We start from the raw sequence: 132376 nt of genomic DNA, 5'->3' as shown, positions 1-132376 counted from the left end.
CAGATCTTTAACTGTCTTAAGATAGACACTATACCTGTTTCGTTCTCACGAGTGTGAAGACAAAATCAGTACAAACCATATATACAAATATATGTGTAGTTTATATATTACAACCATAATTTTTTCTAAAAAAATCCAAAACAAAATGCATTAAAATTTAAAAAATTAAACAAATTACGCTGCATTTTTATATAAAAAAAAGATCCTAGGGTGCAAGTTATAATGTGGGATTATAAAATATATCCTAGGCTTTGGAGGCGACGAAGGAAGTAGGACCCACATTGCGGTGGGGATACACCGTCTATCAGTCTTAATCTCCAATTCTTTAGTCTCACATAAGAAATAGACACGATAACACTAGAAATTAGGAAAACAAGATGTGGGTGCTCAAGTCCACAACGTTCCACATCTAAATCACCTTTCACTTCCTGCAGACAGTTGTGGGAAGTTGCCTGCTCTCCCAAGTTAAAAGAAGAATAAGAAAAATCTAAAGGTAAAAAGATAAAAATAAAAAATAAGGAAATAAGATGCTACCATTTGTGGATAAGTAATACGAAACTTACCTCTTGATATTAGTATTCCCACCCTCAGTGTGGTAGGGACACTAATTAACTGGATATTGAACTACTTCAGTATACTAAGTTTACTGTGACTGTCGTGCTTTATATGTGGCAAAGGTGTACATCCGCATAAAATAGTGCCAAGTTTTTGAATGATCTTATTTTTAACGAAAAATAATTATTAGTAATTTTTTTCTGATTTTTATTTCTTTGTACTTATTTAGTACAATTTTGTATTTATTACGGAATAACTTAATAATTTTAGCTAGAATTTCTTTATTAAATCCATTAATTATTAATTTTTGTATGAATATTTCAATATGTTTGTTTTTAGAATTTCGCGCATAGCTACTCGAGGGCTATCTGCGCTAGCCATCACAAATTTATCAGCGTAAGATTAGAGGGAAGGCAGCTAGTCATCACCACCCACCGCCAACTCTTGAGCTACTCCTTTTCCAACGAACAGTGGGATTGACGTCACATTATAACGCCCCCACGCCTGAAAGGACATGTATGTTTGGGGTAACGAGGATTCGAACCCGTGACTCTCATATTACGAGTCGAGTGTTTTAACCGCCGGGCCTTAAAAGTATTTGTTGACATTTGTTTACTTTACTGAAAAAACAATGTGTTTCCCTGTGAGGGCAATCATAGATTTACTTACAGTTATATAATTAGAAATATAACTTAACTTTCTTCACCGCTCTGTCAACAATATAGGGTAAGAAACCTTCTTATTTGATTGATTAAATAATGATACATAGTTATTAAATAACAATTCATTTATTTAGATCCGCTGAATTAGAACATTGTTTTAAAAACCTGTAAACATAAGAGTCAAAACTTGTTCTTGTTTCTTAACTAATACGTTTAACAACGGTTGTTTCCTCGCACCTATATGCTCTACAACATTTGTTTTTCGCACACCTCAGGATGACCTAAATGATTTGGAAACGTGTAGTGTCTTATAAAACACTGATCGGTTTTTAAATTAAATATTAATTGTATATTATCTAACGCCGATCTGGAGTTTTCTTGAACTTTATCTTTCGTACTGTTCATATCATTAAGTTGGAGAAACAGTATCATGCTGTTCAACCGAATGATATGATGTTTAGAAATATCAGAGAACCTATGCAAATACCAGAAATACATAAAGAATAATTATAGTTATTATACCTTAAAGAAGAATGAAAACTTTGAAGTTCAACACGTATGGCGTGATACACTTTAAGTTTAGTAAGTCGACTAAGTAGTCACATGACCAATGACTTTTGTGTGTGTGTATATATATATATATATACTGCATTGATTTTGACCTTACAGTTCAGAAGATAACGTGAATGAGCGTCGAAAGATGTAGGGTATTTCAACTGTTTTAACAATAAGGCTTTTAAGTTGTATACTAAAAAAATTAATTGTTTTGTTCTTTTGCGATACGTGTTTTTGTTCTCTTTGTTTGTTCATATTTATGCAAATGTTGCAAGCTCCCGACATAATTTTACTATTTTTTTTTTATTTTTTTTTACTAGCAGCAGTAAGATGGTCCAGTTTTATAAGGCGGGTGATTTTCACTACACCTATTCAGCCCCTCCTTGTAAAAGCAAGAGAAGTGTTATTCCTTAAAATGGCAGCTCAGTCGTCTGCTAGCTGAAGTCTATTATCAAATCCAATATTCCACGCGATTTACGTGCAGGTCTGACGCTGTGAGCTTCAGTGGTCATCTTCATCTGTGGAGCACTCTCACAACTTATCACTTTTACATGACGTCTTCTGTGCTTTGTACACTCCACATTGCAGTATTGTGGCTTTTCAAGGCATTAAATGCGAATAACATTCGCATTACCAGAATAGAAGTTACATCCTAAGGTGGGCATTCATTGATTCTTCGCTGGTTTCAAACTTCACATCTTAAGGTAAGCATTCATTGATTCTTCGCTGGTTTCAAACTTCACATCTTAAGGTAAGCATTCATTGATTCTTCGCTGGTTTCAGACTTCACATCTTAAGGTAAGCATTCATTGATTCTTCGCTGGTTTCAAACTTCACATCTTAAGGTAAGCATTCATTGATTCTTCGCTGGTTTCAAACTTCACATCTTAAGGTAAGCATTCATTGATTCTTCGCTGGTTTCAGACTTCACATCTTAAGGTAAGCATTCATTGATTCTTCATTGGTTTCAGGCCAGTGGTTAGCTTTACTTGATTTGGCTTGCTAACTGATACAATTTAATAGGGTGTAGTCACACAGCTACTTTGAGTCATAATAGTATTAATAAGATGAGCCACTACTAAGTGACACATGTTCATCCTGCCATCCCGAGCACGCCCTAATTTTTGAATTGTGTGATGTATACAGAGTCAACGGCCACAGGAAATTCGAAACGGTGTACTCTCCTTATCAATAAAAGTGTCAATACCCATACCAGCCGTTCTCAGATATATTGTTCTTTTAAATGAGTTCTTTTATGTACTTCAGGTCTTTATTCCTTAAAATTACGTTTCATGCTGCAGCTTTGAATTTGTTTTTAGGGAGACTCGTTGAATTGATGAATCCATAATAACTTGAATTACATTATTGTTTACATCTGTAACAACTGCAAATATGTTATTTTAACACAATTTTTATTACTTTGTCTGATAATGTATAGTTTTCAAGAGAGTTATTTGAAGTTAGCAACGTTTGAAGACTGTAACAAAGCGTATTAATATAGTTCTATATGTTTGTTCTTGTAAATGAAAACAAAATCATTCGCTATCTTATCTGTTGATGTTGTGAGATGTTTCATGTAAATAATCTAAGATTTCGGTGGATTTTTTTTCTTTTTTCGCATATTAATGTCTTTAATACCCGGTTTTTACCCTGACAGCAGGAAATACGTTTAATGGGTTAAAAAAAATTAGAGTAAAATTTGCAATTTGAAGGAAGAAACGTCACACTTCCTTTCATTTATATCCTTTAATATACAATATACCAGAAGATTTATCTTATTTGTAATTCAGGTGTTTTAACATATTTTATTAGTTAACCAGAAAGGAGACTTAAATTACTGCGTCCCTTAATCTTCCCAGATGAATACTGAATAATTTCCCTACAAACTGTACCTTCAACGGTTTAGTGTTGGGACATTTTAAGTAGAAACCCGAAAAGGTTCAAGTACTACAGAAAACTAAATACATTTTTTTATTGGAACATTAATAATATATTTTATAACTAATCTACCTTTGGAGATTCTAAGTTGGGTGCGGAGCCAACATTGAAACTACCAACCAATACAGGCCTGAATGAATGTTTCCAAGTTCCCTACAGAGCATTCATATTACACAGAGCCGATCGTAATGAGAGTTAAGGGCTACAGACCTGTACATTCACAGTACGCAGGTAGCACAGAAGACCTTAATTCACTATCCTACAAGTTAAACAGTTATTCGTAAAAATCTTTTAGTGAATTAGTATGTGATAAGAAGAATGTAAACTGTTTTAATGTCTTGCAACATCTCCACAATTCTTTAACGTGACTTATTCTTCCACGACGTTATTCAAAATTCTATTAAGAAGAAATACGTTTTATAGGTGGCTTTGCGATAAAGTACTTAACGCGTTGTTTGTAAGTTAGGTTTTTCAGTACAAAACTACACTATAAATTGTCTTCTCCTCATTCACCAAGGGGAATCAAACCCCGTATTCTGGCGTTGTAAGTCCGTAAACTTAAATACTGCTGACTCATAGGAGAACGTTTCCCATTAAGACATTTTGGTATACGTCTGGAATACACCAATTTAGATCTTAAAGTTTGTTTTCGAAATAAACTTCGCCCGGTAAATACCAATTTAATACATAAGTATTATTTTATTAGTAAACGTAACGAATAAGCAAAGCTTAATCGCTTATAATATACTGCTATAAGTATTTTCTTTCAAAAACAAATTATATTTTCGGTAGGTGGTTTGGACAGCTTATTCAGTAAGACTTGTCTTATATATCTAGTTTACTGATAACAGATAACGCTAATTTTGTTGCTATTGTTGACCTTTCATTCCGGAACGTTAGTTTCTAGTTTGCTTTGTATTTTTTTAAGAAATAATGAACAAAATCCATTTTAAGTGACGTAATGTTTGTTCATCAAATAGCAGCCAGAATAAAAAGGTATAACGATTTTCTGAACCTGACTAAGCGAAACCACTTGTATTCAGGTATTTTGGAATACATACGGTCAAACATAAACTGAACATGGCAGAATTAATTAGCTTTTAATTTTACAGATACCTTCTGTATTTGAAACATTTATAACCGGAGCGACTAAGATTATAAACTACACTTTTTTTTTATTTTTAAGATTTAAATAAGCATATTGTTTATCTTGTAACTTAGTTTCAAGCAGAAAATATATACACCTGTATATATATTCTTAATAGTAAAACAGTACACGCTTTCTTTCATCTATATCCTTTAATATACAGTAGATTTATCTTATTTGTAATTCAGGTCTTGTAACATATTTTATTAGTTGACTGATGGCTAGTGGCATTTCAAGCACAAAATATATACAATAAAAGTAAAAAATATATTTTGTTGAACGACTTCTCTAATCAATGTTCCATGACGCAGGAAGGTTTGATTATCTCTTTCATTCGCCTTTTTATCTCGGAAGGAATAACTTTGTTTGAGAGCTCATTAAAAGCGTTTTTTACGTCTGATTTTTTTAATTCAATGGGTGATTAAAGAGTGAAAGAGAGAACGTTATTAAGTTGGTAAGCTAAGAATATTATGCAATGTGTGAAAATGTTAGGGATAAATTTATAAAAAAAAAAAGTTACCTATCGTCTCAGGTTCTAAAAACATATTTATATATCTTGTCGTGAATAACTCCTTATTCGTAAGTATTTCTGCATGTAATATGTTACTCTATTCTAAGGAACATAGCTCTTTATTTACAAATGTAATGGACTGTTCTGCTACCCTGCTGTTGTAGTGAAAATAACTTGTAATGTATGTGTGTAATGAGATATTTTGTTACATAGCTTAATTGGCCGAAGCTTCAAGAGAGTTTCACCATTGTTTATACTTAACACTGATGTATACGCAACGTAAAGTTACCGTTGATAAGCTGACGAAACTAAATGTATAGTTACCGTTGATATCTTGACGAAACAAAATGTATAGTTACTTTTGATATCCTGACGAAACAAAATGTATAGTTACCGTTGATATCTTGACGAAACAAAATGTATAGTTACTGTTGATATCCTGACGAAACAAAATGTATAGTTACCGTTGATATCTTGACGAAACAAAATGTATAGTTACCGTTGATATCTTGACGAAACAAAATGTATAGTTACTTTTGATATCCTGACGAAACAAAATGTATAGTTACTGTTGATATCCTGACGAAACAAAATGTATAGTTACCGTTGATATCTTGACGAAACAAAATGTATACTTACTGTTGCTATCCTGACGAAACAAAATGTATAGTTACCGTTGATATCCTGACGAAACAAAATGTATAGTTACTGTTGATATCTTGACGAAACAAAATGTATAGTTACTGTTGATATCCTGACGAAACAAAATGTATAGTTACCGTTGATATCTTGACGAAACAAAATGTATAGTTACCGTTGATATCTTGACGAAACAAAATGTATAGTTACTGTTGATATCCTGACGAAACAAAATGTATAGTTACCGTTGATATCCTGACGAAACAAAATGTATAGTTACTGTTGATATCCTGACGAAACAAAATGTATAGTTACCGTTGATAGCGTGACGAAACAAAATGTATAGTTACCGTTAATATCCTGACGAAACTAAGTCTATTGTTACCGTTGATAACCTGAATAAAGTAAATATACCCTTACGGAAAGTAATTTTAAGTTCATGATTAAAACAACACCCTAGAACCTTCTTCAACCAAAACTTGATAGAAAATAGCAACTGTTACTATTTTTAGCTTCGTAGCTGTATTTTATTAAACCAAAAATTTCATAAGAACTTGTTATTTAAAGTCCATCCGCCATATCTTAACTTGGTATCATTCGATGTACATGATATTATAATTCAACTCAACCACTATTGTTTCCCTCCATCAAAACATGACATGAATTAATATGCTAGTTAGTTTAAGTTCAGCCATCTTACATTTTTATACAAAAAAACACCTATTGTGCATGTCAAAACGTTTTTTGTCGACTTATTAATTTTATGGGTTAAAAATGTACCTTATTATATACATTAATATTTAAGAAAGTTCTTATCATAAAGTCACCATTATTTAAACGCCTAGTGTTTGTAACCTTTCGTTCAATTTCATATGCAATCTTAACTTTCTTGTCAGAACGAATAGTGGGATTTGTCTGTCACGCTTATAACGCACTCATGGCTTTTAATTGCGGAGATAATTTTTTTTTGTTAACTGAAAGTGAGCTACATAATCTCTGATCCTGACTCCTACACAGTTCCCAGCTTCTGATTACATGTTTCCCATTGAGTTGCACCCCTCGGTAGTACAGCAGCATGTCTACAGAGTTACAACGCTAAAATCAGGGGTTCGATTTCCCTCGGTGAGCTCAGCATATAGCCCAATGTGGCTTTGCTATAAGAAAACACATACACACGCACCCATTGAGTTGCGCTCGAACCGTGAAAATTACCAAGAAAAGCATAATTTAACACTTTTGAAGGTATTTCTTTATAAAGCTGTGTTGGAAACTAATACCTTTCCTCTAATAAACTATGAAACTTGGAATCAAAACGTTTTCTTTAACAAAATTTATAATTCTAAAAAGGACCTTTGAATATAACCGAATATTAACACAAAACCTACTAATTTCATCTCACCCCTCTTTGGAAAATAAACTCATCTGAAAAATACTATTTTGTTTCTATTGCTGAGTGCAATAATTTTTGCGGCATTCCAAGTCTTCAATGATGTAATTGCACAAAACAAATGGTACACTTCTCAAAGTGGTTGATTTTAAGATTCCAACTATTCTTCGTTTTGCGAAACTGAATAACACGTGACATACTTGAACACAATGATTTCTAAGAGCTGAAATTCTAACGTATACAGACATTAAACATAATGTTTAGGATAAAGGAAATCTCACCCATTTATCGTAATTGGTCAGACGAAGAAAGTGCACGTGATCTTCTTGGTCTGTTTATTCATTGGGTAAAAAGTAACGCGTAGTCATGGTATCACTAAACAATCACGTGTCCTGCTTATCAAGTTAGCTTGTGATAGTTAAAGATAAAACTTAGATTAACATAAACCAAACACTTCTCATTTTATGTAAAAGAGATACATGTTTTCATCTACTCCCTTAAGCATGCGCACAAAATTATAATGGTCTTAACCTGTAGACCACTTTGAGTTCTACAGATATATTCTGGTAATAACTTAGTATTATAAATCGCAAATGGAATTGTTTCTGTTATTACATTTAGGATGGAAAAATTCATTATTTTAAAATTTATCACAGGAACAAATCATTGTTACCGGATTAGTACAGGAACAAATCATTGATACCGGATTAGTACAGGAACAAATCATTGTTACCGGATTAGTACAGGAACAAATCATTGTTACCGGATTAGTACAGGAACATATCATTGTTACTGGATTAGTACAGGAACAAAGCATTTTACCGGATTAGTACAGGAACAAATCATTGCTACCGGATTAGTATAGGAACAAATCATTGTTACCGGATTAGTACAGTAACAAATCATTGTTACCGAATTAGTACAGGAAGAAATCATTGTTACCGGATTAGTACAGTAACAAATTATTGTTACCGGATTAGTATAGGAAGAAATCATTGTTACCGGATTAGCACAGTAACAAATCATTGTTACCGAATTAGTACAGGAAGAAATCATTGTTACCGGATTAGTACAGGAACAAATCATTGTTATCGGATTAGTACAGGAACAAATCATTGTTACCGGATTAGTACAGTAACAAATGATTGTTACGGGATTAGTACAGGAACAAATCATTGTTAAAATTAAATGTAGTTAATTCTTGATTAATGTGGATGTTTTTTGTTGTTCTTATTTTTCAAGTTAGCTATAACTGTAACTATAACTACAACTATCAACTATAACTGTGAAAATAGTGATCTAAAAATATTCCATCTTGTAAAAACTAGAATTTAGAAAAGAGTTGATATAGATGATGAAGTGGTATACATGCGGGATGATGACCTCACGAGATCTGTTTCAGTGGAAGTACGTGAGGTTAACATTGACGTATAAAGTCTTAACACATTAACACATTTAAGGACATTAAATGTCTTTGCTGGAAGAAGTCGTATTTTAGCCGGTGTGAGGCCAGTCAAGAAACGACAGCTAGCTAGCTTAAGCGTGGTGTGACATTATCAACACAGAATTAATTTGTTCGGCTTGGACCTGGATCGTCGATAAACTATTCAGTTCTATACCGGATATATGACTCTGTTGTCTGTAAGTTTGAAGAACTCTTGTATATAACTCATCACTTGTAACAACTATTAGTAATAACCGTTGTTACAAATTTTTTTTTGTTTATATATATATGTAAAAACGGCTCGTTTGGGTTGAGAAAATATTTTACGATGAGGAACGAACAACGTTTCGACCTTCTTCGGTGATCGTCCTATATTAAAAATAATAAAATATGTAATATAAAATTATATATTCAAACATCTAACACCGCCCTCTACATTCCGACACTCAGTTACACAACCCCTTTCAAACATGTGGTCAGTTTCCGGTCAGTTACCTCTTTCTTTGTGAACCTGACGATGACCGAACAAGGTCGAAACGTTGTTCGCTCTTCTATGTAAAATATTTTCTCAACCCAAACAAACCGTTTTTATATATATATTTCTCTACAAGTGGGTTTTCTCGACATTACTGATTGTATTGTTTTAATGTTTGTATATTAGAAAACGAAAGTTGTTTTCTTACTTTTCGTTGGCAAATAACATAAATTTAATACATGTTAACATTTAATTAAGTTCTAAGCTCAAATTCAAATTTCCTGTTATTTGAGATAGTAATACGTAACATACATGACGTCATAAACCAGAGACTCGTCCGAAATAAATAATAATACGTGACATAATAAGTTGAAGAATGAAGCTGCTACATTTGTGAAACAGTTGGGTTTCTTTTTTATGCGAAGCATCTGTCCAGTCTTTTGTAACTTTGTTTATTTATAAAATATGAGCAGAGGTGTTTACGACGTCTACAGCTATTTAAGATACTTAAGCTAATCTAAAACTGTAATCGATAGTGGAAACCACATATCGTACTTTCAGAATATATTAATATAAATAAATAGGTATACACACTAAATGTCTCGACAATTTGAAGTAATTTGTCTACAATCTTTATTCTACAATCCTTGCAATATTTATCGAATACATTATGAACTTTGAACCATGACTCATGCCACAAGACCGCGGGACAGATCGATATTTTAATATTAGTGCACGGAATGAAGTGAATGAGTCGAACCTCTGTTTGTAGGCGTGTTTTTAATAGAGTTAATTACTTTACATCAGAAGTGTTGTACTTGTAAATCACAAACGTTTGTAAATTTTAAATGTGTCATTCGACACTTTTGGGTATTGACACAAACTACAGGGAGTTCGGAAAGTCACTGTGCAGTTTTGTAATCACATTTTATTCAGTATATTTCAAGCCAGCAACTGACAGCGGTGTTTAGAAACAAAATAAGAAGGATCCAAGCCTGTATTGATGCCAACGGGGGTCACTTTCAACATTGTTTATAATTGTCATTCATATTTACTTCCTGTATTCTATATTGAATCACGTCTGTTAATTAACATATAAGTGCAAAGTGACTTTCCGAACACCCTGTATTTGTACATAATATTTTCCAGATGTAGATGACATGACATTCGAACATATGCTAGCTCTCCATAAAACATGAAGTGTTATGTTTCATACTTTATCTATTTTATGTAGTAGAAAATAAAACATTTTGAAAACATTAATTTTTATTTGCCTTACGATAAAACTAGTAATATTTATGCATTTATAATACACGTTATCAGATCACATAGTGTCATTTGATAAAACTAGTAATATTTATGCATTTATAATACACGTTATCAGATCACATAGTGTTATTTGATAAAACTAGTAATACTTATACATTTATAATACACGTTATCAGATCACATAGTGTCATTTGATAAAACTAGTAATATTTATACATTTATAATACACGTTATCAGATCACATAGTGTCATTTGATAAAACTAGTAATACTTATACATTTATAATACACGTTATCAGATCACATAGTGTCATTTGATAAAACTAGTAATACTTATACATTTATAATACACGTTATCAGATCACATAGTGTCATTTGATAAAACTAGTAATATTTATACATTTATAATACACGTTATCAGATCACATAGTGTCATTTAATGAAACGTAATATGGTAGGTATTACTCCTTATTTCATTTAGTTTATTTGATTTATATAATAAGAAAACCTGTTTCGAAAAATTTCTTATTACTGACTGAATTAGTTCTGTACAATCGTAACAACATTTTATGTATATAGTGCACAGATTTTCGTGTCTATTTTCGTCAGTTCGTGTGGTTTATTTCTTAAAAATTCTTTCTTAAAAAGGTTTAATTTTAAATTTACATTTAATTCATTTTCATGTTATATACATTAGTGTCCATAGCACTTTTCTTGTAGGATATAAAGTGTTTATTACCTTATCGGTTTAACGGGAATTAACTTCTTAAATAGTCATTTACGTAACGTGAAGCGTATAATACGTATCTTAAGTCTGAATTATTTTAAGCGTCAATCGGTTCTTTGTACATTAATCTATAAAATAAACTGATACAGGAATAATCACTAGTAATATATCTATGAAACATAAAATATTCTTATTTTTACGAGTTTGTTTTGTTTATTTTTATTTCGCGCAAAGTTACACGAGAGCTTTCAGCGATAGCTCTCTCTAATTTTGCAGTGTAAGATTAGAAGGAAGGTAGCTAGTCATCACCACCCACCGCCTTGGGCTACTCGTTTACCAACGAATAGTGGGATTGACCGTCACTTTATGACGCCCCCACGGCTGAAAGGGCAAGTATGTTTGGTGTGACGGGGGTTCGAATCCGCGACCCTCAGATTAAGAGTTGAGTGTCTTAACCACCTGGCCATGCTGGACCAATTTTTACAATTTTATTACAGTCGGCCTCATATCTTGTAAATTCATTTCCGTATCTATGTTCTCGTAAAAAAATTGTAAAAATACTAAGGATAGTGTTCGACATTCTACAACAGGGGTTCCCAACCTTTTGGCACTCGCGACCCCTTACCTAAAAGTTTGAAACCCATGTGACCCCCTACTTAGGGCTTGTTATCAGCAGCTTAATTTTTTATTTTATTTTCTGTGAAGGAGAGGGAAAGAAACATCTAAAAATATTTAAAAATTTTGTAATTATTTATTAGCAAACTAAATCACATTGGTCCAACCTGAATTCACAAAAAGAACATATATTTCTTAAAATAATATTAACAGTTTGAACAGCTATCCAACCCAGCTAGTGAGATGCCTGATGTTGCATTTCAGCAGCAAGCTTTGAAATTCGTGGCCGAGCGTTTGTTAGAGCCAGTCTCATGTCATCTCCAACATCCAATCTGTTCCTATTCTTTGTTTTTATATTGACAAGAGTGAAAAATCCTGCCTCACACAAGTAGGTAGAAGCAAATGGAACAAGGACACGTAAAGCTATCATGCTGACTTTGGAGTATGACTGATACATAGCGCACCAGAACTGAGTCACGGGTTTCACCTTGAAGAGATTATGAGCTGAAGAGTCGTTCCTTAGATCCAGAAATTCATCTTGGATATCATCTGGGATGCTGGATACATTAAGTTCAGTACAAAATGGGCTCCTTACCAGGGCCTCCTGTTCCTGTGATAGCTCAGGGAAGTAACGCTCGACTTCCTTTTCTAGAGACTGAAGATGTTCGGTAATCTCATCCTTGAGGAACTGATCCAGTTGGATCTGAGACTCATCCGTCACTCCACAAAGTTTTTCAAGCATAGCGATGTTTCCAAGATTGGTTTTCCGACGCCAGTTCTGCAGTTTGGAAACAAAGGCCCGAAGACTATCTTGAAAAAGGAGAACATGTGTTTCCCTTCCTTGAAGCTTCAAATTGAGCTTGTTCAGCTGGTCAAAAATGTCGGCTAGGTACGTAACCCTTTTATTCCATGCTTCATCTTCGAAGTAAGCTACAAGATCTTTCCTTTCTTGAGTCTCCAGGAATAGCTTTATTTCATCTTTCATTTCAAACACATGATTAATAACGTTTCCTTTCGACAACCAACGTACTGCTGTGTAGAAGAGAAGGACTTCGTGGTCAGCATTCATGTCTTTGCATAGTTCTTTGAATAGGTGAGTGTTGAGTGCTTGAGTCTTCACATAATTTACAATTTTGATTACAGATTCAAGCACTTCCTGCAGAGAGGCAGGGAGAGTCTTACTGGCGAGAGCATATCGGTGAATCATGCAGTGGAAGCCCTTTGCTTGAGGTGCTAGCTTCTTCACTCTCGACTGGAATCCTGATTTCGATTCCAGCATAGCCGGTGCCCCATCCGTACAAACCCCACACACGTTTTCCCATTGAAGATCTTCGTCTTGAAAAAAAGTTGAAACTTTTTTCTATGACATCATCAGCTTTTGTTGTGGTTTCAAGTGCACTGCAGAATAAGAATTCGTCTTTGATGTCACCTGAATTAATGTATCTCACGAAGACAAGCAACTGAGAACATGAGCTTACATCTGTTGGCTCGTCGAGCTGAAAGGAGAACAAAGGGGAACCCTTGATGTCAGTCAAAACCTGTTCCTTCACATTCATAGACATTTTAGAAATGTGTCTCTGTATAGTATTATTTGACAGTGATACTTGCTGCATTTTCTTTGCACTGGCTTCTCCAAGAATAAGATTTACTGCTTTCATCATGCAGGGTTTAAGAAGTGTTTCTCCAATCGTGTGAGGCTTTTTTTGTTTAGCAATTTCGAATGCAATCTCATATGAACCTTCCACTACGGCTGCACTCTGCTGCTCAAACGACCCACTTCTATCGATATTTTGGCTTTTAAGACACCGTTCATGCCGTTTGAAGAAATCCAAACCCTTCTTTGCGTGTTCTGGATGTTTCGTCTCGAGATGACGCTTGAGTTTTGATGGTTTCATTGACTCTGCACTCAGGACAGCATGGCACAAAACACACTGTGGTTTTTCGATGTCGTCGTTGGCGAGCACAGTGGTGAAGCCAATGTTGAGGTAGCATTCTGAGTATCTGCGCCGTTTAGCCATGGACACAACTCACCTCTACTGCTTACTTATCTCCTTGTTAAAATAAAATAAAAATGTTGAATAATGAACGCTTTGGCAACTGTAGATCTTACACTGACTACTTGTGGGGGGTGCAGGTAGAGTAATGATGGGGTTAGTATTGAGAGGGAAGGGAGCGTGGCCAGTCGCGCGATTCGTCATTCACCAATCAGCAACGGACATGTGACTCACGTGTCGACAGCGAGCACACACACACGTAACCACAGCTAAACAGACACACAAGCATACGTACATGCGCGTGCACTCACATACTCGCTACTCACTAGTACACACATACGTACAGTTGCAGACACATACACATTCACACAGGCACATTCACTCACAGGCACGCATACATACACCCATGATATCACCTAATGACATTGAACTAACGTAGCACACGTTTTGCTTTGCACCGAAAAAATGTAAGAGCATGAAAATGTAATTGATGAAATAAAATTAATGTTATCCCAAGCTACTTTTAACAAGGCTACGCGACTCCCCTGCCAAGGCTTCGCGACCCTCGGCGGGTCGCGACCCACCGGTTGGGAACCCCTGTTCTACAATACAGGGTCAAAACGAAGTTCATTGTGACGTCAGTTTTTGTTATTACACGCTGGAGACACATACACATTGTTAACACAACAGGGTGGGGACACAAATACGTTGTTACCACAGGCTGGGGTCACACACATATTGTTCGAATATTGAGTCATAATTCAGAACTATTGCTGGTGTGAATATGCTTTATAATTACTATGATAAAACTATACACTAGGTAGGTGAACTGAAAAAAAAGTGTCATTGGCTGATATGTTGTTCTTCACATTCTTGATGGCAAGAAACCCACTTGAAATAAAAATGTATCTCAGAACGGCTGGTATGGGTATTAACACTTTTATTGATAAGCAGAGAGCCTGATGACCAAGGAAGGCTTAAACGTTGTTCTATGCTTATCAATACAAGTGTTAATACCCATACCAGCAGTTCTGAAATACAGTTCTTCACATTTATATAGCCGCATAAAAGCGGGTATACCTGTCATTATGATATAGGTCTAACTTATCTCTCTGAGGAGTGGAATTATCCGAAAATCTCTCTCTAATAGCATGATGGAGATTATTTTATTCCATTTACCACTACTGATGAGTAATAAAGTAATTAATTAATTATAATAAGACTTCTTGTTTCACAGTATGATTGCATTGATACTACAGTTAAGTTATTTGTTCACAACCAAGTAATAAATTAATTTTTCATTTCAATTCTGAAGTAAAAATTAAAAGAACTTTTATGTTTATTCATCCAAACTGTGAAGATATTGTAGTCACGTATCTATTATAAATGTTGCTCATGAAATCCTTATTTATAACACAGGGGAACACTTTTTCAGTAACTTTGAGTTGCATTGAATATTTTAACTGATTCTGAAGGAGTTTTAGGCGCTGATTTCAAATCTGAAATTAGTTTTTCTCTACAAGCTCTAGTTTGTATGCAATTTGAGGTTAGTGAAATTGTACAAATGTGAACTTGCGTAAACCATGTATAAGCATTTTCACGTCCATATATATAGATAGCTCTAATATTTTGATCATTCTTCTTTTGTTTCAAACATGGCTTCCAAAAATAGATATCACTGCAGAAACAAGCCTGATGCCTTCTGCTACATATGTGGATGCTACACACTCAATCGTCAGAGACGTAACATATCCTCGTTCGTCAAGCGTGCCTACAAGGCATATTTTGAAGTTCAAATTGCATAAAATCTGTAGCTTGCAGACAAAAACCGACTTCAGATTTGAAATCAACACACTCAAATTGACTATAGAAAGGTCTTTTTTTAAATGCAACAAAATGAGTGTTCCCAGTGTAATGTGTTCTATATAATATAGTGTAGAGTTTCTTTAAATCTTACTGTAAGAGAGCTGAATCTAGGAAGGAAAATAAACAATAACAATATGTTTCAAGAATCCAACTTACATTTCATATGATATTTTTGAAACGGAAAATTTAAAACAAATGACAAAATTCTGATCTCGATACTTATAGTATCACTGAATTAACTGATAGCAGCGCTTACAAAAAACAAGTTTGGTATTAATTCTACAAAAATAATTTCTACACAATATACAGGTGCGCCACGTTTGGTAACATCTCGTAGTATTGAAAACAACAGAAATTGTTTTTAAGTGTTGATGAAAAGTGTTTTACTGAAAGTCCGTTTAACATGTTAAACTGTTGAGGAGTGTACCTCTTATCATTATTACAACGTGTTACTAAAATCGGTTTTATAATTACGAAGAGCATCACAAACTTATTGTTACTGATTGATTTATTTGTGCATCTCTAGTAAGGATATAATAACACATGGAAAGTGGGCATAAATATAACACAAATACATTTGTAATCTTTCCAGAGAAACTTCACTGTATATATATATATATGAACCAGTAAGTGTTGACAGTTTTATTCAGGAAACTTGGTTCTCATTTAGAATATTTCATTATCTGTGTATATATAAATATAAAGAGATACTTACCCCTTGAACGATCAACCGAATATTAACAACAAAAGAAAGGACTGTGTTAAAAACAACAAATCTAAACCTGTAATGAAAGACATTTTAATTAAAAAACAGGCGAAAACAACATAAATACTACATTAGAGACGCTGCATAAATTACAGATATCACCAGGATACAGATTGTAATGTGTAATACAAGTTATATCCTGGGTTGTATAGGTGGTGATTGAAGTTGTACTCACATTGCGGTGGAGATACACTGTCCATCATCCTTAACTTCCGTTCGCCAGTATTGTAAACTAACTTCAGACATGTTGTGAGATAGCAGTTTCTACTTTTATTTTGCTATAGTTTTGTTTCACATTCATTTGTTATTCCTTCTATCGTTTAGTTTAACTATGAATTTTTAGTTACATTAAAACGCTAACTCACGTTATTTTAAGAACAGGTTAATTCTTAGTATGATGTATTATGAAACTCACACACGTTCCCTCTAGTGGTGACGAGCAGATTTACAAAAATAGTTAATAAGATGAGACGTAACCTCGTGGTCTAATAATTAAATAAAAAGAAACAACGAATTAGTCACGAGACTGTTGACTCTTGATCTATATTATTCCTGATATTAATAAACGGTTTAACTCCTTAAACCCAGAATTGTTTGCACGTCCTGCAGGGAGTTATTTTCATGATGTCCTAGTAATTATCTCATTTATTTATGAAAGGTGGATAATATCACGGTTTGAATTAGTTTTCAGCCAATAAGACACAAATGTCATTGTACGATGGGTAAATTTTGATCTTCGTCTGTTCGAGTTTAATAAGTCAATTTTGAAACATTGTTATTTTCTGGCGAATTGGATTTTTTAGAATTCTGGTTCTCTTTCCTAATTCTTTCAGTATTTATTGGAATTAATTACATTGATATTATTTATGTTGTAATTTTTATTAAAGTTTGTACCTATTATAAAACTTACACCTAACTGTAGCCACACACGGGACTACTAGTTTTTCTCCTAGTTCTTTGAATGTTTTTTGTTTATATTTCTAGTATTATATTTACTAAATTGTTTTTGTTTGACACTGGTTGTAACGACATCAATATTCTGTTTAAGCCGTTGCAATGTAGTTCATTCAGTGAAATAAGTGTTTTTATTTAAGCCTACATTTTGGATATCAAAATACATTGAACTTCCAATAAGCGATGTTAAACTCTAATTAGCGGTCTTACGAAAGGGTGTTGACAGAGTAAATCAACATTTACTCACAAAATTCAGCGTTAAGTTCGAAAGTTAAACTTACGTATGACAAGAAATACAGACATATCCAGTTATAAACACTTAAGACTCAATATTTTCTTGCCACTTACAATTTTACAAAGGTAAAATCATTCTTGTTTTGGAATTGTTTGTTTGTTTGTTTTGGAATTTCGCACAAAGCTACTCGAGGGCTATCTGTGCTAGCCGTCCCTAATTTAGCAGTGTAAGACTAGAGGGAAGGCAGCTAGTCATCACCACCCACCGCTAACTCTTGGCCTACTATTTTACCAACGAATAGTGGGATTGACCGTCACATTATAACGCCCCACGCCTGGAAGTTCTGGAATTAAAGAGAGTGTTCTACGTCACCACGAAGCATCAGTTACGTAAAAAACAACACGAACTTTGATTGTTACAAAACTCTGGCTTCTAGTTCTTGATGAAAGTATTGACGATTGGTCCAAAGTATTTTTTAATCGGTATTACTGGCTTTAAACTTCATACACGACCCCTTATAAGCGTACAACACCGTTTCATCATTCACTTATTACCGGAACATCTAGAGAAACGAATATTAACTAGAACTTAAATGATCTTTAGAAACGCAGAAAACTAATTCGATAACAAATAAGGGTAATTAATGTGACATGTACGTCTTTAGATCACGATTTATATTTTATACTTTACACAGTTGCAATATTTAATAAATATTTTATGATAAATTTGAAAAGTACAATACTGTAATTATAATAATAAAATATTTTTAACCTAGAAGTCAACATTTGCTGGAAGTAATAGTAATAGTTTTATAGCTATGTTGCTAAAAATGTTGCAGCGTACGAAACAAAACATAACTCCAGAAAATAAATATGTGTGAAGTCTATAGTGTTGAGCACGACACATACACAACATGGCCAGAAGTATGTGGACACCCGACCATCACATTCATATGCGCTTGTTGAGCTTTTCATTCCAAAACCATTTGCTTTAATATGGAGATGGTCCCCCTTTATTGCTATAACAGACTCCACTCTTCTGGGAAGGCTTTTCACTAGATTTTGGAACATGGTTGCGGGGATTCGCTCCTATTAAGCCACAAAAGTATGAGTGAGGTGAAACACTGATGTCGCGCGAGAAGATCTGGCTCACAATCGGCATACCAATTCATCCCAAAGGTATTCGATGGGGTTGAGGTCAGGGCTCCGTGCAGTACCAGTCAAGTTCTTGCACACCAACCTTGGCAAACCATGTCTTTATGGACCTCGCTTTATGCACGAAGACATTATCATACTGAAACAAAAAAGAGCTTTCTCCAAACTGTTGCCACAAAGTTGGAAGCACACAATTCTCTGTAGCATTAAGAGTTCCCTTCACTGAAACTAAAGAGCCCAAACCATGAAAATCAGCCCCAGACCATTATCCCTTCTCCACAAAACTTTACAGTTGGCACTATGCATTCAGGCAGGTAGCATTCTCCTGGTATCCGCCAAACCCAGATTCGTCTGTCAGACTGCCAGATACTGAAGCGTGATTCATCACTCTAGAGAACGCGTTTCCACCGTTCCAGAGTCCAATTTCGGTGTGCTTTACATCACTCCACCGACTCCTGGCATTGTGCATGGTGATCTTAGGATTGTGTGCGGCTGCTAGGCTATGAAAACCCTCTTCATGAAGCTCCCGACGAACAGTTCTTATGCTGACGTTGTTTCCAGAAGCAGTTCGAAACTCGGTAATGAGTGTTGCAAGTATTGACAGACGATGCTTACGCACTAAGAGTTTCAGCACTTGGTGGTCCCATTCTGTGCGTTTGTATGGCCTACCGCTTCGTAGCTGAGCTGTTGTTGCTCCTAGACGTTCCCACTTCACAATAACATCACTTACAGTTGACAAGGGCAGCTCTAGCAGGGTAGAAATTTGACGAACTGACTTGTTGGAAAGGTGGCATCCTATAACAGTACCACGTTGAAAGTAACTGAGCTCTTCAGAACGACCCATTCTACTGCCAGTGTTTGTCTATGGAGATTTTATGTCTGTATGCGTGATTTTATACACGTGTTACTAATGAGTGTGGCTGAAATAGCTGAATCCACTAATAAGAATGGGTGTCCACATACTTTTGGCCATGTTGTGTATCTTGAACTGAGAAAAGGTATTTGTTCACTTACTATCACAAAGAGTTCTTTTACAAAGACATCCCGATTGGATATAGAAGTAAAACAAAAGTCACGTATATTAATTATCTTATTATATTACTCTTGTTTGTTTGTTTTTGGATTTCGCGCAAAGCAACACGAGGGTTATCTGAGCTAGCCTTCCCTTAATTTTGCAGTAAAATCATTCTTGTTTTGGAATTGTTTTTTGTTTTTTTTTGGAATTTCGCACAAAGCTACTCGAGGGCTATCTGTGCTAGCCGTCCCTAATTTAGCAGTGTAAGACTAGAGGGAGAGCAGCTAGTTATTACCACCCATCGCTAACTCTTGGGTAATTCTTCCACCAACGAATAGTGGAATTGACTGTGTTTATAACGCTCCCTACGGCTGAAAGGGCATGTTTGATGTGACGGGCACGTGAGCCTGCGACCCTCAGATTACGAGTTGAGTGACTCAATTCCTTGCCCATGCCTGAGCCAACATGCAGGACGCTGTGTTTTATTAACAGGAGTTAGACTTTAGCAATATTCCATTTTCTACATCTCCAACTGCAGTAATTTAACGTGCAGATAAATAGATGTTGGTTAAGTCAAACAAACTAGATTAGCAGTTTTTAGTTCAAGTTTTTAAAAGAATCATACGGATGAACGGTTATTGTGAACTTTTATGAAATTCTTCGAATTAAAGAATGTTTAGCGTCACGTGATTAGGGTAAATAATGATGCTTATTACGGTTTTACCGAGTGTATGCGGGCGATGACATGATATTGTTAATCGAATTTACCCAATGTTACTGTAAACAAATTTATTAACCCTGTTTTAGTGAGAAAAACACTACTCTTATATATTTTAAATAATCTTGTTGGCTCTGTAAAGTATAGGCCTGTTCCGAATAATAGGGTTGTGATTTTAAAGGTAATGTTGGTTACTATCGATTGTCACTTTATTCATTTTCGTAGTTTGTTGGTGTGTATTGGTGATGTGTCATCATATCTAATCAAGAACACCTTAGCTAGGAAAAAAAAAGGATAATGCATGCGACTTAAAAGAATGAAATTAAAATTGGTTGTGAAACTGATAGCTACACTTATAACACCGATGATAATTTTACAGCAAATATTAATTTATCTTTTCTTCAGCTTGGGGCACCGTGGTAGGTAAAACGAAATACGCGGCATAGCTAACTGATGAATGAATATTAACTCAAAAATTATCATCAGTGTAATAAGTGTAGCTGCCAGCTTGGCCAACAATTTTGATTTTATTCCTTTATGTCGCACAATGAATATTTTTTGGCCGCTTCTTTTTATTCACACCTGATATTTTTGGATTACATTAATATATCCCTAATAATAACATAATGGTGTTTTAATCAGTATATTAACAAACATTTTTCTCTAAAAAATACTCGTTTTAATTTCATTTTTACAGTAAATATCAAAACGAAAATAATAACTATGAAAAAAATTGGAGTAATAAAACAGGTGAAACGTAAAGGATATTGTATTGTTTGTTTTAATTTCGCGCAAACCTACTCGAGGGCTATCTGCGCTAGTCGTCCCTAATTTAGCAGTGTGAGACTAGAGGCAGCTAGTTATCACCACCCACCGTCGACTCTTGGGCTACTCTTTTACCAACGAATAATGGGATTGACTGTTACATTATAACGCCCCCAATGCTGAAAAGGCGAGCATATTTGGAGCGACGGGGATGCGAACCCGCGACCCTCAGAATACGAGTCCCAAACCGGGCCAGGATATGGTAAAGGGTTGAAACATATTTAAGAAAAATAAGAGTTTTGTGTTATTTGTTTGCTTTAAGAATGTAAGACTCGACAAATGTTTTACGATGTTCTTTGTTTTATCTTAAGAATATTAAATAATAACATTACAACATTTTCCTCAAATTGTTCACAAGTATACTTTTCTTGCGTGTGTTTCTTTGATATTTGTTGAGAATAACATTTAAAGACATAACCCGTTAAATATGCCGTTTGAATCTGTGAGGGAAAACTGGGAACACTGATATCAGTAATTAAAGTTTATATGGTCATTAGATTAGCTTAAGCATTTACGTAATCAGAATATATCAATATATAATGAAGCTCATGTAATCCGAGATGAATGAATAAAATAAGCTTATATGAGTATTTTCAATCAACAGAAATGCTAGGACGTTTCGTTTAAAGAAGGATTTTACTGTAGTTGTTACGTCAAACGTAATCCAAACAACTCAGTGAACAAGTCTACGTCAAATACACTTTGATAATTTATTTTATTCAATTTAATTAATGAGAATGACGAATTAAGAATCTTGACGAAGCCCTGTAGCCTAACCCTAGGTTAATAATGATTTATCTAAAATTAATTTTTGAACAGATATGTCTTTAGTAAACCACGCGCCATACAAGAATATTGTCACATCAACATATTATTAGATATATTTAAACTACAAGTAACTCTAACAAAGGTAACTAAACTTTTTAGACTAAACATGTTATTCTCTTTTATGTCGAGATGTTAGGTTTAGGTTTTGTACTCGAAGAAATTCATTTTTTTACATTTTTCATTGACATCTTGAATGCAGTCGAATGAATAACAGCGTGATATATGACATTTAAAAAAAAAATATGTAATATTCTGTTTATTTTTGCTCGTTATCTTAACAGATTGGTTTTGCATGCTAAACAGAAATAGATGACTGTTTACATTGACTAACCTTAAATGTGTACGAAAGGCGTTAAACAAACTTGCTGTAAGCAGCTAGGTGTTAAAAAACAGAAAAAGTAAAAAAAACTAAACTACCGTGGCAGGGGTTCAGTTTAGAGAGAGAGAAATCAGAAGAGTTCTCTCTCCAACTGGGGTGTTCAGGAACTTTGTAGTTCCTCTTCGTCCCCTTTCGTGGATTGTTATTAAGATTAAGTGGTGGCTTTTTTTTTATTTATTATTTTAATAGATTAATTATCGTTATTATTCTTGACTTTTTGGGTGGAGAATATCTCACTAAATGTTCTTTTGGGTGGAGGCAAAGGCAGCAGTGGAAAGAAAGGCCGGGACCTGTCCCGAAAGGAAAAAGTTGGGCAGATGTGAACATGAATGTAATTCATTCAAATTCAGATCAAATCAAACGGCCTGATTCTGGGTCTTGCAAAAGGTTGCCTAGGCTGGGATCTAGAAATCCAATGTCTGAAGATTTTGATGTGGCGGGAAACGGGAGTGCCCCGAGAAAACCCACTTTCACACGACAGGCGCCGAAAGTTTTGCCTGTCGTGTGCCCTGTACCTGAAAAAAAAGGAATTCATGTTAATAATACAGATTTTATTTGTTTAGATTCTTTGTTGAGTGGATTGTGATTCTTGAAATATGTTGTAAGGTGATATGTATTTTGTTGGTGCACTTGATAATTTGTGTAGTGATGCCGTTAGTTTGTTTCTATTTTCTGCCTTTAGATAATATTTGAGAGAAAGTTCTGTTATTCTATCTCTTATAGTGGGTAAATTACTAATTTGGTGTAGATAATTTGTTGGCGTAAAAGATGGTAAACTGAATGCGGATTTTAATATTTTGTTTTGTTGCACTTGGATTTTTTGGAGTGTGTTGTTTGACATATTGTATGTTACTTGACATTCGTACTCTATTAGTGGACGGATGTAAGCCTTGTATATTTGTATAATGGTGTTCGGTGCGCATTTCGATTGTTTACCAGTTATAGTCTTTAGATATGAAATCCTTTTTCTGATTGGTGAGTGTATATTGTTTATGTGTTTTTTCCATGTTAGTTTTGTGTCGAAAGTGACGCCAAGGAATGTGATGTTTTTGCTCATGTTAATGGTTGTGTTTCCAAGTGATAGTTTTATTTTTTCTAGATTTTTTCTTTGCTTCTTTAGTTTTCTATAGAAGGTGATTGCTTGTGTTTTGTCGGATTTAACACGACTTTCCACTTGTTGCTCCATGTTGAGACGTTGTTTAGTGATTCTTGTACGCGAGACATGGCCATTACTGGGTTTCTGGAGGTGCTCCAGATTGCGATGTCGTCTGCGTATTGTGAATTGTGTGTGTATGTTAGATTTGGAAAAGGTATGTCACTGACGAAAATTATGTATAGAAGTGGAGAGAGGACTGATCCTTGGGGCACTCCTGCCGTTATATTAAATAATTTGGATATGGTTTTATTGACTTTACTTGTGCTGTTCTATTGGTTAAAAAATTTGAAATCCATTTGACTATCGTAGGATTTATTTGTAGGTGATTTAGTTTGTATCTGATGGCGTTGTGCCAAACGCTGTCGAATGCTTTTTTGACATCTAGGAATACCCCGATGGTTACTTGATTGTTGTTGTAAGCTTTGTAGATTGATTCGGTGAGTCGTGTTAGGTGATCTGTTGTTTGTCTATTTTTTCTGGAGGCATTTTGAGATTCTGGAAGGATGCTGTTTGATTCGCAAAATGGAGGAGACGATTGGAGATAATTCTCTCCATCAGTTTGCCAAGACAGCTTAACAGACTGATGGGGCGGAAATTATCTGGATTTGTTCTGTTAGTTTGTTTCTTGGGGATCGTTGTTATGATGGCTTTTTTCCACGTGTCAGGGTAATACCCGGTCGCTAGTGAAATGTTCATGATGTTTGTGAGGTGTTGTAGAAGGAGAGTGGAACTTTTTTGAGAATAATATTTGGTATTTGGTCATGTCCGGGGAAGTGTTCTTCAAGTTTTGATATTAATCTTTAGTTCGGATATGGTTATTTTCTATTGATTGAATTTGAGTATGCTTCTAGTGTCTCTCCGGAAATCCTGGTGAGAATGAAGCTTGGTTTGTATTTATGTAGTTGTTGACATGGTGTTGGTGTTGTGTGTCGAAATCTACTGAGTTTAAATCGCTAAAAGCGGATTTGTAATAGTCAGCTAATAAGTCAGCTTTCTCTTCGTCCGTCCTTGCGATTTTATTGTTGTGTGTGATGTGTTGTAGCATGTGATTTGTGTTTTGTCTGAAGCAATACTCTTGAATTTTTCCAGAATTCTTTTGGATTGTTCTTGGTTTTTCTAAGTTTTGCAGAAGTTATGCCAATTGTTTTCTCTGACTTTTTTAATTTCTTGTTTAATTTTTGTATTTGTTCTATTGATTTCTGTTTTAATGTGTGGATCGCGTGTGATGTAGTGTGTTCGTCTTAATTGTCTGCGTTTGATTATTAGTGCGTGAATTTCTGGTGTTAGAGTCCATTGAATAAGTGATTGTTTTCTTTTTGATTTAGGAATTGTGTTTTGTATGGCTTTCTTTATGGCTTCTGTAATTTGATCAACATAGTTGTCTAGTTCTGCTTTGTTATTTACATGTTCGATTGGATGGGGTAGGTATGAGTCCAGAGAGGCATTAAAAGTGAGCCAGTCTGTTTCAGTGTAGGTGTATGCGGAAGGAGTCACGTACGCCACAGCAGGGTGGCGCGGGTGAATCATACATGACATGGGGAAGTGGTCACTGGTGATTTCATCATGCACTTTAAAGTTAGATATTCTGTTAACCATGTCCTTGGGTGCAATGATGAAATCGAGTACATCGTATGAGCCGTTAGCGGCTGAGAAGTGTGTAGGTGTATTGTCATTAATTAAGTGCATTTTATTGCTAGAGATAAATTTTTTTATGCATGATCCTCTGCGTGTGTCTCTGTTACCCCTTAATTCTGTGTGCGGTGAATTAAAATCTCCAATAATAATTGGTTTGGGTTTACGATTAACACATTTTTGAAGGAAGTTAATGTCGATGTCTTTGGTTGGTGAGCAATATATGGCTAGAATCGGAATAGTTAACCGATTGTTAAAGTGGATATTACAAAAAATGGTCTCATTAATGTCAGATTTGAAAGAAAAAGTAACACTTAGCAATAGATTTATATAAGTCTCTTGTCAAAAATGCAAACAATTGTCCATTAGCTGTTAACAAACATATTATAGCAAAACATCATACTTAATTTCTACTTTGGTATTCTTGTGAAAATTAGAAGTTATTGTATTTATTTACTACATTTAAAATCACATAGTTTAAAACACATATAAACTTTAAGGTCTAATAAACACAGGAAGTTTTTACAGTTAAGTAAAGGATGTTAATTTTGAAACCTGAAGATGATCCTTGAAGACGTGGAACCAGTAATTATACTTTGGTGTATGTGTGTTTTTATCTGTTTGTTTTAAATTGCTAATGATAAAGAGTTTTAAAAATATCAAAGTTTCTTCAATTCATCCACCGCTTCCCTGAGCAAAATATGTCAATATATTATTTTGTCCCAAGTGATCCCCTTGGCGATTGACATCTTGAAATTAGATGTTTGTGTTTAGGTTCGACGTATTAATCTTAAACTAATGAAACACTAATATAGAGATCTCGTGTTTTCTTTATATATATATAGTATTTCTGTATATATGTGTATATAGATAGATAGATATTTATCCAGTTTATATATACATAAATAGATATTTATTTAATGTGTATATATCTAGTGTTTGTATATATATAGTGTTTGTGTATATATATATGCACTAGTGTTTTTGAATTTATATAGGAAAAAGATCTTAGTTTATAAAATGTAACTCAAAAGCTGTTAAGTTAAACGATAGGCTATTCCATTATTTGTCGCTACGAGAAAGAATAAGACATACAACATTAGCAAGGAAACAGAAATCTTTATGTCATACTCACACGTCATCGGTTTGTTATCTGTATTTGAAATTTTGTATATTTTCGACCAAAAACTGTCTTTGTTGTAGATACGAGACTTACAGTCCAATTTGTTTGAAGTGGGCTAATAGCAACCAGTAAGTTTCTCAAGCACATCACGACGTATTATCACAAATACAACACCAGGACTTGGAAGGCCTTTGTCATGATTATGGATCCAGCGTTGACTGATCGTGCTGTTTCCACAATGGAGCCACGATAAAAAAACTTGTCCTCTTTTCGAAAAAGGACACTTCCAGTTCTATGAAACTTTCACTACTGCCAGATGATATGGAAGTGTGTATAAAATACCACATCTTTGGTCTATTACGTTTATCCTAACCAACTACAACAGTAACATGTAAGTATATGTTTCATGATGTGCTTCACTTATGGTAAGGATGGAGGTTGTGTGAAAGTAATGGATAATTATAACTGGCTAGATTATTACATTATGATGGAGGTTGTGTGAAAGTAATGGATAATTATAACTGGCTAGATTATTACATTATGATGGAGGTTGTGTGAAAGTAATGGATAATTATAACTGGCTAGATTATTACATTATGATGGAGGTTGTGTGAAAGTAATGGATAATTATAACTGGCTAGATTATTACATTATGATGGAGGTTGTGTGAAAGTAATGGATAATTATAACTGGCTAGATTATTACATTATGATGGAGGATGGGTGAAAGTAATGAATAATTCTCACTAGCTACATAATTACATTAAGATGTAGGATGAACGAAAGTAATGGATAATTCTGACTGGCTAGATTATTACATTATGATGGAGGATGGGTGAAAGTAATTGATAATTCTGGCTGGTTAGATTATTACATTATGATAGAGGTTGTGTGAAAGAAATGGATAATTTTGAATGGTTAGATTAGTATATTAGGGTGGAAGTTGGGTGAAAGGGGTGGATAATTCTGACTGGCTAGGTTATTACATTATGATGGAGGATGGGTAAAAGTAATGGATAATTCTGGCTGGTTAGATTATTACATTATGATGGAGGTTGTGTGAAAGGAATGGATAATTTTGAATGGTTAGATTAGTATATTAGGGTGGAAGTTGGGTGAAAGGGTGGATAATTCTGACTGGCTAGATTAAATAATATCCTTCTCAGTGGAGTTGCTTCTTGCATGAACAAAGTTTTTCACTGTACTCTTCAGAGAAATGATATGGTTTTAGTAGTTTGTTTGAGACATTCTCAGGCCTGATATTTATTCACAAATGTAGGGTCCAGAAGCTATAGGTAGCTGACACAAGCGGTAGAACATGTTCTATACAATAGATCGGAGTCACGGCGAGAGAAGCTGAGTCTTTAACTAAAGAAAAACAAACAGATGTAAACAGAATTAGAAAACACTTTTGACCTGTGTTTGTATGTCACTTATTACAGAATTAGAAAACAGTTTTGACCTTTGTTTGTATGTCACTTATTACAGAATTAGAAAACAGTTTTGATCTTTGTTTGTATGTCACTTATTACAGAATTATAAAACAGTTTTGACCTTTGTTTGTATGTCACTTATTACAGAATTAGAAAACATTTTTGACCTTTGTTTGTATGTCACTTATTACACCTGCCTGCTTATATTTTTCATCAGATTTCTTTCTGTTTAATATTTTATATGTTTTTAAAACAATCACAATTGTGCAATATAATAGAGTTTGGGGAAAATATCTTACAAACCAGTTATATTTAAAGGCATATAACGTTCAATATTATTTGTACAGAGTCAGATAAATGTTATTACTTGCTCTCTTTTTGTGTAGCTACAGAAACTAAAGACATGTTATCCTTGTTAGGAGAGTAAACACCCAAAAGTGGTTTTATACATGAAATTATTTTACCTTGAGTTCATGAAAAAAAAAACACTCTATTGGTAAGATGTATACCATTTTTATTTGAAAATATTTCCCACTTAAGATGTTTCTTTTCGTCAGAATGAACCATAAATGATGTACATTATAAGCATGACTGTTTGTTTTATTCACTCTCGCAAGCAGTCTATTGAACTCTAAGTCGGTGAATCTACTGTAGAACGATTATCGAATCAAAGTAAAGATTAGGCTTAGATGTTTTTCACGGCTCGCCATGGCCAGGTGAGTTAAGGCGTTCGACTCGTAATCCGAGGGTCGTGGGTTCAAATCCCCGTTGCACCAAACATGCTCGACTTTTCAGCCGTGGGGGAGTTGTAAACTTACCACTGCCCCGCTGGAGGATGATAAAGAATCAATAAAAACATTTTAGAGAGACAGTGGTGCTCCAACCTTACATCCACTGTCTACGACTAGTTGTGGACATCTTGGTTATTACTTGTAATCTGTGTTGATAGAATAAGATATTATAACACAAAACAGTAATATCGTCCATTATAGCAGGGATGAGAAGGATACTTGAGATTAGTAGTCGAATACAAATACAAATACTTCTTGTTCTTATGAATAACATAACGAATATTGAAAAATACTAAATATTTGAATATGTACGACTGTGTTTATGAATACATTCATGAATATTTTGTGAGTAATATGCAATAATGATAAAACAACAGACGATAAGATTTGAATACTTTTATTTTTAAAAATGCAATAATAACGTTTAAGAAGAAAAAGGAACCTTTTAGATAGGAATGAATGGACCCTCGAGGTAGGTGTCGCTCTTTGTATTATCTTAAGATGGCTGGTTTGTCTGAGACAACTTATTACTTTTTTCGGGAAGAAGGGAGTGTCCCAGTCCTCTTCTGATCTAAGATTATTTGTTGAACTTTGTTGATTTCTTGCTGTATAAACATTCGATTAGATTCACATAGCTTAAGTCTAGTGAAACACCAGCCACGTTTAAATCTGAGATCCACTGGCACAAAAGACATTTCATTGCTCATACTGAGTTCGTCGGAGGCGAATAGAATTCTTCAAAGTCGAGATTAAAATCATATCTAGACAACATGCCGGCAACCCCAGTCATCAGCCAGTAAACACATGGCACTACATAACTGGAAGTAACAATGTTCTGATTCTGTGTGAAATATGTTGACTTTTCAATAGGTATCAGTGTTGTCATCATATCTGTAAGCACATTTCGATAAAGTTCAAGAATATCCATCTTCCCCAGGTCGATTGTTTTGGTGTTACCGATCTAATTCTGGCCTCTTTCTCAGACTTTCATATATAGTACACGATAGCTGATGCTTTGGAAATTAGTATTTCATGCCATTCATGACCACAAGTTGTAGCTTGTAGGCAAATCAGGGCGAAATTCGGATAAATTATCTGCTGTTTTAGATTCGTCCAAAATTTCATATCTATAGATGAGGTGTCACCACCTCTCACAGTAAGCAGGGTTTACGGTTCAAATCCAGGCAAGCACAAAGAATTGATCATATTACATGTGACACCTTATTGTTTATGTTAGGGAATAATTATTTCACCATATTTAGCTGCAATTTTATCATATGTGTAACGCCTCGTGAAACGTTGACCAGCTAGCATGACTGTTTACATTTGAAAGTCAAGTATAAAATGACAAGCAACTCCAAGAAAGTTGCGCATTTGTCTGGTACTCCAGATATCCAAAGCGACATTGACGTTGAACACAAGTTTCAGTAGAAAGATGACTTTCTGTTGGACTTCATCAGACCTGCTCTCAGTAAACATTGTGTACAGATGCTTGCAACTTAGAGTAATACATCAAGAACTCATGGTTACCATTAGATCTTGTACACCTTTAGACCCCACCACTGAGAAGGGTTGCAGTGTATCGGAAATAAAACTGACGAGTTAGTAATGTGCTTGCTCATCAATTATATTTAGTTAATTCTGTACAGTACGGTGCTATTATAGGCTACTGTACCTGGGTGGAAGTACCAGAACCAGACGTAGCCTTCTGTAGCTCTGCTTCGTGAGTACACTAGAAACACAAACTTAGTTATATAGTATATCGTTTATAGTAAATATAGTAAAAACATAATAATAAATGAAAATGATAAATATGGTTCAAAACATGAGAAATTTAGTTTAACGATAAAATATAGTTTAATTATAAAACCGATATAAACGTATCACAATAAATAAATAAATGTCTGTTATGTAATAGAGAACATAATTTATAATAAAAGTAATAACTTAATATAGCACTAAATAAGTGAGTATAATAGAAAATGTAATTTAACGAACATGACAAATTTAGCTCACCTATAATACATTGTATAATTTACATAGAATACAGTTCATATTAACAACAACAAAAAAAAAACCTTTAGATGCGTCAGCAACATGGAAATAGTCTATCACAATATTTACACTTTACTTAATGTTACCAGATCCAACAGTGAAACGTATGAAGTGTCCATGTTACCACTGAAGCCAGTTTTTCAGCCACCTCAAGTAACTAGACTGGATTAACAACCATATAATTTAGTAACTTTTAATTAAGGTGGTTGGAGAACACAGACCTGGTTTAACTCTCTCACCACGAGCATGTCACAATGTTTTTGAATTAATAAGTTACATTCAAAATTAAATCAAACTATTTTTATTAATGTCATACCAATTATTATAGCATGTGGTTAATAGTCCATATTTCAATAGTATTTAAGTTTTAAGTTATTCTCTCTTTTAGATTTACATTTTTTGTAATTTCTAAACCGACTACGAATTTAATGATATCTTTTTAAGTGCACAATTTTTTCAGTTTCAAATATGACGTATTTTTGTACTTTGTTAAAATACTTGCTTTGAATTGTTACGAAACAGTTGAATGACTTTATTATATAGTTTTAACAACCAAGTTTTAAGTCAAACATTATGTTTTTAGGAAAGTTAATAGATTATACTGTTTTGTGATGTGCAAAACAATTTCGAAGCTTAAGTTTTCAACATTAATTGGATAGAATTTTACAACTAACCATGATTTGGATCTTTTTATATATAGTTCTGAAAAGTAACTCAGTTTTATTGTTACAATATCTAACAGTGACTCCTGAAAAAAAATGTGTTTATGACCATATAACAGTTACGTTTCTGTCTTCTTGCTTTTGTTTCTACTTAATATTTCCGTCTAAACATAAAATAGATGTAATAATACGCTCATTTCGATTATGATGTTGGACAGTCTAAAGTGTATACTTTTTTCAAATATTCTATAAGCACTGGTACTACTAAATATCATTGAGCCTAAACAATGCAATTTCTAAGTCTTAACTGTAACAAATACTGCAACATACTTCATTAAGCTTAACTGTAACAAATACTGCAACATACTTCACTAAGTTTAACTGTAACAAATATTGCAACATACTTCATTAAGATTAACTGAAACAGCTATTCAACTTATTTCTTAAACTTTAACTGAAACAACTATTGCAATTTATTTCTTAAATCTTAACAGAATACCCACTATAATTAACTCTTAAATCTTAATTGAAGTTTATATCTAAACTAAAATAAGGTGTTTGGGTGTTATTTTTATAGCAGAACCACAGTGAGCTCCAAAATAAATACTGTAATATATTTCTTAAAATCTCTTATTTTATTGATTATGAAACGAAAATTAAGAAAAAAAAACATTTTTATTCAATTAAATAGACTCAAGAAAAACCGCTAGAAGATTAAATTGGAAAAAAAATTTCATAAGATAAATTGATTAATTAACTCTGGGCCGAGCGGATATGTTAATGAAAATGTACTGCAGTGGAAAATATCACATCGCATTTCACATAAACATTTTTTTTTCCTTTATTAAGGGAATGCAAAGAATGGGGGGTGATATAATTCGGTATTTATTAATATACATACATACATATATACGAGGTCTGTTCAAAAAATACGCGAACTGACGTCATAAAACAAAATGTACTTTATTTAAAAGTTACAGGTCTGGGACCCCTTCAAAGTACTCTCCTCCCCAACGCACACACTTATCCCAACGGTGTTTCCACTTGTTGAAACAGTCCTGGTACGCTTCTTTTGTAATGTCCTCCAGCTCCTTCGTCGCATTTGCCTTAATCTCGGGAATCGTCTCAAATCTTCTTCCTTTCAAGAGTCTTTTGAGTTTGGGGAACAAGAAAAAATCGCAAGGAACAAGGTCAGGTGAGTAGGGGGGGTGGGGAAGAAGAGTGATCGAGTGTTTGGCCAAAAACTCACGAGTTCTGAGGGCTGAATTTCGCAGCAACGCGGTGCATCTTCAATTTTTCGGTCAAAATCTCGTAACAAGATCCAACTGATATCCCACACTCTTCAGCAAGCTCCCTGACAGTCAGACGTCGATTTGCCCGCATCAGGGTGTTGATTTTGTCGACGTGTGGGTCGTCAGTTGGCGTGGAAGGACGTCCAGGACACTCATCATCTTCAATGGACTGTCGACCACCCTTAAAACGTTCATGCCACTTGAAACATGCCGTACGATTCATAGCAACATCACCGTAAGCCGTGTTAAGCATAGCAAAAGTTTCAGTCGCAGATTTTCCAAGTTTAACACAAAATTTCACAGCAAGTCGTTGCTCCTTCAGGTCATTCATTCTGAAATTCGCCAAACGAAAAAATCGCACTTCACTTAAAACCGCGTAGCTAATACACAAATGAATATCTGCAATCGGGAAATGGCGTCGTAATCAGCTGATCTGTGCGAACCTAGCGACACCAAGCGGATTCCCCTGGAACCAACTGAAGCCGCGCAATTCAAACAGTCCGCGTATTTTTTGAACAGCCCTCGTATATATATATATATAACTAAGAAACTAACTAAACATAAATATTACTGAATTTTGAATTAAATATAAATAATTTACTGTCATATTAAAAACAAAATTGAAACTAGCTTTACATATATTTTTAAACTATTTATTAGTTTACAGCATGAGAGTAAAGTTCGCACTTTAGATAAACATAATTGTTTGTAATCATCTGTTCCACCCAGATTTCCGCCATATTGATAAAGTAGCTAACATTCCATTTTGACAGTGTTAGCTAGCGAGTTCTTAAGTTAGAAACATGACAAGAAGTACACCTATTGTTACAGGGTACTCTAATTATTTCCTACTGACTTATTATTCATGTTTGATATACATTACTTCGCAGTCAAAACGTTATGTTAAACAAAATAGCTAGTTACCTGAATAATGGTAAGAAATGACATAAACTCTTGGAAATGTCCTTTAAGAGTTTCAATACTAACCTTTGAATATGTGTCAAATGTTAAGAAACATTCCATTTTTGAATATTTCGTCTTATTTTGGACAAGCATATGAAAAACATTCAGTGTAGTGTACAAGTGGAAAATCATCATATTTAGGTTCTACATTCAAACCAGTTAACCGAAAGATGTAAGTGTATTTTATTTATATCACAAAATATCTTGTTGATATCTTTGTCAAGAAAAATTTCAATTTATTTCACGAAACATTTGGAAAATTACTTGATGGACGAAATACGTTGTTTTGGTGTAACGGTATTTGGGAGACAAACTAAGTGGTCCTGAATGGTTTAATGTAACTATAAGTTGAAGACTAATTGCGTCTTTCTCAGTGTTTTGATGTAACTTTAAAAATAACATAAGCTGCACTGTTCTCAAAGAGTTGATATAACCGTACTTAGCATATGAGTTGTTCTGAATGATCTGATATAACTATGATTAAGAGGCGACTACCACTATTATGAGCTGTCTCATATACAGTGTCTGGCAAAATTATTCATCTCTCTCCTGCCAAGTTTCCACATTTTGTTGTCGTCTGAGCTTGCAACCATGAAACATTTAAATGGAACTTTATATTTAAAATATTCACAACTAATCCCAAATTCTTGAAACTGAAAACGCTGACATTATGTAATTAAGTTAGATTTTCAATGAAAAGTAGAATATTTTCAATTGTATATTATTTAACCCCTTTGTTATGGCAACCCTAGATCAGTTAAGATGCAAGATATTTGTTTGAAAGGTCACAGCATTAGTGTAATGGTCTGTCTGTGTGTAATTAAAGTGGTTTAACTTGATTTCAGATTAAAGTATCTGTTCAAGCCACAACTAAGATAGTGATACAACAAACCAAGTATCTATCTAAACAAGTCAGAAATAAAGTGGTAGAGAAGCACCACTCAAGAGAAAGTTAAACGAAAATTCAAGGTCACTGATTATCACTTTGAATTCAGTAAAGTCCATCATTAAGAAGTGGAATGTCATGTGAGTCAATGTTCACACATTAACAACATACTGGTTGAATGCAGTAAAGTCCATCATTAAGAAGCGGAATGTCATGTGAGTCAATGTTCACACATTAACAACATACAAAGTGACCTGTATGGGCGATTGAAAAGAAAAAAGTTATTACTGAGAAAGAATTATCTTAAATCTCGTATTGAGTTTATAACAAAGCACGATGTTGCAGACATGTGGAAGAGGATCCTGTGGTCAGAGGAAACAAAAGTTGGGCTTTTTGGTCAAGATCCTGTGGTAAGACGAGACAAAGGTTGGACATTTTGGTTTAAATTCAAAATCTTACGTCTGGCGCAAGCCAAACACAGCACACAACCCAGTCAACACAATACCATCTGTCGAACATGGTGTGGTAACACTATACTATGGAGATACATAAATAGTGAATGGATTTTTGTACTGTTTTAAATGCTCTGCTGTAAGGGTTGTCCACTTCCATGAAGAACGTTGAAGACTCCTTTTGTTTGGTTTAACAATCTTGATAAACCCTTGTATCGTATATATATAGATATAGCTATTATTAAAACATCAGATTTCGATGGATTTGGAAATGCTTGTATGCAATCGTAAATCAATATAGTTAGGAAAAACATAGAAATGTACAAATAAAAACCTAATCACTTGAGAGTGTTTAAGTTGTTGTTCCTCGTTCTTCAGGATCAGACTGAAACAATACTTTTTTAATTTTATATAGATTAAGAACCATACAGCAACTTAATGAATACAGAAGTGACAAACCTAGTCCAATTTACATTAAAAACGTTCATGTTTGATTTGCTTGAGTAAGAAAGCACATTATGCTAACATAAGATAGCCAAACAACGATTTATTTGTGTTAAGAAAGAGAATTTTGCGTATCAATCGTGCTGGCAAATATCATGAATTATATACACATTGACATTCAATTAACTTCCAAATTAGAATTTCCGGCTTCTTTATATCGTACGTAACGTAATAAATTGGAAAGTTGTTATAATACTTCACTCTACTCCATTTTTTAAAGAAGAGAAAAAAGTTATAATATTTTTTGCAATTTCCTAGTAATTTGTAGTCTCATTTCAAAAATCAAATTGTTTAGCTTCAAAAATGAATTTTAAACATAAACCGAAGATAGTACAGAAACTACTAAGAGAAATATAGCAAAATTTTAATCTCATGAGAACTGCCTTAAAAAGAAATAAAAAAGTTATAATATTTAGAATGCCGCCCATGAAAAAAACATTATATTATCTATCATTCAGAGTACCGACCATAAAAACAGAATATTATAATATTTAATATTTAGAAAGCTTCACAATTACTAATAAATAAAAAGGTTTCTCTACAAATATAGTGTTTGTTCCGATTTTACATAATATGTTTATGCTGAAGCATCAGTATTATGTTGGGGAAAAAAAGTGTTATATGTAGAACATTACTTGTACATTGCGATCCATAAATACGTTGGTACTCAGATTACTAAAGATCTCCAGCTTTAAAGTTGACATGAAAGGATTGCATTATAAGAATACATTAAGGTCTTTAAACGTTTTGAGAAAATTGCATTATAAAAATACATTAAGGTCTTTCAACGTTTTGAGAAAATTCTTGCTGAAACTATTAAAACATTTTATCTTTTCAGTAGAAGGTTTAGAAATAAATGTCATTCATCCATTCTATACTAAATATAGATATCTTATGATCAATGTTCCGTGAAAACATCCCTAAAATTCGATCGATATAACTATGATAAAAACAGTCAATACAGGGAATAACATAATAGATTTAGTTTCATAAAGTTACCCTGATATGTTTACCACTCAGATAAGCATAATACATAACTGAATGAGCAAAAATGTGAAGTTGGTTTATAGTTGAAGCACCTTTGTGTCAACTATTTATGTGTTTGCGAAGTAAGCATACTAGTGTTAATTATGGGCTTGAGAATGAAGCACACTTGTGTTAATTACTTACGAATCTTCCAATGAAGCACATTGTGTTAATTTCTTATGGGCATGAGGATGAAGTACACTTGTGTTAATAACTTATGAATCTGCCAATGAAGCACATTTCTGTTAATTGTGTTGGCTCTGAGTTTGCGAACAAAACATAAGATAAGACTCAATACAGACTGTCGCTTTGTTTTCTGTCCTTCTTTTAGTTTCCATATAATAGATGTAGTGACAGTTATATTAAATAATATTTTAATGTGTTATGTAAACGTTTGGGCAACGAAATACGTCATTAAAGTGAATTTTAAAATGCTAATCTTAAAGTCAATAATCAACTTCTATAAAATATTTAACCTATTTTTTAATAACTGATGTACGTTTTCATTCATTAACTACACATATCAACCAATAGCAAACTGATGTAATTTCATCATGCTCATAAAAATTTCAAGCTCCCTAGTGCTTATCTGTATATCTCCGCACTTAAAACGCTAAAACCTGGGTTTCGATATCTGTGCAGAACAGATATAACCAATTGTATAACTTTATGCTTAAATTCGAAGAAGCAAACAGAACATTGGAGAATATTATTTCCAGAGGCTGAATACTGGTAGTAAGTGTGAACATGTCACAAGTTCAAATAAAACATTTTTTTCAATAATATTTATTGAACATTTGTCAATTTTATTATACTACTGAATCTATAATTACATTAAAATAATGCGGACAATAAAATATAACCAGTTCATCACGTCTTAACTGAAGTTTTCTTTATTCAATGTGTTGTACAATATGTTAAAAATAGGAAAATATGGGGTTTTGTTACGAAAAACAACGAATTTGATTTTTAAAAATCCAATTTCAGACTAAACGCATTACACTTTAAGAAATTTACCTGTTTAAAGTCATAGTCACGTAATATCACCCTCTTTCAGGTTGTTCAGTCACGTATGCTACGATGTTATCAACGAGTTAGTGTCACTTTGTTTCTTGGTAGTTCTATGTTCGAGTATGCTCTGATGTTGTCACGTGACTTTGTGTGGGTATTTCTTGTTAAATGCAAATAATCTCTAAAATTAAGTTTGAGAAACTTCTGGTAAAATCTGGTTTCAAAATGAAACTCGTAGATTTTGCTCGGGTGACTAAATGATGAACTTACTACATACCTTTACTTGTGTTTTCACTTATGTGAAGAAGTTCCGAAGACTGTTGTAAATGACCACCAACCACAAGCTCTTCGTCACTCATTGTGTAAACTTTAGGAATAGTTGCTGAACATCGAAGTCTCATGTTACCTTTAATAAAGTGAAATTCCCTAGCTACAAACCGAAGGCTTAAACTGGAACTTTCTAGACCATCAGCATGGAGTGTTGTAGAATGGAAAGTCTCGTATTCAGCAGAACCAACCTGTAACATGAATAGTTGAAGGAATGATATAATTACACTATTATTGTTAGCCATATTAAAACGATTTAGAATGTAGCAATCAATAAGCCAGTGGCAATCATAGCTTATATATAATCTCAGTGGAACGGCGTTTATCAAAAGTTCATTTTGAAATATGTGTTACTTAAGTAGTGTGAAGCCACTAAAAATGAACCGCTTTTGGTGAGGATATGTAACAGGCTATTTCAACAGCAGATATTCATACTCTTAGATCACAGAAGAATTTAGAATGTTCAATGTAAGGATATCTCTTAGATTTAATAAGATTGAAATATAAAGGAATGTGGATCCATTTTGGAAACCCAGGACCACATTGAAAAATACATAGAGCAAGTCATATTGTAGATATGGTAAGTAAAGTTGTTACAAGAAGGAAACTAGGAACATAGGTCAGTAGCAAAAGGTGTCTACATGCTCCAAGAGACAATATGAAATTATACAATAACTTCCACCAGAAGTGTTCATAAAAAACATAAATAAAAGTAAATAATAATATATTATAATTATGAGCTACAATTAAACCATTAAAAGTCTCAAAGACTACACCACATTAGATTATCAGCTAGGTATCTCCGTTGTTAGCGGTGTTTTCGGTCTTTATCCCAACATAACCTAATGAGGGTGGGAATACCTGTCGAATTATCAAACACGAAAGAACAATTTTCACATGCAAAGTTTAATAAATCATGCCTATTTCATGTGACCAACGTTGTTATTACTCTTGAAAAAATTATGATATATATTAAATCTATATAATATTGTTGCTTTTACTGTTAAGCACATATCAGCACAATGGAGTATCCGTAGCTCTGCCCACCACGGGTATCGAAGATTTTTTAGAGTGTAATCGCTTACCGCCCTCTGGAGGAAAAGGCTATATAATATCATAAATATCTAAACTATGTATTAAATTAATGAAATTCAAGATAGTAAAGTACATATACACATATAAGATTACGTGTTATTTAGTATAGGGCAGTGGTGCACAAAGTCCGGCCCGTGACAGGTTGCCGAGAGGCCCGCGATGTCCAACGGGAAAGTCAAACATAAAGAGTTCGCGCCTGCGCGAAGATTAAGCGCTATAGAAGAATATGCATTAGATTAGATACTGGATGGTTCCATCTTTGTGTCGAGCAATAAAGAAAATTTAATAAGCAAATCTCGTTAATGCATAGGCATTTAATCATTTACGCAATGACGTAATATTTCCGTAATTATGAAATCTCACACGTTGCAAATGTTCCTCCAATATTTATTTTGATATTATTTCATAACAAAAATGGCAGCTAATCGTAAAAGAAAAGTTGACGACGAAAACCGGCAGTTTCATGATGATTGGATTGCGCAATACTGTTTTGTTCAACAAAAGAAGTACGTGATTTGTCTGCTGTGTCATTCGACAGTAGCAGTGGCGAAGGTATCCAATATAAAACGCCATTATGAGTCGAAGTATAAAGATTTCCACAACGTAGTCGGTGATGAACGATCAGCTTGAACTGAATCTCTGCGGCGGTCGCTGAATCACCAGCAGAACGTTTTCTCAAAGCAGTCAGCAGATTTAGGTGCAGCATGTGAGATCAATTACGATATTTCATTGATGATAGCGAAATCTGGCCGACCGTTCACTGATGGTGATTTTGTCAAGCAATGTATGATTACTGCATCGGAAAAGTTGTGTCTGGAAGCAGTTCGCAAGCTACAGACGGTGGCTTTGAATCGTATGACAGTTCAACGAAGAATTTCACACCTCTCAGCAGACGTGACAAGGCAGCTTACAAATAAAGCAGCCAACTTTGTCTGCTTCTCTTTGGCAGCAGACGAGTTGACTGACATCAGTTCAACAGCACAGCTACTAGTTTTTGTTCGTGGTGTGTCGTCATCATTTGATATCACAGAGGAACTAATCGACGTGGGTTTCATGAAGGGTCAGACAACTGGGTCTGCTCTATTCGTGGAGACAGTACGACTGTGTAGTAGTGTTTCATTGGATTTCATGAAACTGGTAAGTGTGACAATTGCTGGAGCACTAGCCATGACCGGAGAAAGTAGCGGGCTGGTAGCACTGTTGAAGAAGCATGGAGGAAAGCAGAACAGACAGTTGGTGAAGTTGCACTGTATTATTCACCAACAGACCTGTGCAGTAAAGAACTTGGTTTTCAGGCATTGATAGCATTAGTGACGAAAACCATTAATTTCATCAAATCACGAGAGCTCAGTCACCGTCAGTTTTGAAGTCTTCTTGAAGAAATTGATTCACACTATGGTGACCTTGTGTATCACTGTGAAGTACGCTGGCTGAGTCGAGGGAAGATGCTCAGAAGATTCTGGGAGTTGATTGATGAGATGATAGAATTCTTCAGAAGCAAGAACAAAGACACAGAAGTGATTTCCATGATTGATCCATCATTGCAAGCTGATTTGACCTTTCTGGTCGACATGACACAACACTTGAATGATCTGAATTTGAAGTTGCAAGGCAAAACTCAGCTTGTCTGTGAGCTTGCAAATCACGTCTCAGCTTTCAGGACGAAGTTGCAGCTGTTCCTGTAGCAAGCAGCATCAGGCAACTTCGTGCACTTTACCACTTTTCGGTCACAGCTACAGAAGAATCAAAACATTGACACACAAGTTTATGTTGGGAAGCTAAAAATCTTGATTCAATCCTTCAACTCACAGTTTCATGACTTTGACCAATGCAGATTGTTGATGAAACTTTTTGCTGATCTGTTCAGTGTGTCAGTGGATGACTTGTCAGCAGAATATCATCTCTAACCGAGAAAACAGTTTGCTTGACTTCTACAAAATGTTGCCTGATACATTTGCTAATCTGGAAGAGAACGCATTTGTCCACACCAGCATGTTTGGCAGCACGTACTGCTGCAAACAGGCTTTCTCGCATATGAAACTGAACAAAAACAACACTCGCAATCAGCTGACTGATGATCATCTGGAAACAGTCTTGCATCTTTCAACGTCAAACATCAAGCCGAACATTTTTAAGCTCGTAGATGACATGCAGCACCATCCATCGCACTGACTTTGTGACAGTTGACGTATCATAACATTTCTTAGAATAACGTGCAAACTCTTTGATGTAATCGTTATTTGTGTGTTCTTAAAAGTGATGTCTATCTTGTGTGAAACAATTGTGGGACGATTGTAATCTTCACTTTTTTGTGGCCCCCAACGGTTACGGGAAGTCTGTTTGTGGCCCCCAACGGTTACGGGAAGTCTATTTGTGGCTCCTTACTCAAATACTTTGTGCACCACTGGTATATGGCAAGAAGTCAACAGAACAGTAGTACAGCCTTAATATATGTCTAAAATAACAGTTTCTATTGCTTTAATCCATTAGCGTATTTAAGGTGTTCTTATAACACGTGTCTGACAATAAAAATGAATAGTTCTTAAAAGCGGAAAGATAACTTAAGAAAAGTGAGCATAAAATTCAGAGATAATATGGTTTTAAATCGTTATGGTACATGCTTGCGTTTATAAGATTATGATAAAAAAAGGCACTTACATCCTAATGTGACTATGTTAATTAACCTCCATCTGGAAATGTAACTCAAGCTGCTTCCGTGATATATCCATTCATTCGTCACATACCTCATGCAGATGGAGAATTAAATAGATATTCATGTTACTCACATGAAGATAGCGGCCATGTTGCCAGATGCAGAGCATAAAGATCTCTGTGTGATTGGACTGTTCAAAAAGATGCTGGGACACATCCTCATTATATTATACAATGAAGGTAACATGAGTTTCACGTGTGCTTTGTTTATGATAGCCGTACAGAGGATTACTTTGGAGTTGAAAATGTGCTGCAGAAAGTTATTGTCAAGATGCATGGTTGTGAGATAGAGCATGACTGGACACGGGAACATTGACTGTAATGACGAAGTATTTTATTATTGAAAAATCGTTTTAGTATAACGTACTCAACATCTAGTTCGAAAGTATCTGAAGACATTACAGCTTTCTAATAGGTATTTCTTAAATGTTTATTTTTACGACATTTTGATCGCTGTTGTGATCGTGATCAAGTACAGGTCTTAAGTTGAAATGTAACGTAATTCGTTTTTAAATAATGATCTACCAGTAAACAGTTTATTGTTATATATGGTTCTACCTGCGTGTAAGTTCACTGCTGGTTTCTTTCTATATCTGTGCATATTAGGAGTTTGTTTACAATGAAAAAGTGAGAAGATAGTAATAGAGAATGTCTGGAGTTTGCTAACAGTAATTTATTTAAAGTTAATTAGTAAGGCTTATTTTGCTAATTAAACCTGACAAGTCTATTACTAGCAAATGCCTAGGCTCTTACCAGACACAAAAACAGGATAAAAATACCACATTGTCTTTACAGAAATTATATAGACAATATATCTTCAAATATCTATAAACAGTATAAAAACTCAAAATTGAAATTAGTATTTATTGTTATTGAATGTGAAGGTGGGAGAAACCCAACAACATTATATTATGAACAACTTCTTTCTTACTCTGAGATGTTACTGTACGAGTACAGTAGCAAAATTAATTCACCTCATGTGAAGAAGACAACAAGAAACATTTGTACCGTCCTAATGGCAGAGATTATTATAACACACCAATAAGATTCTACAACTTAATAAAAGTTTTCTGGCATTGAGTCGATGATTCCAGAAAGAAATTCAGAAGTTATTAAACTTTGTTGCGTTTAACAAGAAATTCCCAAAGGAAACAGGTAGATTAAGCAAAGTTTGACAATAGATAAACTAAGGTTACACAATCTGAATGTTATATCAGAGAAAAATTAGAGGCCTAACTTGTTAGTGCGTGAGTCGAAGTAATTATCTTTTGGTTTGGTTTGTTTTGAATTTCGCACAAAGCTACAGAAGGGCTATCGATATACGCTAATCGTCCCTAATTTAGCAGTGTAAACACTCGGGCTACTCTTTTACCACGAATAGTGGGATTGGCCACAATTTTATAACGCGCCCACGGCTGAAAGGGCAAGTATGTTTGGTGCGACGGGGATTCGAACCCATGACCCTCAGATTACGAGTCGAATACCTTGACCACTTGGTCTTTTGGTTTGCAATCTAGCTAAATACGCGAATAAAATGGTAGTCGCATGTCATGATTACAACTGATTACAACAATGTAATATAGTGTTTCTGTATTACAACACTGGTACGTTAGAACGAAGATGTTTGTGTTTTAATTCGTGCAAAGCTTCTCGAAGGTTATATGCGCTAGCCGTCCCTAATTTAGCAGTGTAAGACTAGAGAGATGGCAGCTACTCATCACTACCCATCACCAACTCTTGAGCTACTCTTTTACCAACAAAAAATTGATCGTCACTATCTAACGTCTCCACCTCTGAAAGGGCGAGCATTTTTGGTGTGACGGGTACTCGAACCCATGGCTCTCACATTACGAGTCGAGTGCCTCAATCACCTGACAATGCCAGGCTTAGAGGGAAGATAAAATAAATTATTTCAACAAATTTAAAACAGAAGTAGTTGTACATTTTCTATTTATTATTCTATTTGACTAAGTAAAATATACAAAATATCTAATTACAGCAAAAAATTGTTGTTTAAAAGCTTCTAAATAAGCTCAGAGTTAGCTTTAATTAAAATATATAAAACAACGTATTAAACATCACAAAAATATATTAATTTTGACTATTACATTCACATTTTTATTCATTAATACAGCAGAAAATAATTTCAACTTTACTTTCTAGATTTTTGGTCAAACCTTTGGCTAGGCGCCATTGTTGATACCCTTTGCTGAATTTAACGAAATAAAAATGTAAAACTACATATTCAAATTTTGTAAAATAGGCTTTATTTTCCGTATGATCTTGTACATTCCGAGACCTCGAGTTGTAACAATGTGATAAAAATAACAACTTTTCAATTCTACTGTCTTTTCACGCGCGAAAATTCGTTAATTGTTTTGTTTCATGTCATTTCTTGAACTTTATCTAAAACTATTCTAATATAATGAGATTCTCTTCCGTGAGTTCTTGGACACTTTTCTTTCCCTCCATGTTGCCTTTGATTGACTATTAAATGTTTGTCTACATACCCTACTGAATTATGTTCATTTTACGTAAAAATATGTCCTTTTATCCTAATTGTTGGTGAACTTTCTGATATATTCTTTGTGTAGTATATGGCAGAAAATCTACACATATTGTTCAGTCAGTAAGTGGAGACCGGCATGGCCCGGTGATTAAGGCACTCGACTCCTACTCCAAGGGTCGTGGGTTCGAATCCCCGTCACACCAAACATGCTCGCTTCTTCAGCCGTGGAGGCGTTATAATTTGACGGTCAATTCCATTATTCGTTGATAAAGGAGTAGCCCAAGAGTTGGCAGTGGATGATAATTACTAATTGCATTCCCTCTAGCCTTACACTGTTAAATTAAGGACGGCTGGCGGAGATAGCCCTCCTGTAGCTTTGTGCAAATTTCAAACAAACATTCAGTAAGTGAGAATTACAAAAGACTATACTTTTCTATAGCCCTTCAGAAGGGAGAATTATGGAGTTTAAGAGCTATATGACAAAATCATAGAGCAAAAAGTTTTGGGTCTAATCTAAACAAAATGCATAGATGCACACCCTCAGAATCATCTTAGTACGGGGCCACAGTTTCCAGTTGTTAGGTATGGCGGTCACACACATACTCATGTTACTTTATTATTATAGATTGTTTTACGCTCGTAAAGTATGTGTAGAAAAAATTTAATACAAAATTAAGTTTGACGCAGTGTATAAAGATCAGTCATTGTACACAAGACATAAAACAATGAAAAATATCCACTGGATTGCAGTTAGTAAATGTTAAAACAAAAACTAAAATACGTATTTTCAGAAAAATTTTTGTTATGCGTAGACACAGTAATAAATGTTTATTTCAATTCTATTCCCTAACCACTCGAATATTTTCACGATGTTCTTAACTCATACAAAGTTTAACAAAATCAAATAACACCAAAGTTTTAATTTGTCATAATTATATAGCAGGCAAGAGGTCACAAAGTCTGGATAAGATCACTTGTAGCTTTAACGTAAAATTTATGATACAAAAGTATGCACGAAGTTCACACAGGAACAAATAAAATAAAACTCTCTCGCATTCTCTCAAATGTTAGTAACCTTTCTTACCAGGGCCAAGTTAGTCACCGCATTTTAGTCTCTATTAGCAAATTTCTTTAGCAAGACCAAGTTATTCAGCGCATTTTAGTCTCTATTAGTAAATTTCTTTAGCAAGACCAAGTTAGTCAGCGCATTTTAGTCTTTATTCGTAAATATTTTTAGCAAGGCCAAGTTAGTCAGTGCATTTTAGTCTCTATTAGTAAATATATTTAGCAAGACCAAGCTGGTCAGTGCATTTTAGTCTCTATTAGTAAATTTATTTGGCAAGGCCAAATCAGTCAGCTTATTTTAGTCTCTTATTAGTAAATATCTTTAGCAAGGCCAAGCTGGTCAGTGCATTTTATTATTTATTACTATATACGTTGTTCTGTACTTTATTTTAATTAACGTGCTAATTACCCAAAGCAGCTGCGCTGAGAATACATTTTTACTTCAAATGGGTTTTTTGTCATCACGAATAGGTAGCAAATAGTTTTTAATAGTATTGAAGTGTTTATCTGGATTCAGTATAGGCTTAAGAATTGCTGAAAATCATACCGATTTATATCATGCAACTTTTTCCTCCATGCTTGCTTAAATTTAAAGCAAAGTGTATATTTTTTTATTTTCACCTTTTCTCCTGTTATAGTCTGGTAGGATTAGGCTGGAAGTAGGCTTACTCACGACTTGCTTAGATTTGACGAAATATAGCACAAGTGCTTTATTTCTTTAATTTTAAATACATATGTTTACTACATGGTAGCAGATTTTATGATTGAGCTGAATAAATAATTTACAAGGTGGAATTTGACACTGAATTTTTAACGTAATTAGATTATTTAATTGACATAGAAATTTTAAATATAAATCATCAAAATGATTTTAAGACTTGATAAAGGTCAATTGTCTGGTTTTGAAATGTGCAGTAAGTAACGTACACTAGACTTCTATTATTCATAAAAGAATATGTAAATTAAAAGTGATTGTTTCTCTGCATAATTGGAATGAGTTTTACCAAAATGTAAGTTCTGACTAGAACTACAGAACAAATACAGAAACCTCATAAACCACACAAAGTAGATTTCTGATCGAATGGCATTTCAAAATCCTCATAATATCTTTAGTATTTCGCACAATCGTGTAAATATGGTAATGTGTCCAAAATCGCATTTTTCCTCTTTACTGGAAAAGTAAGTTACACATTAGAGAGCTTTACAAGTTATTAACTGACGATCAAGATGAGAGAAAGAGTGAAACGTCAAGACGGATGAGACGTTTCACTACAAAGTAGCAGGAATTGAGAGAATGAAAACAGTATGAAAAGCTAGAGTTTGGGTTCTACTAAGATGTATTATGACAATATCAATATGGCATATCTGAAATGAGAAATTACACAAACATCTATTCCAGAAAAAGCTTTGTGAAAATATTTTTAGCTTCTATTAAGGTCGTTTAAGCAACTTGGCAGTGTTTTCGAGCGTTTATGAACACCATTACTCCACATAGATATAAAGTGTAACAGATTTACTGTTGTACATTTATTTTAATATCTACGTTTGTTTCAGTTTAATGCATGTAACGTATATCGTTACATATGTATTACGCAAGTATCGTCTGTTCTTTAAATTTGTAGAAGATTCTTGAGAGTATGGATCAACAACATGTGTTTTACGAAGACACTTGTGTATATTTGAATATTGTTGAACTTTCGAGAATGTCGCCTTAAAGCTTATAAATCGACGTGCCGAGAGACAGTGATGCAATATTGTTTGATCGCTAGCATTTTGTCGTCGAGAAAATCTTAAGTGTGAAGAATAAAGCTAGCTAGCATTCCCGTTAAGCGAAATGTATCTGTGTATAAACATAAAACTAATTTGCTCATTGTGGACCTGGACCATCGATAAAATATTCAGTTCCATACCAAATAGAGGACTGTATATTGTTTGTGAGTTTGTAGAACTTTTGTATATAAATAATTATTTGTAATAACCGTTATCTTAAATTGTATTCTTTTCGTTTTTTGTATATTAAAATATATTTGTGTTAAAAAATAAAATTGTGTCTATCAAACTTGTTAGCAAAATCACCAATACATATTGATATTCAGATAAATAAATAAAAAATTCAGCTATTTGAAATCTTAATATGTATATAACATAATATATTGGATACTCATCCGAGATAAATTATAATACGTAGTACTATTATATATGTATTTTAGTATCTATGTTTCCATTTAATATATACTTAGAAATGCATGTAACTTAAACTGTGTATTGCAAAATTTTCGCCTATTAACTAAATTTGTAGAAGGTTCTCGAGCGTATGAATTAGCAATGCACAATTTGTGTGTATGTAAAATGATAGTGATTGCCAGTATTGTTGCTAATTGAACTTTCGGAAACCTTGCCTTAAAGTTTATCAATCGATACATCAAAAGACAGCATATATCTATTGTTAGTTTGCTACAGTTAGTATACTATAAACTTCAGAAGCTATAACTGTGATTGACGCTTATTAATTAAGGAACTACAAATACTTGACCAAGAACGTTTATAGATTTCAAACATTACAAATCGATTAACTTCAGTGAATTAAATATAGTATTTCAGTGATGTCGAGAAACCCACTTGTTGAGAAACTTATATGCAAAAACGGCTCGTATGTAAAATATTTTCTCAACCCGAACGAGCCGTTTTTGCATATAAAAAATATAGTATTTATTTTAAAACATTGCATAACTTCAGCGGAAAAAAACAAGAGTGTGAGGGGACAGCTCAAATTGTATCGATATCAGCTTGAAATTCATTTGCTCATCGTAAACCGTCGATAAAATAATTAGTTTCAGACTATATATAGGACTCAATATTCTTTGTAAGATTGTAAATCTTTTGCACATAAATCATTATTTATAATAACCATTATTATAAATTGGATTGTTGTTTTTTATATTGAAATATATTGATGTTAAGAAAAAAAATTGTGAACCAATCTTGTTGGAAAATATAAAAAGGATACATATGGACATTCAGTTATCTTCTAAATTAAAATTTGATGATATTTGAAATAGTCACTTTTAGAAATGAAAAAGAAACACTCATATCACAAGAGTGAAAAGTTGAAGTTCCAATTAAGGATAAAATGAATAATTATATTTTAAAGCACTTTTAAGGTTCCATTTAAGAATAAAATGAATAATTATGTTTTAAAACAATTAATTATATTTTATAACAAAAAACACATTTCATTTCGCTAGGTTTACCTAGATAACATCAGTTTGGTTCCTTTGAATAACCAACCATAGCTGTTAGGTGTTGCATTATCAACTGGAATATTAAACTTCTAAGTAACGACTATTTTAATTTTGTACAAACTTATACGAAGGCTATTTGCACGAGCTGTCTCTAATTTAGCAGTGTAAGACTAGCTGCCTTCCTTCTAATCTTATACTGCTAATAGTCATCATCGTCCACTGTCAACACTGTCAATAATAGTGGAATTGAGCGTCGTAATATAATGCTTCCAAGTCTGAAAGGTCAATCATGTTTGTTATAACGGGGATTCAAAGCCGCAATCCTCGGTTTGCAAGTGGAGTGCCCTAACCACTTGGCCATGCTGGGCCACTAAACAACATAACAAAAGTAATTCAAGCACTCTATAATTTTATATTACAATTATTTTATTTTATTTTATAATGTTTTGTACAAACTGATTTTGCTTAAATCTAAGCATATATTTTTTTTTCATCATTAGCCCCAACATGGGGTCTTTTTAGCAGTAGTTAGTTAGATGTTACAGTCCGAAAGCAAATATTTCCTTTATAACAATCTTCATTCACAAAAGGCAAGTTGACACATTTTCTTCAACGTTGCTGAGACAATAATTCAATACCTAAACTTCTGTGAACTTATTAAATATTCTTATAAAGATGCGATTTAAGGCCTTTAGAGAACACGTGCGAGAAAAGTATAGAACTATTTCTTGTATTAACGGCACAATTACAAAAATATTTTAATAATTACCTAAAGTCATCTTTAAGCAAAGATTGCCGAAACACAGCGAAACTAATTAATAGAAGAAAACTAAATTATCGATATTTCCATACATATCGTGAACTAAAACTTCCATAAAAATTTAATCAAAGTTTGATGAAAACAAAGTAGCATCAGGTTTCAATATTAAGAAAAAAGTTTGTTTTCCAATCTTTCCAGCTGACATTTGTGTATAGGTGAAACATAATTGTATGTAATGTTTCGACTTTGTGATTACTTACAAGAAAAATCCCGAAATGAGAATAATAATAATATAAAAGACAGGAAAGGTTTTCATTGTTAACATTGTGTTATCTGAGAAACGAGACAATAGTTCGTGTGGAACTGATTCTTCAAAAACCTTGTAGACTTTCCCAACAATCTCAAATTACTGGAAGTGTTCCTTCTTTACTTAACAAACAGTCATCCTATCTTAAAATTATTCTATAGTTTATCAACAAAAGTCACTGAACTAGACCGAATGTGTTAATAACCAGTTGAAAACCAAAAGAAAAAATGTCTTAGGATCTCTCAAATTGATCAAAACATTACTCTATTAATATAAGATCAAGACACGTTTGTTGTCCCGAGTACCTATAAGTACTTCACTGACACGAACATTATTTTAAATTATTCAGTTCATTCTGTGAAAATAAATTCGAATTTAACATCTAAGCGACAAGGAAACTAAGTATTTTTACTGCAATCGAACGAACCAAACCAATTATCCAAGGTTTTGTTAAATGTCTTACGAACTTCAAATTCATACAGACCAGACATTTACAGGTCTACAAAAAATCCATTGATTAAATACTTCTTTACGTCATATAGTTACTGCTTACAAACATGTAACTATAATCTCAAGATATTTTTACTTTGTTATTTGTCCCTTGCATTATTAAGACTTCTTCTTTCGCGCCCCCTTCAAGTGGCACAGTGGTATATCTGCGGACTCACACCGCTAAAATTCGGATTTCTATACCCGTGGTGAGCAGAGCAAAGATAGCCCATTGTGTAACTTTGTGTTTAATTCTAAACAAATCTTCTTTCGCTAAAATATTACCAGCCGGTTGCCCTTATGTTTAGTTTTGATGTAAAACATTTATTCACACGGGCGCCTGTTTGTGAATAAATTCGCTATGCTGTGAAATGTTATCAAAAGTACTTGAAAACCTAGATCTTTTCACATACTTCTGTCATCGAAAACTTTTTTTCACTTTCCTTGTTCTCTTATGAAGTTCCTGTTTCTCATCATGACGCCTGTTTTAGTTAATGTATCGAAGGTGGTCACAATAGAAGAAATGGCTATTTCTAATTCACCGATTCCCCACATTTTTAAATTCGTTATTTAGATGATATATTTAGGGCCTTTAAGAAAGCAGATTGTATCGACAGCTTCCTTTCGCACATTATTGAAATCCGACATCATGTTTATAGATGAAAATGAAATTAATGAACATATTTTCAACATTTTAGTTGAAAAACTGAAAATGTATTTCTTACTATCGGGGGCGTAGATCCTGGGGGGTATGGAGGGTATACATCCCCCCTTCATTTCAGGTGGGGGGTATGGTGCATACAATCATCTTCCCCTACAGTTTGGTCTGTTGAATTGTTTTATTGCATCACAGGCCTACAAATTGTGTGTTTGTTCTTGTGATTCTCGTGTTCTTACCAATCGAATTACATAATTAGGCCTACATGTAGGCTTTTTCAGCAGCCGAAATGTACATCTTTAATATGGGCGTGCTTCTAAGCTTTGCGATCTAAGCGATAGTTCGTAAGTATCAGTCAGTAGGCCTAAGTATACATGCAAGTATCGTGGTAACAAGATTACTTTGTGACTGTATGTTTATAGCTCTCAGGTTCACGTAATCAGATATTACAAATTTGCAAATTGAACAGTCCACGTAAGTGGTTGCAAAAACCATACCCCCATCGTGTGTAAAAAATCTACGCCCCTGCTTACCATTGTTTTTTGCATTGAAACAAATTAAAGAGTTTACATTCATTGGAAGTTGTTCTATGATATGTTTTTCATAAACCTTAAAATATTTCTTCCTCTCAACATACTTTCTCAACAACGATAAACGTGTTAAAATCACAACTAAAATTGTGCACTATTTTATGCGGGCCCTGCATGGCCAAGCGCGTAAGGCGCGCGAGTCGTAATCCGAGGGTCGCGGGTTCGCGCCAAATATGCTCGCCCTCCCAGCCGTGTGGGCGTTATAATGTGACAGTCAATCCCACTTTTCGTTGGTAAAAGAGTAGCCCAAGAGTTGGCGGTGGGTGGTGATGACTAGCTGCCTTCCCTCTAGTCTTACACTGCTAAATTAGGGACGGCTAGCACAGATAGCCCTCGAGTATCTTTGTGCGAAATTCCAACAAAACTATTTTATGCTCTCTTGGAATAATTTTAGATTCAAAAATAAAGGTATTAATCACAAAATCGAACATCTTAAAGGGTTTAACATAAATTTTAGGTCTTTGGAAAAATACCTCATTAGGCTTAAACACAAAGTACATAAAAAGTGTAACAGAGTGAATAGCTTAAGTTCGTCTCATTTTACTCTTGGAACAACGATCTACTGACATTTTATAACCAAAATAGCAAATAAACATCTTTCAGAGTGAGCATTAGTCAGCATGTTCTCATTTGTATTGTTGTGCTATTTGTGTCATCATATCTAAGGCTAATGAGATACATCGTAAAAAACAGCACAGATACACAGGTAGACATCGAGATATGGCTACAAATAGATTCATGTACATGTACGGGGTGACAGAATAAGTAAAATTAGAACCGAGACGTGTGCCATCACACATCGGTTAGGATAACATTCACGTCCGTTACAATGATTTATTATGACGTCACACTCGTGCAGTTAGTCAAGATTGTAGATACAAACTAATTATTGCCAGGCTTCCTGTGGTTCAGTCAAAATATTTTTGCACTAGATTTATCATTATTCTTAGTTTTGAACAATAACGCGTTGTTCCAATCGGATCTGTCAGCAATTGGACAACTTTTATTTCAACTTGTTTTCTCCTACAGAAATAGAACAGTACATAATTATACATAAACCAGCGATTGCAAGGAACGCTGGTAAATCAATATGAATAAATTCGAAAAAAGACTGTTGAGTAAATAATATTTCAAATAATGTTATTATAAAAGTGAGCTTACTGAGAAAAAAGAAATATACTGATACTGTTGGCAAACAAAAGCATAATAATATATTGATACTGATGGCAAATAAAAGCATAATAATACAACGATACTGTTGGCAAATAAAATAATAATAATATACTGATACTGTTGGCAAACAAAATAATAATAATATACTGATACTGTTGGCAAATAAAATAATAATAATATACTGATACTGTTGGCAAACAAAATAATAATAATATACTGATACTGTTGGTAAACTAAAGAATAATAATATACTGATACTGTTGGCAAACAAAAGAGTAATAATATACTGATACTGATGGCAAACAAAATAATAATAATATACTGATACTGATGGCAAACAAATGAATAATAATATACTGATACAGTTGGCAAACAAAAGAATAATAATATACTGATACTGATGGCAAACAAAAGAATAATAATATACTGATACTGTTGACAAACATAAGCATAATAATATACCAATTCTGTTGGCAAACTAAAGAATAATAAAACAACGATACTGTTGGCAAAAAAAATAATATATTGATACTGTTGGCAAACAAAAACATAATAATTTTTCTTCTTTTCTGTTTTTAATAATAAAATTAATTATGGTATGTCATTTATATGTCCAGTGCTTTTAGATAAGGTAATATGTCTTTTGCAATTTGATAAAAAATGATATTTATGTTGCTGTGATGATATGGCTTCTTTTAATAGCATTTTTTATACCATATTTTTCAAGCTACTCCAGCATGAAGCTTTCAATCAAACATATCATGGTTGAATACGTAGGATAATAATTGTTTATGAGCACTGAAAATATATATTTACAGTTAAAAATAAAGTATGTTATCAACTGGAAAACCAACAATAACAAAATAATTCATTGTTTAAAAGTGGAACAATACATCAATAATCCTGAAGAAAAATGATCAGACGTTATATATACATCCTAAGCGAATTTTCCTATATATTGTAGATATATTGTAGTAATGTATAATAAACATAAATAGCTAATTTATAAACATGGATTATTTAAAAATGAACCGTCGCTTGAAATATTGTTTACCTTGTAAGCCTGAAACCGAGGCTAAGACAGAATTTACTAATAGACTGTTTCAACATTATCTCAAGGAACAAGACATTACTTCTTTATTATGCATAATGAAACAGAAGTATCTATAGTTGGACATTTTAATTACACTCTTAAAGTAAAATATGGCACTAGTTTACTCATCGTGAAACGTGCAAGAACATCTGAGTGTTAAAAATTTAGTCACTGCTTATTATAGGTAGTATCACCACAGTATTAACATGAGACCAATAGACGTTAATGACACTAATCAGACTGTGGTGTGAAAAACTTCTCTACAACCTACGTACAGGAGTTATGTTTTCATTCCTAGTGGGTGATTAAGTTTGAATTAGTGTAGTGAAACGTCAGTTTAAGAAATTATATATGTATCCGAGTGGAGAGACGAAAAATGTACAATTCACAAGAGAGTGGAGAGAAACACCTCAGTCTACAAACCATCTCAGAAAAGAAACAGAACGAACATTTTACGGATCTGAATTACAATGTGTTATTAAGTCCTCATACGATTTATATGCTGTGGAAGATATACTATGTGTAAACATAGCAGTAAGCATTGAAGGTCACACATATGGTTAGTAACCTCCACAATTCACATAATGTTCTTTGGGTCCTTGTGGAATAGAAAAGATAACAATATTAGACCATGATCTAAAAGTTAATATACATATTTCTTGAAATAATTTCATGGAATTACCTACATAGGACCGTCATATACAGAAAAAAACAACAAAGCCTTTGGATTTTTATATTACTGTTCCGATTGTGACAGGGGTTCAATAATTTAAATAAACATTATTGTGTAATCTATTGTAACATTTGTTGCAATAGTGACAGCGTAATCGATCAATCCCGTGTTTTGTTATAAAAGATTGTGTTGACTTTCACGGATGCAATGAAACACATTGGGCAGGATGTAAAACACTTGTTACACCATGTACACATTTCTGCTTCCTCCTTTCAAAAAATGTTAAAGATTCGTCCAAAAATGTTTGTTTTTTTCATCTTGAAATTGACCAAGAGACAAGAACTCATGAAGTGATTTACTATACGATCCATGATTTTAATGGTAAAGAGGCTGTATTTAAATGGCACAATGCAATGAGTTTTGTAAGTTTTTATTTTCCAAGAGACATAAAAATTTACACAGCCACAGCTCATGCCATGAAAAAAGCTGGTAGTCATTTCATTTTCAATTATCTAATCCGTCAATAAATAAAACCTGACATTATTGTTAATGGTGAAAGTATGATGGCTAGTGTGATCCATAGTTACAACTTGATCATTGTCATTCCATAAATATTTTGGATTTAACCTTATGTTAAACAGATGATGAAGACCCTATACCGGATATGACCTTCTATTCACTTGGCATCATGGCAACATTTGTAAAAGAGAAATTTCTGGACTGACACTGACAGCACTGAAAGATGTACAAGTAAAGTCCGTCCTTTCTTGAAAGTTATGTTTTAAAAGTTATTATTCTTAAAGTTGCATGCTCTTTAAAATAGAAAGATACATGATCCTACAAATATGTGTGTGTATGTATAATCAAAATGCTAAAAGTAAACTTTGGTAAAGTTTGTTAAAACGAAAATATTTTATTAATTTTATCTCATTAGGTACTCTCGTTCACATATTTACATACTCCATCAGTTCTATCTACAGACTAGAGATGATTTCTTGTTACCTGTAGATTTTATTCTTTCAGGTATACGATTGTTGTTACTGTATGCAGAAGCAACGTTATACCACCAACATCTATAGCACGTATACTTAAACACAGATACAATACAACTAACAACCATTGTCAGATAAGTAAACACTAGTTAGATTACATGCAACAGTTTGAAGGAGTTAATATCCAACATGGTGGCGAGATGACTTCTGTAAGGAGTGTGACACTACATATGAATTTTATGGAAGTTTTGTTTTTTTAATCAGGGATGTAATTTAAATTACGATCCTGACAAAATGAATGTTGTTCAAAGAGTCTTAGAAAATGTATATTGGACAGACAACATAAACTAGAATCTAAGGGTTATAACGTTCTTTAAATCTAAGAACATGAGTTGAATTGCATCAAAGCCACTGATACAAATTTATTTAGCTTCTGTAAGAACCACACGGTAGTTTTTCACCTCGATATACAATTACTACGGTGATACAATGCGAAGGAAGTTGAAAAACTACACTTGTGCGTATGTTGACATTAACTTTACATAATGATGGACAAATAAATACTGTATCTCATAATCATCAGTACAATTTTTTTAGATATGCATAACTATTTCGGTTTCATTAAGTACACAATTTTAGCCACACGGAAACTATCATACTGTTTATTTCTATGAGAAGTAATAATAAATCAACTTTCTCGTTCTGTAATTCATGTGTAAATTTAAGAATATTAAGCCATGTAATCACTCAGATGATCTGAAAGTATTTATTAGCACTTGGAATTACCGAGGAGGTAAAAATAAAAGTCGTAATCTGAGGGTCGTAAGTTCTAATCCCTGTCGCACCAAACATGCTCGCCCTTTCAGCCATGAGAGCGTGACAGTGCGACGGTCAATCCCACTATTTGTGTAACTTTGCGCGAAACTCAAACCAAACCTAAAAAAGAAAGTAGTCGACTTTGGCTATGAAATAATAAAGATTTACGAAATTTACCATTTCCCTGAAGCGTACACACAATTATTTAAAAATTATATACACACATTTCTAAAAATGAAATAGTGGTCTACTCACTACATTAGATCAGAATAAGAACAGGGATTTATTTAACAGCATGCTGAAAAGGAAGGTGCGCAACTGACAACTAAATATCCTTCATAGTTTATAAAGTGCAAATTATTTTCTATTTCTTAGGGAAGCTTATACGCAGCTGTCGATAATGAATTTTTAGTTCAAGTATCTACACATCTTTTTTATAGAATGTGTTGATAACGATGCATTTAACTCACCTTGGAAGAAAACATTCGCAGCCTCAAATATTATATCATCAGTTTTGTGGTAATCAATGCGGACAAAAACAACTTTCTGCTCAACCTTTGTAACTAGATTTTGATGTTACAAAACATTATATAATGGAATAGGTAAACAATTTCAGCTTATCAACTGGTGACTTCCATTTTAACCTAGTGAAACAGGGAATCTACGAACAGAAATAGAACTTTTTAAAGCTTTACTTAACACTATAAATGTTCTTTTCTGTGCGGAATTTCAGTCCATTTTACAAACTGATTAGTCCACGAAAGGTCATCACTGATACCTTAAAAGTGATTATGTTGTAGAGATGTATTCTGTATAAAATTTGTGTACGAGAAAAACCTGGAGGTGTGTTTGGTAGCAATTATTTCCCTAACTATGCAGAAAAACAACTGTACATCACCAACTTGAATCCAACTCATAAACGTGGAAGTCACTGGGTTTCTATTAAATTTGGTTAAAATGAGAAAGTAGCATATTTTGATCCTTTTGGCTTGCCTAAGAGATCTCATAGCATAAGAACACACATAAAAAAACTGTCAAACGTGGACTGACAATAAGAATGGTGTGGAAGGACGTCATTTGACAGTGTGGACAATATTGTATATATTACGGATATAACAGATGAAACGAATATAAAAACAAAAATTACTGTCAAATTTATGATCTAATAAAGATATAAATGACATTTGTTTATCATTTTGTTACAGAGTAATTTAGTGTAACAATGCATTTATTCTATATACCTTTTAACGTATGTCATATATTGTAATCATTATTTATTACGTATTAAACTTATCACGACGAGTCTCCGGTTTATTATGTTATTTACGTAACGTATTAGGATTTCAAATGCTCTGAAATAACCAGTAAGAATGTAAAAAGAGTATATTCAGCGTGCTCGTTACCAGGAATAATTTCTAATTTGCCTCTAAATATGTAGTTTACTCTTTTTGAAAGCTAATATTAATAAGGAAGGTTGCAAGTAACTTAAGCGTGTATAACGTGGCTTAAGTAACAAGATTAAATACGCAGAGTGGAAACAATTTCATAGAAAAATAATCATACGGAAGGCTATTAATGAATTATTTTATAAGATTAAAAATTCATATCAATGACTCAGACATGAAACAAAAACTGTTTTGATGATTTCATTAAAATAGTAGAGTTAAAGCACGTGCTATCGTCCCATCATATTTGTCAATGTGCTGTCCTTAAACCGACCATAGTGAAGCAACATACAAGTAAAAATCACTCTTATTTTTATTATTAACTATCGTTTGCAATCGTTATTAGCAACATATTATTTTTAAAGTCAAGTAATAATGTGGATAAGAATATTTTGATATTATTAATACACGATTTAAAAAATTGTTATTGCGTTTTGGACAAGCTCTCTTCCTTCCAATAATCTACTGAAAGTTCTTCTGGTAGCAACTCGTATTTGAATTTGATTTAAGTGGCACCTACCTTTTCTACTTTCAAATAAAAAGGGAAAATTGCCTATATAAACTTCCTACAGATACATATATATTAGATATTACATATTATAAATTATATATTATATAATATTTTCTAATAATTATATTACACCACATAATAAGATGTGTTATACAAGTTAAGTAGTATGTCTACTTGATAAAGTAACCAATTTGCAGGAAAGCTAAAAATATAAAACATGGAAGCATCTCCGATAATTTTCAAAACGTGAAACACGCAACATATAAAATTCTGCCTGCTATCTCTTATCATTTCAACAACATATATAAGTATTAGGCCTATTGGCTAAAAGTGTACTCCTTCAGTAGGTCATTCCACGTTTTGCAAATGTGTGCTCACAGTACCTGCTTCATGCATGTTGGATTCATAGGTGCATGAAACGTGCAATACTTGCTTTAAAGCAGTGTGAAAAACATAACAGGTGACAGACTTAAGGGATGGAACACGAACCTCTCATTTGATGGACCATACATACTTATTTACTTTGAAGGGAAACCATTGTAAATGAAAATATCACATTATAAATTAAGGGTTTTATCATTATAATTTATGTTGAACCCAAAACTGAATACTCCCTATCGTATGTGACTGCATACTAATCAAACTTAACGTAAAAGTTAAAATATTCTTTGAGAACTAAAAATCACACTACGATGAAATCTAAAATCACAACTGCTCATGCACAGATCGCTATCAAGTATCCCGTATTTGGCGTTTCACGTTTTAGAGGTATGTATATAGATAGCTAGGCCTAATGTTGCCATTTTGGCCTAGCTGCAATGACGATATTAATAAACATGAATAATGAAAGAAATCCAAAACAGTTTTAGAAAAATATATATTTGATTTAGCTGTTCCAAATTCTAAAGATAAATAAATAGGTAAAATACTTAACTGTATCGAACTCTATACTTTGATTTAAATTACCATTTCCTATTGTAGACTTTAGTAATGTTAAAGTAAAGAATGAAATAATCTTACATTCGAATATTCCTTTTCAATGGTACTTATATTTCTGAAGAACACCCATAATTTTTATACGACGACAAAATGCTAAGCATCGTATTCATAAGAATTTTCTTCTCAATTTTAGGCCCATACAGAATTTAGCGAAACATATGCTCAGAATGTTTGTATTTATATTGTAGAATATATCAGTTTTGAATTTTGAAAAAAAATTCTCATAATATAAAACCAATTATTCTGAGATTAATAGACACATATTAAGTTTGAAAAGCTGAAAGATAATTTTATTTCTAATCTTTCATAATGAGCTACGAAGCCTAAAAACTTTCACATCTAACAAACTTTGGAGACTAAATTATAGTAACACACGTATATTGAAAATGGACTTTAGAAGAATTTACCTTTTAAGTTTTAGGAATACCAGAAAGATGAAAATGCATAACATAGGCATAGTCCCAAATATTTAAATAGTAAAGTCTCCTTTGCTCACAACTTTATTAACTAAACATTTGGAACTTCGTCTAAATGTTAATCCGTCTTTTCTAATAGGCTAAAAATTGTAATTACTCTTTGAATTTAAGCTTTTATTCAGTATTTAACAGAAAATAAGCCTTAATTGCCTCAGGTGAGAATATGCTAATTCTTAATTTAAATATCCAAATTCTAAGTTATCACTTGAGATTACCCTCAGTCCAGACTTTAAAGGATTTGGAATATAATAAGCATTATAAACTGCAAAAATACTGTAACCGTGCAAAATCTCCATAAGACCAGTAAAGTATTATCGAATTACAATAACATTTCATTAATTGTTTTAAACTACGTTGTGCATAGTATTCTATAAATGAATAATATATATATATATATAAGAAAAGAAATAATGGAACTTTAAATCCAGACTTTAAAAGAATTATTTTATGCTCAGTGCATCAATCTCCATATTTTGTTTTTTATGCTCGCAGCCTATGCAATCAGAGAGATACAAACTACAGGTTTTGTGCAATAGAAAAACTCATAAACTAGAAAACCCTTTCACAATTTGTACACTACACAGGTTAAAAACCTTTTATTTCACGTATTTTATCGTATGTTTCTTATCGTATCATAAAGGATAACGAGCAAAATTTGTTCGAACCTATTGATGGGTTCTTTTTTCTTTTTTTTTAAACTGAACATGCTCGCCCTTACAGCACAGGGGTGTTAAACTATAACGACCAATACCTTTTTCAGTTGATAAAGAGTAGTCCGCGAATTGGCTGTGGGTGGTGGTGACTAGCTGCTTTCTCTATAATGTATTACTTCAATATTTGCAAAGATAGCTTTCAAGTTACTTTACTGCTAGCCCTGATAAAGATTCAGTGGCGATACATTGGTTGAAATAGAATGCTATTTGTTCATTAACTCAAGAGTAAAGGTACTACACTCTTACTTTATTACCAAAAGCCCTGATATAACTTTACGTGGATAGAACAACCAACCAATATTTCTATGTTTTGTATAAAACTGTATAGGAAATTACACGTAGCGGTTGTTGAAAGAGATAAAAGTAAAATTCTGTAGGTCAGGCCATCAAGAAGTTAACCACATGTGTATATATATATATATATATATATATATTCAATACATATATACAATTCTCGATACAACGTTTCGGGCAATGTCCTTCTTCAGATATTACTAACTAAACAGTAAAAAGGATTCGTAGAAAATGATTTTTAATCCCAATGTGAGACAATGTCACACAAGCTACTAAGCAATAAATCACGCTTCACCAACAGAAGGAATTATTTACTGTTGTAATAATTACTATCTGGACAAGTTGATTATTCGGTAAAAATATATGCAAAGTTAACCCATTTTAATTCCAAAAGGCATTTTATTTCTTCAACTGAAGAAACACTTAACAGTCACGCACTTGTTAAATTTCTTCTCGTATTACGACAAAATTCAATAATAAATTCGTTAACTTAATAATCGAGCAACACATTATAAAAGACTTATTAACAAATTCAATGATGCTTTATTATTATTGCAATACGCACCCTTCTTCTACTGTTCTATAGAAACTTTGACATCTCAAGCAATCATTACGTCACGTCAAATACAGATACTAAAGAAAGTTTTTAATCATCAGACGTCATACAATGGCATGCCAAACCTCTCTCTAGCAAACAATACAAAATGTTTAAATTAAAAGTACTAAAATATTTACCAACAACAATAACATAACTGATAGTTCAAATGTTTTCGCTATTTTGTACAGTGTAGCCTTTCCGCCCTTAAGTCATGAATTATATTGTTTTCGATTTTAATATAAGTATTGTACTCCAATAAATTCTTATACTTTAAGAAATATAAGAAAAATAAATACCGAACATTATATTTAGACCTAATCCTAGTAATACTGGTGTTACAAAACTAGAAGTTTTCTAAATAATGATAAGAAAGTAAAAGTTACGTGAGCCTTGAAAAATATTTAATTTATGCAAATATGGGTTTAAAAGGGTATGTTTGTTTGTTTTTGAATTTCGCACAAAGCTACTCGAGGGCTATCTGTGCTAGCCGTCCCTAATTTAGCAGTGTAAGACTAGAGGGACGGCAGCTAGTCAACACCACCCACCGCCAACTCTTGGGCTACTCTTTTACCAACGAAAAGTGGGATTGATCGTCACATTATAACGTCCCCACGGCTGAAAGGACGAGCATGTTTGGCGCGACGGGGAAGCGAACCCGCGACCCTCAGATTACGAGTCGCACGCCTTAACACGCTTGACCATGTCGGGCCGGGTTTAATAGGGTATGTTCTTTATAATGTCAGTGGCGGTCTGCAATTGCCTGGTGGTTAGGGTGCTCGACTCTTAAAACTACAAGTCAGAGTTTTGGATCCACTTCAACGAACATGCTCACCCTTTCAGCCCTTAGAGCGTTATAATATAACTCACAATCCCACTACTAATTGATAAAAGAATAGTTCAAGAGTTGGTGTTGGTTCGTAGTGTTGACTAGGTGTCTTTCCTTTTGTCTACCACTGCTAATTTAGGAAAAGGTAGCGCACACAACCATCGAATAATGGCTATAACGCATTTATATTAATTTTATTGGTGACTTTGCCATTCTGTTTATATTTCCTGTTTGTCGTTGTTTTACAATTATCAGTTTTAACCAACTGTTATTATAATATAGCTAACTGTCTTGAACAGGTGTTAGTATTTGTTTAGTAATTAATTTAGAAAAGAAGTGAGGTTAAAATTCATAATCATTAATGATGTTATTAAAAATAATTACTGCTTTAATATAAACATATTTTTATTCGAGAATTTTCAAAACCACTTGGAAGTATTTGGTGTTCTAAAATTACTAACACAGGTTGGATATGTAATATTAAAATAATTTTGAAATCTTGTTACGTAGTTACAGTGTTTTTCTTCAAGTTATTTTGTGCTGTTGTTCTACAAAATGCCGAACTTGTACATGGCCTTCCACATCTTTGTAGAAAAAGTTAAATAATAATTTTAGTTATTTAAATACAGTTGCTAAATGAATATTTATTTTAAATTACAGTTTTTATGTGTCACATGAGATTATTTTACCAAATCTTGGGTGTTTATTTTGAGCAATCTACAGGAAATGCATTGACTAAATATGTAGAAAAGATCAATATTCACTCTTTATTTTAACTGCAAATGATATTTATAATAAAACAGAGCTTATTTTAAAACCGAGATACTTCATGATAGTCACCTTCCCTTATTCAACCCTATTCTATATCTGATTCTTTTACCAGTCTCTCTTAATCCTTTGTTCTAGTTAAGTGAAGTTATGAAAATATTTAAAATCGTAACAGCACCATTCTGATGGACACCATATCTAAACTTAACCTTGTGTTTTGTTTGTTCACCATTGTCGTTCCATGAACTCTTCCAAACTTTTCCCTTAAGCTCTTCTTTAGAATATCCTAAAATTCAGACTTAAGTGATTTTGCAAGGTTGAAATTGATGGGCCTATTGTTCAGGCACAAGATTGGTTTTATTTCTTTAAGGAGAAAAAATAACAACGCTCGATCGATTACAAGTGTTCACCTTTTATCTGTACTACAGTCACGCTCAGGCTGTAAACATAAACTGCCAGAGAAACTACAGTGATCTAGATAGGTGCAGGTGTAGTCCAACGTTGCAGCATAATACTCAGACTTCTTCGTAAATAATAATTGTATCGAATTACTTATATTGCAAACTACTACTTATATATATTTACTAATAAATATAGCTCGTACGATTCAGAAGTGAGAAACAAAAGTCTCGGATACAAATAAGGCGATATAATAATGCACTGCTAACCTAACAAAAATGTTACAATATTAGTTTCGACCTACGCAGATGAATGGTAATTTTTGAACGATTCCACTAGTTTTTATTCTTTAAATATAAATAGTAATCCGTTAAAAGGTTCCATAGCTTTTAACTTTTAAATATGAAAGGTAATCCTTTAAAAGGTTCCATTAGTTTTAATCTTCACATAATACTCGTCCTGACTGAATGGTGAGTAAATTGTGTTACTATTTTAAGTAATAGTAAAACTAATCAGCAAGTCGTTCATTTATTATATTTATATTCATTTATTATATTTATATTATATTTATATTCATTTATTATATTTATATTATATTTATATTCATTTATTATATTTATATTATATTTATATTATATTTATATGATATTTATATTCATTTATTATATTTATATTATATTTATATTCATTTATTATATTTATATTTATTTATTATATTTATATTACATTTATATTATATTTATATTCATTTATTATATTTATATTTATTTATTATATTTATATTATATTTATATTCATTTATTATATTTATATTCATTTATTATATTTATATTTATTTATTATATTTATATTATATTTATATTCATTTATTATATTTATATTATATTTATATCCATTTATTATATTTAGTTGCAGCAAAATGAGCATTTTTTCATGACAATAAAAATATATAAGTTACTGAGTATAATAACTACATCATTGAAATAATGGATAATAATATTATGTTATATTGCATACGTCATTGAATTGTTAAAACATAACAAGTGTCCTACAGAATATTGCCTAAATCAACACTGTCTTTAGCAATTATAACATCCAAGTGTCCCACAGAATATTGCCTAAATCAACACTGTCTTTAGCAATTATAACATCCAAGTGTCCTACAGAATATTGCCTAAATCAACACTGTCCTTAGCAATTATAACATCTTTGGCCCTAAGGAACACTGTAAGAAAAATAAGTAAAATTAAATATCTTTATAAGAACAATAAAAATCAAAATTATACAGATGAAGAAAACCTAGTGAAAGTGCATAACATTTAAATAAGTATTCTTTTCAGAATAACAGTCGTAAAAAGTATTCTTTTAATATAGAAACTAAAATTGTAGTTAGTATGTTAAAATAAAATAATTCAATGTCTATAAACATATTAGATGTCATAAAATCCTTTCAGGAGTGTGTTAAAAGCATTAATAATATGTTTCTGTAGAAATACAAGTAAATGAAAAATAATATACATCTCAAACTTTGCATGCTTTCTTATGAAAATATAGAATCATCTTTGTAAAACATACTCAGTTAAATGTAAGTTGATATCTGTATACAATCCTGTTAAGCACTATTTGACTTTGTAAAATATAAACATAGGTTTGATTCTACATGCAGGATTATAAATATCATCCATACATTCCTTTGTAAGATGTATACACGAACACTATACTTAGTAACAACATCTGCCTATAGAACCATAGTGGCATAATCTGCTTAGTAGCATCATCAGCCTTTGTAAATACACAAATATAAAATGAAATCTGTATGCAATAATATGGGCCTATCTGCCTGTGTAAAACGAATATAATACATCAAGAAACGCCAATAGAATCCTTTGTGTCAACATTCCATCTATAGTAACAGTATCCACATGCAGAACCAGCATGTGAAGAATCAGCATTCTTCTATAGGCTTTAGTAACACCATGCGCCTACAAATTTTAGTAACACCATCATCCTACAAACTTTAGGAGCACCATCCTCCTACAAACTATAGTAACACCATCCTCCTACATACTTTAGTAACACCATCTTTATACAAACTTTAGTAACACCATCTTTATACAAACTTTAGTAACACCATCGTCCTACAAACTTTAGTAATACCATCTTCCTACAAAACTTAAGTAATCTTGTTCGTTTATAGAACCTTATAAACAATATCTGCCTACAATAATGTCATCCATCTACAAACTTTGGTATCACAATCCCTCTATAGTAACTAGTTTTCTGATATCGAACTATGATATTATCCCCCATAAGCTAACCATACTCTCAGGTTACTCTTTGTGGAACTATGACGTATCGTCTTTGATGATATTTTCGTCACTGGTAACGTAATCGTATCTACTTCATCCACCTGTGATCGACACTTGTTTCTCTCTCTGTCGCCTTACTGCATGACAAGTCCCTTTACTACTCAGACCAATACACACAAGAATAACTTCTGTCGTAGGTCAATGAACTTAAAAATAACTTAAGTCGCAAGTATGCTCTTATAATAATTGCTGTGGCTCATTCACATATAAACATGCATAATTTATATATCTATTATGCAAATAAACCTAAGTTGAAAATTACTCGCAAGTGGAATTATTTCTTATAACTTACAAGAAAGACTTAAAAAGTTCTCACACGAATCAATACAGAATGTAATGTCGAAACTATTTCATTCCTACGACCATTTCAATTTTTTTCACTTTTTTATTGTAAAGAAAACAAGACTTAGCTCTGAAAACAATTCCCATTTAATAGAAGTACAGGGAAGGTTGTGCTTGGAAGTATCCAGTTTAGCGAAGCATCAAAAGTCATTAGGCCTAATATTCGTATTTGAAATCATGTTTTACTCTAGATGTCTTAAAGCACTCCTCTTAACAATTCCATTGTGTAATTTATATACTTACTTTGTCTGCTCTGCTTAATCTATGACCGATGAAATGCACCTGGAATGTTTACATATGTAAGTTCCAGGGGCGTAGATCCTGGGGGAGATGGGTGGGATACATCCCCCTTCATTTTAGGTGGGGGGTATGGTGCATACAATCATCCTCCCTACAGTTTGGCCTGTTGAATTGTTTTATTGCATCACAGGCCTACAAATTGTGTGTTTGTTCTTGTGATTCTCGTATTCTTACCAATCGAATTACACAATTAGGCCTAGATGTCGGCTTTTTCAGTAGCCGAAATGTACATCTTTAATATAGGCGTGCTTCTAAGCTTTTCGATCTAAGCGATAATTCATATCAGTCAGTAGGCCTAAGTATACATGCAAGGCTTGCAAGCACTATCACAGAATCTACCTACGTCTTGTACGTGGTGTAAGATTAAGTAAAATTTTCATCACAACAGATTGAACAGAGCATGAAATTCGAAAATATTACTCCCAAGCGTAAACTCTTGTGATCTAGATCTGGTAGGCCATTTGTAGCTTGTAGCTGCATCAATCTTATGTGTATATTGTGCGGTTTTCCAACGCCATTTGTTCTTATGCATGTCTAGCCGGTTTTACTGTCGAATGCCTTGATCTCCTTAGCTGCCGAATCCGCTCGCCGACCATAGTGTACGTTTAGCGTACAGTTAACGACAGGTTCGGGCCGCTCGGATCCAGACACGCCCTACATCACACCCCTCCGCTCCCTTCAGTCTAAGCCTCGACTTTACAACAGGGCTCATTAGACCTGTGTTTGTGGCCCTCATTAATCCATGAAATTTCAGATTATCACCGCCCTCTAATAAAGTGCTGATGCTTTATGGTAAAAGAACAATATATTCTCTTATCATAGATAGTAAAAATATTGTATTTTCTTGTATAACTAAAACACAAAAGGAGCGATTTCAACGGCCTGAAGCCTCTACTCGAATTGTATTGCTAGTTTTTGTTTAGGTATTTTTATTTAATAGACGTGCTTATAGACATTATATCACAACGTGTTTGCCTTTTGATGAGCTTTAACAAGAATATAACACATTTGTGATTGTTTAAGTATTTTTAAAGAAACTTGTAATTACTTGTTTTGTAACTAGCACACATTACTGTCCAGCGATGCCCAGGTGGTCAGTCGGCTTGGTAGTCACTGTGAGGTTCGCGCGTTCGACTTAAATACATTGTACAGTTCAGTCCTACCTCCATTCTGTTCTATCTTCGTTCGTTGTACGTTAGAGTTTTTCAATAAAGACTGTATTTTAGCCTGTTGAGTCATCTGGGAAACAGATTCCAATTATGACAAGCAAGCGTCTGAAACTTTCCGATATTAGACAGTTCTACAAGCCAGTTACTGGTACTACAAGTGACAATGTAGATAATCCAACAACCTCAAGCAAAGGAATAGAAATTTGCCATACAGAGGAAATACCATGTTCATCAAAGGACGAGTCTGAAAATGCTTGTGCAACTATTGCACATCATGAACCACCAGATAGTTGTGAAACAAGTTTGTGCAATGATGAAAAATCTGACACTCCACAGATACAGTGTGGAAAGCCATATCATCCATACGCACAAATAATACCACGACAATCTCAAAATATCAACTTCCATGGCAAGTGGTTTGATGAATTCCCATGGCTGCACTTCGATAATCAGACTCAAAAAGTCGTATGCTTTCATTGTGCCAAGGCAGAAAATAGAGGCCTTTTTACAGGAAAATTGGAGAGGCCAGTGGAGTATACCTTCATATCTACCGGTTTTTGCAACTGGAAAAAGGCAAAACAGAAATTCAACGAACACCAATCCTCCTCTCAGCACAGATTCGCTATATCTCCAGAAGGTTCACTTGATGTAACTCCAGTGACTGTCCAGCAACATGATGGAAAAAAGAAGCAACAGGAAGAATGCAAAAGAAGTCCAGCGAAAATATTCAGAAGTTTACGTTTCTTACTGCGTCAAGGTTTAGCATTACGTGGACATACTGATACGGAGGGGAACTTTCTGCAGTTAATGAAGTTCCTGGAAGAGGAAGATCCTGGGTTGATGGCCTACTTGTTAAAGAAAACCACATTCTCATCACCCCAGGCTCAGAATGAAATAATGGAGATGTTCAGCCATCAAGTACTGAGGAAGATAGCACACGAAGTGCAGCAAAGTAAAATCTTTGCATTAATGGTTGATGGCACTCAAGCTGTTACAGGTGCCAAACAGGAAGCAATATGTGTACGATACATAGATGAGAACCTTGACGTCCATGAGACATTTCTTGGTTTGTGCAGTGTTTCCAATACAAGTGGTGAAACAATATCCTCAACTGTACTTGATGTACTGACTAGACTCAATTTACCACTGTCAGGATTAAGAGCACAAACTTATGATGAAGCCGCTAACATGAATGGTGCGTACAGTGGATGCCAGGCAAAAATAAAAGAGAAGCAACCGTAGGCTTTGTTTTTTCACTGCGGAGCACACAAGGCTAATTTAATAATGCAACATGCAGTTGAAGCTTGTGAATGTGTTCGAGATTCTATCCAGTGGGTACATGAACGTGGTGTCTTGTTTCAGAGGTCAGGCAAATATAAGACAATCTTTGAAAATATTATATCGTCAGACAGCCACAATGGTCCAGTTAAATACATCTGCCCACTGTATCCAATACGCTGGTTGTGCCACCTATCTGCAATTACATGTGCTAATGATCACAACAGTGACATTGTTGATTCTTTGTCTCAATTAGCAAATGAAAAATCAGATGTAGCAGTGAAAGCACGAGGTCTGCTGGACAGATTTGACAAAAGAAAGACAATTTTAGGATTGTTGATGGCTCACCATCCATTAGCTGCATTAGAGGAATTAAACCGTGCATTCCAAGCAAAATCAGTGACAGTATCTGGAATGATTGAAGCATCTGCAATGACAGTAGAGCAATTGCAGGTATTACAAACAGAGGACAATTACAACAAGATATTTGATGAAGCTGAGAAGAAGGTAACTTCCGTAGATCTGGTGCCCATTGAACTACCACGCATTGGCAAACCCCCCAGAAGGATCACAGGTAATGGCTCAGCACAACATTCTGCAACAGCTAGAGATTACTACAGAAGCCAATTTTGAATTTGTGGACACAGTCATAGAACATCTGACCACTAGATTCAATGCAGGCAACAATGACTTGAGGCAATATCTGGCACTTGAGAACATGATCACATCTGGCAAGATTGAAAACTCGATTATAAACTTCTATCCAGAAATCTCTGCACAACGGCTCGAGTTTCAGTTGCCCATGTTCAAAGGAACAACAAAAGCAGTATCTCTGAAAGGTGCGAAGGAGGCTTACTGTAAAATGCATGAGCCAGCAGATGTTTAGTGAAGTGTTTCTTCTCATGAAAATTTTGCTTGTATGTCCAGTATCCAGCTACGAATGTAAACGCAGCTTTTCAGCATTAAGACGGTTGAAGACGTGGTTAAGGTCAACTATGTCTCTGTGCCACCTCAACCATGTGGCAGTTTGTCACACTCACAAAGATGAGGTCGACAAGATAAATATAGAAGAGCTTATGAAAGAATTCATAAACAGATCATCACAAAGGAGGTCTACGTTTGGGAACATATAGACTAGAGGACTAAATGAATCTTACTTCAATGAAAAGTATAAATAATTGTGTGCTACATTGTATTGATGTGTAATTTTTAAGAGTTCACAAAAACATTTTAATTATTTTTATCAAACAACATGAACAGTTTTTCAGTAGATATGAACTTATCAAGGGTAATTACTAATTTTATTAATATTTGAAAATGTAATTCATGCAATGAAAGTTATTAGTAACCTTGTCAAGTATAATGGCCATCTTTTATACTGTGCAATGTGCAGGAATAAATTCATGTGGCAGTTAATTTGTGACACATTTGTCTTTATCGTATTAACATTTTGAAAACTTTTCACAACACCTCACTTATACAAACTTACATGGAAACCTTGAAGTATCGTGGCAACAAGATTACTTTGTGACTGCATGTTTACAGCTTTCAGGTTCACGTAATCAGAGATTACCAATTTGAAAATTGAACAGTCCACATAAGTGGTTGCAAAAATCATCCCCTTCATCGGGTGTAAAAAATCTACGCCCCTGTATGTAACGCAAGAACTGCAGCGAATTTAACTTAAATTTATGTTGTTATCATTACTTGCGCTACTCTTCGCATACAGACCCATGAACATGAGATGATATCAAAGTTTGCTTTAGTAGATATAAGTATAACTGACGGGCTTGAAAGGCATTTTACTAGTGATACATTTTGAAGGAACTGTCTTATCTTCTCCATTTTACTAGTGATACATTTTGAAGGAACTGTCCTATCTTCTCCATTTTACTAGTGATACATTTTGAAGGAACTGTCCTATCTTCTCCATTTTACTAATGATACATTTTGAAGGAACTGTCCTATCTTCTCCATTTTACTAGTGTTGAAGGAATTATCCTATCTTCTCCATTTTACTAGTGATACATTTTGAAGGAACTGTCCTATCTTCTCCATTTTGCTAGTGATACATTTTGAAGGAACTGCCCTATCTTCTCCGTTTTACTAGTGATACATTTTGAAGGAACTGTCCTATCTTCTCCATTTTGCTATGCACTTCTCAAGCCATTTTTTCTTCCAATATTATTATTACTTTCAGTTAATTTATAATGAAAGAATCGTATCAAAAAGTAAGTTTAAAAAAATAAAGTTTAATTGATTACTGAGAGACCCAGATTAAAGGAGAAACCAAATGATTGTAGCTGTTCGGAATCTGATAGACCCAGATCAAAGGAGAAACCAAATTACTAACTGTTCGGAATCTGATAGATCCATATTAAAGAAGAAACCAAATGACTGTAACTGTTCGGAGTCCACCTTTTCAACCCCTTCCCACATGACTGAAAGAGAAACACATATTTATGAAAACTAGTTATCTCAGGAGAGAAAAGAAACACGTTTACTTCTATGTCGGCCAGGCATGGCCAAGTGTGTTAAGGCGTGCGACTCGTAATCTGAGGGTCGCGGGTTCGCATCCCGGTCGCGCCAAACATGCTCGCCCTTTCAGCCGTGGGGGCGTTATATTGTTTCGGTCAATCCCACTATTCGTTGGTAAAAGAGTAGCCCAAGAGTTGGCGGTGGGTGGTGATGACTAGCTGTCTTCCCTCTAGTCTTACACTACTAAATTAGGGACGGCTAGCACAGATAGCCCTCGAGTAGCTTTGTGCGAAATTCCAAAACAATACTTCTATGTCAGTATGAAACAACCATTTCACACGAGCCTAATAGTTTGTAATATTTGTACAATATGGTCTAATAGCTTGTTTTATAAATATTTCCTTAGCCATTTGACAAATAAAACGTTATTATAACGTTGTATTTATTACTAATATTACTATTGGTATTTCTGTTATATGCCTATCGCTTGAAATGAAGATTATTTTATAAAAGCATTATGATTTTAATCAGTGATGTCGAACACTTGTAGAGAAATATATATGTAAAAACGGCTCGTTTGGGTTGAGAAAATATTTCACAAAGACGAAAGTAGTTGTGAACTATTTCCATGACATGGAGGCTGAATTCATTAAGGACTGAATAGGTCTTTAAGTGATAATGTCCATTTATTTTGACAGTCAGAGGTCTGTTTTGACCCTATAAAATTTGTCCTCAAGACCACTAAATACTTAATCTGTCCTGATTATAGAAACTTTTACTGTGGTTTTGCATTTAAAATCTCACTAGAATAGGATATATTTAATATTACTTTCGATCTACCTACTTAGAGCGAAACAACAAATGAACTTGTTAATCAGTATGACTAAATACATTGTTATGTTATTAGCTGTGTATACCATTGTTCTTAACGATGTTTCTAGTGAGAATCTCACTAATATCTAACAAAATCCAGCCTCCTTAGAAGATTTAAGTTAGTCCTAAATACACACACTAAGATAACAACACAAAACAATCTCTATAATAATTAACAAGATTAGACATTTGTAAATATTCTAATAATATTGCTAATTAAAGTAACAATAAAGGAATGAGTTTTGTTTGTTTGTTCATTTGCAGTTAAGCGGCAGTTTAAACAATAGGCTATCTGTTGTTGGATGAATTTTGTGTTTACAATGCTATAGGAGAAGCCTCGTTTGAGAACATGAAAGTGAGTTTATGAAATATTGTAATGGTGAATTGTTATTTTTTGTTGTTAAACCCAAAACTACACAATGACTTGTACTTTCTGTATCCATGCTGTGAGCTCCGTAGATAGATGTGTATCACTGTGTAGAAACCTGGATAATTGAAATGATTATATATAAATAAGTATAGATCTGCAACTTGTGGGTTAAATTTACCTCTCATTGGAGATCGTGGTATTTGTTGGAAAAGAAAGAGTTGTGAAGTAAGCCGTAAACACTGTAAGTTGTAAGTTGTGAGCTGTAAACACTTTAAGTTGTGAGCTGTAAACACTGTAAATTGAGAGCTGTAAACACTGTAAGTTGTGAGCTGTAAACACAAGTTTATTGTGAAACAATGGTAATTGCTCTAGAGATATTATGATAGAAAGTTCTTGTCTCCTGACATAGTGCATTAATTTATCAGGATAATTAAAATACGGTTGATGAAAGACGTTTTAATGCAATCAATAGAAATACTGGTCAGTGAAATCAAATGTTTCTATTATTAAAACTTCAGAGCTTATAATTAATTCTCTCTTTATATTCAATAGAATTACCGATGATAATGAATAGATTAATACATATTCTCATTTAAGTAATTTACGGATCACGTTGTAAGATTTAACAGAATGTACAGAAAATGTAATATTTTAATGTATAATTTTTTTCTGAAATGGGTTTAACGTCTTTTGTTTTTTAAATTTAACCGACCCATACGTTTTACTTCAAGTTGTAATATAAAACTGTTAGCAAATGAAAACGAAGTTGTCTTTGTTTTATCAGCGGGATTGATAAGAGAAAATGTTTCTCACATGTCCAATATAATGTAAATAATCTAAATGTTCAGTAACTTTTAACTGTTCTTAATCGAGAATTTAAATATGTGATTTTATTTCGCTGTTATCTAAACAGAATCACTTTTAAATTAATTTGTTCATTATAATTAATTAAAACTTTACTGGATGAGGTTATATTTAACAGCATAATTGATACTTTTCCTATGACACTTTAAGGCATTTCCTATATTTAAGACTTTTACACAGTGATTCCCGTGACTCTTCGTTAGTTGTGGTATTTTTTAAGTCAAGTAATCAAGGTTTCTGGCTTGAAACAATAAAACAAATCATTCACTCTTTTGTCGTCTTCTTGTCCCGATTCACACACACTCAATAAGACGTAGCCATGTGAAACGTACTGGAACCTCATTGATGTACCATAGTAATATCGCCGCTGGTTTCGACTTGGCGGAAGTGCAGTTCACAGAGACGGTATCTCCGATCCGGTATTTTCCGTTTTTTCCCGTTATCTTTGGAGCCTCTGTCGGTAGAGCTAAAATGTAGAAGAAAAAAAAAAGGACATAAAAACTTAACGTTAAGAACAGCATGCAAGGGTAAAATGGATTTTTAATTAAATAGAATGGTATGAGTTTGTTTCAAGATGGAATAAATATTAATTTATTGTGTGTACAGTTAAATGTAAGGAGAAATAAACCGAATGCACTAATTTCAAATGACCATATTCTTTCAGTATCTCAACAAACAATAACAGATTATTCTGTAGTGTGTATGCATATAAAGTTGTGTTACCATTACTGGTCGGTTTAAATAATCATCAATCTTTGATGTTTTGTTTTCTTCGTTTCATTTATCTAAGTCCAATATTCTCCCTAGATATTTAAAGACAAAACTACGTGGCGCTATAATCACTAGTTTTTTTGTTTTTGTGTGTGTTTTGGTTTATAGAAACTACGACATCACAGGTACGAGCATGATTTTAGTTTAATGAAACAGCTATACGATCAAGGACACTGTGGTCGTCAGATTTATGGTAAGACTTGAAACACTATGAAAGTTAGTTTCTTGAGTTTTAAATAAATTCTAACGATCTATAACTGTTTCTGTGTGTGATGTTTAAAGAAATGTCTATACAATCTATGACACTATTCTTAAGTGTGATGTTTAAATAAATGTCTATACGATCTATGACACTATTCTTAAGTGTGATGTTTAAAGAAATGTCTATACGATCTATGACATTATTCTTAAATGTGGTGTTTAAAGAAATGTCTATACGATCTACGACACTATTCTTAAGTGTGATGTTTAAAGAAATGTCTATACGATCTATGACACTATTCTTGAGTGTAATGTTTAATGAAATATCTATACGACCTATGACACTATTCCTGAGTGTGATATTTAAAGAAATGTCTATACGATCTATGTCACTATTCCTGAGTGTGATGTTTAAAGAAATGTCTATACGATATATGACACTATTCTTGAGTGTGATGTTTAAAGAAGCTACAAATTTTCATGTGTCAATGACACTGCATTTTATGAATGATATGAACGGAATCAAAAACTTTACAGAAAGTTTATCCAGACAGCTTGTAGTTATAATTATGTTTATTTTATAGTAATACTTTATGTTTGAGTTAAATCCCAAACTTCTCTTCCTAATGTTTGAAGAAATCTAAACATAATGCATTAGGATCAAAGAAACAAAGCTAACTACATCTAATACTTAACTGTTTGTTTGAAGTTATGGTTAAGAACGAACCGTGGTTAACGCAATATCTAAACTTTATACAAAAGCCAGTGTGTCACACCACACTTAATTTCTCGAAATAGAAGGGTCATAAAAGTCAAATTTGTTTATCCACATCGGATAATTCCATTATTGTCTCCACATTACAGTTTTAGTGAGGGGAGTAAAAGGGAGTGTGGTGAAACCTTATATTTGTAGTAAGTGTAGAGAAAATTTAATCTACAGCAAAATGTATAACATGTATCGGAAAAAAATATCGATTCACTTTTAAACTTAAATCGTTCTTCAATTAAGCTATTTTCTATTATCTAAGTTTTTAATAACAAACAAACCTCTTTAATCAACGAAGAATCTGCAATAAGAAATCGACAAATATTTTTCTAGTTTTGTTGTCTATGAATTTTATTTTATACCTTCAGTACATAGACATTACGTTATATTGTTGTTTATAAGCAACATGACATAAAAGCCATTTTGGAAGGTAGTGTTATCAAAACCCATTGATTTCTCTTCTTTTTCTTTAATTAGAAGTCGTTAATGTAAATGATTTTTTTACCATTAATTATTCTATGAGTTCGCCACTAGTTAATTTCATGAATGATCTTAATTTTGATTATCTGACAAAGAAATTCATCGAAATTTGACTACCTCGACTGAACTTTTCTGCTTCTTTGTAGGTAAAAATTTAATTTTGCAAAATTTATTTATTTCAGTTATCTATCAAATAAGAGGTTAGGATATACTATGCAATGCAGTTGGTAATACTTGCTCTATCATTTTTGAAGGGATCATACAAGTTAGTTTAATAATGAAGGGGTACATGACTAAAGTTAGAAAGTGTTTGAAAATTAAAAATACTTTAACTTTCATCAAATATTTTACATAAATATGTAGTAATAGCAACGTGTTTGTAGCAAAACTAGCGAAAGAAACCTTATGAGAATTTTATCATAAAATTGTCAGGGTTTCTTTAAGTATACATGTCTGTGACTTGTTGTCGATTCAAACAATAAACAGACAGTACATAATCCACTTTTTAACTCCATATAATGAAAACAAGTTAAATGTGCGTGCAAAAAGTCTTTATACTGTAAAATATTTCAGTTGTATCAGACTTTTAAGGATTCTCTTTTATTGTAAAATGTCAACACAAGTTAATTCAAGTACTTTAGAATCCAAATGATAGGACGAATTGTTTTTCTCTGTTCTGTTTCTTACTATACAATCTGCGTTACCTCCACGGTTACCACAGCTGTATCTCGAAATTTAAATCATTGTCTCAACGTCCACACATACACGTTATATATCGCTCATTAAGGTTAATCACTCACACGCTGGCAAACTTCACGTTTTCTAACTTATCTCTGACTGAACTTCATGTTTCTCTATTTAATTTCACTCGTTGGTTATATTTTGATCACTTGAAGCTTCAAACGTTCTAAAACGACGCCAGAGATGTATAATATAACAATACTCAGTTAGAATAGCGAGAAAAATATCGAAGATTCGAGTAACGTGACATAAACTTAGACAACAAAGTGATTTCAAACACGACGCACAATCCGTAAAGAGTTGCGTAACGAAAATTTTTACAAGTAACATTTTTAAAACGATCAATATACCACTATGCTGTTGTGCAACAAAGAATTATGAAGTATTACGTCACAAAATAAACCAAATAATAATTCTTACATTAAACAATTTTGCATATCCAACAAAAATAGTCAGTCTAACATGATATCTTAAACAACTCATTCTGTTTCAATAAACAACTACACTTACGTTATGTTTGTAAAAAAATTATATTTGCCTTTTAGCTTTCGCTATTTAATGTCTTAGAACTTAAAATAGGTATTAGAAACTTATTAGAGACTATTGTATCGTCAAACTAGACAATATTTTAGTTTCGTGGAAGTTTATCGTTAAACATTGTCACTCAATTCAATCGAAGAACGACTTTTTTTTATTTTGGAAACACCAAATATGAGTGTGATATACACAACCAAAGTAAATAAATATAAGAACTACACTGTTATTGAGACATTAATAGCATACCTAGTCAATGTTACTTTCATACATAAATTGGGAAAAGTAGACTTTACGGGGTAAATATCGTAAACCTCGTGATGTCGAGAAAACCCACTTGTAGAGAAAAATATATATGTAGAAATGGCTCGTTTATGTTGAGAAATTATTTTACGTAAATGAGCGAACAACGTTTCGACCTTCTTCGGTCATCCTCAGGTTTACAAACAAAGAAAGAGGTGACTGACCGGAAGCTGACCACATTAAAAATAATATAATAAATAATAATAATAAAATAAGTAATATAAAATTATATATTCAAACATCTAAGCACGCCCTCTACATCCCGACACTCAGTTACGCAGCCCCTTTCAAACATGTGGTTAGCTTCCGATCAGTCACCTCTTTCTTTCTTTGCGATCCTGACGATGACCGAAAAAGGTCGAAACGTTGTTCGCTCCTTTACGTAAAAAAAATTCTCAACATAAACGAGCCGTTTCTACATATATACTAAATCTCGATGGTTACCATGATTAGTAATTTTAAGTCTTACTGTTAGCTAATAGCTAATTAATTATTTATTTATTAAATACTAATTAACAACCAGTTGTTATCCTGTTTAACGCAAAGAAGTAACTAAAAGAAGTATTTTCTGTTTTGTTACTGGTCGGGATTCGATTGTTCATCTTCTTTACGGATTTCTTCCTAATCGAATGTTATAATTCATCGAATTTATATTTAAAAAGTTCTCGGATCGAATATCGATTGTTACCAATACAAAAAAACAGTACTTTACAAAACTTCTCTGAAGACGACGTCTAAAATTTAGAAAAACCAATTATAGTGTGTTGTTAATAAACAATAATTAGGTGATCGTATAAGCTTAATTAATACGACTGATATGTGATCATCACAATCTTACAGTAATTATAGAGTAAATGTTAACTTGGATCGCTTTATTCTTAACAATACTTATTAAGTACGACCCTTGAATAATTATTAACATTCGATGTTCTATGTTACTTAGTTTTTTGTGTTTAGCAAAGTTATTCATCTTTTTAGATGAGGTCACCTGCCATTTCTTATTAGTTTTTGATTCTCGACAAATGCGACGCAATAGGGAGATTCATGTATATAAAATTTCATTCAGTGAGCACCAAGCTTACCAGAGATATAAAAGACTGAAATATAATGAAAGCACCATAACAAAGTAATCAAGACTCGCCCTAGTATATCATGCGGATAAACTACCTGTGGTATAAATGAAAGTGATAGAGTAGTGATTTTTTCGCACGCCTACGCAAAAATGTCACATGAGCTTTCGGTCTTAAAATTTTACTACAGCGCCATTTAAGAATAATAGTGAACCGTTTTTAGTTTTTGTTATTCGTATTAAATACGGCTAATTTAAAGCATCAAAACACCAGAGTGAAAGCACGTACATATATATAAGTATTTTTGAAAAAATTCTCTTAATTAAAAGCGTGTTTAGCGTCACGTGATATTAGCTTAAGCAGTTAGGAAAAATAATGATGCTTGACACGGCGGGAGATGACAAGAAACTGTTAATCCAAGTTCCATGGCGTTAGTATAAAGTAACTTATTAACACTGTTTTAGAAAGGAAAACTACCACCACATATATTTTAGAAAACTGGTTTGTGCTTTAAATTATAGGTCTCTTACGAATAACACAGTTGCACTCCCAAAGTTAACGTTGTTTTCTATCGAGCGTCATTTTCTTCCTTGTTGTGGTTCGTTGGTGAGTACTGACATAAAGTGTTTTTATTGTACAATGTTAACAAAAAGTTCAATAAAATACGCAAAAGGTTTATTTGTATTAAAAACAAATTATCCCCAAACCTAATGGGATGATAACTGCGAGTAACGTAAGGTCAACTATTTCTATATATTTGAAGTGACAATATCAGGTGAATTTATCATTCTGTCACTATAGTGACGGTAAGGTATTCTTAAAGCCACAAAAACAGGAAAACAGAGTAGTTCTCAGAACAAGCTATCAAAATTGCAGACGAAACACGGAAAGCAAAACCTAGAGAGGGTTTTTGAAAAGTTAAACCACTGAATGCTGAATTTTAACATCTAGACAAAAAAACAGACGGAGACATCTTAACCGGGAAAGTCAGGTGAAAAAGACGATAACAGATAAGTTAAAACAGAAGGTCTTTTTAAGACGATAACAGATAAGTTAAAACAGAAGGTCTTTTAAAGACGATAACAGATAAGTTAAAACAGAAGGTCTTTTTAAGACGATAACAGATAAGTTAAAACAGAAGGTCTTTTAAAGACGATAACAGATAAGTTAAAACAGAAGGTCTTTTTAAGACGATAACAGGTAAGTTAAAACAGAAGGTCTTTTTAAGATGATAACAGATAAGTTAAAACAGAAAGTCTTTTTAAGACGATAACAGATAAGTTAAAACAGAAGGTCTTTTTAAGATGTTTAACAAATAACAGCGACGTTTACAGCAAAAGTGAAAACCAAACAGCAAAAATATTTAACGGAAAAAGATGGCACCAAGGAAGAAATAGAAAGAATATAGAGCTCTACAAGAAAGACTGCAACATGGCAGAAACGTTTAAGGAAAGAGTGTTCAGCGTTCGGTGGGCATTGAATAAGTTACCAGTTGGAATGATAAAGTACCATAGAAGTACTCAAGGTGGTTGGACGAGATCGTCGAGGTCCTAACAACTGTTTATCAACAAATGCATAGTAAAATCTTTTGATTTAAGAAATGGAAACAATTAGTGTATCCGAAGAAGGGAGAAGTTAAAGAAACAACAATCATTTGATTGGCCTGATCTTGCATAACAGAATAGTGGTGTTTATTATCGTCTTGAGCCTTTCATGGAAAGAGGAATACTAGAAAAGTAAAGTGGGTTCACAAGTGGTAGAGCAACGTGACATTAGGTAGCAAACATAATATAAGTAAAGGAAAGTGCAAGAGAAGGCAGAAATATTTGTTTCATCAACTACACCAAATCATTCTATTGTGTGGACTATTGTGTGTACCAGAAAATCTGTTTCTTCTACTGAAGAATCTTTACGGCGAGAAAGATACCACAGTAAGAACGTAATGTGGATAAACAAAATGGTTTAGCATCTGAAAAGGAATGAGTCATGGACATGTCTTATCTTCGCACTCGTTTTAATGTACAACAAAAACATCATGTAAATGACTTGGCTGGAAAAGGACGAGACTGGAATCGAAACAGGAGGCTCAAACATCAAAATCCTAAATTATACAGAAAGTGTTTGCTAAAAGTTAAAAAGACCTAAGAAAACTTCTTAAGGTAGTTAAATAAGAAAGTGCTTTAGAATAGAATTAAGAGTATTACCGAAATATAAAAAAACTCAAAGCAGGCAACAACCAAGTTGAGGTTGTACTACAGAAATCAAACTAATGTTAAGTAAAATAACAGTGTAGGTGTGAGTAACATGAGGATGTATCTGTGACATTTAAATTAACATTAATAAGACTTTTTTTTCAGTCGAGATGCAAAGATGAGATTCATGTACATTACGAAAGAGCTAGAGAAAGGGAATCGACCTATATGAAGTCTGGTGCTGAAAAAAATTGTTTAAGATCCCATGGGCAGCAAGGAGAACTAATCGATCAATCGAGGAATAAATAACGGCTTTTTGTTCCCTTGAGACTGTGATGTTCAAATGTATTTTGAACATGTGAATAGAGAGAATGGTAAAGTTGAGGTAAGAAGGATTTCAAAGATGATGGATGGCTAAGGTCACACAAAATGCTTGTATGTCTGCAATATCTTCTGAATGAAACTGGTGCTTGGTCATTTGGGACAGAGCTAATCTGTCAGGCCACCATGAGTTGACATCGACTCGATGGCACTTAGCTATTTATATTGATAGAACGAAGTTAGACACAACATGTCGGAATTAATCGTTAGAACTATGTGTTTTTTTTCTGTGTTATAAATAACGAAATAAAAAATTTCACAATACATAATTATTACATATTCTGCAAAATAATTATATTACAAAATATTTAAACGTAAAGCAAGTAATAGATGCTTGTGTACAGTTGTGTACAACAACATTTCTGAAAATTATAAAATCAAAGACAAGCAAACCTCAAACTAAACTCGATTTATGGACAATTATAATAAACGGGAAAATCAGTGATAACATTTTACCCTTGGGGGGGGGGGAATGCCCGGCATGGCCAAGCGGTTAAGGCGTGCGACTCGTAATCTGAGGGTCGCGGGTTCGCTTCCCCGTCGCGCCAAACATGCTCGCCCTTTCAGCCGTGGGGGCGTTATAATGTGACGGTCAATCCCACTATTCGGTGGTAAAAGAGTAGCCCAAGAGTTGGCGGTGGGTGGTGATAACTAGCTGCCTTCCCTCTAGTCTTACACTGCTAAATTAGGGACGGCTAGCACAGATAGCCCTCGAGTAGCTTTGTGCGAAATTCAAAAAACAAACAAACAAACTTTTGGGGGGGTCTTACCTACTAATGGGTTCTTTACTGTTTATTTAATCAAAGAACTGGCTATCTTGAGAGTTTCTTTTAACTTCTTATTTACTCAATAATTAAATGTTTACTTCATTTTACACAAATAATAAGCCATCTTAAGGGTTTCTTTTAATACTTAATTACTAAAAACGTTGGATGTGTTGAGAGTTACGTGGAGTGTAGCAACAAATAAGAGTTACGTGGAGTGCAGCAACAAATAAGGGTTACGTGGAGTGTAGCAGCAAATAAGAGTTAGATATCTTGAGAGTTGTCTGTAGGGTAACAAAAAAAAATAAAAAATTGTGTAGCATTGAGCTTTCAATTTTAATTTCCTTGTTCACAATAAATAAGCAACAGGCGTGTGTGGCCTGTATTGTGAATATTGTAAGTATATAGAAGTCAAGTATATGTTAATAAGATTATAGTTGTCCAGTATAAAATACAACATGTTTGTTTTTATTCTGGGCCTATCATCAGCAATAAAATCATGACCTGTTTTAGAAAGTCACACATACATTTAATTTAGATTATATATTTTATTGTTCAAGCAACCAAACTTGTATTGCAACTGTTAAACACTGACTTCCAGTTATATATATATATATATATATGATTATTTGTTTGTTTTTGAAATTTCTGCAAAGCTACACGAGGGCTATCTGCGCTAGCTGTCCCTAGTGTAAGACTAGAGGAAAGGCAACTAGTCATCACTACCCACCGCCAACTCTTGTGCTACTCTTTTATCAAATTATAATGGGATTAACCGTCACATTATAACGCTCCCACGGGTGAAAGAGAGAGCATATTTTGTATGATTGGGATTCGAACCCTCGACCGTCAGGTTATGAATGGAGCGCCTTAACCACCTGGCCATGTCAGGCCAGACGAGAGGGAGGGTGCCTTAACCACCTGGCCATGTCAGGAAACTTCAAGTGAATGTTAAGAACGTTTCTTACCTTAAGTAAACTTTAATAAAGACGATAAGACACGTTTAACGAATAAACTGAAACTGAGATTAGTAATAAAAATGTCTCAGCTTACCTAGCATGTGGTACTTGTATCAGAAACGGTTTCATTTTGTTCGGTTTTTAAGCAAATATTTAAAAAAATGGTTTATCTGTGCTGTACCATTAAAAGTATCGAATCATGAGAGTAATTCGTTTTACTAAAATATTGTATTGTACGTCTTGAAGATGATACTAGCTAAAGATGCATTTCGTATATGTTTTTCTTTCCTTATATAAAGTCGCTTTAATATATATTTTACCTTAGGGAAGGTTTGAAATAAATATCTCAGGTAAGTCACTTTAATAAAATATAAGTTCTAATACAAAACTTACCAAACACCTTCATCTCTTTCTTGGCAGCCACAGTATCAAAAACAGGAGCCTCTGCAGAAACTTCACAACGGTATACTCCAGCTGTATCCAGGTCCACTTGTCGTAGGTAAACAGAGAGTCTGTTGGACCTAGACAGCTGAATAAATTAGGTGAGTGAATAGGCTGCTTGAGAGAACCGAAGGGTTACTTGAAATATAGGTTATTAGATCAGTTAATAGATTGCTAAAGAGAACGAAAAGGTTACTTGAAATATTGGTTATTAGATTATATAATATATTGCTAGAGATAACGAAAAGGATACCAGAAATATAGGTTATTAGATTGCTAGAGAGAGCGGACAGATTACTTGAAATATAGGTTATTTAATTAGACTTCTAGAGAGAATGAAAAGATTACTTGAAATATAGGTTATTAGATCAGTTAATAGATTGCTAAAGAGAACGAAAAGGTTACTTGAAATATTGGTTATTAGATTATATAATATATTGCTAGAGATAACGAAAAGGATACCAGAAATATAGGTTATTAGATTGCTAGAGAGAGCGGACAGATTACTTGAAATATAGGTTATTTAATTAGACTTCTAGAGAGAATGAAAAGATTATATCGATATACAAACTATTAAACAAGTGTAGAGAAAGAACAAAAGGTTATATGGATGTACAAGTTATTAAACGAGTGAATATATCGGTAGAGAGAACAGAAAAGTTATATCGATAATTAAGTTATTTCATGAGTGTGTAGGTTAGTAGAGAGTTGGTTTATTTATTAATTTCGTGCAAAGTTACACAGAAACTATCTGCGCTAGTCATTCCTAATTTAGCAGTGTAAGACTAGTCATCACCACCCACCGCCACCTCTTAGGCTACTCTTTTAACAACGAATATTGGGTTTGACCGTAACATTATAACGACCCCAACGGCTAAAAGGGTAAGCATGTTCGGTGTGAGGGGAATACGAACCCATGGCCCTCGGATTACGAGGCGGGCGCCCTAACCATCTGACTACGCAGGGCCAGACATTTGTAATTAAGCACATAGCAAGACAATGGGCTGTCTGTGCTCTGCCCAACACAGGTATTGTAATGCGAATTCTAGCATTGTAAGTCCACAGTCACACCGATTTGCTACTGTTGGGGAGTAAAGTCAATGTTGATTGTTGTTTCGAGCACAAAGACATTTCAAGAATATCGTGTCTATCGTAAGGAATGGAACCTCTGATTTTTTCGCTATAACTCCGTAAACTTCCCACTAATCCATCACGGACCTGTTAGAGAGAGAGGACAAAATTGTTATGTTGAAATATAATTTATTAGATAAGTTAATAGGTTGCCAAAGAGAGTAAAACATTATATCTATCAATATATAAGTTATTAAATGAGTGAATAGATAAAATTTATTAAATGTGTGGACAGAAGAATCACTTGAGTTATCCAGAAAGACGTATTAATAAATAACAAAAGTCTCTTGACAAACACATCTATATAATTATATAAGGAATTGGTCTATATTCTATCGTTAAACGGTGTTTACTGTATAAACTGAATGAAGTTCTATCAGGAGAATTTATTATGATTGAACTATGGCTTCTGTTGTTCTGTCTTAAGGTTGGGGAAAGCGGGTAAAAACACGAGTTTAGGAATTTATCACAGCCGGGCACGTGCCAATGAGGATTTATTTAAAAGGCATTCTGTTATATAATTTGACAATTCAGAGAAATATTTATATTAAAAAATCTTACAGTCATCAAAGCATGTTTTTTTAGAAGTAACTATTTAGTTGAATAAAATACATTTATTTGCTTTTATGGATTTTTAAAAGTCGTGTACCGTTTGTAAAGTAGTTTTTATTTGATTTGAAAGGGAACAACAGAATGGTTTTCGTTAATGTTATAATGTGTCAATCTTGAGTTTTCTTAGGAAACAAACTCTATCCGATTGTTTTCTCTTCATTTTGCTTAATAAACGCTTTTTTTCAGTTTAAAAGAAAAGGTTATTTTCACCAAAACTGTTAATTTTTTTTCCTTTTATTTCGATAGAAAGATGTCCTCGTGATACGATACTTGAATCATAACGATTATAATGGTATTTATTTTAATCGATCAATTTCTATATTTCTCTGTGTTGTTTGTAAAATACTTTATATTTTATTACAAATTAATTTCCTTTTGTGAATAGTTAAAGTCCAATGAAAAATATATTATTTTTTTTCACAAAAATTACGTTTAAAATGTTAAATGTTTGAGCGTAAAGTCATTTTACGTACGGTAAATCCTTGCACGGTAGGAAATCTAACCCCTGATTTTGCGCTTCACCAGGAGTTAACACGTATGTGTGTGTGTTTTTTTTTCTCACAGCAAAGCCACATCGGGCTATCTGCTAAGCCCACCGAGGGGAACCGAACCCCCGAGTTTAACGTTGCAAACATTCGTAGACTTACAGCTGTACTAGAGGGGGGCAGAGGTTAATATTAAAATTATTTTGTATGAAATTGTTTTAGTCCAACTACATCGTAATTGAAGAGTTCTTGAAAAAAAAAACGTCCGTTATTTGTACGAATCATGACAGCTTGTTAATTATTTTTATTACCTGGAACTGATCTAACACGCAAGTTTAATGCTGTTATGTTATAACACATATCCAAAGACGAATGTGAAGCTATTTATTTGTTTCTGCATGTATATAAATAAACTCCACCGACCTTCAGGAAGTAGCGAGAAACTACAGTGAGAGCTGAGGTCTTTGGTTCTTGTGATAGGTTACAATGAAGAACAAACAAACATGGAACAAGCAGCAACTATCTGCGTAACTTTCGTGAAGAAAGTCGTGGAAAACTAATGTGAAGCAGTAGAGACGGAAAGGGCGATGTTTCGAAACACTTTTGCCCACTAGTATCACACTAGTCATTATTTGAATAACTACTTATATTCATATGAAAAATTATATATAACGCTATTATCAAAGTCATAGTCTATCTTCGTTAGACATACAAAATTATTAGAGGTTATCATACAGGAACAATTAATTAGTTCTAGCTTGTTACTGCATTAGTTAGCATGCACTAATTCCTGTATTAATTACCACGAGCTTCTTCCACTATAATTTATCATGAACGTGTTCCTGTACACTAAGAGCAAGCAACAATTACACTATGTAACACAATTTTTTTTCATGGATATTATGTGTTATTTCTTAATTGCTTATGTTGTAAAAGTACAGAAAATGACCATTATTCCCTTCAAACTTTGCTTTTGTGACCTGGATAATGAAATTGAGAAATTAACCATTTTCTATGTAAAAACGGGCAAATTTGCAGATTTTAATTTACATAAGGTCTGAATAAAATAACATACGAATCAATATTTACATGTATTTATACTAAAGTTACACAAAAATGTTTAGAAGAAGTGAGTAGTTTTTCAAGATTTGTGACTGTAATGTAAATCACTTTCACGTATCAGTCCCCAAATATAGTCTCCCACCATGTTTTCATTATACGCTCCCGGTTCACAAAAGCAACGTTTGAAGAGAAAAATAGGTCTTTTCCATTTACTTTAGGCTTAAGTAATTGGGAAATAACACTTTCTGTCCAGGAATAAAATAAAGTAAAATGTTGTTACATAAATGGTTGTTATGACACAACCAGGTTACCCATATTTAGAACTAGCATATTAAAATCTTTAATTAAATATATTTAAATAAATATATAATAAAATAAACCGTAGTTCATGTTAGCTTATTGTCATAAAATTCTGTACGAACAAAGATGCAGAAAACAACGAAACAAATGTTCTTTTTGCGTAAACCAAGCGTACTGTTCTTGTTGTATACTCATGAATATTCGTAAAGTAAATTAGATCACATTAAGTGTGAAATTTAAGAGCCGAGAAATAGGTATTGTACAGGGTTGTAGTATGGAGTGAAATATTAAAATAAGAATTTTAATCGAGCCAATGTTTAAAAGGCACGTATCTGTAATTTGTGAGTTGTTCAAACGTTCGATATTAATATTAACCAGTAGTAAAGACATAATTATGAGAGGATAGTGAAAGTCTTTCCCAGTGCACTACTAGACGATGTCGTTTTTAAGCTATCTAACTGAAATTTAGCGAAGTGCAGCGAAACGTTCTGCGAGGAATGTGATTTCACGTAACGTTTAAAGAATCTAATCAGTGTTGTTTGCTTTAAATGGTTCGGAAATCAATCTTCAATCTAGAAGTAAGTAGCATTGTAATTAAGAGTATGTTACTGCAAGGACCTAGAACCATTATTCATGCAGCACTCTGGTATTCCAGGAAACGGTTGATCTTGGTTAGATGACATATTGTATTCATTATTTGTCAAAACAGAAATACACTTGTAGCATACATTGTTTGTTTAATTTGTGGATATTGACAGCAAATCATAAAATTGTTTTATGTTTTTTTGTTTTGTTTTTTACCAGTATAAAAAAGGAATATTTTAGTGACAATTATAACGACGTAGTTTCTACATGACGTGGACATACGTGGACACATGTGCTTCTTTCGACGCTGAAATACGGAGAGATTTTCATTTCTGATAGTTATTTACCCAAATTTACCCAATGAGTATCGAAACCCGGTTTGTAGTATTATAGGCCTTTAGACTATATTATTAGTATTACATAGAAGTATTCTGTTATTCTTCAAAGTATGCAGTCTATATTGGCAGTGCTTAGATATTCTGTTATTCTTCAAAGTATGCAGTCTATACTGGCAGTGCTTAGATATTCTGTTATTCTTCAAAGTATGCAGTCTATACTGGCAGTGCTTAGATATTCTGTTATTCTTCAAAGTTTGCAGTCTATATTGGCAGTGCTTAGATATTCTGTTATTCTTCAAAGTATGCAGTCTACATTGGCAGTGCTTAGATATTCTGTTATTCTTCAAAGTATGCAGTCTATATTGGCAGTGCTTAGATATTCTGTTATTCTTCAAAGTATGCAGTCTATATTGGCAGTGCTTAGATATTCTGTTATTCTTCAAAGTATGCAGTTTACATTGGCAGTGTTAGATATTCTGTTATTTTTTAAAGTATGCAGTCTATACTGGCAGTGTTAGATATTCTGGCAATGAATTTAGTTCTTGTATTAATAGCCCTAATGAAGCCGCAACATCGAAACGTTAGTTGAGGTAAGAAGTTATTTTTATTATTATTTAAGTAGTAAAGCTCATTGTTTCCTCTCAAATTTATTTTAACACAAAGTACGCGATGCTTGTTCAAATGTGGTATCTTTTACATAAGTATTTCTTCACACAAAATTTTCCTGTGTGTTTAGACACTATTTATAAGAATATGTTATTGGGATTACCTAAGGCATATTTTAAAACAGTTTTTCCTAAACTAAAGATTCCGACCCAAAATGGGGGTGGCTAACATATACAAATCATTTCAATAACGGATATTTTAGAATATGTAATTGTTATCATTCTGTGTGTAAATAAAATGAAGGGGATTTACTCACATCTTGAGTTATTTCAAGAGAGGAAGAAAAAATGTGCGGATCTATGGTTATTTGTTTCTTATTAAACTACGATGCAACTTAAAATAAATAATCCAAGTCGAAACCAAATAAGTTTTATATTTTGGTAACAAAACTACCGGGAAGGTAAATATGATTTAATAAAACAAGAACATGTGTTTCTGATGTCTTAGAACTTATATAGTATGTCTAACATGACATCATTCATTTTATGTCCTCGTGTTCACGTTATCCAGATCAACTTTAGATGAATAATACGAAAGACATTTACAAAGAATCTATGGTGTATGTTGTGTTGTAAAAAGATGGTTATATGTTTTAATTAAAAATTAATGGTATAAGTTCTGTTTTGTTATAAAACATGCACAGACTGTAATAATACTGTACAATAATATGTATGTATATATATGTTGTAATCATACTTTACAATAATATATATCTATAATAATTAGTCCAAGTTATTCCAAACGTTTCATACCACTCGAGGCTCAATAATTTATAAGAAAAAAAATCTGTAATGACGTGTCTACTATTTTAGCTCAAATAGTAGACATGTTTAGGAGAAAATAACATTTTTAACCTTGGATCTAAGCAGAAAATTAGATTATTTAAATAATCAAGTTAAATTAGTTTTGTGCAACGGACATAAAAGAGAAGAGAAAAACATAATTTAGAGATGTGTTTATTAATTAACGCTTTGCCCCTCTGATGAACACTCCCTGGTTGAAAGAAGCGAACAACAAAAGTGTTGAAGAAATAACATTAAGGAATTATCTATCGTTAATGTCCCACTGAAGTCGTTTCTCTTAAGCATTCAATAATCTACATAGTCCACCGATACCTGACATCTATAACTCATATGTAATGGTAAACTAGGGTTCACCTGACATTGTTACATACGTACAAGGCTAAAGTACGGTTCCCTCGACACGCACAACATACGTGCTTAGCTAAGCCATGGTTCACTTGATATCCATAACGTACATGTAAAGTTAAGTCAGGACTCACTTGATATCTATAAAATGAAGGTAAGGCTAAGCCACAGCTTATCTGATGTTTACAATATACGAGCATGGCTAAGTCGCAACTTTACTTGCTAAAAATGTATCATATATCCAAGACTAAATCACAGTTCACTTGGTGTCTGTAACATATGTGAAAGACTAAATGACGATTCGCTTCATTATGATAAATAGCAATAATGTGATGAAAAGAAACAAATCATATTTATATATAAATATGATGCACTATAACATGTACTTATATAACAAAAAAAAACATTTTTATATATAACTATGATGCACTATATTATGTACTTTTAAAATAAGAAACAAAACATTTTTATATGTAAGTACGCTGTACTATAATATGTATTTTTATAACAATAAACAAAACATTTTATACATACGTATGATGTACTATAACATGTATTTCAATAACAAGAAACAAAACATTTTGAGATATATGTATGATGCACTATATTACGTACTTTTAAAATAAGAAACAAAACATTTTTATATGTAAATACGCTGTACTATAATATGTATTTATATAACAATAAACAAAACATTTTTATGCATACGTATGATGTACTATAACATGTATTTCAATAACAAGAAACAAAACATTTTGAGATATATGTATGATGCACTATAATATGTACTTTTATAACAAGAAACAAAACATTTATATGTATAAGTATAATGCACTATAATATGTACTTTTATAACAGGAAAAAAGTTTTATATGTAAGTATGATGCACTAAATGTACATTTATAACAAGAAAAAAAAATTTATATGTAAGTATGATGCACTATAATATGTACCTTTATAACAAAAATCAAAACATTTTTGTGTATAAATATGATGCACTATATTACGTACTTTTATAACAAGAAACAAAACATTGTTATATATCACTATGACGCACTATATTACGTACTTTCATAAAAACAAACAAATCACTTTTATATATTTGTTTTATGCACTATAGTATGTAGTTATATAACAAAAAACAAAACATTTTTACATACAAGTATGACGCACTATAATATTACTTTTATACAAAAAAACATTTTTATATATATGTGTGATGCACTATAATATTGACTTTTAGAACAAGAAAAAACATCTTTATATGTAACTATGACTCACTTTTTTATGTACTTTTATAGCAAGAAACAAAACATTTTTATATATCACTATGATGCACTATATCACGTACTTCTATACCAAGAAACAACACATTTTTAAATATAAATATGATGCACTATAATATGTACTTTTATAACAAGAAACAAAACATTTTATATATCACTATGATGCACTATATTACATACTTCTATAACAAAAAAAACATTCTTAAATGTGAGTACGCTGTACCATAATATGTACTTTTATAAGAAGAAACAACACACTTTTATATTTAAGTATGATGCACAATATTATGTACTTTTATAACAAGAAACAACACATTTTTATATATCACAATGATGCACAATATTACGTACTTTTATAACAAGAAAAAACATTTTTATATATAAGTACGAGGTCTGTTCAAAAAATACTCGGACTGTTTGAATTGCGCGGCTGCAGTTGGTTCCAGGGCAATCCGCTTCGTGTCGTTAGGTTCGCACAGATAAGCTAATTACGACGCCATTTCTCGATTGCGGATATCTTCATTTGTGTATTAGCTACGCGGTTTTAAGTGAAGTGCGATTTTTTCGTTTGGCGAATTTCAGAATGAATGACCTGAAGGAGCAACAACTTGCTGTGAAATTTTTGTGTTAAACTTGGAAAATCTGCGACTGAAACTTTTGCTATGCTTAACACGGCTTACGGTGATGTTGCTATGAAGCGTACGGCATGTTTCAAGTGGCATGAACGTTTTAAGGATGGTCGACAGTCCATTGAAGATTATGAGTGTCCTGGACGTCCTTCCACGCCAACTGACGACCCACACGTCGACAAAATCAACACCCTGGTGCGGGCAAATCGACGTCTGACTGTCAGGGAGCTTGCTGAAGAGTGTGGGATATCAGTTGGATCTTGTTACGAGATTTTGACCGAAAAATTGAAGATGCACCGCTTTGCTGTGAAATTCAGCCCTCAGAACTCGTGAGTTTTTGGCCAAACACTCGATCACTGTTCTTCCACACACCCCTACTCATCTGACCTTGCTCATTGCGATTTTTTCTTGTTCCCCAAACTCAAAAGACCCTTGAAAGAAAGAAGATTTGAGACGATTTCCGAGATTAAGACAAATGCGACGAAGGAGCTGGATGACATTACAAAAGAAGCGTACCAGGACTGTTTCAACAAGTGGAAACACCGTTGCGATAAGTGTGTGCGTTGGGGAGGAGAGTACTTTGAAGGGGTCCCAGACCTGTAACTTCTAAATAAAGTACATTTTGTTTTATGACGTCAGTCCGCGTATTTTTTGAACAGCCCTCGTATGATGCACTATATTTCGTACTTTTATAACAAGAAAAAAAACATTTTTATATATAAGTATGATGCACTATAATATGTACTTTTATAAAAAAAATTTATATGTAAATATGATACACAATATTATGTACTTTTATAACAAGAAACAAAACATTTTTATATATAAGTATGACGCACTATATTACGTACTTGTATAACAAGAAAAAAAACATTTTTATATATAAGTATGATGCACTATAATATGTACTTTTACAACAAGAAACAAAACATTGTTATATATAACTATGACGCACTATATTACGTACTTGTATAACAAGAAACATAACATTTTTATATGTAAGTACGCTGTACTATAATATCGACTTTTAGAACAAGAAACAAAACATTTTTATATGTAAATATGATGCACAATATTATGTACTTTTATAACAAGAAAAAAACATTTTTATATATAAGTATGATGCACTATATTTCGTACTTTTATAACAACAAACAAACATTTTTATATATAAGTATGATGCACTATAATATGTACTTCTATAACAAAAAAAACATTTTTATATAGAAGTATGATGCACTACAATATGTACTTTTACAACAAGAAACAAAACATTTTTATATGTAAGCGTGATGCACCATAACATGTACTTCTATAACAAGAAACAAAACATGAGATATATGTATGAAGCACTATAATATCGACTTTTTACATTGGAAGAGACGGTTAGTTGAAACAGTACCTAGTACATTGGAAGAGACGGTTAGTTGAAACAGTACCTAGTACATTGGAAGAGACAGTTAGTTGAAACAGTACCTAGTACATTGGAAGAGACGGTTAGTTGAAACAGTACCTAGTACATTGGAAGAGACGGTTAGTTGAAACAGTACCTAGTACATTGGAAGAGACGGTTAGTTGAAACAGTACCTAGTACATTGGAAGAGACGGTTAGTTGAAACAGTACCTAGTACATTGGAAGAAGTTAGTTGAAACAGTACCTAGTACATTGGAAGAGACAGTTAGTTGAAACAGTACCTTGTACATTGGAAGAGACAGTTAGTTGAAACAGTACCTAGTACATTGGAAGAGACAGTTAGTTGAACCTAGTACATTGGAAAGAGACAGTTAGTTGAAACAGTACCTTACCTAGTACATTGTACATTGGAAGAGACGGTTAGTTGAAACAGTACCTAGTACATTCGAAGAGACGATTAGTTGAAACAATACCTTGTACATTGGAAGAGACAGTTAGTTGAAACAGTACCTTGTACATTGGAAGAGACAGTTAGTTGAAACAGTACCTAGTACATTGGAAGAGACAGTTAGTTGAAACAGTACCTTGTACATTGGAAGAGACAGTTAGTTGAAACAGTACCTAGTACATTGGAAGAGACAGTTAGTTGAAACAGTACCTAGTACATTGGAAGAGACGGTTAGTTGAAACAGTACCTAGTACATTGGAAGAGACGGTTAGTTGAAACAGTACCTAGTACATTGGAAGAGACGGTTAGTTGAAACATTACCTAGTACATTGAAAGAGACAGTTAGTTGAAACAATTACCTAGTACATTGGAAGAGACAGTTAGTTGAAACAGTACCTAGTACATTGAAAGAGACAGTTAGTTGAAACAGTACCTAGTACATTGGAAGAGACAGTTAGTTGAAACAATTACCTAGTACATTGGAAGAGACAGTTAGTTGAAACAATTACCTAGTACATTGGAAGAGACAGTTAGTTGAAACAGTACTAGTACATTGGAAGAGACAGTTAGTACATTGGAAAGACGGTTAGTTGAAACAGTACCTAGTACATTGGAAGAGACGGTTAGTTGAAACAGTACCTAGTACATTGGAAGAGACGGTTAGTTGAAACAGTACCTAGTACATTGAAGAGACGGTTAGTTGAAACAGTACCTTGTACATTGGAAGAGACAGTTAGTTGAAACAATTACCTAGTACATTGGAAAAGAGACGGTTAGTTGAAACAGTACCTAGTACATTGGAAGAGACGACAGTTAGTTGAAACAGTACCTAGTACATTGGAAGAGACGGTTAGTTGAAACAGTACCTAGTACATTGGAAGAGACGGTTAGTTGAAACAGTACCTAGTACATTGAAAGAGACGGTTAGTTGAAACAGTTAGTTGAAACAGTACCTAGTACATTGAAAGAGACGGTTAGTTGAAACAGTACCTAGTACATTGGAAAGAGACAGTTAGTTGAAACAGTACCTAGTACATTGAAAGAGACGGTTAGTTGAAACAGTACCTAGTACATTGGAAGAGACGGTTAGTTGAAACAGTACCTTGTACATTGGAAGAGACAGTTAGTTGAAACAGTACCTTGTACATTGGAAGAGACAGTTAGTTGAAACAGTACCTAGTACATTGGAAGAGACAGTTAGTTGAAACAGTACCTAGTACATTGGAAGAGACGGTTAGTTGAAACAAGTACCTAGTACATTGGAAGAGACAGTTAGTTGAAACAAGTACCTAGTACATTGGAAGAGACAGTTAGTTGAAACAATTACCTAGTACCTAGTACATTGGAAGAGACAGTTAGTTGAAACAGTACCTAGTACATTGGAAGAGACAGTTAGTTGAAACAGTACCTAGTACATTGGAAGAGACAGTTAGTTGAAACAATTACCTAGTACATTGGAAGAGACGGTTAGTTGAAACAAGTACCTAGTACATTGGAAGAGACGGTTAGTTGAAACAATTACCTTAGTACATTGGAAGAGACGGTTAGTTGAAACAATTACCTAGTACATTGGAAGAGACAGTTAGTTGAAACAATTACCTAGTACATTGGAAGAGACAGTTAGTTGAAACAGTACCTAGTACATTGGAAGAGACGGTTAGTTGAAACAGTACCTAGTACATTGGAAGAGACAGTTAGTTGAAACAGAGTACATTGGAAGAGACGGTTAGTTGAAACAAGTACCTAGTACATTGGAAGAGACGGTTAGTTGAAACAGTACCTAGTACATTGGAAGAGACAGTTAGTTGAAACAGTACCTTGTACATTGGAAGAGACACTTAGTTGAAACATTACCTAGTACATTGGAAGAGACAGTTAGTTGAAACAAGTACCTAGTACATTGGAAGAGACAGTTAGTTGAAACAGTACCTAGTACATTGAAGAAGAGACAGTTAGTTGAAACAGTTAGTTGAAACAGTACCTAGTACATTGGAAGAGACAGTTAGTTGAAACAGTACCTAGTACATTGGAAGAGACGGTTAGTTGAAACAGTACCTAGTACATTGGAAGAGACGGTTAGTTGAAACAGTACCTAGTACATTGGAAGAGACGGTTAGTTGAAACAGTACCTAGTACATTGGAAGAGACAGTTAGTTGAAACAGTACCTTGTACATTGGAAGAGACAGTTAGTTGAAACAGTACCTAGTACATTGGAAGAGACGGTTAGTTGAAACAGTACCTAGTACATTGGAAGAGACAGTTAGTTGAAACAGTACCTAGTACATTGGAAAAGACAGTTAGTTGAAACAGTACCTAGTACATTGAAAGAGACAGTTAGTTGAAACAGTACCTAGTACATTGGAAGAGACAGTTAGTTGAAACAGTACCTAGTACATTGGAAGAGACGGTTAGTTGAAACAATTACCTAGTACATTGGAAGAGACGGTTAGTTGAAACAAGTACCTAGTACATTGGAAGAGACGGTTAGTTGAAACAGTACCTAGTACATTGGAAGAGACAGTTAGTTGAAACAAGTTAGTACATTGGAAGAGACGGTTAGTTGAAACAAGTACCTAGTACATTGGAAGAGACGGTTAGTTGTTAGTACATTGAAAGACAGTTAGTTGAAACAGTACCTAGTACATTGGAAGAGACAGTTAGTTGAAACAAGTACCTAGTACATTGGAAGAGACAGTTAGTTGAAACAGTACCTAGTACATTGGAAGAGACAGTTAGTTGAAACAGTACCTAGTACATTGGAAGAGACGGTTAGTTGAAACATTACCTAGAAAGAGACAGTTAGTTGAAACAATTACCTAGTACATTGGAAGAGACAGTTAGTTGAAACAATTACCTAGTACATTAGTACAAGAGACAGTTAGTTGAAAATTAGTACATTGGAAGAGACAGTTAGTTGAAACAATTAAGTACATTGGAAAGAGACGGTTAGTTGAAACATTACCTAGTACCTAGTACATTGGAAGAGACAGTTAGTTGAAACAAGTACATTGGAAGAGACAGTTAGTTGAAACAGTACCTAGTACATTGGAAAGAGACAGTTAGTTGAAACATACCTAGTACATTGGAAGAGACGGTTAGTTGAAACAGAACCTAGTACATTAGTACAGTTAGTTGTACCTAGTACATTGGAAGAGACAGTTAGTTGAAACAGTACCTAGTACATTGGAAGAGACAGTTAGTTGAAACAGTACCTAGTACATTGGAAGAGACGGTTAGTTGAAACAGTACCTAGTACATTGGAAGAGACAGTTAGTTGAAACAGTACCTTGTACATTGGAAGAGACGGTTAGTTGAAACAGTACCTAGTACATTGAAAGAGACGGTTAGTTGAAACAGTACCTAGTACATTGGAAGAGACAGTTAGTTGAAACATACCTAGTACATTGGAAGAGACAGTTAGTTGAAACAGTACCTAGTACATTGGAAGAGACAGTTAGTTGAAACAGTACCTTGTACATTGGAAGAGACAGTTAGTTGAAACAGTACCTTGTACATTGGAAGAGACAGTTAGTTGAAACAGTACCTAGTACATTGGAAGAGACAGTTAGTTGAAACAATTACCTAGTACATTGGAAGAGACAGTTAGTTGAAACAGTACCAGTACATTGGAAGAGACAGTTAGTTGAAACATTACCTAGTACATTGGAAGAGACAGTTAGTTGAAACAATTACCTAGTACATTGGAAGAGACAGTTAGTTGGTTAGTACATTGAAGAGACGGTTAGTTGAAACAGTACCTAGTACATTGGAAGAGACGGTTAGTTGAAACAGTACCTAGTACATTGGAAGAGACAGTTAGTTGAAACAATTACCTAGTACATTGGAAAGAGACAGTTAGTTGAAACAGTACAGTACATTGAAAGAGACAGTTAGTTGAAACAATTACCTAGTTAGTTGAAACATTGTACATTGGAAGAGACAGTTAGTTGAAACAGTACCTAGTACATTGGAAGAGAAGAGACAGTTAGTTGAAAACAGTACCTAGTACATTGGAAGAGACAGTTAGTTGAAACAGTACCTAGTACATTGGAAGAGACAGTTAGTTGAAAGACAGTTAGTTGAAACAATTACCTAGTACATTGGAAGAGACGGTTAGTTGAAACAGTACCTAGTACATTGGAAGAGACAGTTAGTTGAAACAGTACCTAGTACATTGGAAGAGACAGTTAGTTGAAACAGTACCTAGTACATTGGAAGAGACAGTTAGTTGAAACATTAGTACATTGGAAGAGACATTGGAAGAGGTTAGTTGAAACAGTACCTAGTACATTGGAAGAGACAGTTAGTTAGTTGAAACAGACAGTTAGTTGAAACAGTACCTAGTACATTGGAAGAGACAGTTAGTTGAAACAGTACCTAGTACATTGGAAGAGACAGTTAGTTGAAACAGTACCTAGTACATTGGAAGAGACAGTTAGTTGAAACAGTTAGTTGAAACGGTTAGTTGAAACAGTACCTAGTACATTGGAAGAGACGGTTAGTTGAAACAGTACCTAGTACATTGGAAGAGACGGTTAGTTGAAACAGTACCTAGTACATTGGAAAGAGGTTAGTTGAAACAGTACCTAGTACATTGGAAGAGACGGTTAGTTGAAACATTACCTAGTACATTGGAAGAGAGTTAGTTGAAACAGTACCTTGTACATTGGAAGAGACAGTTAGTTGAAACAGTACCTAGTACATTGAAAGAGACAGTTAGTTGAAACAGTACCTAGTACATTGAAAGAGACGGTTAGTTGAAACAGTACCTAGTACATTGGAAGAGACAGTTAGTTGAAACATTACCTAGTACATTGGAAGAGAGTTAGTTGAAACAGTACCTAGTACATTGGAAGAGACAGTTAGTTGAAACAGTACCTAGTACATTGGAAGAGACAGTTAGTTGAAACAATTACCTAGTACATTGGAAAGAGACAGTTAGTTGAAACAAGTACCTAGTACATTGGAAGAGACAGTTAGTTGAAACAATTACCTAGTACATTGGAAGAGACAGTTAGTTGAAACAGTACCTAGTACATTGGAAGAGACAGTTAGTTGAAACAATTACCTAGTACATTGGAAGAGACAGTTAGTTGAAACAATTACCTAGTACATTGGAAGAGACAGTTAGTTGAAACAATTACCTAGTACATTGGAAGAAGAGACAGTTAGTTGAAACAGTACCTAGTACATTGGAAAGAGACAGTTAGTTGAAACAGTACCTAGTACATTGGAAGAGACGGTTAGTTGAAACAGTACCTAGTACATTGGAAGAGACAGTTAGTTGAAACAGTACCTAGTACATTGAAAGAGACAGTTAGTTGAAACAATTACCTAGTACATTGGAAGAGACAGTTAGTTGAAGTACATTGAAAGAGACGGTTAGTACCTAGTACATTGGAAGAGACAGTTAGTTGAAACAGTACCTAGTACATTGGAAGAGACAGTTAGTTGAAACAATTACCTAGTACATTGGAAAGAGACAGTTAGTTGAAACATTACCTAGTACATTGGAAGAGACAGTTAGTTGAAACATTACCTAGTACATTGGAAAGAGACAGTTAGTTGAAACAATTACCTAGTACATTGGAAGAGACAGTTAGTTGAAACAATTACCTAGTACATTGGAAGAGACAGTTAGTTGAAACAATTACCTAGTACATTGGAAGAGACAGTTAGTTGAAACAGTACCTAGTACATTGGAAGAAGTTAGTTGAAACAGTTAGTACATTGGAAGAGACAGTTAGTTGAAACAGTACCTAGTACATTGGAAGAGACAGTTAGTTGAAACAGTACCTAGTACATTGGAAGAGACGGTTAGTTGAAAAGTACTAGTACATTGGAAGAGACGGTTAGTTGAAACAGTACCTAGTACATTGGAAGAGACGGTTAGTTGAAACAGTACCTAGTACATTGGAAGAGACAGTTAGTTGAAACAGTACCTTGTACATTGGAAGAGACAGTTAGTTGAAAAGTACCTAGTACCAGTTAGTTGAAACAGTACCTAGTACATTGGAAGAGACAGTTAGTTGAAACAATTACCTAGTACATTGGAAGAGAAGTTAGACAGTTAGTTGAAAGAGACAGTTAGTTGAAACATTACCTAGTACATTGGAAGAGACAGTTAGTTGAAACAGTACCTAGTACATTGGAAGAGACGGTTAGTTGAAACAGTACCTAGTACATTGGAAGAGACGGTTAGTTGAAACAGTACCTAGTACATTGGAAGAGACAGTTAGTTGAAACAGTACCTTGTACATTGGAAGAGACAGTTAGTTGAAACAATTACAGTACATTGGAAGAGACAGTTAGTTGAAACAGTACCTAGTACATTGGAAGAGACAGTTAGTTGAAACAGTACCTAGTACATTGGAAGAGACAGTTAGTTGAAACAGTACCTAGTACATTGGAAGAGACAGTTAGTTGAAACAGTACCTAGTACATTGGAAGAGACAGTTAGTTGAAACAGTACCAGTTAGTACATTGGAAGAGACAGTTAGTTGAAACAGTACCTAGTACATTGGAAGAGAAGAGACAGTTAGTTGAAAGACAGTTAGTTGAAACAGTACCTAGTACATTGGAAGAGACAGTTAGTTGAAACAGTTAGTACATTGGAAAGAGACAGTTAGTTGAAACAACCTAGTACATTGGAAAGAGACCTAGTACATTGGAAGAGACAGTTAGTTGAAACAATTACCTAGTACATTGGAAGAGACAGTTAGTTGAAACAGTACCTAGTACATTGGAAGAGACAGTTAGTTGAAACAGTACCTAGTACATTGGAAGAGACAGTTAGTTGAAACAGTACCTAGTACATTGGAAGAGACAGTTAGTTGAAACAATTACCTAGTACATTGGAAGAGACAGTTAGTTGAAACAATTACCTAGTACATTGAAGAAGAGACAGTTAGTTGAAACAGTACCTAGTACATTGGAAGAGAAGAGACATTGGAAGAGACAGTTAGTTGAAACAGTACCTAGTACATTGGAAGAGACAGTTAGTTGAAACAGTTAGTACATTGAAGAGACGGTTAGTTGAAACAGTACCTAGTACATTGGAAGAGACGGTTAGTTGAAACAAGTACCTAGTACATTGGAAGAGACAGTTAGTTGAAACAATTACCTAGTACATTGGAAGAGACGGTTAGTTGAAACAGTACCTTGTACATTGGAAGAGACAGTTAGTTGAAACAGTACCTTGTACATTGGAAGAGACAGTTAGTTGAAACAGTACCTAGTACATTGGAAGAGACGGTTAGTTGAAACAGTACCTAGTACATTGGAAGAGACAGTTAGTTGAAACAGTACCTTGTACATTGGAAGAGACAGTTAGTTGAAACAATTACCTAGTACATTGGAAGAGACAGTTAGTTGAAACATTACCTAGTACATTGGAAGAGACAGTTAGTTGAAACAGTACCTAGTACATTGGAAGAGACAGTTAGTTGAAACAGTACCTAGTACATTGGAAGAGACAGTTAGTTGAAACAGTACCTAGTACATTGGAAGAGACAGTTAGTTGAAACAGTACCTTGTACATTGGAAGAGACAGTTAGTTGAAACAGTACCTAGTACATTGGAAAGAGACAGTTAGTTGAAACAGTACCTAGTACATTGGAAGAGACAGTTAGTTGAAACAGTACCTAGTACATTGAAGAGACAGTTAGTTGAAACAAGTACCTAGTACATTGAAAGAGACAGTTAGTTGAAACAATTACCTAGTACATTGAAAGAGACAGTTAGTTGAAACAATTAAGTACATTGGAAGAGACGGTTAGTTGAAACAGTACCTAGTACATTGGAAGAGACAGTTAGTTGAAACAGTACCTAGTACATTGGAAGAGACAGTTAGTTGAAACAATTACCTAGTACATTGGAAGAGACAGTTAGTTGACATTACCTAGTACATTGGAAGAGACGGTTAGTTGAAACAGTACCTAGTACATTGGAAGAGACAGTTAGTTGAAACAACAGTACCTAGTACATTGGAAGAGACAGTTAGTTGAAACAGTACCTAGTACATTGAAGAGAGTTAGTTGAAACAGTACCTAGTACATTGAAGAGACAGTTAGTTTGAAACATTACCTAGTACATTGGAAGAGACAGTTAGTTGAAACAGTACCTAGTACATTGGAAGAGACAGTTAGTTGAAACAGTACCTAGTACATTGGAAGAGACAGTTAGTTGAAACAGTACCTAGTACATTACCTAGTACATTGGAAGAGACAGTTAGTTGAAACAGTACCTAGTACATTGGAAGAGACGGTTAGTTGAAACAAGTACCTAGTACATTGAAAGAGACGGTTAGTTGAAAATTACCAGTACATTGGAAAGAGACAGTTAGTTGAAACAATTAGTACATTGGAAGAGACAGTTAGTTGAAACAGTACCTAGTACATTGGAAGAGACAGTTAGTTGAAACAGTACCTAGTACATTGGAAGAGACAGTTAGTTGAAACAATTACCTAGTACATTGGAAGAGACAGTTAGTTGAAACAATTACCTAGTACATTGGAAGAGACAGTTAGTTGAAACAGTACCTAGTACATTGGAAGAGACAGTTAGTTGAAACAAGTACCTAGTACATTGGTTAAGTACAGAAAGAGACAGTTAGTTGAAACATTACCTAGTACATTGGAAGAGACAGTTAGTTGAAACAATTACCTAGTACATTGGAAGAGACAGTTAGTTGAAACAGTACCTAGTACATTGGAAAGAGACAGTTAGTTGAAACAATTACCTAGTACATTGGAAGAGACAGTTAGTTGAAACAGTACCTAGTACATTGGAAGAGACAGTTAGTTGAAACAGTACCTAGTACATTGGAAGAGACGGTTAGTTGAAACAATTATAGTACATTGGAAGAGACAGTTAGTTGAAACAACCTTAGTACATTGGAAGAGACAGTTAGTTACCTTGTACATTGGAAGAGAGACGGTTAGTTGAAACATTACCTAGTACATTGGAAGAGACAGTTAGTTGAAACAATTACCTAGTACATTGGAAGAGACGGTTAGTTGAAACAGTACCTAGTACATTGGAAGAGACAGTTAGTTGAAACAGTACCTAGTACATTGGAAGAGACAGTTAGTTGAAACAGTACCTAGTACATTGGAAGAGACAGTTAGTTGAAACAAGTACCTAGTACATTGGAAGAGACAGTTAGTTGAAACAGTACCTAGTACATTGGAAGAGACAGTTAGTTGAAACAATTACCTAGTACATTACAGTTAGTTGAAACAGTACCTAGTACATTGGAAGAGACAGTTAGTTGAAACAGTACCTTGTACATTGGAAGAGACAGTTAGTTGAAACAGTACCTAGTACATTGGAAGAGACGGTTAGTTGAAACAGTACCTAGTACATTGGAAGAGACGGTTAGTTGTTAGTTGAAGAACGGTTAGTTGAAACCTACCTAGTACATTGGAAGAGACGGTTAGTTGAAACAAGTACCTAGTACATTGGAAGAGACAGTTAGTTGAAACAGTACCTAGTACATTGGAAGAGACGGTTAGTTGAAACAGTACCTAGTACATTGGAAGAGACGGTTATTAGTACATTGGAAGAAAGAGTACATTGGAAGAGACAGTTAGTTGAAACAGTACCTAGTACATTGGAAGAGACAGTTAGTTGAAACAATTACCTAGTACATTGAAGAAGAGACAGTTAGTACATTGAGAGACGGTTAGTTGAAACAATTACCTAGTACATTGGAAGAGACAGTTAGTTGAAACATTGGAAGAGAATACCTAGTACATTGGAAGAGACGGTTAGTTACATTAGTACATTGGAAGAGACAGTTAGTTGAAACAATTACCTAGTACATTGGAAGAGACAGTTAGTTGAAACAGTACCTAGTACATTGGAAGAGACAGTTAGTTGAAACAATTACCTAGTACATTGGAAGAGACAGTTAGTTGTTGAAGACAGTTAATTACCTAGTACATTGGAAGAGACAGTTAGTTGAAACAGTACCTAGTACATTGGAAGAGACAGTTAGTTGAAACAGTTACCTAGTACATTGGAAGAGACAGTTAGTTGAAACAGTACCTAGTACATTGGAAGAGACAGTTAGTTGAAACAATTACCTAGTACATTGGAAGAGACAGTTAGTTGAAACAAGTACCTAGTACATTGGAAGAGACAGTTAGTTGAAACAATTACCTAGTACATTGGAAGAGACAGTTAGTTGAAACAATTACCTAGTACATTGGAAGAGACAGTTAGTTGAAACATTACCTGTACATTGGAAGAGACAGTTAGTTGAAACAGTACCTAGTACATTGAAAGAGACAGTTAGTTGAAACAGTACCTAGTACATTGGAAGAGACAGTTAGTTAGTTGAAACAGTACCTAGTACATTGGAAGAGACAGTTAGTTGAAACAGTACCTAGTACATTACAGTTAGTTGAAACTAGTACATTGAGAAGAGACAGTTAGTTGAAACAGTTAGTTGAAACCTAGTACATTGGAAGAGACAGTTAGTTGAAACAGTACCTAGTACATTGGAAGAGACAGTTAGTTGAAACAGTACCTAGTACATTGGAAGAGACAGTTAGTTGAAACAGTACCTAGTACATTGGAAGAGACAGTTAGTTGAAACAGTACCTAGTACATTGGAAGAGACAGTTAGTTGAAACAATTACCTAGTACATTGGAAGAGACAGTTAGTTGAAACAGTACCTAGTACATTGGAAGAGACAGTTAGTTGAAACAGTACCTAGTACATTGGAAGAGACAGTTAGTTGAAACAGTACCTAGTACATTGGAAGAGAGACGGTTAGTTGAAACAGTACCTAGTACATTGGAAGAGACAGTTAGTTGAAACAATTACCTAGTACATTGAAGAGAAGAGACAGTTAGTTGAAACAGTTAGTTACCTAGTACATTGGAAGAGACGGTTAGTTGAAACAGTACCTAGTACATTGGAAGAGACAGTTAGTTGAAACAATTACCTAGTACATTGGAAGAGACAGTTAGTTGAAACAATTACCTAGTACATTGGAAGAGACAGTTAGTTGAAACAATTACCTAGTACATTGGAAGAGACAGTTAGTTGAAACAGTACCTAGTACATTGGAAGAGACAGTTAGTTGAAACAAGTACCTAGTACATTGGAAGAGACAGTTAGTTGAAACAATTACCTAGTACATTGGAAAGAGACAGTTAGTTGAAACAGTACCTAGTACATTGGAAGAGACAGTTAGTTGAAACAGTACCTAGTACATTGGAAGAGACAGTTAGTTGAAACATTACCTAGTACATTGGAACAGTTAGTTGAAACAGTACCTAGTACATTGGAAGAGACAGTTAGTTGAAACATTACCTAGTACATTGGAAAAGACAGTTAGTTGAAACAGTACCTAGTACATTGGAAGAGACAGTTAGTTGAAACAATTACCTAGTACCTAGTACATTGTACATTGAAGAGACAGTTAGTTGAAACAATTACCTAGTACATTGGAAGAGACAGTTAGTTGAAACAATTACTAGTACATTGGAAGAGACAGTTAGTTGAAACATTGTACATTGGAAAGAGACAGTTAGTTGAAACAATTACCTAGTACATTGGAAGAGACAGTTAGTTGAAACAATTACCTAGTACATTGGAAGAGACAGTTAGTTGAAACAGTACCTAGTACATTGGAAGAGACAGTTAGTTGAAACAATTACCTAGTACATTGGAAGAGACAGTTAGTTGAAACAATTACCTAGTACATTGGAAGAGACAGTTAGAGACTAGTACATTGGAAGAGACAGTTAGTTGAAACAGTACCTTGTACATTGGAAGAGACAGTTAGTTGAAACAGTACCTTGTACATTGGAAGAGACAGTTAGTTGAAACAGTACCTAGTACATTGAAAGAGACAGTTAGTTGAAACAGTACCTAGTACATTGGAAGAGACAGTTAGTTGAAACAGTACCTAGTACATTGGAAGTACATTGGAAGAGACAGTTAGTTGAAACAGTACCTAGTACATTGGAAGAGACAGTTAGTTGAAACAGTACCTAGTACATTGGAAGAGACAGTTAGTTGAAACAGTACCTAGTACATTGGAAGAGACAGTTAGTTGAAACAAGTACCTAGTACATTGGAAGAGACAGTTAGTTGAAACAATTACCTAGTACATTGGAAGAGACAGTTAGTTGAAACAATTACCTAGTACATTGGAAGAGACAGTTAGTTGAAACAATTACCTAGTACATTGGAAGAGACAGTTAGTTGAAACAATTACCTAGTACATTGGAAGAGACAGTTAGTTGAAACAAGTACCTAGTACATTGGAAGAGACAGTTAGTTGAAACAATTACCTAGTACATTGGAAGAGACAGTTAGTTGAAACAGTACCTAGTACATTCGAAGAGACGATTAGTTGAAACAGTACCTTGTACATTGGAAGAGACAGTTAGTTGAAACAGTACCTTGTACATTGGAAGAGACAGTTAGTTGAAACAGTACCTAGTACATTGAAAGAGACAGTTAGTTGAAACAGTACCTAGTACATTGGAAGAGACGGTTAGTTGAAACAGTACCTTGTACATTGGAAGAGACAGTTAGTTGAAACAGTACCTTGTACATTGGAAGAGACAGTTAGTTGAAACAGTACCTTGTACATTGGAAGAGACAGTTAGTTGAAACAGTACCTAGTACATTGAAAGAGACAGTTAGTTGAAACAGTACCTAGTACATTGGAAGAGACAGTTAGTTGAAACAATTACCTAGTACATTGGAAGAGACAGTTAGTTGAAACAATTACCTAGTACATTGGAAGAGACAGTTAGTTGAAACAGTACCTAGTACATTGGAAGAGAAGAGACAGTTAGTTGAAACAGTTAGTTACCTAGTACATTGGAAGAGACAGTTAGTTGAAACAGTACCTAGTACATTGGAAGAGACAGTTAGTTGAAACAATTACCTAGTACATTGGAAGAGACAGTTAGTTGAAACAGTACCTTAAGTACATTGGAAGAGACGGTTAGTTGAAACAGTACCTAGTACATTGGAAGAGACAGTTAGTTGAAACAAGTACCTAGTACATTGGAAGAGACAGTTAGTTGAAACAGTACCTAGTACATTGGAAGAGACAGTTAGTTGAAACAGTACCTAGTACATTGGAAGAGACAGTTAGTTGAAACAGTACCTAGTACATTGGAAGAGACAGTTAGTTGAAACAATTACCTAGTACATTGGAAGAGAAGTTAGTTGAAACAGTACCTAGTACATTGGAAGAGACAGTTATTACCTAGTACATTGGAAGAGACAGTTAGTTGAAACAGTACCTAGTACATTGGAAGAGACAGTTAGTTGAAACAATTACCTAGTACATTGGAAAAGAGACAGTTAGTTGAAACAATTACCTAGTACATTGGAAGAGACAGTTAGTTGAAACAATTACCTAGTACATTGGAAAGAGACAGTTAGTTGAAACAATTACCTAGTACATTGGAAGAGACAGTTAGTTGACACATTGGAAGAGACAGTTAGTTGAAACTAGTACATTGGAAGAGACAGTTAGTTGAAACAGTACCTAGTACATTGGAAGAGACAGTTAGTTGAAACAATTACCTAGTACATTGGAAAGAGACAGTTAGTTGAAACAGTACCTAGTACATTGGAAGAGACAGTTAGTTGAAACAGTACCTAGTACATTGGAAGAGACAGTTAGTTGAAACAGTACCTAGTACATTGGAAGAGACAGTTAGTTGAAACAATTACCTAGTACATTGGAAGAGACAGTTAGTTGAAACAGTACCTAGTACATTGGAAAGAGAAGAAACAGTACCTAGTACATTGGAAGAGACAGTTAGTTGAAACAGTACCTAGTACATTGGAAGAGACAGTTAGTTGAAACAATTACCTAGTACATTGGAAGAGACAGTTAGTTGAAACAGTACCTAGTACATTGAGAAGAGACAGTTAGTTGAAGACATTACCTAGTACATTGGAAGAGACAGTTAGTTGAAACAGTACCTAGTACATTGGAAGAGACAGTTAGTTGAAACAGTACCTAGTACATTGGAAGAGACAGTACCTAGTACATTGGGTTAGTTGAAACAATTACCTAGTACATTGGAAGAGACAGTTAGTTGTACCTAGTACATTGGAAGAGACAGTTAGTTGAAACATTACCTAGTACATTGGAAGAGACAGTTAGTTGAAACATTACCTAGTACCTAGTACATTGGAAGAGACAGTTAGTTGAAACAATTACCTAGTACATTGGAAGAGACAGTTAGTTGAAACAATTACCTAGTACATTGGAAGAGAAGTTAGTTGAAACAGTACCTAGTACATTGAAGAGACAGTTAGTTGAAACAGTACCTAGTACATTGGAAGAGAGTTGAAACAGTTAGTTGAAACAGTACCTGTACATTGGAAGAGACAGTTAGTTGAAACAGTACCTAGTACATTGGAAAGAGACAGTTAGTTGAAACAGTACCTAGTACATTGGAAGAGACAGTTAGTTGAAACAGTACCTAGTACATTGGAAGAGACAGTTAGTTGAAACAGTACCTAGTACATTGGAAGAGACAGTTAGTTGAAACAGTACCTAGTACATTGGAAGAGACAGTTAGTTGAAACAGTTAGTTGAAACAGTACCTAGTACATTGGAAAGAGACAGTTAGTTGAAACAATTACCTAGTACATTGGAAGAGACAGTTAGTTGAAACATTACCTAGTACATTGGAAAGAGACAGTTAGTTGAAACAATTACCTAGTACATTGGAAGAGACAGTTAGTTGAAACAAGTACCTTAGTACATTGGAAAGACAGTTAGTTGAAACAGTACCTAGTACATTGGAAGAGACAGTTAGTTGAAACAGTACCTAGTACATTGGAAGAGACAGTTAGTTGAAACAGTAGTACATTGGAAGAGACAGTTAGTTGAAACAGTACCTAGTACATTGGAAGAGACAGTTAGTTGAAACAGTACCTAGTACATTGGAAGAGACAGTTAGTTGAAACAGTACCTTGTACATTGGAAGAGACGGTTAGTTGAAACAGTACCTAGTACATTGGAAGAGACAGTTAGTTGAAACAATTACCTAGTACATTGGAAGAGACAGTTAGTTGAAACAGTTAGTACATTGGAAGAGACAGTTAGTTGAAACAGTACCTAGTACATTGGAAGAGACAGTTAGTTGAAAAACAGTACCTAGTACATTGGAAGAGACAGTTAGTTGAAACAATTACCTAGTACATTGGAAGAGACAGTTAGTTGAAACAATTACCTAGTACATTGGAAGAGACAGTTAGTTGAAACAAGTACCTAGTACATTGGAAGAGACAGTTAGTTGAAACAGTACCTAGTACATTGGAAGAGACAGTTAGTTGAAACAGTACCTAGTACATTGGAAAGAGACAGTTAGTTGAAACAGTACCTAGTACATTGGAAGAGACAGTTAGTTGAAACAATTACCTAGTACATTGGAAGAGACAGTTAGTTGAAACAATTACCTAGTACATTGGAAGAGACAGTTAGTTGAAACAGTACCTAGTACATTGGAAGAGACAGTTAGTTGAAACAGTACCTAGTACATTGGAAGAGACATTGGAAGAGACGGTTAGTTGAAACAGTACCTAGTACAGAAGAGACAGTTAGTTGAAACAGTACCTAGTACATTAGTACAGTTATTGAAAAGAGTACATTGGAAGAGACAGTTAGTTGAAACAGTACCTAGTACATTGGAAGAGACAGTTAGTTGAAACAGTACCTAGTACATTGGAAGAGACAGTTAGTTGAAACAAGTACCTAGTACATTGGAAGAGACAGTTAGTTGAAACAGTACCTAGTACATTGGAAGAGACAGTTAGTTGAAACAGTACCTAGTACATTGGAAGAGACAGTTAGTTACAGTACCTAGTACATTGGAAGAGACAGTTAGTTGAAACAATTACCTAGTACATTGGAAGAGACAGTTAGTTGAAACAATTACCTAGTACATTGGAAGAGACAGTTAGTTGAAACATACCTAGTACATTGGAAGAGACAGTTAGTTGAAACAATTACCTAGTACATTGGAAAGAGAGTTGAAACAGTTAGTTGAAACCTTGTACATTGGAAGAGACGGTTAGTTACCTAGTACATTGGAAGAGACAGTTAGTTGAAACAATTACCTAGTACATTGGAAGAGACAGTTAGTTGAAACAATTACCTAGTACATTGGAAGAGACAGTTAGTTGAAACAATTACCTAGTACATTGGAAGAGACAGTTAGTTGAAACATTACCTAGTACATTGGAAGAGACAGTTAGTTGAAACAATTACCTAGTACATTGGAAGAGACAGTTAGTTGAAACAATTACCTAGTACATTGGAAGAGACAGTTAGTTGAAACAAACCTAGTACCAGTTAGTACATTGGAAGAGACAGTTAGTTGAAACAGTACCTAGTACATTGGAAGAGACAGTTAGTTGAAACAGTACCTAGTACATTGGAAGAGACAGTTAGTTGAAACAGTACCTAGTACATTGAAAGAGACAGTTAGTTGAAACAAGTACCTAGTACATTGGAAAGAGACAGTTAGTTGAAACAATTACCTAGTACATTGAAAGAGACAGTTAGTTACAGTACATTGGAAGAGACAGTTAGTTGAAACAGTACCTTGTACATTGGAAGAGACAGTTAGTTGAAACAATTACCTAGTACATTGGAAGAGACAGTTAGTTGAAACAGTACCTAGTACATTGGAAGAGACAGTTAGTTGAAACAGTACCTAGTACATTGGAAGAGACAGTTAGTTGAAACAGTACCTAGTACATTACAGTTAGTTGAAACAGTACCTAGTACATTGGAAGAGACAGTTAGTTGAAACAATTACCTAGTACATTGGAAGAGACAGTTAGTTGAAACAGTACCTAGTACATTGGAAGAGACAGTTAGTTGAAACAGTACCTAGTACATTGGAAGAGACGACAGTTAGTTGAAACAGTACCTAGTACATTGGAAGAGACAGTTAGTTGAAACAGTACCTAGTACATTTAGTACATTGGAAGAGACAGTTAGTTGAAACAGTACCTAGTACATTGAAAGAGACAGTTAGTTGAAACAGTACCTAGTACATTGGAAGAGACAGTTAGTTGAAACAATTAAACATTGGAAGAGACAGTTAGTTGAAACAGTACCTAGTACATTGGAAAGAGACAGTTAGTTGAAACAGTACCTAGTACATTGGAAGAGACAGTTAGTTGAAACAGTACCAGTACCAGTTAGTTAGTACATTGGAAGAGAAGTTAGTTGAAACAGTACCTAGTACATTGGAAAGACAGTTAGTTGAAACAGTACCTAGTACATTGAAGAGACAGTTAGTTGAAACAATTACCTAGTACATTGGAAGAGACAGTTAGTTGAAACAGTACCTTAGTACATTGGAAGAGACAGTTAGTTGAAACAGTACCTAGTACATTGGAAGAGACAGTTAGTTGAAACAGTACCTAGTACATTGGAAGAGACAGTTAGTTTAGTACATTGAAAGACAGTTAGTTGAAACAATTACCTAGTACATTGGAAGAGACAGTTAGTTGAAACAAGTACCTAGTACATTGGAAGAGACAGTTAGTTGAAACAATTACCTAGTACATTGGAAGAGACAGTTAGTTGAAACAGTACCTAGTACATTGGAAGAGACAGTTAGTTGAAACAATTACCTAGTACATTGGAAGAGACAGTTAGTTGAAACAATTACCTAGTACATTGGAAGAGACAGTTAGTTGAAACAGTACCTAGTACATTGGAAGAGACAGTTAGTTGAAACAGTACCTAGTACATTGGAAGAGACAGTTAGTTGAAACAGTACCTAGTACATTGGAAGAGACAGTTAGTTGAAACAATTACCTAGTACATTGGAAGAGACAGTTAGTTGAAACAGTACCTAGTACATTGGAAGAGACAGTTAGTTGAAACAGTACCTAGTACATTGGAAGAGACAGTTAGTTGAAACAGTACCTAGTACATTGAAGAGACAGTTAGTTGAAACATTACCTAGTACATTGGAAGAGACAGTTAGTTGAAACAGTACCTAGTACATTGGAAGAGACAGTTAGTTGAAACAGTACCTAGTACATTGGAAGAGACAGTTAGTTGAAACATTACCTAGTACATTGGAAGAGACAGTTAGTTGAAACAGTACCTAGTACATTGGAAGAGACAGTTAGTTGAAACAGTACCTAGTACATTGGAAGAGACAGTTAGTTGAAACAATTACCTAGTACATTGGAAGAGACAGTTAGTTGAAACAATTACCTAGTACATTGGAAGAGACAGTTAGTTGAAACAATTACCTAGTACATTGGAAGAGACAGTTAGTTGAAACAGTACCTAGTACATTGGAAGAGACAGTTAGTTGAAACAATTACCTAGTACATTGAAAGAGACAGTTAGTTGAAACAGTACCTAGTACATTGAAAGAGAAGTTAGTTGAAACAGTTAGTACATTGAAGAGACAGTTAGTTGAAACAATTACCTAGTACATTGGAAGAGACAGTTAGTTGAAACAATTACCTAGTACATTGGAAGAGACAGTTAGTTGAAACAGTTAGTTTACCTAGTACATTGGAAGAGACAGTTAGTTGAAACAAGTACCTAGTACATTGGAAGAGACAGTTAGTTGAAACAAGTACCTAGTACATTGGAAGAGACAGTTAGTTGAAACAAGTACCTTAGTACATTGGAAGAGACAGTTAGTTGAAACAATTACCTAGTACATTGGAAGAGACAGTTAGTTGAAACAATTACCTAGTACATTGGAAGAGACAGTTAGTTGAAACATTACCTAGTACATTGGAAGAGACAGTTAGTTGAAACAATTACCTAGTACATTGGAAGAGACAGTTAGTTGAAACAATTACCTAGTACATTGGAAGAGACAGTTAGTTGTACCTGTACATTGGAAGAGACAGTTAGTTGAAACAAACATTGTACATTGGAAGAGACAGTTAGTTGAAACAGTACCTAGTACATTGGAAGAGACAGTTAGTTGAAACAAGTACCTAGTACATTGGAAGAGACAGTTAGTTGAAACAGTACCTAGTACATTGGAAGAGACAGTTAGTTGAAACAATTACCTAGTACATTGGAAGAGACAGTTAGTTGAAACAATTACCTAGTACATTGGAAGAGACAGTTAGTTGAAACAGTACCTAGTACATTGGAAGAGACAGTTAGTTGAAACAGTTTACCTAGTACATTGGAAGAGACAGTTAGTTGAAACAATTACCTAGTACATTGGAAGAGACAGTTAGTTGAAACAGTACCTGTACATTGGAAGAGACAGTTAGTTGAAACATTACCTAGTACATTGGAAGAGAGTTAGTTGAAACAAGTACCTAGTACATTGGAAGAGACAGTTAGTTGTACCTAGTTGAAACAGTACCTAGTACATTGGAAGAGACAGTTAGTTGAAACAATTACCTAGTACATTGAAAGAGACAGTTAGTTGAAACAGTACCTAGTACATTGAAAGAGACAGTTAGTTGAAACAGTACCTAGTACATTGGAAGAGACAGTTAGTTGAAACAATTACCTAGTACATTGGAAGAGACAGTTAGTTGAAACACAATTACCTAGTACATTGGAAGAGACAGTTAGTTGTTAGTTGAAACAGTTAGTTGTACCTAGTACATTGGAAGAGACAGTTAGTTGAAACAATTACCTAGTACATTGGAAGAGAAGTTAGTTGAAACAGTACCTAGTACATTGTTAGTTGAAACAATTACCTAGTACATTGGAAGAGACAGTTAGTTGAAACAATTACCTAGTACATTGGAAGAGACAGTTAGTTGAAACATTACCTAGTACATTGGAAGAGACAGTTAGTTACAGTTGGAAGTACAAAGAGACAGTTAGTTGAAACAATTAGTTAGTACATTGGAAGAGACAGTTAGTTGAAACAGTACCTAGTACATTGGAAGAGACAGTTAGTTGAAACAGTAGTACCTAGTACATTGGAAGAGACAGTTAGTTGAAACAATTACCTAGTACATTGGAAGAAGAGACAGTTAGTTGAAACATACCTAGTACATTGGAAGAGACAGTTAGTTGAAACATTACCTAGTACATTGGAAGAGACAGTTAGTTGAAACAGTACCTAGTACATTACATACCTAGTACATTGGAAGAGACAGTTAGTTGAAACAAGTACCTAGTACATTGGTACATTGGAAAGACAGTTAGTTGAAACAATTACCTAGTACATTGGAAGAGACAGTTAGTTGAAACAGTACCTAGTACATTGGAAGAGAGTTAGTTGAAACAGTTAGTACATTGGAAGAGACAGTTAGTTGAAACATTACCTAGTACATTGGAAGAGACAGTTAGTTGAAACAATTACCTAGTACATTGGAAGAGACAGTTAGTTGAAACAGTACCTAGTACATTGGAAGAGACAGTTAGTTGAAACAGTACCTAGTACATTGGAAGAGACAGTTAGTTGAAACAGTACCTAGTACATTGGAAGAGACAGTTAGTTGAAACAATTACCTAGTACATTGGAAGAGACAGTTAGTTGAAACAGTACCTAGTACATTGGAAGAGACAGTTAGTTGAAAACAGTTAGTTGAAACAATTACCTTACCTAGTACATTGGAAGAGACAGTTAGTTGAAACAATTACCTAGTACATTGGAAGAGACAGTTAGTTGAAACAATTACCTAGTACATTGGAAGAGACAGTTAGTACATTGAAAACAATTACCTAGTACATTGGAAGAGACAGTTAGTTGAAGTACCTAGTTGAAGAGACAGTTAGTTTACCTAGTACATTGGAAGAGACAGTTAGTTGAAACAATTACCTAGTACATTGGAAGAGACAGTTAGTTGAAACATTGTACATTGGAAGAGACAGTTAGTTGAAACAATTACCTAGTACATTGGAAGAGACAGTTAGTTGAAACAGTTAAGTACATTGGAAGAGACAGTTAGTTGAAACAGTACCTAGTACACAGTTAGTTGAAACAATTACCTAGTACATTGGAAGAGACAGTTAGTTGAAACAGTACCTAGTACATTGGAAGAGACAGTTAGTTGAAACAATTACCTAGTACAGAAGAGACAGTTAGTTGAAACAATTACCTAGTACATTGGAAGAGACAGTTAGTTGAAACAGTACCTAGTACATTGGAAGAGACAGTTAGTTGAAACAATTACAGTACATTAGAAAGAGACAGTTAGTTGAAACAATTACCTAGTACATTGGAAGAGACAGTTAGTTGAAACAGTACCTAGTACATTGGAAGAGACGATTAGTTGAAACAGTACCTTGTACATTGGAAGAGACAGTTAGTTGAAACAGTACCTTGTACATTGGAAGAGACAGTTAGTTGAAACAGTACCTAGTACATTGAAAGAGACGGTTAGTTGAAACAGTACCTAGTACATTGGAAGAGACAGTTAGTTGAAACAATTACCTAGTACATTGGAAGAGACAGTTAGTTGAAACAGTACCTAGTACATTGGAAGAGACAGTTAGTTGAAACAGTACCTTGTACATTGGAAGAGACAGTTAGTTGAAACAGTACCTAGTACATTGGAAGAGACAGTTAGTTGAAACAGTACCTTGTACATTGGAAGAGACAGTTAGTTAGTTGAAACAATTACCTAGTACATTGGAAGAGACAGTTAGTTGAAACAATTACCTAGTACATTGGAAGAGACAGTTAGTTGAAACAATTACCTAGTACATTGGAAGAGACAGTTAGTTGAAACAATTAGTACATTGGAAGAGACAGTTAGTTGAAACAGTACCTAGTACATTGGAAGAGACAGTTAGTTGAAACAATTACCTAGTACATTGGAAGAGACAGTTAGTTGAAACAAGTACCTAGTACATTGGAAGAGACAGTTAGTTGAAACAATTACCTAGTACATTGAAGAGAAGAGACAGTTAGTTGAAACAGTACCTAGTACATTGGAAGAGACAGTTAGTTGAAACAGTACATTGGAAGAGACAGTTAGTTGAAACAGTACCAGTACATTACCTAGTACATTGGAAGAGACAGTTAGTTGAAACAATTACCTAGTACATTGGAAGAGACAGTTAGTTGAAACAATTACCTAGTACATTGGAAGAGACAGTTAGTTGAAACAGTACCTAGTACATTGAAGAGACAGTTAGTTGAAACAAGTACCTAGTACATTGGAAGAGACAGTTAGTTGAAACAGTACCTAGTACATTGGAAGAGACAGTTAGTTGAAACAATTACCTAGTACATTGAGAAGAGAAAGTTAGTTGAAACAATTACCTAGTACATTGGAAGAGACAGTTAGTTGAAACAGTACCTAGTACATTGGAAGAGACAGTTAGTTGAAACAATTACCTAGTACATTGGAAGAGACAGTTAGTTGAAACAATTACCTAGTACATTGGAAGAGACAGTTAGTTGAAACAGTACCTAGTACATTGGAAGAGAGACGGTTAGTTGAAACAATTACCTAGTACATTGGAAGAGACAGTTAGTTGAAACAAGTTACCTAGTACATTGGAAGAGACAGTTAGTTGAAACAGTACCTAGTACATTGGAAGAGACAGTTAGTTGAAACAGTTACCTAGTACATTGGAAGAGACAGTTAGTTGAAACAGTACCTAGTACATTGAAAGAGACAGTTAGTTGAAACAATTACCTAGTACATTGGAAGAGACAGTTAGTTGAAACAGTACCTAGTACATTGGAAGAGACAGTTAGTTGAAACAATTACCTAGTACATTGGAAAGAGACAGTTAGTTGAAACAATTACCTAGTACATTGGAAGAGACAGTTAGTTGAAACAAGTACCTAGTACATTGGAAGAGACAGTTAGTTGAAACAATTACCTAGTACATTGGAAGAGACAGTTAGTTACATTGGAAGAGACAGTTAGTTGAAACAAGTACCTAGTACATTGGAAGAGACAGTTAGTTGAAACAGTACCTAGTACATTGGAAGAGACAGTTAGTTGAAACAATTACCTAGTACATTGGAAGAGACAGTTAGTTGAAACAATTACCTAGTACATTGGAAGAGACAGTTAGTTGAAACAATTACCTAGTACATTGGAAGAGACAGTTAGTTGAAACAATTACCTAGTACATTGGAAGAGACAGTTAGTTGAAACAATTACCTAGTACATTGGAAGAGACAGTTAGTTGAAACATTACCAGTACATTGGAAGAGACAGTTAGTTGAAACAAGTTACCTTGTACATTGGAAGAGACAGTTAGTTGAAACAGTACCTAGTACATTGGAAGAGACAGTTAGTTGAAACAGTACCTTGTACATTGGAAGAGACAGTTAGTTGAAACAGTACCTTGTACATTGGAAGAGACAGTTAGTTGAAACAGTACCTAGTACATTGGAAGAGACAGTTAGTTGAAACAATTACCTAGTACATTGGAAGAGACAGTTAGTTGAAACAATTACCTAGTACATTGGAAGAGACAGTTAGTTGAAACAGTACCTAGTACATTGGAAGAGACAGTTAGTTGAAACAGTACCTAGTACATTGGAAAGAGACAGTTAGTTGAAACAGTACCTAGTACATTGGAAGAGACAGTTAGTTGAAACAGTACCTAGTACATTGGAAGAGACAGTTAGTTGAAACAGTACCTAGTACATTGGAAGAGACAGTTAGTTGAAACAATTACCTAGTACATTGGAAGAGACAGTTAGTTGAAACAATTACCTAGTACATTGGAAGAGACAGTTAGTTGAAACAATTACCTAGTACATTGGAAGAGACAGTTAGTTGAAACACATTACCTAGTACATTGGAAGAGACAGTTAGTTGAAACAGTACCTAGTACATTGGAAGAGACAGTTAGTTGAAACAATTACCTAGTACATTGAAGAAGAGACAGTTAGTTGAAACAGTTACCTAGTACATTGGAAGAGACAGTTAGTTGAAACAATTACCTAGTACATTGGAAGAGACAGTTAGTTGAAACAATTACCTAGTACATTGGAAGAGACAGTTAGTTGAAACAAGTACCTAGTACATTGGAAGAGACAGTTAGTTGAAACAATTACCTAGTACATTGGAAGAGACAGTTAGTTGAAACAGAGACAGTTAGTTACCTAGTACATTGAAAGAGACAGTTAGTTGAAACAATTACCTAGTACATTGGAAGAGACAGTTAGTTGAAACAATTACCTAGTACATTGGAAGAGACAGTTAGTTGAAACAATTAGTTAGTACATTGGAAGAGACAGTTAGTTGAAACAATTACCTAGTACATTGGAAGAGACAGTTAGTTGAAACAATTACCTAGTACATTGGAAAGAGACAGTTAGTTGAAACAGTACCTAGTACATTGGAAGAGACAGTTAGTTGAAACAGTACCTAGTACATTGGAAGAGACAGTTAGTTGAAACAGTACCTAGTACATTGGAAGAGACAGTTAGTTGAAACAATTACCTAGTACATTGGAAGAGACAGTTAGTTGAAACAGTACCTAGTACATTGGAAGAGACAGTTAGTTGAAACAATTACCTAGTACATTGGAAGAGACAGTTAGTTGAAACAGTACCTAGTACATTGGAAGAGACAGTTAGTTGAAACAATTACCTAGTACATTGGAAGAAGAGACAGTTAGTTGAAACAGTACCTAGTACATTGGAAGAGACAGTTAGTTGAAACAATTACCTAGTACATTGGAAGAGACAGTTAGTTGAAACAATTACCTAGTACATTGGAAGAGACAGTTAGTTGAAACAATTACCTAGTACATTGGAAGAGACAGTTAGTTGAAACAGTACCTAGTACATTGGAAGAGACAGTTAGTTGAAACAGTACCTAGTACATTGGAAGAGACAGTTAGTTGAAACAATTACCTAGTACATTGGAAGAGACAGTTAGTTGAAACAATTACCTAGTACATTGAAAGAGACAGTTAGTTGAAACAATTACCTAGTACATTGGAAAGAGACAGTTAGTTGAAACAATTACCTAGTACATTGGAAGAGACAGTTAGTTGAAACAGTACCAGTTAGTTAGTACATTGGAAGAGACAGTTAGTTGAAACATTGTACATTGGAAGAGACAGTTAGTTGAAACAGTACCTAGTACATTGGAAGAGACAGTTAGTTGAAACAGTACCTAGTACATTGTTAGTTGAAACAGTAGAGACAGTTAGTTGAAACAAGTACCTAGTACATTGGAAGAGACAGTTAGTTGAAACAGTACCTAGTACATTGGAAGAGACAGTTAGTTGAAACAATTACCTAGTACATTGGAAGAGACAGTTAGTTGAAACAATTACCTAGTACATTAGTTAGTTGAAACAATTACCTAGTACATTGAAGAAGAGACAGTTAGTTGAAACAGTTAGTTTACCTAGTACATTGGAAGAGACAGTTAGTTGAAACAATTACCTAGTACATTGGAAGAGACAGTTAGTTGACAGTTAGTTGAAACAATTACCTAGTACATGGAAGAGACGGTTAGTTGAAACAGTAGTACATTGGAAGAGACAGTTAGTTGAAACATTACCTAGTACATTGGAAGAGACAGTTAGTTGAAACAGTACCTAGTACATTGGAAGAGACAGTTAGTTGAAACAGTACCTAGTACATTGGAAGAGACAGTTAGTTGAAACAGTACCTAGTACATTGGAAGAGACAGTTAGTTGAAACAGTACCTAGTACATTGGAAGAGACAGTTAGTTGAAACAGTACCTAGTACATTGAAGAGACAGTTAGTTGAAACAATTACCTAGTACATTGGAAGAGACAGTTAGTTGAAACAATTACCTAGTACATTGGAAGAGACAGTTAGTTGAAACAATTACCTAGTACATTGGAAGAGACAGTTAGTTGAAACATTACCTAGTACATTGGAAGAGACAGTTAGTTGAAACAATTACCTAGTACATTGAAAGAAGAGACAGTTAGTTGAAACAAGTACCAGTACATTGTAAAGAGACAGTTAGTTGAAACAGTACCTAGTACATTGAAAGAGACAGTTAGTTGAAACAATTACCTAGTACATTGGAAGAGACAGTTAGTTGAAACAGTACCTAGTACATTGGAAGAGACAGTTAGTTGAAACAGTTACATTACATTGAAGAGAGTTAGTTGAAACAATTACCTAGTACATTGGAAGAGACAGTTAGTTGAAACAATTACCTAGTACATTGGAAGAGACAGTTAGTTGAAACAGTACCTAGTACATTGGAAGAGACAGTTAGTTGAAACAGTACCTAGTACATTGGAAGAGACAGTTAGTTGAAACAATTACCTAGTACATTGGAAGAGACAGTTAGTTGAAACAATTACCTAGTACATTGGAAGAGACAGTTAGTTGAAACAATTACCTAGTACATTGGAAGAGACAGTTAGTTGAAACAATTACCTAGTACATTGGAAGAGACAGTTAGTTGAAACAATTACCTAGTACATTGGAAGAGACAGTTAGTTGAAACAATTACCTAGTACATTGGAAGAGACAGTTAGTTGAAACAAGTACCTAGTACATTGGAAGAGACAGTTAGTTGAAACAGTACCTAGTACATTGGAAGAGTTAGTTGAAACAATTACCTAGTACATTGGAAGAGAGTTAGTTGAAAATTACCTAGTACATTGGAAGAGACAGTTATTACCTAGTACATTGGAAGAGACAGTTAGTTGAAACAGTACCTAGTACATTGGAAAGAGACAGTTAGTTGAAACAATTACCTAGTACATTGGAAGAGACAGTTAGTTGAAACAGTACCTAGTACATTGGAAGAGACAGTTAGTTGAAACAGTACCTAGTACATTGGAAGAGACGGTTAGTTGAACATTACCTAGTACATTGGAAGAGACAGTTAGTTGAAACAGTATAGTACCTGGAAGTACATTGGAAAGAGACAGTTAGTTAGTTGAAACAATTACCTAGTACATTGGAAGAGACAGTTAGTTGAAACAAGTACCTAGTACATTGGAAGAGACAGTTAGTTGAAACAATTACCTAGTACATTGGAAGAGACAGTTAGTTGAAACAATTACCTAGTACATTGGAAGAGACAGTTAGTTGAAACAGTACCTAGTACATTGGAAGAGACAGTTAGTTGAAACAGTACCTAGTACATTGGAAGAGACAGTTAGTTGAAACAGTACCTAGTACATTGGAAGAGACAGTTAGTTGAAACAGTACCTAGTACATTGGAAGAGACAGTTAGTTGAAACAGTACCTAGTACATTGGAAGAGACAGTTAGTTGAAACAGTACCTAGTACATTGGAAGAGGAAGAGACAGTAGTTAGTTGAAACAGTTTACCTAGTACATTGGAAGAGACAGTTAGTTGAAACAATTACCTAGTACATTGGAAGAGACAGTTAGTTGAAACATTACCTAGTACATTGGAAGAGACAGTTAGTTGAAACAATTACCTAGTACATTGGAAGAAGAGACAATTAGTTAGTTGAAACAGTTAGTTTACCTAGTACATTGGAAGAGACAGTTAGTTGAAACAATTACCTAGTACATTGGAAGAGACAGTTAGTTGAAACAATTACCTAGTACATTGGAAGAGACAGTTAGTTGAAACAGTACCTAGTACATTGGAAACAGTACCTAGTACAAGAGACAGTTAGTTGAAACAGTACCTAGTACATTGGAAGAGACAGTTAGTTGAAACAGTACCTAGTACATTGAAGAGACAGTTAGTTGAAACAGTACCTTGTACATTGGAAGAGACAGTTAGTTGAAACAATTACCATTGAAAGAGACAGTTAGTACATTGGAAGAGACAGTTAGTTGAAACAGTACCTAGTACATTGGAAGAGACAGTTAGTTGAAACAGTACCTAGTACATTGGAAGAGACAGTTAGTTGAAACAATTACCTAGTACATTGGAAGAGACAGTTAGTTGAAACAAGTACCTAGTACATTGGAAGAGACAGTTAGTTGAAACAATTACCTAGTACATTGGAAGAGACAGTTAGTTGAAACAATTTAGTACATTGGAAGAGACAGTTAGTTGAAACAATTACCTAGTACATTGGAAGAGACAGTTAGTTGAAACAAGTACCTAGTACATTGGAAGAGACAGTTAGTTGAAACAATTACCTAGTACATTGGAAGAGACAGTTAGTTGAAACAAGTACCTAGTACATTGGAAGAAGAGAGTTAGTTGAAACAGTTACCTAGTACATTGGAAGAGACAGTTAGTTGAAACATTACCTAGTACATTGGAAGAGACAGTTAGTTGAAACAATTACCTAGTACATTGGAAGAGACAGTTAGTTGAAACAGTACCTAGTACATTGGAAGAGACAGTTAGTTGAAACAGTACCTAGTACATTGGAAGAGACAGTTAGTTGAAACAATTACCTAGTACATTGGAAGAGACAGTTAGTTGAAACATTACCTAGTACATTGGAAGAGACAGTTAGTTGAAACAAGTACCTAGTACATTGGAAGAGACAGTTAGTTGAAACAGTACCTAGTACATTGGAAGAGAGAGTTAGTTGAAACAAGTACCTAGTACATTGGAAGAGACAGTTAGTTGAAACAATTACCTAGTACATTGGAAGAGACAGTTAGTTGAAACAGTACCTAGTACATTGGAAGAGACAGTTAGTTGAAACAGTACCTAGTACATTGGAAGAGACAGTTAGTTGAAACAGTACCTAGTACATTGGAAGAGACAGTTAGTTGAAACAATTACCTAGTACATTGGAAGAGACAGTTAGTTGAAACAATTACCTAGTACATTGGAAGAGAAGTTAGACAGTTAGTTGAAAAGTTAGTTGTACCTAGTACATTGAAAGAGACAGTTAGTTGAAACAGTACCTAGTACATTGAAAGAGACAGTTAGTTGAAACAGTTAGTTGAAAGAGACAGTTAGTTGAAACAGTTACCTAGTACATTGGAAGAGACAGTTAGTTGAAACAGTACCTAGTACATTGGAAGAGACAGTTAGTTGAAAAGTACCTAGTACATTGGAAGAGACAGTTAGTTGAAACTAGTACATTGGAAGAGACAGTTAGTTGAAACAGTACCTAGTACATTGGAAGAGACAGTTAGTTGAAACATTACCTTGTACATTGGAAGAGACAGTTAGTTGAAACAATTACCTAGTACATTGGAAGAGACAGTTAGTTGAAACAGTACCTAGTACATTGGAAGAGACCAATTACCTAGTACATTGGAAGAGACAGTTAGTTGAAACAGTACCTACCTTGTACATTGGAAGAGACAGTTAGTTGAAACAGTACCTAGTACATTGGAAGAGACAGTTAGTTGAAACAATTACCTAGTACATTGAAAGAGACGGTTAGTTGAAACAATTAGTACATTGGAAGAGACAGTTAGTTGTACCTAGTACATTGGAAGAGACAGTTAGTTGAAACAGTACCTAGTACATTGGAAGAGACAGTTAGTTGAAACAATTACCTAGTACATTGGAAGAGACAGTTAGTTGAAACAGTACCTAGTACATTGGAAGAGACAGTTAGTTGAAACATTACCTAGTACATTGGAAGAGACAGTTAGTTGTACCTAGTACATTGAGAGACAGTTAGTTGAAACAGTACCTAGTACATTGGAAGAGACAGTTAGTTGAAACAGTACCTAGTACATTGAAGAGACAGTTAGTTGAAACAAGTACCTAGTACATTGTACATTGAAGAGACAGTTAGTTGAAACAATTACCTAGTACATTGAAAGAGACAGTTAGTTGAAACAATTACCTAGTACATTGGAAGAGACAGTTAGTTGAAACAGTACCTAGTACATTGGAAGAGACAGTTAGTTGACAGTACCTAGTACATTGGAAGAGACGGTTAGTTGAAACAGTACCTAGTACATTGGAAGAGACAGTTAGTTGAAACATTACCTAGTACATTGGAAGAGACAGTTAGTTGAAACAATTACCTAGTACATTGGAAGAGACAGTTAGTTGAAACAATTACCTAGTACATTGGAAGAGACAGTTAGTTGAAACAATTACCTAGTACATTGGAAGAGACAGTTAGTTGAAACAGTACCTAGTACATTGGAAGAGACAGTTAGTTGAAACAATTACCTAGTACATTGGAAGAGACAGTTAGTTGAAACAATTACCTAGTACATTGGAAGAGACAGTTAGTTGAAACATTACCTAGTACATTGGAAGAGACAGTTAGTTGAAACAGTACAGTACATTGAAACAGTTAGTTGAAACATTACCTAGTACATTGGAAGAGACAGTTAGTTGAAACAGTACCTAGTACATTGGAAGAGACAGTTAGTTGAAACAATTACCTAGTACATTGGAAGAGACAGTTAGTTGAAACAGTACCTAGTACATTGGAAGAGACAGTTAGTTGAAACAGTACCTAGTACATTGGAAGAGACAGTTAGTTGAAACAGTACCTAGTACATTGGAAGAGACAGTTAGTTGAAACAATTACCTAGTACATTGGAAGAGACAGTTAGTTGAAACAATTACCTAGTACATTGGAAGAGACAGTTAGTTGAAACAGTACCTAGTACATTGAAAGAGACAGTTAGTTGAAACAGTACCTAGTACATTGGAAGAGACAGTTAGTTGAAACAAGTACCTAGTACATTGGAAGAGACAGTTAGTTGAAACAGTACCTAGTACATTGAAAGAGACAGTTAGTTGAAACAGTACCTAGTACATTGGAAGAGACAGTTAGTTGAAACAGTACCTAGTACATTGGAAGAGACAGTTAGTTGAAACAGTACCTAGTACATTGAAAAGAGACAGTTAGTTGAAACAATTACCTAGTACATTGGAAGAGACAGTTAGTTGAAGTACCTAGTACATTGGAAGAGACAGTTAGTTAGTTACCTAGTACATTGGAAGAGAAGTTAGTTGAAACAGTACCTAGTACATTGAAGAGACAGTTAGTTGAAAAGTACCAGTACCTAGAGACAGTTACATTGAAGAGACAGTTAGTTGAAACAGTACCTAGTACATTGGAAGAGACAGTTAGTTGAAACAAGTAAGTACCTTGGAAGTACATTGAAACAGTACCTAGTACATTGAAGAGACAGTTAGTTGAAACATTAGTACATTGGAAGAGAGACAGTTAGTTGAAACAATTACCTAGTACATTGGAAGAGACAGTTAGTTGAAACAATTACCTAGTACATTGGAAGAGACAGTTAGTTGAAACAATTACCTAGTACATTGGAAGAGACAGTTAGTTGAAACAATTACCTAGTACATTGAAAGAGACAGTTAGTTGAAACAATTACCTAGTACATTGGAAGAGACAGTTAGTTGAAACAGTACCTAGTACATTGAAAGAGACAGTTAGTTGAAACAGTACCTAGTACATTGGAAGAGACAGTTAGTTGAAACAGTACCTAGTACCTAGTACATTGGAAGAGACAGTTAGTTGAAACAATTACCTAGTACATTGGAAGAGACAGTTAGTTGAAACAGTACCTAGTACATTGGAAGAGACAGTTAGTTGAAACAGTACCTAGTACATTGGAAGAGACAGTTAGTTGAAACAATTACCTAGTACATTGGAAGAGACAGTTAGTTGAAACAGTACCTAGTACATTGGAAGAGACAGTTAGTTGAAACAAGTACCTAGTACATTGGAAGAGACAGTTAGTTGAAACAATTACCTAGTACATTGGAAGAGACAGTTAGTTGAAACATTACCTAGTACATTGGAAGAGACAGTTAGTTGAAACAGTACCTAGTACATTGGAAGAGACAGTTAGTTGAAACAATTACCTAGTACATTGGAAGAGACAGTTAGTTGAAACAATTACCTAGTACATTGGAAAGAGACGGTTAGTTGAAACAGTACCTAGTACATTGGAAGAGACAGTTAGTTGAAACAGTACCTAGTACATTGGAAGAGACAGTTAGTTGAAACAATTACCTAGTACATTGGAAGAGACAGTTAGTTGAAACAATTACCTAGTACATTGGAAGAGACAGTTAGTTGAAACAATTACCTAGTACATTGGAAGAGACAGTTAGTTGAAACAGTACCTAGTACATTGGAAGAGACAGTTAGTTGAAACAGTACCTAGTACATTGGAAGAGACAGTTAGTTGAAACAATTACCTAGTACATTGGAAGAGACAGTTAGTTGAAACAGTACTAGTACATTAGTACATTGGAAGAGACAGTTAGTTGAAACAATTACCTAGTACATTGGAAGAGACAGTTAGTTGAAACAATTACCTAGTACATTGGAAGAGACAGTTAGTTGAAACAATTACCTAGTACATTGGAAGAGACAGTTAGTTGAAACAATTACCTAGTACATTGGAAGAGACAGTTAGTTGAAACAAGTTTACCTAGTACATTGGAAGAGACGGTTAGTTGAAACAATTACCTAGTACATTGGAAGAGACAGTTAGTTGAAACAGTACCTAGTACATTGGAAGAGACAGTTAGTTGAAACAATTACCAGTTAGTACATTGGAAGAGAAGTTAGTTGAAACAAGTACCTAGTACATTAGTTAGTTGAAACAATTACCTAGTACATTGGAAGAGACAGTTAGTTGAAACAAGTACCTAGTACATTGGTACAAGAGACAGTTAGTTGAAACAATTACCTAGTACATTGACATTGGAAGAGACAGTTAGTTGAAACAATTACCTAGTACATTGGAAGAGACAGTTAGTTGAAACAACCTAGTACCTGGAAGAGACAGTTAGTACATTGGAAGAGACAGTTAGTTGAAACATTACCTAGTACATTGGAAGAGACAGTTAGTTGAAACAATTACCTAGTACAGTTAGTTGAAACAATTACCTAGTACATTAAGAGAAACAGTTAGTTGAAACAGTACCTAGTACATTGGAAGAGACAGTTAGTTGAAACAGTACCTAGTACATTGGAAGAGACAGTACATTGGAAGAGACAGTTAGTTGAAACAATTACCTAGTACATTGGAAGAGACAGTTAGTTGAAACAGTACCTAGTACATTGGAAGAGACAGTTAGTTGAAACAATTACCTAGTACATTGGAAGAGACAGTTAGTTGAAACAATTACCTAGTACATTGGAAGAGACAGTTAGTTGAAACAATTACCTAGTACATTGGAAGAGACAGTTAGTTGAAACAGTACCTAGTACATTGGAAGAAGAGACAGTTAGTTGAAACAGTACCTAGTACATTGGAAGAGACAGTTAGTTGAAACAATTACCTAGTACATTGGAAGAGACAGTTAGTTGAAACAATTACCTAGTACATTGGAAGAGACAGTTAGTTGAAACAATTACCTAGTACATTGGAAGAGACAGTTAGTTGAAACAATTACCTAGTACATTGGAAGAGACAGTTAGTTTAGTACATTGAAGAGACAGTTAGTTGAAACAATTACCTAGTACATTGGAAGAGACAGTTAGTTGAAACAACAGTACCTAGTACATTGGAAGAGACAGTTAGTTGAAACAATTACCTAGTACATTGGAAGAGACAGTTAGTTGAAACATACCTAGGAAGAGACAGTTAGTTGAAACAGTTAGTTTACCTAGTACATTGGAAGAGACAGTTAGTTGAAACAGTACCTAGTACATTGGAAGAGACAGTTAGTTGAAACAGTACCTAGTACATTGGAAGAGACAGTTAGTTGAAAAGTACCTAGTACATTGGAAGAGACAGTTAGTTGAAACAATTACCTAGTACATTGGAAGAGACAGTTAGTTGAAACAAGTACCTTGTACATTGGAAGAGACAGTTAGTTGAAACAGTACCTTGTACATTGGAAGAGACGGTTAGTTGAAACAGTACCTAGTACATTGGAAGAGACGGTTAGTTGAAACAGTACCTAGTACATTGGAAGAGACAGTTAGTTGAAACAGTACCTAGTACATTGAAAGAGACAGTTAGTTGAAAGACAGTTAGTTTACCTAGTACATTGGAAGAGACAGTTAGTTGAAACAGTACCTAGTACATTGGAAGAGACAGTTAGTTGAAACAGTACCTAGTACATTGGAAGAGACAGTTAGTTGAAACAGTACCTAGTACATTGGAAGAGACAGTTAGTTGAAACAGTACCTAGTACATTGGAAGAGACAGTTAGTTGAAACAGTACCTAGTACATTGGAAGAGACAGTTAGTTGAAACAGTACCTAGTACATTGGAAGAGACAGTTAGTTGAAACAGTTAATTACCTAGTACATTGGAAGAGACAGTTAGTTGAAACAGTACCTAGTACATTGGAAGAGACAGTTAGTTGAAACAGTACCTAGTACATTGGAAGAGACAGTTAGTTGAAACAGTACCTAGTACATTGGAAGAGACAGTTAGTTGAAACAGTACCTAGTACATTGGAAGAGACAGTTAGTTGAAACAGTACCTAGTACATTGGAAAGAGACAGTTAGTTGAAACATTACCTAGTACATTGGAAGAGACAGTTAGTTGAAACAATTACCTAGTACATTGAAAGAGACAGTTAGTTGAAACAATTACCTAGTACATTGGAAGAGTTAGTTAGTTGAAACAATTACCTAGTACATTGGAAGAGACAGTTAGTTGAAACAATTACCTTGTACATTGGAAGAGACAGTTAGTTGAAACAATTACCTAGTACATTGGAAGAGACAGTTAGTTGAAACAGTACCTAGTACATTGGAAGAGACAGTTAGTTGAAACATACCTGTACATTGGAAGAGACAGTTAGTTGAAACAATTACCTAGTACATTGGAAGAGACAGTTAGTTGAAACAAGTACCTAGTACATTGGAAGAGACAGTTAGTTGAAACAATTACCTAGTACATTGGAAGAGACAGTTAGTTGAAACAATTACCTAGTACATTGGAAGAGACAGTTAGTTGAAACAATTACCTAGTACATTGGAAGAGACAGTTAGTTGAAACAGTACCTAGTACAGAAGAGACAGTTAGTTGAAACAGTACCTAGTACATTGGAAGAGACAGTTAGTTGAAACAGTACCTAGTACATTGGAAGAGACAGTTAGTTGAAACAAGTACCTAGTACATTGGAAGAGACAGTTAGTTGAAACAGTACCTAGTACATTGGAAGAGACAGTTAGTTAGTTGAAGACAGTTAGTTGAAACATTACCTAGTACATTGGAAGAGACAGTTAGTTGAAACATTACCTAGTACATTGGAAAGAGACAGTTAGTTGAAACAGTACCTAGTACATTGAAAGAGAGTTAGTTGAGACATTGAAAGAGACAGTTAGTTGAAACAGTACCTAGTACATTGGAAGAGACGGTTAGTTGAAACAGAGACGGTTACCTAGTACATTGGAAGAGACGGTTAGTTGAAACAGTACCTAGTACATTGGAAGAGACAGTTAGTTGAAACAGTACCTAGTACATTGGAAGAGACAGTTAGTTGAAAGAAGTTACCTTGAAACAGTACCTAGTACATTGGAAGAGACAGTTAGTTGAAACAATTACCTAGTACATTGAAAGAGACAGTTAGTTGAAACAGTACCTAGTACATTGGAAGAGACAGTTAGTTGAAACATTACCTAGTACATTGGAAGAGACAGTTAGTTGAAACAAGTACCTAGTACATTGGAAGAGACAGTTAGTTGAAACAAGTACCTAGTACATTGGAAGAGACAGTTAGTTGAAACAGTACCTAGTACATTGGAAGAGACAGTTAGTTGAAACAATTACCTTGTACATTGGAAGAGACAGTTAGTTGAAACAATTACCTAGTACATTGGAAGAGACAGTTAGTTGAAACAGTACCTAGTACATTGGAAGAGACAGTTAGTTGAAAAGTACCTGGAAGTACATTGGAAGAGACAGTTAGTTGAAACATACCTAGTACATTGAAAGAGACAGTTAGTTGAAACAATTACCTAGTACATTGGAAGAGACAGTTAGTTGAAACAATTACCTAGTACATTGGAAAGAGACAGTTAGTTGAAACAATTACCTAGTACATTGGAAGAGACAGTTAGTTGAAACAATTACCTTAGTACATTGGAAGAGACAGTTAGTTGAAACAATTACCTAGTACATTGGAAGAGACAGTTAGTTGAAACAATTACCTAGTACATTGGAAGAGACAGTTAGTTGAAACAATTACCTAGTACATTGGAAGAGACAGTTAGTTGAAACAGTACCTAGTACATTGGAAGAGACAGTTAGTTGAAACAAGTACCTAGTACATTGGAAGAGACGGTTAGTTGAAACATTACCTAGTACATTGGAAGAGACGGTTAGTTGAAACAGTACCTAGTACATTGGAAGAGACAGTTAGTTGAAACAGTACCTTGTACATTGGAAGAGACGGTTAGTTGAAACAGTACCTAGTACATTGGAAGAGACAGTTAGTTGAAACAATTACCTAGTACATTGGAAGAGACAGTTAGTTGAAACAGTACCTAGTACATTGGAAGGAAAGAGACTAGTACAGTGGAAGAGACAGTTAGTTGAAACAATTACCTAGTACATTGGAAGAGACAGTTAGTTGAAACAAGTACCTAGTACATTGGAAGAGACAGTTAGTTGAAACAATTACCTACCTAGTACATTGGAAGAGACAGTTAGTTGAAACAGTACCTAGTACAGTTAGTTGAAACAATTACCTAGTACATTGAAGAAAGAGACAGTTAGTTGAAACAGTACCTAGTACATTGGAAGAGACAGTTAGTTGAAACAATTACCTAGTACATTACAGTTAGTTGAAACTAGTACATTGGAAGAGACAGTTAGTTGAAACAGTACCTAGTACATTGGAAGAGACAGTTAGTTGAAACAGTACCTAGTACATTGAAAGAGACAGTTAGTTGAAACAAGTTAGTTGAAACAAGTACCTAGTACATTGGAAGAGACAGTTAGTTGAAACAGTACCTAGTACATTGGAAGAGACAGTTAGTTGAAACAATTACCTAGTACATTGGAAGAGACAGTTAGTTGAAACAATTACCTAGTACATTGGAAGAGACAGTTAGTTGAAACAGTACCTAGTACATTGGAAGAGACAGTTAGTTGAAACAGTACCTAGTACATTACAGTTAGTTGAAACAGTACCTAGTACATTGGAAGAGACAGTTAGTTGAAACAATTACCTAGTACATTGGAAGAGACAGTTAGTTGAAACAATTACCTAGTACATTGGAAGAGACAGTTAGTTGAAACAATTACCTAGTACATTGGAAGAGACAGTTAGTTGAAACAGTACCAGTTAGTACATTGAAGAGACAGTTAGTTGAAACAATTACCTAGTACATTGGAAGAGACAGTTAGTTGAAACAGTACCTAGTACATTGGAAGAGACAGTTAGTTGAAACAGTTACCTAGTTAGTTGAAACATACCTGTACATTGGAAGAGACAGTTAGTTGAAACAGTACCTAGTACATTGGAAGAGACGGTTAGTTGAAACAATTACCTAGTACATTGGAAGAGACAGTTAGTTGAAACAATTACCTAGTACATTGGAAGAGACAGTTAGTTGAAACAATTACCTAGTACATTGAAAGAGACAGTTAGTTGAAACATTACCTAGTACATTGGAAGAGACGGTTAGTTGAAACAGTACCTAGTACATTGGAAGAGACAGTTAGTTGAAACAGTACCTAGTACATTGGAAGAGACAGTTAGTTGAAACAGTACCTTGTACATTGGAAGAGACAGTTAGTTGAAACAGTACCTAGTACATTGGAAGAGACAGTTAGTTGAAACAGTACCTAGTACATTGGAAGAGACAGTTAGTTGAAACAATTACCTAGTACATTGGAAGAGACAGTTAGTTGAAACAATTACCTAGTACATTGGAAGAGACAGTTAGTTGAAACAGTACCTAGTACATTGGAAGAAGAGACAGTTAGTTGAAACATTACCTAGTACATTGGAAGAGACAGTTAGTTGAAACAATTACCTAGTACATTGGAAGAGACAGTTAGTTGAAACAGTACCTAGTACATTGGAAGAGACAGTTAGTTGAAACAATTACCTAGTACATTGGAAGAGACAGTTAGTTGAAACAATTACCTAGTACATTGGAAGAGACAGTTAGTTGAAACAGTACCTAGTACATTGGAAGAGACAGTTAGTTGAAACAGTACCTAGTACATTGAAGAAGAGACAGTTAGTTGAAACAGTTAGTACCTAGTACATTGAAAAGAGACAGTTAGTTGAAACATACCTGTACATTGGAAGAGACAGTTAGTTGAAACAATTACCTAGTACATTGGAAGAGACAGTTAGTTGAAACAATTACCTAGTACATTGGAAGAGACAGTTAGTTGAAAGTACCTAGTACATTGGAAGAGACAGTTAGTTGAAACAATTACCTAGTACATTGGAAGAGACAGTTAGTTGAAACAGTACCTAGTACATTGGAAGAGACAGTTAGTTGAAACAGTTAGTTGAAACAATTACCTAGTACATTGGAAGAGACAGTTAGTTGAAACAGTACCTAGTACATTGGAAAGAGACAGTTAGTTAGTTGAAACAGTACCTAGTACATTGAAAGAGACAGTTAGTTGAAACATTACCTAGTACATTGGAAGAGACGGTTAGTTGAAACAGTACCTAGTACATTGGAAGAGAGACAGTTAGTTGAAACAGTACCTAGTACATTGGAAGAGACAGTTAGTTGAAACAGTACCTAGTACATTGGAAGAGACAGTTAGTTGAAACATTACCTAGTACATTGGAAGAGACAGTTAGTTGAAACAAGTACCTAGTACATTGGAAGAGACAGTTAGTTGAAACAATTACCTAGTACATTGGAAGAGACAGTTAGTTGAAACAATTACCTAGTACATTGGAAGAGACAGTTAGTTGAAACAGTACCTAGTACATTGGAAGAGACGGTTAGTTGAAACATTAGTACCTAGTACATTGGAAAGAGACAGTTAGTTGAAACAGTACCTAGTACATTGGAAGAGACGGTTAGTTGAAACAGTACCTAGTACATTGGAAGAGACAGTTAGTTGAAACAATTACCTAGTACATTGGAAGAAGAGACAGTTAGTTGAAACAGTACCTAGTACATTGGAAGAGACAGTTAGTTGAAACAGTACCTAGTACATTGGAAGAGACAGTTAGTTGAAACATTACCTAGTACATTGGAAGAGACAGTTAGTTGAAACAGTACCTTGTACATTGGAAGAGACAGTTAGTTGAAACAGTACCTAGTACATTGGAAGAGACAGTTAGTTGAAACAGTACCTAGTACATTGGAAGAGACGGTTAGTTGAAACAGTACCTAGTACATTGGAAGAGACGGTTAGTTGAAACAGTACCTAGTACATTGGAAGAGACAGTTAGTTGAAACAATTACCTAGTACATTGGAAGAGACAGTTAGTTGAAACAGTACCTAGTACATTGGAAGAGACAGTTAGTTGAAACAGTACCTAGTACATTGAAAGAGACGGTTAGTTGAAACAGTACCTAGTACATTGGAAGAGACAGTTAGTTGAAACAGTACCTTGTACATTGGAAGAGACGGTTAGTTGAAACAATTACCTAGTACATTGGAAGAGACAGTTAGTTGAAACAAGTACCTAGTACATTGGAAGAGACAGTTAGTTGAAACAGTACCTAGTACATTGGAAGAGACGGTTAGTTGAAACA

At 34.2% G+C, this 132376-nt stretch overlaps 1 protein-coding gene across 1 annotated transcript; it reads right to left on the bottom strand.

The window, feature by feature from the left end:
• Window positions 1-27266: 27266 nt before the first annotated feature.
• On the bottom strand, window positions 27267-87323 carry LOC143245889 (uncharacterized). Its single transcript, XM_076492142.1, has 6 exons — window positions 87276-87323; window positions 83890-84036; window positions 82771-82906; window positions 73548-73681; window positions 37920-38160; window positions 27267-27935 (listed from the first exon to the last, which is right to left on the bottom strand). The coding sequence occupies exons 1-6, from the start codon at window positions 87321-87323 to the stop codon at window positions 27835-27837; spliced, it is 807 nt and encodes a 268-aa protein (XP_076348257.1). The 3' UTR covers window positions 27267-27834.
• Window positions 87324-132376: the final 45053 nt, after the last annotated feature.

Source organism: Tachypleus tridentatus, chromosome 3 (genome assembly GCF_004210375.1).
Source record: "Tachypleus tridentatus isolate NWPU-2018 chromosome 3, ASM421037v1, whole genome shotgun sequence".
In the NCBI taxonomy this organism is placed as follows: Eukaryota; Metazoa; Arthropoda; class Merostomata; order Xiphosura; family Limulidae; genus Tachypleus; species Tachypleus tridentatus.
This window is presented reverse-complemented; position numbering and strand designations above follow the sequence as displayed.

Excerpts from the sequence above, each read along its gene's own strand:
- LOC143245889 (XM_076492142.1), bottom strand. The coding sequence starts at position 87,323 with ATGAAAATCTCTCCGTATTTCAGCGTCGAAAGAAGCACATGTGTCCAC. Across the intron at positions 82,907-83,889 it reads TCCCCAACAGTAGCAAATCG|CTGTCTAGGTCCAACAGACT; the intron begins GTGTGACTGTGG and ends TAATTTATTCAG. Across the intron at positions 73,682-82,770 it reads GAAAGAGATGAAGGTGTTTG|CTCTACCGACAGAGGCTCCA; the intron begins GTAAGTTTTGTA and ends TCTACATTTTAG.